This window comes from Camelus ferus, chromosome 12 (genome assembly GCF_009834535.1).
Source record: "Camelus ferus isolate YT-003-E chromosome 12, BCGSAC_Cfer_1.0, whole genome shotgun sequence".
Classification (NCBI taxonomy): Eukaryota; Metazoa; Chordata; class Mammalia; order Artiodactyla; family Camelidae; genus Camelus; species Camelus ferus.
In genome coordinates this window covers 12,684,043-12,824,463 of record NC_045707.1, presented here as the reverse complement: position 1 = coordinate 12,824,463, position 140,421 = coordinate 12,684,043, and the positions used below count along the sequence as shown (strand labels likewise).

General features: G+C 50.7%; 4 protein-coding genes, 1 long non-coding RNA gene, 1 other non-coding gene and 2 pseudogenes across 33 annotated transcripts; 5 read left to right on the top strand and 3 right to left on the bottom strand.

Moving 5' to 3' along the window:
- The first annotated feature begins 21,617 nt into the window (after nt 1–21,617).
- On the top strand, nt 21,618–41,489 carry RABL2B (RAB, member of RAS oncogene family like 2B). 16 transcript variants are annotated; one of them, XM_032492662.1, is made up of 9 exons: nt 21,618–21,732; nt 24,695–24,857; nt 34,856–34,885; nt 36,033–36,112; nt 36,779–36,858; nt 38,083–38,194; nt 38,542–38,636; nt 39,031–39,114; nt 39,286–41,489. In XM_032492662.1, exons 2-9 carry the CDS (start codon nt 24,751–24,753, stop codon nt 39,364–39,366), a joined length of 669 nt encoding a protein of 222 aa, XP_032348553.1. In that variant the 5' UTR covers nt 21,618–21,732; nt 24,695–24,750; the 3' UTR covers nt 39,367–41,489. The 16 variants fall into 16 exon arrangements, with proteins under 16 accessions (XP_032348553.1, XP_032348551.1, XP_032348552.1 ...); XM_032492660.1 differs by having other exon boundaries at nt 39,274–41,489; XM_032492661.1 differs by having other exon boundaries at nt 38,539–38,636.
- TRNAA-UGC lies at nt 32,700–32,771 on the top strand. Its single transcript has one exon. It is a non-coding gene; the product is annotated as a tRNA-Ala (tRNA).
- Nucleotides 41,490–47,814: 6,325 nt separating the features above from the next.
- On the bottom strand, nt 47,815–50,387 carry LOC116667824 (annotated as a pseudogene).
- A 1,604-nt stretch (nt 50,388–51,991) lies between these two features.
- On the top strand, nt 51,992–55,837 carry LOC102506932 (annotated as a pseudogene).
- Nucleotides 55,838–60,938: 5,101 nt separating this feature from the next.
- ACR (acrosin) lies at nt 60,939–65,235 on the bottom strand. Its single transcript, XM_032492647.1, has 5 exons — nt 64,380–65,235; nt 63,215–63,421; nt 62,698–62,981; nt 62,059–62,204; nt 60,939–61,541 (listed from the first exon to the last, which is right to left on the bottom strand). The coding sequence occupies exons 1-5, from the start codon at nt 64,454–64,456 to the stop codon at nt 61,026–61,028; spliced, it is 1,230 nt and encodes a 409-aa protein (XP_032348538.1). The 5' UTR covers nt 64,457–65,235; the 3' UTR covers nt 60,939–61,025.
- Nucleotides 62,067–88,813, top strand: LOC116667570. The gene is made up of 3 exons (XR_004324439.1): nt 62,067–63,241; nt 85,341–85,481; nt 88,581–88,813. It is a non-coding gene; the product is annotated as an uncharacterized LOC116667570 (long non-coding RNA).
- Nucleotides 69,506–120,472, bottom strand: SHANK3 (SH3 and multiple ankyrin repeat domains 3). 8 transcript variants are annotated; one of them, XR_004324437.1, is made up of 24 exons: nt 120,312–120,471; nt 118,330–118,973; nt 117,783–117,986; nt 116,857–116,928; nt 114,819–114,927; nt 114,592–114,743; nt 114,329–114,496; nt 114,114–114,230; nt 113,643–113,720; nt 112,636–112,702; nt 106,932–107,205; nt 103,712–103,914; nt 102,489–102,602; nt 97,331–97,406; nt 96,989–97,071; nt 96,403–96,527; nt 96,172–96,304; nt 95,153–95,233; nt 91,157–91,180; nt 87,617–87,747; nt 86,865–86,949; nt 80,180–82,439; nt 70,707–72,046; nt 69,506–69,694 (listed from the first exon to the last, which is right to left on the bottom strand). XR_004324437.1 is itself a non-coding variant. In XM_032492646.1 (24 exons), exons 2-24 carry the CDS (start codon nt 118,615–118,617, stop codon nt 72,026–72,028), a joined length of 4,893 nt encoding a protein of 1,630 aa, XP_032348537.1. In that variant the 5' UTR covers nt 118,618–118,973; nt 120,312–120,472; the 3' UTR covers nt 71,882–72,025. The 8 variants fall into 8 exon arrangements, 7 of the variants coding, with proteins under 7 accessions (XP_032348536.1, XP_032348531.1, XP_032348533.1 ...); XM_032492646.1 differs by lacking the exon at nt 69,506–69,694 and adding an exon at nt 73,076–73,103 and having other exon boundaries at nt 71,882–72,046; nt 120,312–120,472; XM_032492645.1 differs by lacking the exon at nt 70,707–72,046 and having other exon boundaries at nt 120,312–120,472.
- A 13,738-nt stretch (nt 120,473–134,210) lies between these two features.
- On the top strand, nt 134,211–138,833 carry ARSA (arylsulfatase A). Of its 6 annotated transcripts, none has more exons than XM_006173047.3 (9): nt 134,213–134,330; nt 134,629–134,866; nt 135,079–135,319; nt 135,399–135,617; nt 135,689–135,858; nt 136,169–136,293; nt 136,386–136,513; nt 136,758–136,860; nt 136,938–138,833. In XM_006173047.3, the coding sequence occupies exons 2-9, from the start codon at nt 134,649–134,651 to the stop codon at nt 137,255–137,257; spliced, it is 1,524 nt and encodes a 507-aa protein (XP_006173109.2). In that variant the 5' UTR covers nt 134,213–134,330; nt 134,629–134,648; the 3' UTR covers nt 137,258–138,833. The 6 variants fall into 6 exon arrangements, with proteins under 6 accessions (XP_032348530.1, XP_032348529.1, XP_006173109.2 ...); XM_014554194.2 differs by having other exon boundaries at nt 134,213–134,383; XM_014554205.2 differs by having other exon boundaries at nt 134,213–134,437.
- The last annotated feature ends 1,588 nt before the right edge of the window (nt 138,834–140,421 follow it).

The following is a 140,421-nucleotide window of genomic DNA, read 5'->3' as shown; positions in this document are numbered from 1 at the left end:
ACGCAAAACCTGACTAAAACCCCCAGCTTCCCACACCCACCCCTTCCTCTCCCAGGGCCTCTGAGGACGGACTCACCTCAACAGTCAGCCCCTCACAGGAAGCTTCTCCCTACTTTTCCCCACTTTTCCTTTCTCCTCATCTTTCCTTCAGTGCAGCATCTCCTGTTGGGTCCTGAGGAGACTTGGGCTCCTGTCAGCATGGACATAACCCCTGTTGTCCCCAAACCCTGGCAGGTCCAGAGGAGACCTGGCTGCAGGCAGAATATGCATTCCTACTGCAGGTGGGGGAGGAGCGCTCCGGGCCTGGCCAGCCAGTGGGAAAGCGAGGACCCAGCTGCTGCCAGTGGAGGGCCTGCCCCAGGAGGGTAGTTCTGTTGAATCCTTTAAACTGGGAATTCAGACTGAAATAGAGACAAATATCCATAAGTTCTCCAAATAGCTAAGAAACAATTAATTGGAAGCTGTATGGAATGAAGTGAATGGAGACACAAACTTTAACACTTACAACAAATTCACTCGTTTATTTATACACATTTAAAATCCAAAAGTATGAGAAACAGAAGAAAATCGACATGACCTTCCTTGGGTTTGGTCACGTAAATTATGACCTTTGAGTTTTAACACACAACACAAGAAGCCAATCCACAAGAAAGTAATATTACAGACTTTATAAAAGATGTCTACTCTGAAAGACCTAATTCAGAAAGCCAAAAGATAAGCCACAAATGTGAGAAAAATACTTAGAAAACATGCATTTGATAAGTGATTTGGATTCATAATATACAAAGAACTCTAAAATAACCCCATAAAAAAGGGTAAAGATTTTGTGAATGAAGAATACTGCAAACTATATCAGTAAGCAAAGCATGCTGAAGCCATCAAGTAATCAGCCGCAGCCACCACCCCCAGTGAAGACCAGCCTGCAGCCAGCCTCTGCAGCCACTCACAATGGTGCACTCTGAGGGGACTCAGAACAAGAAAGGACAGGAGACTGACCATGGATGGCTAGGTGAATTCATTGAGCCCAAATGTTTTCTCCCTCCCATACATAGAAAAGCACTGAATTCTTTAACTTGAGATGCCTGTTTTTCTTTAGATAACAAGTAATCTTTTATTCTTCCAACTACCTGGTCTTTGTTGTAAAGCTCCTATATATCCTAGCTTCCTCCCCTACCTCTTCAGAGCAGTCCCTCAGAGCCATCTGAGAGGCTGTCATCCCAGCTCAAGTCCTCCCACCAGATAAAACGTAACTCTCAACTTGTAGGCTGCACATTCATTTCAGTCGACAGTTTGAACAGACACCAGCCCAGGAAGACATACAGAGAGTAAATAAGCAAACAAAAATATGCTCAACATCAGGGAATTACAACTTAAAATCACAAGGTTTCATGGCACACCTGTTAGAACTGCTAAACTCCAAAACTATGACAACCCCTTTGCTGGTGGGGAGAAACAACAGGGCTCTCCCTCGCTGCTGCTGGAACGCATGCACAGCCACTTCGTAAGACAGGTTGGCAGGTTTTCCCAAAGCTAAGCAAGTCTCACCTTGGGATCCACAGTCCTGCTTCCACTGTTTAGGCTACTGCTTTGAAGAACTACGTCCACACACAAACTGGGATGCAGCTACACACAGCAGCTCTGCTCACAATGCCTAACACCTTGACATCAGGATGTCCTTCAGCAGATGAAGCACAAGCAAACTGGGGTACGTCCATGTCGGGAGGAGCAGACTAAGCCGCCCTCTTTGGCAGTAAGGATTAGTCTGGTCTGACTAATTTGTTTTTTCAATCATAGAAAATTGAGTAGAGGTTCTCCTTTGTGAGCGACATTTACATTTATTAGGGAAGTCTACTACTTGTAAGGATGTGTCCCTCTTGGTACCAGAAACAGAAGCATGATTAAACCTCAAGTAACTCTATCAGTGGAGAAGGCCTGACTTCAATCTTCAATAAACAAACACACCCTCCTTTACTGAGATTTCATGATAACCTGCCATGAATGACTCCCTCCCTCAACAAGGCCTTGCTTATGTTTTTAGCTAAAGGTCATATTTAAGGTGATGCCCCCACCTGGCCTTTTCCTCTTCCGCCCTGGACCCCTCTCCCAAGCCAGATGCATCTGCCCAACCACTGTGTCCCCATCTCACCTTGGGGCTGACAGGCTCCTCACAGGACTGTGACCCTGTGGCTCCCCACAACCCAGGAGGCAGCTTCACCTTCAATGGCTGCTGAGCCCAGACTGCCTGGGGCCTCCCAGTCCCCCACTTTCCTTGTGCCCCAGCGACTGTCAGCTCCTCCTCCAGAGTGTATGGCCAGTCCCCACACTAATGCCACTCTACAGCCACAGGCTTGACTGTGGTCCGACCCAGTCTTGTGCCCAGCTCCCTTCCATCAGGCCCTGACAAAGCTCCTGCCCCCATGGTGCATCTCACATCCCACCCCAACTTGGACTTCATGAACCAGAAACAAGATGGTGACTCTCTCCCACCCGTAATCCCCCAGTATTTCCCCACTTTGGCTGGGCTGTCTGCTGGAAGGGACATTTCCTGAGTCCGCTGAGGGTCCCCAGCACCCCGACTAGGCTGCTGGCTCCTGAGTTCCCTGACACTGAGCACCTCAGCAGGCCAGGTGACACAGCTGCTCTGGGCTTGTCCCCACAGCCCAGGGCTCGCAGGTGTACAGCACAAGTCCTCCTCCCTCCCCCAGGGAGCATCTGCTGGAGGAAGGAGAGCTGTTACACGGAGCCAGTGGTCAGCTCCCGAAGGAGATAAATCCAAAGGCGTGCATGTAGGAACAGGGCCCCTGAATGCTCAGAGCAGAGGCAAGGAGGAAGCAGAGAGAAATCACGGTCATGGTGGAAGCCTCAACATTGCACTGAGTGTGCCCCCGGACTGCAGGTGATCAGGGGCCGGACAGCACGTGATCAGGGGCTTGGGGGACATGGACACGTAATTAAGGGCCTGAGGACACATGATCAGCAGGGGGGTGGGCACATGATCAGGGGACAGGATGCAGGTGATCAGCGGCTGGGACACATGTGAGCAGCAGCTGGGAGGCACGTGATCAGCTGCCTGGGGGCACAGTGATCTGAAGAGGGGGGCTCCTGATGTGGCTGTGGGCCCTGGAGGGCGTGGCCATGCAGCCGCCTGCCTGTGAGCATGATGGGGAGGTTGGAGGAGGCCCAGGTCCAGACCATCCTGGAGCAGGGAGTCGCTGTCAGGGGAACTGGGCCAGAGTCACTTCGCTCCCTTCCACCCCAGAGGGATTTGGAGGGTGAGGAACAAACAGAAAACATACCCCGTATTTCAGAGCCTTTTGTCGACCATATTGTTCTTAAGTCACTTTGCTTATATAGAAAACCACACTTCACTTTTTGTATTCCAAGAGCAAAATATTAAAAACAAATGTATCTGAAGCTATGAATCTAAGACTAACCACTTAGCTTATTGTGAAAATCCAACCAAGATTCCCCAGCAGTCTGCTCCGTGCTGACCTATCTACACAGCACCCCAGGTCTTCCCTCTGAGGACGAGTGGACGGAGCAGGACTTCCCAGCAGTTCCCCACCAGCAGGCTGGGAGCAGGTGGGTGGGAGCTTGGGGCCCGAGCTTGGCCTCAGCTGCCCCTGAGGAAAATAAGCCACTTTATATCAGAGCCTTAGAGCAAACAGTGAACCTAGAAACCATGGCCCAGGATTTTAAAATGAACAAGCTACCATTATCACAGAGGTTTTGTAAATGCGATGTGTTGCTATTATTACATTAATTTACGTGAAATGTTCATCTTCAAATATCAAGTGACAATTTTGTTTAATTCCATAAGTGTAGACTAATTTTTTTAAGGTGAAAAATCACCTGAAACTAGAATTTCTTGCATCCAAGGATATAGGACTTATGTACCCATGTTACCATATGGCCTTTTTAGCACTTTTTAGATTAGAATTCTACTTGTATAATTGTTTCTGTATAATTAAATGCTACTTATTTGAACAAGCTATGGATAAAATTTAAATGATCCTGAGGCTTAAAATAAAATTAAATCTGTTTTTTTAAAACAGGTGACAAATGACTGGTTTTCATAAAGTGCTTCAAACTTTAATATTCTAGTCTGTAAAGTGAATAAAGCATCTTTAACAATTCTTTAATTTAATTTTTAAAAGTAAAACAAAACTGTTTATCTCATTTAGTTTTTTTCTGAAGAGTTGTTGGGAAGTAATTCTTCAGTGCTAACAAGTTGTAGCCACTGCAACCAGACTCTGGGAACTTGCAGGCTGGTTACTTTCTGGAGAATCTGTAAGTCCTCCCTCATTGAGGGGATCCGAGTGCCGCCTGTGAGCCCTGCCTCAGACCAGGCTGCACCAGGCCGCACCGTGCGGCAAGCCCACTCACATCCCATTAGTCCCACTGAGACTTCTCAACCAGAGACGTGGGCAGAAGTGCTCCTCCTCCACACAGCTTCTGAGAACATGAAATTGAAAGTTTACTTATTTTGGCTATAAAGCTTCATGTATTCAAAACATAAAGAATCTTTAAAGGTTAATTTTCTTGTTTTTAAAACGATAGCAGAAAGTAAGATTTTATTGAAAGACAGAAATCTTTGCAGAAAAGTATAAACCAAGATTTTGAAACACTGAATTGGAAACACTTGGTTTTTCCAGTATTGGTGTTAGGATTTCTTTTGAAGTCAGAGTCCACAAATATTTACTGAGCTGTGAGATGAATTATCGAGAGGTGGTCTACAAGCCCAGGTGTGGCTGAGAGATGTCAGACACAGCAGAATCCTCCTCAGACGCATGGGTGATCCTTCTGGAAGTTTCCACGAGTTCAGCACTTCCATGAGTGCTAATGACAAGGTGAGAGCCAAGTGTAAATGCTCCCAAATCCCAAGGAGGACAAAGATTTCTGCTAAGAAATTGAGACGACCCAGGAAAATGGTCACAGCTGAGAGTCACTGAGCTTCATGGAGTTTAGGAATTTCAGAGCTGGCCTTCTCTGATTTATGAAGAGGGATGGAGACATCTCCCCAACATCCTGGGGCCTAGTGGGGGGTCTCCTGTGTTGGCTTCAGCCCTGGGTTGTGAGCACCAGTCTCTCCTCCAACCTGGCCAGAGAAGGTTCCAGCAGGGTCCCCTCCCCATCTATTTATAGGGGCAGGCTTCATCTGACTTCCCTCAGGGACCCCGCCCCACCCCTTCTCACCTGTTAGTCCTGCTAGAGAAATGGAAAGAGGCCTCCAGCCGCTAATGTCCCTGGGACCCCTGTGGCCTGTCCTCCTCCCCTTTATCTAAAGTGAATCCCACCAGGAAACAGACTCCTGGGTTCTGGGAAAGCTGCATCTCTCTCCAGGAAGTGCCAGGAGAGAGGAACAGGAGAAGAGTGGATTTGGCTACCTGGCCACATGCATTCTCCTTCTTCTTTAGAAGTGGTTGTGATGTCTGGTGCCCTGGCAGCCAGTCTTTTCATCACAATGACCATACTCTGAGGGATAAAGTCCTGGCCCTCGGGATGCCTGGGAGGCCAGATACACTATCTGCAGACTTCTGGGTATCGCGGGCAGACTATTCATCTGTTTTAATCGGGAGTTGGCTGGGTTTGGGGCTGTTCATAGCTCAGAGAATGCCTGGCCCACTCGGTGCTCACTGACCCTCATGATGATGGTGTGATGCTGATGTGATGGCTCAGGAAGACCAGCAGCAGCAGCCACTTTGCCAAACGCCTGTCGGTTCCTCAGAGGGTTAAACAGAGAGTCACCTGAGGATCCAGGATTTCCAGTCCTAGGCCCACACCCAATACAAAGGAATCCGTGTCTGCACAAGGGCTGGTGTCCAGTGTCATAGCAGCCAATCCACAAGAGCCAGGAGGCAGAAACAACCCAAATGGCCATTGTTAAGGAAACTGACAGGCCAACCAAGAAACAAGCACCACTCGGAGGGTTGGAGAGCTCAGATTTATGACACCGGCGGGCTCAGAGGGGCTTTTGCTCCGAAGCTCTGAGCACCTCCAAGATGTGTGCATGAGGTTTTATAGGGTTAATTACAAGCACGGGGCTATTAGCCAATAAGGCGTGAACAGCAAAAGTAGGGAATCAGTACAATGGAACTTATCTATTAGGAGCAGATCATGTTACTGACACTTGTTGAGCTCGGATTTGCAAGTTAGCTTATTAGCCCAGTAAACCGACACTTACTAAACTTCAGATTTACAAGTTAGCCCAGCAGAACTGAGATCATTAAACCGACACTTATTACGATTTACGAGTTATTTTGCTAGCCCAGCCTGTCTTTTCCTTCTCATTATCAGAGGGTGAGAGGGTGCAGGTGATGTCTGCCCCCACAGTGGAACATTGCTCAACCTCAAGAAGGGACCAGGCACTGAAGAAGCTTCTGGGTGGACGAACGCTGACACCCCGACACTCGGTGAGAGAAGCGGGCACAGAAGGCCACGTGCGTGTGATTCCACTCACACCAAGTCAGGGAATCTGAAGAGCTGGAGAGCTGGTTATTGCTTGCCTGGGGCTGAGGGGAAGGGAGGTACATGAGGTCACAGCTAAAGGCCTTGGGGTTTCTTCTTGAGGTGGATGAAAATGTTCTAAAATTGACCTGTGGGGCCAGTGTACTAAAACCCATTGAATTAAATGGGCAGATTGTATGGTTTATAAATTATATCTCAATAAAGCTGTTAAGAACATGTAAAAAGACCCAACCTGGAAAAGTGGAGGTGGGTCCTGGGGAGTCAGTGAGAGTAGTTAAGTGCTCTGCAGAGGACTGGGGTGGGGGTGCTCATACTCAGTGCAGGACTCACCGGGGCCAGAAAACCTACTGAGCCTTTACCTGCATTAACCCTCTCATTCTGCAGGGGGGCCTCTGAGCAGAGGTGTCAGGAGCACCTGCCCAGGGACGTGGGTTGAGTGGTGTCTACCAGTGCGTCATGTTCTGCAGTATAAGCCATTGATGTTATTTGATTTTTTAAAATTTACTTAAATATATTATTTTAACAACAAAAAAAAGTAGATCTCAATTTTGGCAGAGAAATTTGCCTCCCTGAAACTCATCTGGAGGAAAAGAAGTCTGCAACACAGTATCACTCAATTATTTAGTTGAAACTTTTTATCACTAGAGACTTAGTACAAAGTATGATGTGAAGATAAACTTTTATTTAGGAAGCAGCACATCCTTCTGGAATGGCCAATCCAGGGGTTGTTCCTCTAAATAGCACTGCGGCAGAGCGCTGAGCACATCTGTACTTAAAACACTATTTGTCTAATCGCTCTTTTATTGAACGCTACATGTTCCAACATTCTGTGAATTGATTTTAAATTAAAGTAAGATCTGGTAAAACAAAGAACAATGCAAAATAGATTAACTGGCTCCACACTCTTCTCCCCACCAAACAGAAGAGCCGGTGTTATTTCCCTCTGAGGGAGTTTCGTGTTAATTTCTTCAAAGAAAATCAGGAAAACACACACTTAATGGAAAGCTTGATTTGTATTTTTCTTTTTTTTAGAAACTGCTGACAAAGATGTATATTTATTCACTTGGAGGTGTCGAGTAAACAATATAATTATGAAATAAGTTAGAAAAGAAAATATATTCTAAAATATCACAAGGGATCACCTCTGGGCAGAGTATTGGTATTAATGAAGTGAATACTAATCTGAGTAGCTCGCTAGTTATAATTCCGGAGCCCCCACACTCAGAGATTCTCTTTCACTCTTCCCTGCAACCCCAAGCACACACATCTACCCAAGTTCATTGTTACACATAGCCTGGTTCCTACCATTCTGGGGGGTCTTGATTTGTATCTTGAGAGCCCAGACCTGTTGCTGACCCAGATCTTGGGGACCTGAGTCCCTGCAGCCCCGCACTGGGCATCACCTCGGGACGCAGCCCCCTGCCATCCGCTGCCCTGGGGAACCCTGAGGCTCCACTCTTCTCCATTTCCCAGGGCCTAAAAGGATTGTAATAAACTAAAAATGGGGTAAAAGGCATCCTCTGTTTTTTATACATTGGAGAAAGAGCAACATTTTTGTTGCTGATTTGAAATGAAGATTGGAGTGGTGGAGGCATTAATGCTGATGTAAGAGAAGAACTTTTAGTAGGAAAAGTACAGGTGATACTTCTAATGACCATGTTCCCCTGCACGTATTTGTGTGTGTGTGTGTGTGTGTGTGTTTCAGGGCATAGAATTTCACTGTCAACTGTAGTCTCATGGGATTACATTTTTTAAAAAATAATAATAATAACCTTGTCTTATTTTTCATTTCCATGTGGAGTTTTATTTACCAATTTTTAAAATATTGTCTCCTGTTTATAGGGATTTTTAGAGGTGAGCTAACAGTACTCGGTGTGTGAAATTTGTGAAGTAGTGACTTAAATGTTTCATGGTTTACCACCTACATATCTCATTTGGACATTATAACATCTTATGGTTCAAAATAAGCAAAATCCCACAGTTTTAGCATAAGGCAGTCATTCATACTCCAGGAGAGGTCTCGGACTGGTGCTGAGGTTGTTTCCATGGTTACGGGGTGTCAGAAGGTGCTCAAACCTGCGCCTTTGAGATGAGTTGGGCATAAGCTTCTACAGGACAGTGGTCTCAAGATTATGGTCAAGACACCAAACACTCTTACCTGTAGGTCAGGGCACAGATCCTCTGCACACACTTGCATCCATGTTTTGTGTGAGTTAACTTTAAACCTGTGAGTTAATGCCATTTGAGCCCCCAACCCACACCCTCAGGTGGAGCCCCAAGAACAGCTACTCCTGAGTCGGGATAAGAACGCGGTCGGAACCAGAGCCCAGGGTCCAAGGTCACGTGCCCAGGACCCCTGTCAGGAAAGTCAGATGTGAATGTCTCCTGATGGGAATGTTCTGTTGCGTGAGAAACCACCTGTCTGCAGATAGAGAGACTGCCACTTGGAAGGTGATTAAGACGTGTGCGAGATTTGCAGATACTAACTAATATATATAAAATAGATAACCAACAAGTTTCTTCTGTACAGCACAGGGAACTGCATTCAATACCTTGTGGTAACCTATAATGAAAAAGTATGGAAACGAATATATGCACGTGTAAGTATGACTGAAACACTATGCTGTACCCCAGAAATTGACACCACATTGTAAACTGACTATACTTCAATTATAGGGAAAAAAAAAAAAAAACAGTGTGCTCTCAGCAGTCCCGGCTCTGGTTATAGATTCAAATGAGGGACCCGTGGTTCTCTGTCATGGCCAGTCACTAGAAATGCACACGTGTTCCTCACACACTCTCACGTGTGTGCAGCCTGGGGCCATGGAGCTGCAGAAAAGACCATGCTTGTTTAAGACCAAAGTCAGCATTTCTGGGAAATTGTGATGGTTTGATCTTTTGGTTACGGGTTTGTGAGCGTCCACTTGGGGGTAAAGTCAGGATGTGGCCTCCGTCCTGTTTTTCTGTAATACTGCTGAAATCAGACGTTAAGTTTAGCACCAGGAAAGAGGAGGGAGGAAGGGAGGAGGCAGGCAGCACAGCTCTGTCCACAGGGATGCTGACAATGCAATCTTTCCCTTTATATGGAGGAGGCAGGGCAGAAAGTGGAGAGGGAGGACGAGAGTAAAACTCAGGGTTTCTTTCCCTTAAACTAAGAAAGATAGATGTATCTGTTGAAAGGAAGTTGTGTAAATGTCACATGTATCTGTGCATGAGTGTGTGCGTACATTCATGTGTCTGCCAGCTGTGTCTGTAACTCCGCCTCTGAGTCTGTCTATGTCTACCCATCCGCCCATCTGTCCCTCCATCTCATCCCTAGCACCCCCAGAGTCCTCCACCTTCAAATCAGGGACGTGTGCTTCCCGATTACGCCTCTTCCACTCTGTTCAAATCTCTGAGTATAGTGTTGCTACCACACAGCACTCAGGGGTGCAGAGAGAATAAAACCACCGGAGGTGACGTGACCTTCCACTCCTCTGCCCTCATGTCTGCTGCCCCGCTAAGTCCCTGGGCCCCCCGAGGCCAGTGTGTCTTCCTCTGGGTGGTGCCGCCTGCTTCCTCCCGGTGACCAGACGCTGCCCCGGGTCTGTGCTGGCTAAATGAAGGTTCCTCTCCTCTTGGGGGCACCTGGTGAGAATCCGCAGTGAAGCTCCCCGGCCCCCCTCTTACCCTGGAGGGAAGGCAGGAGCAGCTTGAGGCCCAGCCCTCCCTGACGCAGTCACTGGGGACCCCTGACTTGGGTTGCTCTGTTGCTGGCGGACGGTCCGGGCTGATCTAACCCTCTGAGAGTGAGCAGGACATGTGTTTAGAGTCGACGCCCAGGCTTTTCCACACAGCCGCCAAGGAGGAAGGCGGATCCTGACCTTTGGTGGAACTCCCACGTTGACCTTTGTAAAAATACCACTAACGAGACCAGAGTCCATGGAGCCCACGTCACAGTCCTGCCGATTTTGAAGATGTCAGATCTCAGTAGACAGCTGGCCGTTTCCTGGACGGGTGTGGGGTGGGTCTCGTCACCCACCTCGGGGGACTCATCCTTCCCAAGGTCTGCACCTCACTCACTTATCTAAGCTCAGTTCCCCCCGATCTCCCTGCAGGCGCGTTTCTCTGGAAGACAGCTGAGGGTGAATTAGTAAGTAAGACTCCCAGCGTCAGGACTCAGGATGTCCTGCCTGCGAAAGGGCTGTGAGGACGAGGGTGCCATTTTCCTCACACTGACTCTTCCAGTCTTGCTGCGGGGCTTGAGGGATGGGCTCAACAGTTTTAAATGAATGAACTTGGATGACGTAGTTGGATGAAGTTAATGGGGCCAGTGTGGGCCCAGGACATCACGTACTTGTAACCAGAGGCTGGGATTAACCCAGTTCCATGTCCCCAAGACCCTCAAAGCCAAGAGGAGCCCAGGCTGAGGGAGGTGCACCTTCGCCTGCCAGGCCTGAGGCTCACCGTGCAGCACAGGGCGGGGCCGAGCCACGTCCCCATCCACCAGACACGTCCCCAGCCCCCCCGGTTCACATGCACTTCAGCTACAGCAGGTGGCCCTGTGGTCTCTGCTGACCCACAATCTCCCCGTTCACTGAACCACGTGCCACCCAGCGGGGAGGGGCTCCGAGACCCCTCAGCCTCCTCAGCCCTCAGGCAGCCCAGAGTCTTGCTGGGAGTTGGCCTTATTTGCCTTAATTTAAACTAATAGATTTTTTAAATTCAGCTTTAGATTTATAGAAAAACTGAGTGAAAACAGAGTTCCCACATACCCCTGACCCTTCCCCAACTTCCCTGATTACTAATATCTTTGTGCTGGATGTTTGTTGTAGCCAAAGCCTCAGGGTTCAGTCCTGGGGTTGTACGTCCTGTGGGTTTGGACAAATGTAGGATGACATGTGTCCAGCATGACAGTGTCTCACAGAGTAGTTTCGCTGCCCTGAAATCCTCTGAGCTCCCCTCCTCACCCGTCCCCCAACCCCGGGCCACCCCTGATCATCTACTGTCTCCGTCGTTCTGCCTTTTCCAGAATGTCGTGGAGCTGGAGTCATACAGTGTGTAGCTTTTTAAGATCGGCTTCTTCCACTTAGTCTCATGCAGTTAAGGTTCCCCAGGTCTTTTCATGGCTGGATGGCTCACTTTTTCTGGCACTGAGTAACGTTCCACTGGATGCACCACAGTTAATTTATCCACCACCTACTGAAGGACATCTTGGTTGCTTCCAAGTTCTGACAATTATGAATGAGGCTGCTGTAAACATCCGTGTGCAGCTTTTGTGTGGACATGAGTTTTCGGCTCCTTTGGGTAGCTACTAAGGAGCACAGCTGCTGGGCCGTGTGGCAGGAGCACGTCTAGTTTTGTGGAAAACCATCAAGCTGTCTCCAAAGCGGCCAGGCCCTCCTGCACTCCCACCAGCAGCGATGAGGGCTCCTGCTGCTCACATCCTCACCAGAATCCGGTGTTGTCCGTGTTCTGGGTTTTGGCCCTCCTTGTTGTCCTGATTCGCATTTCCCTGACGACCTAGGTGTGGAGCGGCTTTTCCTGTGCTCAGTTACCAGATAAATATCTTCTCTGCTGAGGTGTCTGCTCAGACCTTTTGCCCACTTTTAATCAGGCTGTTCTCTCGGTGTTGAACTGAGAGCACTCCCCTCTTAGTGTTCAGTTTCTTGTGTATTTTGGACTCCATCCCTTTGCCAGGTGCGTGTTTTGCACAGATTTTCTCCTAGTCTGTGGTTGTCTCTTTCTTCTCCTTCTGTTTAGTACCATTTTGAAAGCTGAGTAAATTTAAAGGTCAGATAGGAAAGGTTCCAAGTCCAGATTCCACAGTAAGGATGGCGAGCCCAGGGGAGGCGTCCCTCGTGTCCTGCAGACAGAGGGGAAGGAATGAAAGAGCTTTGTCCTGTGCCCTGCTTTGGGGGAGGTCCCCTGTATCTGAAGGATGTTTTGTGCTGAAGTCCTGATGATACAGCCAACTTCGGAGCTAATCGTGGTGGTGGCCAGAGAAATGTCTGGGGCTGGAGCCACCTTCTCCCTGTTCAACCCAGAAGTGAGTGAGCTTTGGGCTTGACCTCCAGCTCCAGGGCCAAGACACACAAGGCTCTCCATCTCTGTCACTCCCCGAGCCCCCGTGCCGTCTGCACCATTGTGCTGTGATGCTCGCCTGCTCCTCCCCATGTGGCCTCATGGTTGTGACACCTTCCAGACCCCAGGGTCCCTCACCACAGACCATCCCACCACCTTCTTCTACTTCACCTGTGAGGGTTTCACACATGTTCAACAGCGCCCCCAATAGGGCATGCCGCAGGGTTTACAGGTCCATTCCCTGGTTTCCCGCCACCTGGGCCGCAGTAGCAGGGTCTGGGGAGGAACTCTGGATGGATGTTGGAGGCGGTGCTGCTCAGAGAGAGGCTGCAGATGCGCGCTTCCCATGCTGCGTTGAACAGCTCCCAGAAGCTTCCTCTAATTGCCAGTCTTTAATTTGTGGACAACTCAGGTAGCACTTGGAGAATGAACTGATGGGAACCTTGGGCCAACAGTCCCTCCTGGGTCACCTCTGCTCACCCACAGATGCACTTGAGGGGCAGCTTCGTGTCCCTTTGAGGGGCTGTCCCCAGAACGCTCCCTGCTTCATGGATGGAGCAAACCAAGCAGGTTGGAGTGGGGGGTGGGCACGTTAATTATGCACCACTGTCTTACTAAACACTTGCCCATTTTTTTAATGTAAATGACCCTAAACAGAGCTGAGAGCAATGAAGGAAGTAGCTGAGGCTGGAGGGCGCCATGGATGCTGTGGGCTCAGCTCCCCGTGGGTCACACCTCCTGTGGTGCCCAGTCCTGCAGCCTCGTGGAAGGACCCTGACGAGGAAGCAGGGCTTCAGAGAAAAGAATTCTAAGGCTGGGAGTGAGCAGCATTGAGAACGTTCCTGGCGTTAAGGAAACCCACAGAAAAACTCCAGAGAAATTACAAAGGGCACTGGATGCCATATCAGTGAGAGGCCAGTTCCTCAGGCAAGGGCTGCAGGACCTGGAGTTCAGGAGACTCCAGGCCTCGAGAGGGCAGGGCTCCCCCTGCCAGGTTTACAAGGCAAGTGGTCAGAGGGCTCCTGGGTTAGCAGCGCCTCTCAGAGTTTGGTCTTCTGGATGGAGAGACTACTTACTAGTGCCGTTTACACACGAGATCCAACAAAAAATGAGGAGACGCAGGAGTGTGAATGAGAGGGGAAGGCGGGAAAGTCAGGAAAGTTTCTAAAATGAGTTGTGGGTGGAAGGGCACGTACCCCAGCGTGGGCTGGGGGCTGAGACCCTTCCCTTCCCCCACAGAACTAGGGTGGGTGGAGGCCGGAGAGGCTCAGGGCTGTGGTCCTGGCGTGTTCTCAAGTTGCTGTCCACTTGTTATCACAGGCATTCTCCTCCTCTGCAACTCAAATTCACCTCAAAAAGTATTTTTTAAAATGCTTCTCCACAAACACCAGAAGTTGCTTTTAAACATTGTACATATCTCACCCACTCAGGAAATAATTCACTGGCATTTATATAAAAATGATAAACTAAAATTTAAAATATTTGCTGTTATGATCCTGTTCCTTTAGTAACTATCTGAATTATGTAACAAGTAGCCAAAATAAAATAAAAATATTGCTTGTTTCTGTTAACTAGGTAAGCAAAAACTTTCAGAGTTTTTGACAGTTTTAAGAGAAAAGAAGGAAAAAGTAAAATTACAACAGACAACTATTTTTATCTGTTGTAATTATTATCTTTTCAGCGAACACAGATGTTCAGACACAGAAGCCGCCTACAATGTGTACTCAGTTTTGTGAGTTAGATCAAAGTTGTATAATAGTTTGGGCTGATAAAACACTAATGATGTGCATTTCTGGAACTTTAAATTCCAAAAGTCTGATCATTTCAGAGCCTGCTATTAGCGAAGTAACCAACTTTGCTAGCTTAGATTAAAGCATTTGCAGCTTAGATTAAAACAACTTGCAGCAATCATAACACACCATTCACGTGCAGGCTTTCACTCATTTTAAAGGGTGTTGAGTTCCTCAACCAGAAGGTGGAACTAAACACTCAGTACACAAATTTCAAAGGCAGCAACTCTGCCCCTTAACCTTGGTTTCCAGGGCGCCGCGAGGCCCGCAGTGGGCGGAGCCAGGAGGGTCCTCCCCTCTCTGGGCAGATGCCGCACTGAATTTCCCGGACTCTGCTCACAGCGCTGCTGGGAAAATGTGTCTGAGAGTAGATCTCACAAGTGCTTACTTTCAACTCAATTTTCTATGATAAAAAAAATGTCCCCTGAAATGACCTCTATTTTAATTGTTTGATGAGATAAAAATGTAAATATCACAAATGTCTACCGGAGACTCTTCGTAGCTCTGCAGCATTAAGCCTAACAATTTCAACAGCAAAGTTCCTGATTTTAACAACGCCTTCTAGTGCCTGACTGCACTTGACATAATCCCAGATTTTCTTTTGCACAATAGCCTAAATTTAAAAGCTCCCCGTGGTCTGTGTCACCCCCTTTCAGGCGGCTAGGGCACCAGGAGGAACCCCTTTTTCTTCCCGCACAAAGTGAGCGCCGAGCCGATTGCTGCTCCGCACTGTATTTAGTGGGGCGATGAGGATTTCAGTTAAGTCCACTAAAATCCACTTTATATTGGCATTATATTTTAAATTATTTGTGATAAGAAAAGATGGGTTATACAAACCCATCTTCCCTCCCCCCAAAGAGATGAGGTAACTTCTCTTTGAGATGTCCTTCATTATATCAGGAAAACATCTTTTCTGAAAACTCCTGTGGTTGATTCAAATGGACTTGTGCATCTCTGATTTGCACTGGAAATAGAAGAAAACAGCTTCTTCTTCCTTCTCCCTGAGCACGCTGTAAGCACTTGATAAATGTCAGCAGGTGTCCATGGCTGGGCGTCTGGAGCGCTGGTCCCCGGGATGCTTTTGTGCAGACTCCTTATCAGACTGGTTGACTCCAGGACCCACGTCACTGTCCAGAGAGTATGAGTCTATTCAAGGCAGAAGGTCAGCAAAGTTCAGGGCTGAGTGTACACCTGGGAGACGCCTTCTCACACCTGAGGAGCCGGAGGGCTCACGCCCACATCCTGCCTTCCTGTCTTGACATGACGTGTGTCCCAGTCCTGTTGGTAACAGTGGGTGGTGTTTCACAAAATGCATTCAGGAGGTGGGTTACTTCCCTCTTGGGTGTGAAAATCCAGCTCGGCAGCCCAAGGGCTCGCTGGACAGATGGTCCTGCCTGGACTTTCCTCCGTAACTGTTCCCAAGGGTTTCCCACCTGGGGGCTCAGGGGAGAAAGCGAATCCTTCTACAGCTGTGCAAGCCAGATTATCTCCCTCATTAGAGGACCCAGCAACAGAACCATTGTGGTTTGGAAGCAAGAATTGGTGCATTCCAAATTTTAAATAGGAAATGCTGAAATAAAAATTGAAAGGGACAAACTGCTGAGTAGAAATCTAAGCAGTTGGGTCCTGATGTCAGGGGGACATCCAGTCACATGATTTTCACCAGAGCATACACAGGGCAGGCGCTTCTGGGCAGACTACCTCCTGTATATTACACCTGCCTGTCTGGGTGTGTATGAATTTCTCACATTGAGAATAGTAATTTGTGGCATCCAGGACAGCAGAACATGCACTGTTCATATTGTCAGAATTTCCAGCTCTTCACCAGGCCCCTCACTAGTCAGGGCCTCTGAGGCCTCAGCCCTCACCCGTTTGTTGGCTGTGGGAACCTCAGCACCTCGGACCCTGGGACGGCCTCCTGGTGGGTCCTGCTGGGGAGGCAGGACCCTGTGTCTCCCAGCGGTGCCCTAGGACCAGGGTCCTTCCCTCTGTGTCTCAGGTGAGAACCATGAACCGCCGTGGATACCCCACAGCATCCACATGGCCCCCCAGCCGCTGGCCCTGCCACTGCACGTGGCAGCCAGTGCGGTGGATGGAAATGCTTTGGTCCCCAGAGGACTGACCCTGACCCTGACCCTGATGCTTAACCCTTACCCTAACCCTAACCCTGATGGGATCCGTTCTCTGTGCGGACGTGGGCGGGGCCTGCAGTGGTTCTGTTTTCCACTTGAGCGCCTTGGATGAAGCCAGGGCAGAACTGGGCTCAGGGTCTCCTGGTGGTGTTTCAAACTCTGACACAGCAGCTTTACCAAGGAATAGAATTAAGTTGACTACCTGCCGGCCACTCCTCTCCAGCTCTGAGTTGCTTCCATCAGGCCTGCAGTCCCTTGCATGGAGTCTGCTGTAACCCACCTGCCCCCACCCAGTCTCTCCCCTTCCTCTCTGGACCCCTCTCCCAGGCCAGATGCATCTCTCCAACCTCTGCATCCCTGCGTCCCCTTTCACCTTGGCTAACAGGCCCCTCACAGGACTGTGATCCTGCCACTCCCCACACCCCAGGAGGCAGCCCCACCTTCCCTGGTTGCTGAGCTCAAACACCTGGGGCCTCCCAGTGCCCACCCACGTGAACCCCGTGGGCTGCTGGGTTCCTGGCCAGGTGAGCACCATATCCTGGGAGGGGCCTGAGAACACACATCCTCACTTTGCTGCTGGCAGAGTTGTTTAGCTACTCACCCCTGGGCAGTGCTGGAATGAAATGAGAACCAAGAGATGTTCCAGGTTTCTGAGCCCCACCCAGGCCTATCCAGACTGACCAGGTCAGTAGGTGGGTGCTGGCTGCTGTGCTGTGTGAGGATGGCCCCACAGGTACCTCCTGTTTCTTCTACCTGACACAGCAGAGGCCTCCCCAGGGCAGAGCAGGCAGCCTGCCTTGGGCAGGTGGGAGCTCCTGGTGACTCTGCAGGGGACACGGGAGGGAGGGACCAGGCAGGAGGGGAGCAGGGACACAGGCAGAGCCATGAGGCTCGGGGCTCGGGGGGGGGGGCTTTCTGGGCCTGAGTTGGGAGTTCACAAGCAGGTGGTGAGTGTGACTCCAGAAAGTTGCCCTCGTAAACAAGGCTGAACCCTCTTCAGGGTGACAAGCCTCCTGGGTGACCCTAAAAACAGGATTGTAAGATGAATCTTGTTAAAGGAAGGTTTTGTAATGAGTTCCACTGAAGAGAAGGTTTTGCAAGGCGAGTCCTCCTAAGAGGAGGCTCTGTGAGCTGGTCCCTCAGAGGGGGGATGTGGAACCTGCTGTGGGCCACCATGGGCAGGTGGTGAGCACAGACTCCACTCTGTGGCTCCACGTCTGTGCTTCTGGGCAGTCACTTGGCTCCTCGGAGCCTCAGCTTCCCGGTCTGCTCATGAGGGGACGGCAGTGTGGATTGACTAGCACTTTGCTCAGAACAGGGTAGAAAGGGATCTGGTGGAAACTTTGCAGAACAAGCTTTAGGGGAATCACAGGCTCTGTTTTCCGCAGGTCTTAGTTTAGGGTCAGGAGGGCAAATCCAAGTGGACTTGATCCTCGGGACGGGCTCATTTTAGTGGGTCCTCCTTTTTCCTGGATCTCAGAGGGGGAGGCTCCAATGAGCAGTGGCAGGTTTATCCCACACCTGGAAGCATCCAGACCTCAAGGCTCAGTGGCCCCCAGGAGGTGGGCAGGACAGACCAGCCTCTTCCTCGGTTTCCTCCTTCTCAGGACATGCAGGGTCCAGGTTGTCGTCAGGGAGAATGACAGCTGGAGGGAGGTGGATATCCTCTGTGGGAAGCAGCTTGTGTACATGGACATTCACACCAGGAATGTGGGTCAGTGGGACATGGATACTGGGGGGGTGCAGACGGTGGGCCTGAGTAAGCAGGATGGGGCCGGAGGGGTCCCTGTGGTGGGGTGGGGTGAGCTTCACCTATGTTGGGCCTTGGGCTCCTCTAGCCTTCCCTCTCCTGATCACTGAGAGGTGGAGCTGAGTGATGCTGCAGTGACCACTCTCATCCCCAGTCCCTACCATTGCTGGCATGGAAAGTGTCATGTCCTGGGACCTGCAGGGGTCCTCAGGACAGACCACTTAGTGACGGTTCTTGGCTTCGCACAGGAAAGAATTCAAGAGCGAGCCTTAGTAGAAGGAAAGCAAGCTTATTTAGAGAGTCAGGCATAAGCAGAAAGTAGACCACTCAGGAAGTGAGAGCAGCCCCAGGGCACGGGGTTCATAAGTTTTTATGGGTTAAGTAATTTCCCAGGCTAACAAGTGGGAGGAATAGTCTTGCTATTTGGGGGATGGGTGGGGACCTCCCAGGAATTGGGCCACTGCCCACTTTCTGGCCTTTTATGGTCCGCCTCGGAACTGTCACGGTGTAAGTGGAGCGATTTTTAGCATTACAATGAAGGTGTAATGAGATAAATGTCACCGTGACACCCCCAATTCCTGTCAGGAACCAAGGACGGAAGGGACAAAGGTTATGTCCAAAGTCAAGAGGCAGGGATGGGGCTGACCCAGGTGAGCCATTCCAGAGTTTGTACCAACACTTCTGGGACCCACAGGCAGGCTGATCAGAGACAAGAGAAGGAGGAGGAGAATAAGGCTGGGGGCTGCCACAGGGCTGCAGGAACCATGTGGGAGGGATGTCCACCATGAGGTCAGGGCTCAGATGCAGGGACGTCCGCTGTGGGGTCAGGGCTCAGATGGAGGGGGTCAGGGCTTAGATGTGGGGACGTCCACAGTAGGGTAGGGGCCCAGATAGGGTCAGTGGGTCAGCGAGGAGTGATGCAGGTTTCCCTGAGTCTCCACCTCTGGGGCCTCTGCCTCACGTGTACCCCCTACCTTTACCTGGGTCCCCTGTGCTCAGCGTGATGGTTTGTTAGGAGGGGGACAGGTTGTGTGTTTGTCCAGATCCCCAAAAAGAACATCTAATGTAATGAGGTTACACTGTTCCCCTGGGGTTGCTCTGTCAGAATGGGGTGTACAGGTTGTCACTTCTGTTTGAAGTGACAGTTACTCTCATTCCCTAGTGGAAAATGGCTCGGCCTAGAGGAACAAAGCCCTGACACCTGCTGCAATGTGGATGAACCCTGAAGACATGATGCTCAGGAGAGAAGACAGACACCAATGTCACATTTCCTTGGCTCCATTTACATGAAATGTCCACAGCAGGCAAATCTATGGGGTCAAAAGTAATCTGGTGTTTTCAGGGGAAAGGGAGGGGATATGGGGAGTGAGTGGTTAGTGGGATGGGGTCTCCTTTGGGGGATGAGGATGTGCTGGAACCAGAGAGAGGTGGTGCTTGCAGGCACTGTGAGTGTGATAAACACTACTGAATTGTTCCCTTGAAAACAAAACAATATTTAACAATAAAAAAAATCTACGCCAAGATTTTTTAGAAAAGCCTCCCACTCTCCAGGCTTAGGAAATTGATGTGGTTGTCGCATTGGATGATGTCGGGGTCTTTATCTCTGAGACAGATCAGCTGCTCTGTAGGAGGTATTGCTCCAACTGTCTGGGCCACAAGCATATGTGGGACCTGGTCCCTGTGCCCTTATAGCAGGAATGACACAGAGGTAGCTTTCATCCCCATGTGTGAGGGTGTGAGGGGCAGCAGGACAAGGGCCTGGATGCTGGGAACAGGGAGAGAAAGAACTTCTGGCCTCGGTACAGCTGGGAGGGCTGCATGGAGGAGGCAGCCTCTGAGCTGGACTGGAGGAAGGAGGTGGAGGGCAGAATCAGGCAGGGGAAGCAGCTGCAGGAAAGAGACACTGCATTAGTCCCCTGCAGCTGCTGTTACAGCTTCCGCAAAAGTCTGGTAGGTCACAAGTCCTACGTAGTCTCTCTGGACTGGTGCAGGTGTGGGCAGGGTGGTTCCTTCCGGGGGCTCCAGGGGAGGGTCTTTCCAGTTACTGGAGCCCTGCATCCTTGGCTCGGGACTCTTCCTCCCAGTGCAAAGCCAGCAATGGTGAGGGAGTCCTTCCCACAGAGTCACTGACACCCATCCTGCCCCTCATCCACATTTACAGCCCTGTGATTGCACCACCCGCCTGGGTGATGAGGAAACTCCCCCTGCTCCACACTCAGCTGTTCTGCAACCTAATTCCCCTCTTTCAGGGAGCCTGATGAAGTCCCAGGCTCCAGGATTTGACAACTTTGGGCTATGATTCTGCCCCCTGAAGGCAGGAGGGTGAAGGCAGGAGGAAACCTCACCTGGGGGAAGGTGAGCATTGGCCAGGAGTGAGGGTTTAGTCTTCAGGCAGTGTGGGGAGCAGGGGAGGAGGAAGCCAAGGCCCCCTTTTACAGGCTCCACCTGGGGCCCTGGGCTGTGGAGGGTGCAGAGAGGAGAGCTTGGGGCCAGGGGAGGGAGAGCAGGGGCGGAGCAGGAAATATGAAGGGTAGGAGGTGGAGGGAGGGAGGGAAAGAGGAGTCAGATGGATGCTGTTGGGCAGCTGAGTGGACATCCCCATAAGAGGACAGCAGCCCCAAGTCCATGTGCAGCGGTGACTGAGGGACAAGGGTACAGTCAAGAGTGAGAGAGAGGCCCCCCAGAGAATTCACCCCAGTCAGCCTTCTGAGCCACCCCAGCGTTTGTCCACTCTGTTCCATTGGCCTCCAGCCAGCATGAGGGGTGCAGATGTGCAAGACACTCCCTGAAAGGATGACACATGTGAGGAACCCACCCTCCTGGGCTGTGGTCACCTCAGGGCCCAGGTGTGGATGTGCCCTGGGGATCCACTTGTAGCCCCTGAGACCACACACTCTGGTTGGGGCCTGGCAAGGGCCACTCAGGGTAGAAGGGCCAGCACTTCAGTGGAGGACCTGGTCGTTTGTTGACCAACATGCTCAGAAATCACAGGCATAGACATCTCAGGGATGATGCTCTGGCACTGGGGTCCAGTGACTGCAGTGATGGACAGTGACCAGAGCCCAGTCAGGCAGTCAGGTCATCCTCACACCCCTGTCCTCCGATCCTTGGCCCTGTGGTCACATCCAGGATGTCCTCATCCTCTGACCCCTGGGCCCCGTGGTGACACCCAGGACAACCTGTGTCCTCACCTCTGACCACTAGATGCCATGGTCACAGTCTGGATACTCTCACGTTCTCTGTGAGGGTCAGGTCCCTTCAGACTGTTGGCTGTGAGGCTGCGTGGCCCCCAACGGGGCAGTGCTGTCCCCACAGTAGGGTCCCCTCTGGAGCTAGAGGGTTGCAGCCATTTCTGGGGTTGGGGCAGGTCAGTTCTGGGAGGCGCTCCTCCCACTCCCTTCCCCTCCCCCGCCCCCTCAGGAGTGGGCGTGGCCTCCGATCCCGGAGAAGCGCCGGCCCCTCCCGCGGGAGAGGCGGGAGAGGCCGCGGGAGCTGCTGCTGGAAACTCTGCGGAAGTCCGCGGTCCGCGGTGAGTGCGCGTCTGTGTGAACTCACAGTCGCGTGGGCAGACGCGGCAGGCGTGTTCCCGAGGTGGGGTGGGGGGTCGAGCTAACCCTCTTTCCTCAGGCGCCGGCCCCTCCTTCCTCCCCGGGACCCCGGGGCTGGGGGGCCTGCGAGAGGGCCCGGGGCTGCCCCGGAGAAGCGTCCGCTCACAGGCTCCGGTGTCCCCGCGCAGAGGTAGGAGCCCTGCCGGGTCAGCTTACGGGGCAGTGACACGTCCGCTGTCGCCTGTGCCCCTTCCCACGAAGCCTGTGGGAGTCGGGGAGGAAGGTGCTGCCCGAGGTCTCCTGTCCTGTCCTTACGCTGCGGCCGGGTCTTTGGGGCGGGTTTGGGCGGGGTGGAGCCTGGCTGTCCTCTGGCCCCCGCTGCGCGCTCGGGGAGCCGCGGGAGCGTTAGGAGGCTCTCGCGAAGCGGGGCCCGGGAGTGCCGCGGCGTTCCCTTGGTTAGCGCCGCTCACGGGAGCTCAGCCCTCTTCCCCTGTCACACGCTCTCCCTGCTCCTTGCGCGTTTTCTTCGGAGGACATGCTTGTAATTGTGTTGGTACAACTATTTGATTTACACGTGTCTGTCCCACCGGAAGGTCAGCTCCAAGAAGGCAGCTCTGTTTTGTTCTCCACAGCCCACGGCTGCCCTCTCAAGTCCTTCCTGAATAAGTCAGTGAATGCCCCGGAGCCAGCGTTCCCCTGCTGGCCTGCGTGGAAGGGAGACTAAGTTCCCTGACAAATCTGGCCCACTCCCGGCTGGCTCCATTCTTGGATAACAACAAACGAGTTATTAAAAAAAAAAAAATGTTCAAATCGCCCACTGCAGAATTACAAACTTTAGAAGTCGCTTGGTCATATGCCTCCCACACACGAGGCCCCGCCCCTCCATCACCCCAAAGAACCCCCGCACGTGGGCACCGACACGTGCGGACTCCTCACTCCTGAGGCTCGGCCCCACGCCTGCCCCCCAGCACCCGCGCACGGGAGGCCCCAGGCCGCTTCCCCAGACCCCCGCTGCCCAGCCACGCCCGGGGCCGACGGCCGCTTGAACCCCGGCTGAGTCCCCGGGCCCAAGGCCGCCGCAGACTCCCGGCTGTTGGCAGCCCCAGGCCAGCCGGATCCCGATGCTCACCCGCAGGCGCCACTCTCGCCTGGCACCGCGCTAGCCAGGCAGCGCCCGGCGGGGTCCTTCAGGCCTTGGGCCGGGCAGCCCTCCCGGGGTCCTTGCGCGGTTGCGTAGCAGCTGCGAGAACGCTGGCAGAGCTGGAACCGAGTGAGGCGCGGCGGTACCCCGCTTGATTCGCGGGGTCCTCGCGGGGCGCGGGATCCGGGGTTGGCTGGCCGTGGGCAGGCCGACCTGCGGCTCCCGTGGTCTCCAGCCTCCTTCCCGGGAGCGCCCGAGAAGGCGTGTGGGAGACGTCAGTCTCGCACGTGGGACCCGCCCTCCAAAGCCTCGGGGGGCGGAGAACGGGACGGTAGGCTCGCGCGGCGGTGCGGGGGCGAGGGCAGCCTAGGCTGGCCGCGGAGGTGAGGTGTTCCCAGACCTGTTCGGTGCCCGAAACTACTTAAGTGGAAAAGAGCTTGCCCACTGAGTCGCGAGGACCTCGACAGCCATTGGAAGTTTTCGAGAATGGATTTGGCTGCGTTTGGCTTTCGAACGGTCGCTCCAGCTGCAGGGTGGAGGTGGAAGGGGCAGCCCCTCACTATGCTAACCAGGCATCTGCCACTTCCCAGTCACTGCTCCGCAGTCACTGGTTTTGAGGCTGAGGGTATCTCGGTAAACGAGGCTGAGTCCCTACCTGAGCAGAGGCAGTAGCATTGCAGTCAGGGAAATTCGGGGGTCCTGTTGGTATTTTCCACCCTTGTGGACACATCAGTCATAGCTCTTGCCACAGTAGACTCTGCCGTCGTGTCTGGGATCCTATGAGCCGGGTGCAAGCTCTGCCTGTGGTGGGTGCTCAGTAAGTGCGGTACTGCTGCTGCCTTGTCATTGCATCGGTTCTGTGCCTAGTTAGCTTGGAGTGTGGACTGTGGCATATTCTCAGTAGTGTTTGTAAAGTTACATTTGTGCCTGAGGATAGTGGAATAGAGCTAGAGATTATGTTACGCCTAGATGTTGGCATTGGGTGGCTAATGATGTCTTGTACAGACGAGGAATGTGAGGAGTGACTTTGGGGTGGGCAGGGCTTCAGTTTTGTGTTTTCACATGTTGTTTAGGCCTGTGTAGAATAGTGTGCTAGTCAGAATCTGCTAGGCAGTTGCATACCTGAGTCTGGCACTGAGGAAGGCGATCTAGGTGGAGATACAGATTTGGCATCATCAGCATTTAGGAGATTCTTGAAACTAGTAGAGGTTGAAATAACCCCAGAGAAGAGGGTCTGGGGAATGCCTGGGTTTAGAGAGAAAAAGGCAGCTACTGATTGAAGTAGGATGGAAAATGAAGTGGAGATTAGAGGCATGAAGTAGAAGATCAGGAACACAGGTTAGGCATCTTTGGCTGTGTGATCTGTCATTCAGTAATGAGAATTCAGGCTTACAGAGCCCTGTCTCTTTGTCAGACAATGTCTCACATCAGTCATGTGTTGGGCACTGGTTTTTGTCCCTGTTTCACAAATGAGAAAACGTATGTGTATAAAACTTGTAAAGCTTCAACATGGCTTTAGAATACTGTGTCTCCAGGTGGGGCTGTGAGTTGTGGTCCTGAGCATAGCTGCAGTAAAGAGATGACATGGCGTAAAGCATCCTATGAAGATCTTGGTGGAGACAAGATCACAGCCCCATGGTTCAGCAAGTGCTAGCCAGCTTGGTGGTGAATAGTGAAGGGTATAAGTGTGTCCTTGGGCCCCTCTCATCAGCTCATTGTCTCCTCTGTCCAGGAAAAGGAAGTAGATTCAGTTGAGGAGACTTCTCATCTCTTTAACAACAGCCTCTTCTTGATCTTCCCAGACAGTGACAAGACCCCCCCTCCCGTGAGCTGATCCCCTTTCTACAGCCAGGACCCAATGGCCGGGGACAAAGCCAAACCCTATGAGCTGGACCAGGAGAAATACGATGCTGATGACAATGTGAAAATCATCTGCCTGGGGGACAGCGCTGTGGGCAAGTCCAAGTATGTTGGGAGATCAGGAAGAAAAGCCAGGCTCAGAGTAGGTCTGGATTATTAGAAAAATCCTCCAGAGGCACAGAGGAGCATGGCTTCTATGGGAGTGGTGAAAGAGTAGTCTTGGCTGGAGCCCAGGTCTGCATGGGGGAAACAAGGGGGCATCACACAGCAGCTCTGTGTGTGTGAGTGGCAGGGGTGGGGGTAGGGGGAGACAAGTGATAGGACTGAGGAAATTGAGCTTTTTCCATGAGTCCTGGCAGAAGGTGTGGGACAGGTCACTTTAGAGACTACTGAAGCAGTCCTGGTGAGGAGGTGAGAGCTGGGGTATTCCTGTGTGTGGTGTGTGGGCTAAGAGATTGCAAAGTGGGGACAGTGGGAATGCAGAGAAACAAGTGAGAAGTATGACCAGCACAGGCAGTAACAGGTTGAAGAAAGTGCTGAAGATGCTTTGTTGACAGAACTCACTGAACTGGGAAGACTGGATAGAAATGATGGCTAATTAGCTTAAAGCATGGCTCATTCTTTTAATTGACATCAGTGCTTATGTGCACAGGTGTGGAACTCCCCCCTAGAGACTTGAAGGGAGGTTCTGCAGTGCTGGCTGCTGGTCTCCACAAGGTGTGATCCTGTTTCTCACTGTGTTGGACTACTGGGGGCACACATCCATTTCTGCCTTTTCAGGATGGGGTTATGCTGACCTGATGCCTGGTTTAGTCTTATCTCCCAGGTGCCCCAGTTCCACCTTGTTTTCTACTTTTTTCTTTTATTAACATATCCTTAGACTCAGGTAGCTGTGAAAATTCTCTAGGGGCTTTGTTGGTTTTTAGGCCATCTTCATGAACTCACCTTCACTCTCTCTGCCCCACCCTGTGTGCGCACACTGCAGCTCTAGTTGAGTATTTTATAGTTGCTTTGACCATCCTCAGCAACATGCCTACAGAGTACACGTGAGGTCGAGTGTTTTCATCTGGGGAGATTATACAGTAAATAACACTCTTTGTCCCCACCCAAGTTTAGAACCAACAGAGAAGGGAATGGCAGGCAGGCGGAGAGCAATAAAGGTGCTGCAGAATGTGGCTGGCCTGCTGCCCCAGAGCCACCCAGCCCCCAAATTCAACGCCAGTCTCTTATAAGCCTCACTTAAAACAGCAACAAAAAATAAGAATCCAAGCAGTCAACAGGACCTCAAAAGTTACCACAGCATTGGCCTCTATAATCACAACATTTAGAAAAGAAGCCAGTCCCCGGCACCTAACAGTATCTCAGGCAAGGACCTGTCCCAGAAGCAAAGACCATAATGAAAACACAGTGTATCTGAGGGAAGGTGGGCAAGTGAGAAAATCTTGGTTCAGCTTCACTGGAACTTAAGAATCCTGTGCCAGTTTTCAGTATCTCCAACTTGTGAATCCAAACTCATTTGGGAGAAAACTATTGAGAAGTTACCAGCACCTGTATTCATCACACCTGGAGGGCATCTGCCCAGCCTCAGCTCTGGATAGTGGTTTGGAGGCAATGCTGCTGCCTTGCACAATTTAGAAATTTGTAGTAGTGGCAGCCCCAATCACCAGGCCTTCTTGGAATAGGTGGGGGGTGCCTTTCATTCTCAAGCAGCACATTCATGCTTCCTGTGTCCATTTCTTCTTTGGGCCTGTGTTTCTGGCTCCTCAAGCCTCCATCGACTATGGGTTTTAGTGATGCAGCCGCTCCATGCTTGCGAGCAGTGCCCTCAGACCTCCTGAGGGGGCTTTTCCTCCATTCCTGCATGTGCCGCCTCTACAGCTGCCAGATGTCCTCCCCCCCCCCCAACATGTGACCTGGTGAGCTTATGATCCGGTCATCCTGCCTGGATCCCTTTAATAGACGTTCACTCAACAAGCACGAGCGCTCCCAGGGTCAGACCCTGTTCTAGGTGATAGTTGAGAGCCCCTCACTCTGTTCCCACGTACAGCCAGGCCACCTGGAGACGTAGCCAGTATGCCATGCTGCTTCTTCCCGTTTTCTGCACCACTGAGTATTGCTGGCCCAGTTCTGAGAGGTAACCGTGCTCTTACTGTGGCTTCTCTCTCTGCAGCTCCAGAAGCCATCTTCCCCCTGGGGAGCCGCTCCGGGCTCTTCCAGGCTTTACCTTCCTCCTCCTTACAGATTTCTTTGGACCCCAGGTGTTCTTTCTGCTTGATAACAAGATAAGGCCTTCTCTAGTCCCCTTTAAGGGTAATTGGATTCAGATGCTTTGCCCTTTTTCTTTGATAGCTGTCTATCTTGGCCTTTACGATCTCATTTTCCCCTTCATAACTGTCCATCATTGTGCAAAGAGGGCAAAGGCACACACCCTGCTAAGGCCACGTAGTGTAAGTAAAAACAAGTCAACTAGGGGAAGTTTTATGAGCAGAAAATACACAGCACTCCCCGTGTCCCAGGTTCTTGCTGTCCCCTAGGGCAGGAGCAGGTGCTCTGGACGCCTCACAGGAGGGGCCTCCAGAGAGGGATGTGGTGCCGTAATCCTCTAAATACTTGGGGAAGGAAGGGTAGGGACCCTTCTTTGTGACCCTGTAGCAGCTGGAGCTTTCTGGGGCTTCCAGGGGGTACACCTACTCTGCTTTTGAATTCAGGCCTGCAAAGCTGGCTTTCTGCTCACCTCCTGAAAGTTGAGAAAGAATGAGCCTCCGGGGTTCGTTTGTCTCTCTTCAGTCCTGTCTTCCAGAGGCCAGCTTTTCCTTAAGAAAACCCCTCTCTGCCTTTGTTTTCACTCGTTTGCTGCTCCTGCTCTGATGAGACATGTTTCTCAATCTCTGCTCTTCCTTTTTCTGAGCGTATGATTTCTTAAGACAGTGTTGCAAGCGCAGGTCTTTTTCATTGCCCTCTTAACCTCTGTGGCTATAGCAGTTTCATTGTGTGATTTTCTACTTCCATCTAAAAAGGTGGTGTATTTTCTTTTTATAATATGGATGGTATTTCTTTTCAGTTTTTAGTTATGAATGAATTCTACCGCCCTTTACAATAGAAGCTACAGTTTAAATCTCAGACATGTAAAATCATGGCTAGAGTGTATTAAGTTGTCAGACAGACAGATAAGACGTGACCCTTAAACATATATGGGGAAAAAGTGCAGTTATACTGTAGAGTGGTTAGCGCAGGCCTATTTGTAAAGGTGATATTTAAGCAAAGACTTGAAGAAGGCAAGGGAGGAGGCCTTGCAGTTATCCTGGGAAGGAGCATTTCAAGAAGAGTAAATGGCTAGTGGCCGAGACGGAGCAACAGAAGGAGAATAGAATGGGAGAGAAGAGAAGAGGGGAAGCAGTAGAGTCAGTGGTAGGGCTAGAGGGCTCAGAAGGCTTTGATCTGAAGGAAATGGGAAACCATTGGATGGTTCGAAGGAGTGACCAAGTCTGACTAATATCTTTTTTTTTCCCTAAGCATTTTATTTGTTTGTTTTTTCGCTGGGGAGGGGTGATAATTAGGTTTACTTATTTAGTTAGTTTTTAGAGGAGGTACTGGTGATTGAACCTAGGACCTTGTGCATGCTAAGCATGCCACTCTACCACTTGAGGTATATCCTCCCCCCTGACTAATAGCTTAACTGAATCAGAATAGACACTCCTCTCAGTAATCAATGGATCAAGCAGGGAAGAAAGTAGTAAAGTAATAAAACATTGAACCAACACAATCATCAATTTAATCATTCATCTATATAGATAAATATTATGTTTAAGGGTTTCTGTAGTGACTTTTAATTTTACATTTCACTGGTGGCTAATTATGTTGAGTACGTTTTCACTTATTGGTGCTTGTTGGCTATTTGGATTCCCTCTTGTAAAATGCCTGTTTAGGTCTGTTGCCCATTTTTATTGGATTGTTTGTCTTTTTATTATTGACTCGAAGGAGTATCTTCATACATTCTGGACCTTTATTTGGCTTTTCACTCTATTGATGTATTCTGATGAACAGAAGCACTTAATGTTAATCAAATCAATGTTTCAAATTTTTTTAAATAAAAAGTTGTGTCAAGCTTTCTTGAGATGTAATATATAACATTGTTAAGGTGCACAACATGGTGATGTGATACATGTATATATTGTGAAATGATTACCACTATAAGTTTAGTTAACACATTTATCACTTCACACAGTTACCCTTTTAGGTGTGTGGTGAGAACACTGAAAATTTAATGGTTTAGCAACTTTCAAGTATATAATATAATATTGTTAACTAAAGTCACCATGCTGTACATTGCATTTTCAGAACTTACTCATAACTGGAAGTTTGTACCTTTTGACTCCCTTCTTTATTGGGTTTTTGTTCTTGTGTTATAGGAGTTCTTTATATTTAATGCGTATTAAACTTTTATCAGATATATGATTTGTAAATATTTTATTCTATTTTGTGGGTTATCTTTGTGCTCTCTTGGTAGTGTCCTTTCTTGTACAAGTTGTTGATTTGGGTGAAGTCCAGTTTATCTGTTTTTCCCCTTTATTGCCTATGCTTTTGGTGGTATTTAAGAAAACACTGCCAAATCTAAGGCCGTGAACATTTGCTCGTATGTTTTCTTCTAACAGTTTTATAGTTTTAGCTCAAAGTTTAGGCCTTGGATCCATTTTGAGTTAACTTTTCTCTATGATGTGAGGTAGGGTTCATCTTTATTCTTTGGCATATGGATATCCAGTTTTCCCAGCAACATTTGTTTAAGAGACTGTTCTTTTCCCACTGAATGGTCTTGGCACCAATTCAAAGATCAATTGACCATATATGTGAGAGTTTATTTATGGGTTCTCAGTTCGTCTATACGTCCATATTTATGCCAGTACTGCACAGTTTTCATTATTGTAGCTTTGTATTAAGTTTTGTACTTGAGGAATTATGAGTCTCTCAACTTTGTTATTCCTTCACAGTATTGTTTTGGCTACTTGTGATACCTTTAGATTCCACATGAATTTGGGGGTGTATTTTTTTAGTTCTGCAAATACTGTCATTGGGATTTTGATAGGGAGTGCATTGAATCAGTAGTTTGCTTTGGGTAGTGTTATCTACTGAACAACATTAAGTCTTCAAATCCGTGAACACTGATGTCTTTCCATTTATTTATGTCTTCCTTTAATTTCTTTCAGCAGTGTTTTGTGGTTTTAGTATGTAAGTCTTACGTCTCCTTGACTAGATTTCCTTTTCATATTGTTCACTGCTAGTGTATAGAAATACAATTGATTTGTTTGTGTATCTTTTATATCCCGCAACTCTGCTGAATTTGTTTATTGCACTAATAGTTTTTTGTGGATTCTTTAGAGTCTTCTACATATAAGACCCTGCTATCTTGGAACAGGTATAAGTTTACTTTCACCTTTCCAATTTGGATGCCTTTTATTTCCTTTTCTTGTCTAGGTGCTTGTGTTGGGAGCCTCCAATAGGTGGTGTATTCAGTTAAGAATATGCAGATTATGACTACTGAATGAGGAGGCACAAGCCACCCACACAGGGATAACAGGTAGCTCCCTCAGCATCTGAGCTCCCACCTTGGGAAAACCCTGGGATTGTTTCAATTGAAGGCACAGTTTCAGTACACCCATGCAAAGGAAGTAAAGTCACAAGATTTATTACTTACAGATCCCATAAACAGGTGGGCAGTGAGTCAGGAGAAGGGCAGTCTTCTGTCCCAGGTCTCGAATGAGCAAGAGATTTGAGAGCAGGGTAGTAAGCACCTGTTACTTACAAGGTAGTTGGGGCAGAGGTCGCTAACTTTTCTTGGCCTCAACTCTACATGTTTATTTTTAAAGGTGCCCTGGGAAAAGCAAGGCAGGAACTTGTGGGAATCCTAAACTTAGTCTGGACCTTATCTAAAGGTCCAGACTCCAGGTGTGAGCAGGGTTGTCAAACTGTAAAATGCCTAGGCAGCAACTCAGAATAACTGTGTCATCATCACAGTGCTCTGGCTAGAACTTCCAGTACAGTGTTGAGTGGAAGTGGTGAAAGCAGGCAGCCTTCTTGTATTTCTGTGAAAGCGTTCATTCTTTCACAATTGAGTATGATGTTAACTGGGTTTTTCATATATGGCCTTTATCTTATTGAAGTAATTACTTTCTGTTCCTAATTTATTGAGTGTTTTTGTCATGCAGTGGTGTTGGTTTTTGTGAAATGCTTTTTCTGCCTTAACTGAGACGAATATGTAGGATTTTTCCTTCATTCTGTTCATATGATATGTTTGATTAGTGTTCTGAAGTTGAACCACTCATATTCTGAGAATAGATCTCCCTTGGTCATGATGTATAATAATCCTCTTAATATGATTTAGTTTGCTAGTGGGTATTTTGAGGATTTTTACAACTAAATCCATAAGGGTTAAGGGATATTGGCCTGTAGTTTTCTTTTCTAGTACTGTCATTGTCTGGCTTTGGAATCAGGGTAATGCTGCCCTCATAAAAAGAATTATGAAGTGTTCCCTCCTCTTCAGTTTTTGGGAAGAGTTTAAGAAGGATTGGTGTTCATTAAATGGTTGATAGAATTCACCAGTGAAAATATCCAGTCCCAGGCTTTTCCTTATTGGAGGTTTTTGAATACTGATATAATCTCCTTACTTGGTATAGGTCTACTCAGATTTTCTGTTTTGTCTTAAATTTGCTTGGTCGTTTTATGTTTCTAGGAATTTGTGCATTTCATCTAAAATTTATAGCAACGTATTTGGATACAGATACAGTTATTGTAGTATACAAACGCTCTGCTCCCGTGTCCCTGTGTCCCTCCCCTTTATATTATCTTGTCACAAGTTACATCTTTATACATTCAGTGCTCATTAACATAGATTTATCATTGTAGTTTTACATATTTGTCTTTTAAGTCATATAGCAAAAAAGAGGAGTTACAAACCAAAAGTACAAGAATACTGGTTTTTTGTGTTTACCTGTGTACCTACCTTTGTTGAAGATCTTTATGTCTTCATCCGGCTTCAAGTTACTGTCTCGTGTCCCTTCATTTCAACCTAAAGGACTCGCGTTACCATTTCTTACAGGAAAGATCTTCTGGTAGGTCTACATCAGCTCGTGCGTATCTGGGAATGTCTTACTTTCTCCTTCATTCTTGAAGGATAGTTTGCTGAACATAGAATTCTTTGTTGACAGGTTTTATTTCCAGGTCTTTAAATATGTCATTCTACTGCCCTCTGATCTCAGTGCTATGTCTGATGAGATTTATGTTGTCTCACAGGCTCCTTAGGCACTGGTCGTTCTTACTCATTTTTCTCTCCTTCTCAGACCGGATAATTTCTGCTGCCTTATCTTCAAGTTTACTGATCCTTTCCTCTTCCTGCTCAAATATTTTGTTGACTCTCTAGTGAGTTTTTTATTTAAAGTATTGTACTTTTCAGCTCTAGAATATCTGTTTGGTTTCTTTTCATAATTTCTATCTTTTATTAACACTCTCATTCTGTTTACATATTGTTTCTGAATTCCTTTAGGTCTTTGTCCATGATTTCCTTTAGCTTTTTGAGCATATTTAAGATAATTAATTTGATGTCTGTGACTAGTAATTCCAAGATATGGGTTTCTTCATTGATTGTTTCTGTCAGCTGCTTTTTATCATGTGAATGGGCTATACCTTCCTGTTTCTTCGTATGCTATGTAATTTTCTGGTTGAGAATTAGAATTCTGAGTATTTTAACGTGATCACTTTGGAATTCAGACATTCCCACTCCTCCGGGGTGGCTAATTTCAGCTTGTCCAGTGCTGGAGTGTCCATTTGTAACTCTTTCTAACTATTTTTGCAAAGTGTGTATTCCTTGTTGTGTGTGGTCACTGACATTTCTGTTCCATTATCTGTGGTCAGACAGTGATCTGACAAAGATTTCCTTTAATGTTCAGCTCCAGGGGGGAGGGTATAGCTCAGTGGTAGAGCACGTGCTTTGCATGCACAAGGTCCTGGGTTCAACCCCCAGTACCTCTATTATAAATAAATAAATAAAAATCTAATCCCCCCTCCAATTTTTTTAAGTGTTCGGCTCCAAAGAAGGGAAAGAAAAAAAAAGAGGTATTCCTATCCCTATAAATTCCCAATAGATGCCATCAGGGGAAGCCTCTGAAGCCTGAGAGAGCTGAGGCCTGTTCCTCAGGGATCTACCCAACTGATCAAAACATGCAGGCCTGACTTTTCAAGGACAGTATCTCTGCTGCTCAGCCAGACGCCTGGAAACAGGGCACCATACAGCTGCCGTGGGCTGAGGAGCAGGCGGTGGTGCTGGTGCACGCGCACGTTGTTCTGCACTGGGTCAGCCCTCCCCTTTCATCCAGCACTCTCCTGGTTGTGTGCGGTCAGGCTCTAGAGGCCTGAAATAGTTGATTCTGATAGTTTTATCTAGTTTACTCATTGTTTCAGTTAAGGGAGTGATCCTTAGAACTTCCTACTCCACCGTTTTGTGTAATGTCCTCAAGGTTCATTTTTCCCTACACAGATATCCAGTTGTTTCCACAACATTAATTTATAAAACAATCCTTTACCTCGCTGAATTGCAGTAATGCTTTTGTTCCAAATCCAGTGACCATACATGTGGCGGTGTATATTTTAAGAGCATGTTTGTCTATCTTCACTCACTAGAGTGGAAACTGAATGAAGACACGGATTTTCATCTGTTTTGTTCAGTGTTATCTCATGGTGCTTAGCGCAGTATCTGGCAAATGACAATCACTCAGTAAATTAAAAAAAAATTTGTACTAAATGTATTTGTCCATTCTTCTATTGAAGAACATTTATGAAATTATCATTTTTATATTAGACACAATACTGCGGTGAATATTTTTGTTCTTCTTATCCTGGGCACACATCCTGTTAGATTTGGGGTGAAATTGCCAAGTTTTAGGATTAACTCAAAGTCTGAGATAATCCAATTACTCTTCAAAATAGTTATATCACATTTGCACTCCTACCAGGACAGTACAAGAGTTTCTGTTGCTCCACAAAATCTCCAACATCTGGTGTCATATGACTTTTTCAATTTTGCTAATCTGAAGGATGTGTGTGCTACTTCATTTTATTTTAATTTGCATTAAAATAATTAATTTACATTAAAATCATTAAATGAACATATTAAGCATCTTTTCATATGTTTGTTAGCCATTCATCCATGAATTGCCTGTTCATATTCTTAGTACACAGGTTGTTATTCATGTATCAGAGCTGTTCATAATTTCTGTGTGTTAACTCTTTGTCCATAACTGGTATTGCACATATCTTCTCCTAGTATGTGTTTTTTTTTTCTTCTCATTTTGAAATAACGTATTTACAGGAAGTTGAAAAGAGAGCACAGAGAGTACCTGTGTGCCCTCCACCCAGTTTCCCCAAAGGTTACACCTGACATAACTGCAGTACAATGTCAAAGTCAGGAAACTGGCATTAGTTCAATGCATGTGTATGATGCTGTGTCATTTTGTCATGCGTGTAGGTTGTATAAGCATCACTGGAAGCAAGATACACAACTGTTCCGTCACTGCAGAGGTCTTGGTCATGCCACCCATTTAGAGTCACACCCACTCCACTTCACCCCTACCATGCCTGACCCCTGCACCGCTCATACGCTCCATCTCCATAATTGGGTCATCTTGGCGGTGTTCTACAGCATGTGACCTTTTTCACTGAGCGTTAACACCCTTAAGATCCATGCAAATTGTTGGGTATATCATAGTTTGTTCCTTTTGATTGCTGAGTGGTTCATGGTATAGAGGTACCATAGTTTGTTTACTCCCTAAAAGGAGTAAGCTGAGGTCCCTACCTGCAGGGAAAGTGTCTGTAGGTGCTGGGTCAGTGTTGCAGCTGAAGGGAGTCAGGAACCTAAGGGGAGTCAGGAACCTAAAGAGAGTCAGGAAGAGGGTGGGTGGTGGTCCTTGGGCATTGTCCTTGAAAGGGAGCTGTGTAGCTGTGAAAGGAGTGGGAGGGACGAAGCCACAGCTGGCTTTCAAGTTTCATCTGTTGGGTGGTGCAGAGGGACAAGGAGCGTTGGGGGATGCACCTGACCACCTTGCACGTTCTCCTTACAGACTTATGGAGAGATTTCTCATGGATGGATTGTATCCTTCAAGGTTTGAAATGCTCCTTGTTCCTGTGGCCCTTCCCACCCTCATGTCAGCTCACCCCCACTGCTCACCTCTTTGCTCCAGGGGACCAGGGAGGAGGGATAAGTGAGTGAATGCCTTCATTCATACTGGTTTCTCACCAGCTGACCCACATGGCATCACACGTAATTGATGCTGAATATTTTGAAACTTACATTTGGATTTGCTTTACATTAGGAAGGCAGGAGAGTGGCTGATAGCACCTAGTCAAATGCCTCAACTCAAACCCCACCACTTCCTTCTTAGCAGCTCTGGCTTTGGACAAGTCCCTAACCCTAACTTCTCTGATTTCAAAGCTTGGGCTCTCTAATACTTAGAAAGTCTCTGGTGTGAATCAACTTTGTAAAATAGGAACTGCCAGCCCCACCCTCTTTCCATGAATTGTCATGTGTGCAGGTTTGGAATGAGACCTTCCCTGGCAACTGGGGTGGTTTTTAAAAGCTTCCCAAGTGAACCCACTGAGAACCATGGGTGAGAAGAGCCCTGGAGCCTCCTGCTCCCTGCCCTGAGCCCCAAACCCCCAAAGCAGAGTCTAAATACATCTTCCTTCACCTTCTGCCAGGCTCTCCTTTGCACCCACCCACCTGCGTCATCCCAGCTCTGATGATTAAACCATGCAGCATCTTGCAGCTTCAGAAAGTGTTGTTGTTAGCGTTTCATACGCAGGCAAACTCCAGTGTGTAAACGCTTGTCAGCTGTCTGGCTTATGGAGGCTTTTCTCCCTGGAACTGTCATGTTGCTTCCTGCGGCTGGGTTTCCTCTCTGGCCTGCACGGGCCCCATCATAAGGAGCTGGGGCATCCACAGTTGCGTTTGCCAACTACGTGATGCCTGTAAAATTCCATCCCATGTTTTCCCTTGGACTTGAATGGCCAGGATGCAATCCCAGCCTCTCCCGCCCCTCACCTTTCCATGGTGCTTGTATTGGGTGTGTTTGAAGCTGATCCTTTGTCTGCCATATTTATTCAGTTTTAAGTGTAAATAACCCTTCATAAAAAAGAAGAAAGAGGGCCTGTTCCATCACACCAACAACTCGCTCCCCCCAACTCAGCACCTTTCTTACCTCTCTTTTTATTCATCTTTGCTTCTTAACCTAAGTGCAGTCAGCCACAGCAGCTGTCCACATACGCTCTAACCCTGTACAAGCACACGGCCACAGTAGACGGCAAGACTATCCTTGTGGGTGAGCAGCCCAATGCTGAGCCGCACCGACGCTCAAGAGGGAGGAGAAGGGGGTGGGGAGAGAGTCAAGCAGGGGGAAATGAGGCCTCAGACGTGGACGAGGGGTGGTAGGTGCAGCGTGGAAAGCCAGGGGAGGGTGGGGAACAGCACGCAGGGGCTCAGCTTCTGCACTCTGACCTGGCGCTCTAATTCAGCCAGCGTGAAAGCATAACAGATGCAGTCTGAATATTGTCTTCCACAAAGGGTTTGACCTTCAGTTGGGTCACAACCTTCTCCTTGGCCAGGCCACACATCCAGCCTGACTGCATCCACCATCTGTGATCATCACACATGGGAATTTGGCCTGGTTTTGACTTTGGAGGGTCCTGCATCTTGTGGGTGGGGGGAAGGAGGGCACTTACCTTCTCCCTCTTAGGACTTTCTGTCTGTATTCCTCTTCCTCCCAGCCCAGGCCCTGTGCCTCCTTCTCACCCATCTCCATGGACACAGGCATACACACACCTCTCGTGGCATGACACATATGCGAGCTGTGTGGTCTCCATTCCTCCCTGTGCTCCCCACGTGGGCCTGTGTTTCTGAACACAGGGCTACACAGAGATGTTCAGAGTGTTGGGGCTCTCTGCCCTCCTGCCCCCATCATGCAGTCAGAGCTGTGTTCATATTGCAGACTTTTGGGACACAGCAGGCCAAGAGCGGTTCCAGAGCATGCACGCTTCCTACTACCACAAGGCCCACGCCTGCATCATGGTATGAAACCACCTGAGAGGCAGAGGCTCTGGGCAAGTCTGGCCTGAGGGGCAAAGGGACAGAGGGCCAAGCAGGACTGAGCCCTTCTCACTGGGGTGGGTGCTGAAGGGAAGGGTTGGGGTAGGCTTTGGGCTGCATGAACTCCCCAGAGGTTCCGAGTGAGAACATGCCAGGGTGAGCTGCTCTTCTGGGGGAGGTGGGGAGGTGGGGAGTTGTATGGAGCCACCATTCCAGTGGGGAGGAGCAAGTTCAGGGCTTCAACATTGGGCATAACATCTAAGAACCCAGTGGAGCCTGCCTGCTCAGATAAGCTCCTAAGGCCTCCCTTAGCCACTGTTCTCTAGGGCAGATGCTGGGGCTGAATGGCCCTGTGGTTCCCAGGGAACAGCTGCTGCCCGGGGCCCACCGACATGCAGGGCAAACCCCTGGCTCTGGGTGTGGCTGCTCCCAGGAAAGACTGGGTTGTTCAGAAGTAAGATCTGCCACTCCAGCAGGTTACAAGGTTGTCTGTCTCAGTCCACTGTTGTACTGGGGCAGTTTGGGCCTGTGAGTCTATTCTGGAGGATGGCTTGGAAGCAGGAAGCTGGCCTGTGAGGGGCTCCTGTGAGGGGCTTGAGGATCCCTGGAGCAGCTTGAAGCGTCTTAGTTAGGCTTTCTGGCTTCCCTGCCCTTAGAGCTAGTTGTAGGGCTCCTGCCTCTTACTGGTATTTTTAAATAGGTAAAAACTATAAATTATAAAAAGTTAATAAAACTGTGATAAGCTACAAAATAGTAAAATACAAAAGTTACTTTTAAAAAGTTTAAAATATGAAATTAAAGATTAAAACTAAAAGTAAACCAAAATAAGAGGAAATTCTAGAAACATTTAAAATTATTATGAAGGAGTTTTTAAACAAAGTTTAAGCAATAATAAGATTAGAGTAAGAGAAAAACAAAAAGCTTACAATTTGTAACAGACTTACTGGTGAATAAAATGATACAATTTAGTTAAAATAGGTAAGTAAGATTAGGTGATAATGTAAACATCCTAGAGCAGTTCCCTGAGAAGGGTGGGCAAGGCACAGCCTTTGTGGTCAGAGGGGCTGCAGCCCAGAGCAGGTGCGCGTTCCGAGTTCCCAAGCCTGTGGCACACACGCACGCTCACAGCTTGTGTGTCTGTCACATGGGGGTGGTATGCAGAGACCTTGATGCACCTGAGCTGTCTTCTTCCTCTGCTCATTGCAGGTGTTTGATGTGCAGAGGAAAATCACCTACAAGAACCTGAGCACCTGGTATACAGAGCTTCGAGAGTTCAGGCCAGAGATCCCGTGCATTGTGGTGGCCAATAAAATCGATGGTGAGGCCATCCCTGCATCTGGGTGCCAGCAATTCATGAGGGGACCCACCATCACTTGTTTCCTCTTCATTTCCTGGGGCAATGAACCTTCAGTGATCCATTCTCTTTCCCAAGATAAAGCCCTTGGTTGCTTGCCATCACTCCCTTCCCAGGAAAGATCCAACTGAGCTAACCTGCCCTTTGATCGAGACACAGATCCCTGCTGAATGACCTCTTTCTAAGACATGTCCCTTGATTGTCCCTGCTCATCCCACTTCCTAGATGGGGACCTCCAGTGACCCACCCTGCAAAATTCTCTCCCTTTCCCTTGGTAGACAGGCCAATGTGCTACCTTCTCTCTGCAGCAGACATAAAGGTGACCCAAAAAAGCTTCAATTTTGCCAAGAAGTTCTCCCTGCCCCTGTACTTCGTCTCAGCTGCTGATGGTACCAACGTTGTAAAGGTAATGGTAGACTGTGAGGACAGGCTGGTAAGGCTGGGGAAGTCCTGGTGCTGAAGTTTCAGGGAAGGAATAAAAAGGTCTGGCCACAGGGATGGTGACAGGCCGGGCATGTTGTGCGGGTCACGGTGACCATGTGGCAGCAGGAAGGGGCATTTTGAGTATTGCCAGTAGAGGAGGTGGTGGGTTGGGCTTGGTGAAGAAATTGTGCATTGACCGTGCATGCAGTAGGGGTGATGGGGGAAGGTGAGTTGAGGGGTGACCTTGCTGATTTTAGGGCAGACTATCCTGTGGACTTAATGATGGGGATAGGGGCAGTGGGTACAGGGCAGGCAGAGTCCAGGCACTGGGATCCACACCCCTATTTTCCTTCCCACCACCTCCACCTTACCTCCAGCTCTTCAATGATGCAATTCGACTAGCTGTGTCTTACAAACAGAACTCCCGGGACTTCATGGACGAGGTCTTGCAGGAACTTGAGGTAGGTCAGGCCCAAGTAGAGAAAACGGCTCCTCTTCAGAGGGGTGCAGAACATAACCCAACAGAGTGGCTTTGCAGACAACACATGCTCATGTGGGTGCTGCCCCTAGAGGTGTCAGAGCTGCAGATGGGCAGATGCAAGGCCAGGCCTCACCTGCAGCCTTGTTCACAGAACTTTGACTTGGAGCAGAAGGAGGAAGATGTGCCGGACCAAGAGCAGCATGGCAGCAATGAGAGCCCGTCTCCCTCCTGAGTCACAGGAGGAGGGCTCTCTCCATGGCTGGGGGGTGTTTGTTCAGAATACCCCTCCCTTCAGCAGTCTTTCAGCTCTCAACTGAGAAACTCCTCCAGGCCATCCCCTGTTACACCCCCTACAAACCACCCATCCCATTTGCCTCCCCAGCTTCCATGGCCCCTGATACCTGACCCTTCCACAGTTGAACCCCACCATTGCCAAGCACAGGGATGGGGTCAGCTCAGGTAAGAGACCCACAGCACAGCATGAGGCAGAATTAGGACGGACCAGTATCATAACCTCCCCCCAGGTTCTGTTGGGACAGTGCAGAGAGTCAGGAATGTTCTGTGCGTGTATCTTAAATGAAGGGAGACCGTCGGTAGTGCTTTTCCTCCCAGAACTGACCCCGGCCTGTTCATTGCATTTCCCCCAAGGGAACGGTTTCTGATTCCTGACTACTATTTTCCTCTTCAATCTTCCAAATAAACCAACCAGTGTAAGGAAATAGTTTTGTTCAGAAACCTGTTCATTCCACACGTTTTTCAGGAGCTCTTCTAGGTATGGCTGGGACATTGGTGAACAGCAAGGCCAAGATCACAGGCCCAAGTTTGCTGTGAAAATCAGGTGACAGCAGGTGACAGGTCTGGCGACACTTAGTGACACACCAGTGTCACTATTGTAAACCTCAAGGGTCAATGCAGCCACACCTCAGGGCACACCCATTTGCATCGTAAGAGATTGACTTTAAGACAGCTTCCTTTAATACCCCAATTTCAGCATATGAGGCTTTTTTTTTTTTTGAGGACTAGTGTGACACTGTACTCCTTGGGTGGCAGAGGCTGCCAGGAACTGCCTGCTGCCTTTTCCGTTTTCTACAGGACTTGTGGTTCACTAGGGTGTTTTTATGATCATCTTGTGTATCATTTTCCTTACCTTTATTTATTTTTTATTTTTACTTTTTATTTACAGTAAAGGTTGAATTACATAAACATTGAGTAGTGTGCATGCTCTGTGGGTGTGGAATTTTTAGCACAAAGTCACAAGAGGACTTTGCAGATCATCAGCCACATTCATGAAGGGAGACTGCCTTGATCTGTCATGCGAGGGTGACCAGATTGACTCTCGACTGACTGTGACAGAGACCATTTCAGTGGAATTTAGTGTTTTTAAAAGAATGGGTATTTGTTTAGGAGTCAAGAAGACATATTTTTACCCTTGAAATTACTGATGCTTACAATTTTAACTTCAGAGGTTTAACCTGACATGGAAATTTCAGGAATGCGTTGCCCTGATTAGGTGGGCTTTTAAATACAACAGCCACAACAGCTACAAAAACCTTTAGTTATTATAAATGCCTAATAAGCATTTTTTAAATATAATGACTGTATTGAGATACAATTCAAATACCATAAAATTCACCATCAGTATTGCTTTTATGTAATCATTTTGCATCAGGTTCCCTAGAAGCAGACCCTGAGAAGGCAGTTCTTACTCACATGACTTATTGGGGCAGTTCTGTCACTGCTGGGCGCCAGCGTCACTCTCTCTTCCCACTTCCTGGGGAAGCTCGGGAAGACAGACTGCCCCACAGAATTGGTCCCACTTTTAGACCAAGGAGGCTTTCGTGCCAGTTAGCCAGGTGTGAGGAGGAGGAGGTGGAAGGGATGGGCAAAGTGGCTCCCGTTTTCGCAAGGGCAATTCTCTGAGGAAAGGGCACCTATGAGTTTTATCCATCGACACTTGAAGCAGCTGGGGGGTGAGTTCTCCGGCAGGGTGCCAGCAACAGCCACGGCCTCCACCTTTTCATGCTCAGATCCACCTGCTTCTTAAAGTTCATTTCATCCTGACATACAGGAACACCACCCAAATCTTGTTTAATAATGCACTGAGGTGAAATTTACGTAACATAAAATTAACCATTTTACAGTTCACAATGCAGTGCCATTTAGTACAGTTACGCGGTTGTGCAGCAGTCACCTCTGAAACATGTCCGTCACTCCTAAGTAAAACCCCTCATGAAGCAGTTTCTCTCCAACACCCACTCCCCTTGCCCCTTGTAAACAGTAATCTATAATCCGTCTCTATGGATTTATCTATTCTGGACGCTTCATATCAATGGAATAAAACAATATGCGACCTTTTGTGTCTGCCTTTCATTTAGCACATTTTCAAGATTCATCCCTATGTCACGCACTTCATTCTTTCTGTGCTGAGTAGCGTTCCGTTGTGCATGTACACTGTGTTTGTTTATCCCTGCATCCACGGATGAATATTTGTCTCCACCGTTTGGCTGCTGGGAATAGTGGTGCTGTGACGTGCTTGTAGATGTGCTTTTATGAGCACCAGTTTTCAGCTATTTGGGGTGTCTTGTTCTGCTCAGCCTGCTGTAACGAAATACCACTGACTGGGTAACTTACAACAGATACTGATTTCTCACAGTCTTGGAGGCTGGGAAATCTCAGATCAAGGTGCTGGCAAGGTAGGTTTCATTCTGAAGCCTCTTCTCTTTGCCTGTAGGCAGCTGCCCTTCCTGTGCTCATATAACCTCTTCTTTGTATTGGAGCAGAGAGACCAAGATTGCTTTCTCTTTGTCTTAAAAGATCACACGTCTTATGACCCCCATCTTGACATCATAATTAGAGCCTGACCCTGATGACCTCTTTTAACCTATTTAATTACTTCCTAAAACCCTGTCTCCAAATGCAATCACATGAGGGTTAGGGCTTCAACAGGAGTTTGGGGGCAACATAGGTAAGTCTATAGCACAGTGTGTCTCTAGGAGTGGGATTACAAGATCATTTTATGTTTAAACTTTTGAGGAATTGCCAATCGGTTTTCCAAAGTGGAACCACCATTCTACAGTCCTGCAAGTAATGTACAAATGCTCTAATTTCCCCACATCCTTGCTTTAACTTGTTATTTTCCATTTTTACAGACAAATTTAGCCACCCTAGTGGTTATAAAGCACTACCTCACTGTGGTTTTGAGATACATTTCCCTGATGATTAATGCTGAGCACCTCTTCACTTGTATATTTATTTGGAGAAATAACTATGCAAGTACTTTGCATATTTTTTAATTGAGTTATCTTTTTGTTGTTGAGTTATGAGTTATATATTCTGAATATTAAATCCTCATTTATGATTTACAAATATTTTTCCCATTCTAGGTTGTATTTACACTTACTTGATGTCTTTAATGCAAATTTTGATAAAATCCAGTTTATCTTTTTTTCTTTTGTTACTTGTGCTCTTGTGTCATATCTAAGAATCCATTGCCAAATCCAAGATCCAAATCCAAGATCATGAAGATTTATCCTTACGACTTTTCTAAGACTTTTGTGGTTTTAGCTTTTATACGTAAGTCACTGATCCATTTTGAGTTAATTTTTGTATATGGTGTAAGGTTGGGGTCCAGCTTCCTACATTTGCATATAGATATCCAGTCGTCCCAGCACTATTTGTCAAAGAGACTATTCTTTTTTTTTTTTTTCTTTAACAGAGGTACTGTGGATTGAACCTAGGAACTCATGGATGCGAAGCATGTGCTCTACCACTGAGCTGTACCCTTCCCCACCCCCACCACCCCAAAGAGACTATTTTCTCTTTGAATAGTCTTGCTGCTCTTGTCAAAAATCAGTTGATCATGAGTGGAGGGTATATAGCTCAGTGGCAGAACATGTGCTTAGGATGCATGAGGTCCTGGGTTCAATCCCCAGTATCTCCATTAAAATAAATAAATAACCTAATCCCCCCCTCAAAAAAAAATTTTTTTTTAATTTATAATCAGTTGGTCAAAAATTCTATGAGTTTATTTCTGGACACTTAACTCTACTCCATTGGTCTAGATGTCCATCCTTATGCCAGTACCACACTGTTTTAATTATTGTAGCTTGGTAATACAGTTTTAAACTTGGGCAGTGTGAGTCCTTCAACTTTGTTCTTTTTAAAGACTGTTTTGACATCTTAATATTGTTTTCCAGTACATGAACACTAGATGTCTTTTCATTCATTTATATCTTTATTTTCTTTTTCTATCTTATGTTTGTAATTTTCATGTACAAATCTTTCACTTCTTGGTTAAGTTTATTTCTAAATATTTTTGGACGCTATTCACTTTTTTATTTGTCCATTGCTGATTATAGAAACTGCTGATTTTTGTCTGTTGATCTTGCACTCTGAAACTTTCCTGAATTCATTTATTAACTCTAGCAGTTTTTCTGTGGATACTTTGGGGTTTTCTGTAAATAGAATCATGTCCCGTGCATATTGAAAAAGTTTTACTTCTTCCTTTCCAATTTGGATGCCTTTTATTTCCTTTTCTTGCCTAATTGCCTTGACTAGAAATCCTAGTACTATGTTGAATTAAGTAGTAAAAGCAGGCAGCATTGTCTTTTTCCTGATCTTAGTGAGAAAGTTTTCAGTTTTTCACCATTGATTATGACGTTAACTATGGATATTTCGTGTGGCCTTTACCATGCTGTAGAAGTTCCCTTCTATCCCTAACTTTCTGAGTGCTTTCATTATGAAAGCCTGCTGGATTTTACCAAATGCTTTTGCTGCATTGATTGAGATGACTGTGTGGTTTTTCCTCTTCATTCTATCAATGTAGTGAGTTGGACTGATGGATTTTTATATTGATCCACCCTTGCATTCTTGTGATAAATCCCAGTTGTTTATGGTGTATAATCTTTTTTAACATGCTGTGATTTTGTTAAGGGTTTTTGTATCTGTAGCCATAAGGGGTATTGTGTGTATTTGTGGTAATTTTCTTTATTTGTGATGTATCAAGGTAATGCTGCCCTCATAATGACTTAAGAAGTATTCTCTCCTCTTCCATTTTTCAGAATAGTTTGGGAAGGAGTGTTAATTCTTATTTAAATGTTTGGTAGAATTTACCAGTGAAATCATCTGGCACCACACTTTTCTTTCTTTTTTTGGTGGGGGGAGGTAATTAGGTTTATTATTTTATTTGTAGAGGAGGTACTGGGGATTGAACCCAGGACCTCAGGCATGCTAAGCATGCGCTCTACCCCTTGAGCTATACCCTCCCCCTACACTTTTCTTTCTTAGAGGACTTTTTTTTTTTTTTTTACCTGATTTGATCTCTTTGCTTTTTATAGATCTGTTCAAACTCTCAGTTTCTTCTATTTCTTCTTGAATCCATTTTGGTAATTTGTGCTTTTCTAGGGATTTGTCCATTTTATCTAGGTTATATAATCTAAGGGGGCATGTGTTTGTTTATAGTGTTTTCTTATTTGTATATAATCAGTAGTAACGTCCCAACTCTCATTTTTTATTTTGGCTATTTGCATCTTCTCCCTTTTTCCTTTCCCATTATAGCTAAAGTTTGTCAATTTTGTTGACGTATTCAAAGAACCAATCTTTGGTTTTATTAATTCTCTCTATTGTGTTTCTATTCTCTATTTCATTTATCTCTAATTTTCATTATTTTCCCTTTTTCTGCTAGCTTTGGTTTACTTTGCTCTTTTTATAATTTCTTAAAGTGTAAAGTTAGATTACTGGTTTGAGATCTTTTTTTCTTTTTTAATGTAGACATCTATTGCTATAAATTTCCCTCCAAGCACTGCCTTTGGTGCATCCTGTAAGTTTTGATATGTTGGGTTCTCACTTTCATTCATCTCTTAGTATTTTCTATTTCCCTTGTGATTTATCCTTTGATTAATTTATTTAACAGCATTTGTTTAATTTCCACATATTTGCAGATTTTCCAGTTTTCTTTTTGTTATTGATTTCTGGCTTTACCCATTGTGGTCAGAGAAGATATGTTGTATGACTTCAGTGTTTTTAAATTTATTGAGAATTGTTTGTAGTTTAACATATGGTCTGTCCTAGACAGTGTTCTCTGTGTGTCTGAGAGGAATGTGTATTCTGTTGTTGGGTAGAGTGTTGTGTGTATGTCTGTTACATCTAGTTGACTAACTATATTGTTGAAGTCCTGTATGTCCTTATTGATCTTCTGTCTAGATGTGATCGCCATTATTGAAAGTGCAATATTGACATCTCCAAATAATACTGTTGCACTGTTTCTCCCTTCAATTGTGTTAATGTTTGCTTCAAATATCTTGGGGTTTCATTGTCTGGTGTATATACATGTTTTGGGAGCATATATGTTTATAACTACGTTTATATTTATTATTTATGGTTATAACTTTATCCTGATGAATTGACTCTTTTTTCCAGTGTCTAATGTCCTTGTCTCTAATAACAGTTTTTGATTTACAGTCTATTTTGTCTGATATTAGTATAGTCACACTGCCTCTCTGTTGGTTACTATTTATATGGAATATCTTTTTCCATCCTTTCACTTTAAACCTATTTGTGTCATGAATCTAAATTGAATCTCTTGTAGGTAGCATATAGTTGGATCATGTCTTTTAATCCATTCAGCCAATCTCTGCCTTTTAATTCGTGATATTAATCCATTTACATATATAAAGTAATTACTAATAAGGAAAGCCTTACTTCAGCCATTTAGTATTTGTTTTCTGTATGTCAGTTTTTTTCACTAAGCCAAGATTTATTTCAAACACTAAAAATATTTAGGCTAATCAAAATGGTCCTACTATAAACTAACTTCTTATAATAGTTTAACACTTAACATTTTTAAAAATATAAACATAATTACCAAACCCCTAACAGCACGCTATAAGATTTACAAAAGCATTGGCTATTTCAGAAAGTAAGGTGACAATAAAATATCAAAGAACTTTCTTATACTTACTGAGAACATAATCAGCAGCAAGCTATTCAAACAAAACAAAACACAAATTTGTTTTTACACTTTGCATGTGTATTTTAAACTTTGCTTCATAAAGTCACTGATAATTGAGGCATCTTTCAAGTATAGGGATTTCTAAATATTTTTATAAAGAAGAAGTGAAAACCACAAACTGGTTTGTTTGCTACAAATTCATACAGCAAAAAGCAAAACACAGTCCAAATGAGTTTATGTTCCCCCGCTTCTCCAACGTCAGCTTTAGATTTTTTCCTATATACTTCGTAAATACTTTTTTATAATCATCCCATTATGTAAATTAGGGAAAGTGGTTTATAATGTTGTCATCTTTAAAATTATCTTTTATATACTTCTCTCCCCCAAGACCCCCACCAAATAGTTTGCTAAGGCACACAGTGATGCAAAGTACTATTTCAACAGCCCAAAGCAAAAAGATGCAAGTAGTCAAAAATCATATGGCTAGTTAGAGGAAAACTGTATATGTATGAATATTATTTAACTAAAACTTTATGCCTTTCCCCCAAGGTACAAGCATTCTGTAAGCTATTATTACATTACAGTGCATACACAACTACAACAGTTTATATTTGCTCTGGAACATAAAATTACATTAAAATAAATAGCTTTCTAAATATTTTATAGTTTAATTGGCTCTGAAATACTTTCTTAGGGGAAACTATTTTGTGTTCTTTAAGAAACTGGATAGATAAATGAACTGCTATGTGTCCATTTAAATCTTGAGGGAACCAAAAGATGAAGATTTTCTTTCAAAAAATGCAATACAGATATGCATGCTAATCACTGTTCATATAGTGAAAGGATGGAATGATATAAACAGATTCAATCTGTTGTAAGGTATCCTAAGTGGAAAAAAACTGACACAGTTTAAAGAAAACATAAGCAAAGTCAAGAAAAGTGTTGAAGAACAGGAATATCTACTCTTAAAAAAGGAGTGAGAAGTGTTACCCAACACGAAAATGAGACCTATAGATATGAAAAACATTCATTTTACTTTGTCTCAAAGTCAAACCAAAAATGGTTGGAGGGGGAGAATCTAGACTATTTAGAATTGAGGCAAATCTATCCAGAAATGGAACATGATGCAATAATTTGACCTCATGAAGGAAATGACTAATTAAAATGAAAATTTCACAAGTCTTTATGTCAATAATAAAATATGTTTAAGGCAAAATGTATCAAAAATACAAAGTCTGGATTTTTCCCCTTGGGTTTATAATAAACTTCAAACCTTTATTCAATGCTTTTACTTTTATAAGCCTTTTCTGTCTGGCAGCACAGTCTGTATAAGTACATACATACTGGCTTCTTTACCACGAGAATTATAATTCTCATCTCAAATTAGTGCCTTGCCTTTTCACCCATACTTATATACATTTTATTTCTCTCATAAGACCCATTTAAGACCTTTCTAGTGGTATATTTTAGAAAGCTTTGAAAGAGATATTAATTAACATAATACCTAAACAATTTGGATTTTTCACGATGGAGTCTTTTTAGTACTGTCACATGATGTATTTAGCTTAACAGTTGAAGGATGATATATGGTAACTACATTATACTGTTTAAACTAAGTCACAGCTTTAGGAAAATGTTTGCTTTTAAAAATATAACCAAGGTGAGATTGCATAGTTTTGAGCAGTAAAATACTAGAAAACAATGAATGAATAAATAAGGTGACTTTTTTCATCAGGTGCCATTCATTAGTTTGCTTTAAGGAGCCTGGAAGACATTATCTTCATTGAGTTTCAAATCTAGTTGTCTCTTAACTTACTCAGTATCTCCCTGAATTGCTGAAATAAGTGAATCTAAAGAAGAAAATTTCTTTTCCCATCTGAGATAGCCAAAGCTGGACACGTTGAGGATTTCTCCACATAAGTCTACTCTGAAGGTATGCCTAATGTCAGTTTCTGTGGGCGTTTTCACGTTCTTGTAGTATGGGTTCTATCCCACGCTCACCACCATCTAATGGACATCTGCACTTCCAACACTGGTCTAATCATAAATGTCAGAAGACACATAAACTGGAAGTTTACTGCTTCTGCAGAGTTAACTGTGGAGATGCCTATCTACTTGGAGCTGCCACCAAAGCCCCACACAACTTGAACACGGCAGAAATGTGCCAAGCACCTCATGATGCCTCCCACTCAAGTCTTGGGCTGTGGTCCAGTCCCAATTCAGAATAACTTGGGGGTGACCAGCCACATGTGTGGGCACACAACTGAGCCAGCAGTGCCAATAACAAGCCAGTCTTATACTTTTCTGTCCCTCTTTTTCACCATTCCTGCATTCTTTTGGATTTAGTTGATTTTTTAATAGAGTAACTTTTTTCACTTTTGTTTAAGCATAAACAACATAGCTTATCATTTTAACCACTTTTTAAGTGTACAATTCAGTGGCATTAAGAGCACGCATATGTAACCATCGCCACTATCAATTCCAGAACATCTTCGTGATCCAAAACAGAAACTCCAACCATGAAGCAGTAGCTCCCCATTCTGCCCTCCCCTGGGCACTATTAACCTTTATTCTACATTTGATCTCTATGAAGTTCCTATTCCAGATAACTCTTATAAGTGGAATCATATAGTATTTGTAACTAACAATATGTTTCTAAATAATCCATGGGTCAAATATGATATCAAAAGGGAAATTAGGATTTTGAACCAAATAAAAATGAAAACGCAACATATAAAAATGTGTGGGATGTCACTAAAGAAATATTTAGGGAGAAATTTAGAGTGTTAAATATCTATAATAGAACAGAAGAAAGATTTCAAATCAATGACCTCAGCTTCCACCTTAAGAAACTAGAAAAAGAAAAATAAATTAAACCCAAGTAAGTAGAAGAAAGGAACAAATAAAGATCAGAGAAGAAATCAATGAAATTTAAAAAAAAAAAAATGACTGAAATCAAAAGCTTCTTTGAGAAGATAAATAAAGCCGGGTTATTCTCTAAACAGATTAATCAAGGATTAAAAAAAAGATTAAAATTACCAATATCAGGAATTAGGAAAATGTTAGAAGTATTTGCTGTGCTTGTGATAACATCATTACAAACTCAGCAGATAGGCAATCATTAGGATAACAAAGGAATACTATGAACAACTTTATGCCTGTAAATTTGACTAATTAGATGAAATGGATAAATTCTTTGAAAGGTAAAGCTTCCCAAAGCTCATTCAAGAAGACAGATGACCTAAACTGCCCTATAGCTATTAAAGACATTGAATTCTCAATTACCTACCTCTCACAAAATGAACTCCAGGCCCAGTTAGCTTCACTGGTAAATTCTACCAAACATTCAAGGAAAAAAATAATACCAATTTTACACAAACTCTTCTAGAAAACTGGAGCACAGGACATACTCCACAAATCATTTTATGTGGCCAGAATTCTCTTGATAGCAAGATTAACACAAAGATATTACATGGAAAGGAAACTATGTATCAATATGCTTCATGAACACAAATGCACTTCTTAAAGATGTTAGCAAAATAAATCCAGCATATGTGAAAAATTTAAAACTTTATAATCATAGTGGAATTTATTCCATGAAAGCAATGTCAGTTAAACATTCAAAAATTATTCTTGTTCAATATAAACAAAAAGGGGAAGAATCAAATGAACTCTGATACCAAATTAAAGTTGGAGGGAGTGGGGGATAGTTCAGTTGTTAGACTGCATGCTGAGCATGCACGAAGTACTTGGTTCAATTCCCAGCACCTCCATTTGTGAAAAAAGGGAAGGGAAGGGAATGGAAGGGAAGGAAGGAAGAAAGAAAGAAATGCAAATGGATAGGTACAGAAACAATAATAGATATGCATGTATACATGGGTTAAGACACATACCTGGCTTCATCTGACCTCACTTAGAGGGCCTAAAGACAGTGACATCCCAGTAGCAATGAGCAAGCCCAGGGTCCAGATCTTGGTTTCTAAATACCCTATTCTCCAATAAAAGGAATTAGGTCACCTTGAAGAAATGGCCAATTCCAGGACTGAGGCAAGGAAAATACAAATGAGCCTGGAGCACCTTGTAGTATTAGAAAGTAAGATGTATTCAAAACATTAACTGATGGGGCTGTACGAAAGGGTGCAAACATTAAAGGGCTCCCGATGACTAAAGAGAGAATAATATGAGCAACAAATTAAATAATGTGATATTGGATTGTAATCCAAATTATGAACTAAATAAATGTGGGACTACACTACTAGAATAAGTAAAGAGGGGAGAAGAGACGAATCTTCCCTACAGAAGAATTCCTGATAATATAGTTAGGTACTGCACCCTGTGGGAGCTGACACTTCACCACCACAACCACAGAGGGTGGGCTAGACTGAGCATTTCACTTCCAAAGAATAGAGTATGAAAAGGAAATAGTGAAGAAACCAGGAACATAATACCAAGTGATCAAGGTTCACATCACTGTTGTCCTGTAATGTCGTGGACCCCCTAATAGGATGTGATGAGGACACTTCATCTCTGTGTGATTCTTTCCAAAAACTCATAATCCCAACAAAATCATGAGAAAAATAACAGGCAATTCAAATCGAAGGACATTCTACAAAATATCTGACCCACATTCCTCAAAACTGTCAAGGTCAGAAAAAAGCAAAAAAACATTAAGTAACTGTCACCAAACAGAAGAGACAAAAATCTGACAAATAGAAGCAATGGGGTTCCCTGGATTAGATTTTGCAACAGAAAAAGAAAAGTAATGGGAAACTGGTGAAATCCAAATAAAGTCTGGAGTTTGGCTAATAGCAATGTGCCAACGTTGACACCTTGATTTTGATATATGTACCATAGTAATGCACGATGCTAACAATGCAGGAAACTGAAACTGGGTGAGGGGCATGTGGGTCCCTTATACTACTCTGCAACTTTTCTGTAAATCTAAAATTACTCTGAAATAAAAGGGTTTTTTTTTTAAGAGAAAGGAGTATAATTCACCAGATTAACGAAGACAGAAAAACTATAGGACCATCTCAATAGACACAGAAAAAGCTTCTGCCAAAATACGACATTTTCTCTTTATATTAAAAATAAATAAGTAAAAACCTCTTAACAAAGTAGATATAAAAGGGAACATCTTCAACCTAATAAAGAATATCTGTGAAAAACATTATACTTAACAGTTAACTTCACTGTTCACATCATGCTTAATGGTGAAAGGCTTAATTGTTTGATTATATGCCCCTAAGATCAGGGCCAAGACAAGAAAGTCCACTCTCACTACCTGCATTCACTGTGCTGAAGGTTCTGGCCAGTGAAGTAAGACAAAGAAATAAAGGCATTTGGACTGGAAAAATAAATAAAACTTTTTATTCACAGATGACTTGCTTTTCTGTGTAGAAACCCAATAGAAGCTACAACAAGACTGCTAGAATTAATAAGTGAGTTAAGCAAGGTTTCAGGATACATAATTAACACAGAGAAAATTATATTTCTATATGCTAACAATGAACAATTGAAATTTTATTTTTTTTTTGAAATTTTAAATAAAAGTACCATTTACAATAGTATCAAAACATGCAAAAGACCTACACACTCAAACTATAAAACGTTGTTGGAAATTAAAGAAGTTCCAAGTTTTATTGGAGAGGTATACTGTGTTTATAGTTCAGAGGACTCAGTATTGTTAGGATGTCATATCTCCTCAGAGTAATCTACAGATTCAACATAGTCACAATAAAAACTCTAGCAGGAATTTTTTTAAAAGAAATTAACAAGCTGATTCTAAAATTCATATGGAAATGCTAAGAACCTAGAAAAGCCAAAACAGCTTTGAAAAAGAAAAATGAAGTTGGAAGATGTACATTACCTAGTTTCAAGACTTATTGTAAAGCTACATATAGTAAGACAATGTGGTATCTATGCCAATATAAACAAATAGATCAAAAGAACAACACAGAGCTCAAAGGTAGAGCCATACGTATATGAACAACTGATTTGCTTCAGCAGCACAAAGACAATTTAGTGGAGAAGGAAGAGTCTTTTCAACATACGGTGCTAAAACAATTGACTATCCATATACAAAAAATGAACTTCAATCCATAGCTCATTACCATATACAAAAATGAGCTCAAGATTGATCATAGACCTAAATGTAAAACTTAAAACTCTAAAACTTCTCCAGGAAAACATACAAGAAAACACTTGCGGCCTTGGGTTAAGTGATTTCTTAATTGGTGTCATTTCTTAGCTATGACACTAAAAGCATGATGTATAATAGAACACACTGATTAACTTTACTTCATCAAAATTGAAAGCTTCTGTACTTCAAAAGACACTACAGAATTAAAAGACAAGTCTCTGACTGGTAGAAAATGTTTACAGAGCATATACCTGATGAAGGACTTATGTTTAGCAAACAAAAAGAACTCTCAAAACTCTATAAAAGAAACAAACAAACAAAAATTTAAGAGGCAAAAGATTTGAACAGACCACCAAAGAAGATGTATGGATGATAGTCAGCACATGGCAGGGTGATTAACATCATAGCCACTAGGGAAATGTAAACTAAAACCACTCCATTTCCAGCTGGTGAACTCCTAAAAGTGTCCTGGAGAGTGATGGGCCCAGAGAGGGCAGGGAAGCTCCATGACCCACTCCCCAGCACACCTTGCCCTGTTCATCCACTCCCTTTGGCTGTTCTTTAGTTGCATCCTTTATAATAAACCGGTAAGCAACCCCAAAATGAAAGAGCAATGTGAAAATCTGTTACTGAATGGGACGATGGAAGAGTTTCTTCGTTGCTGAATGACTTTTAGAACTGCAGGACTTGGTTCTGCCCTGGTGGAGGGGTTTTGCTCTATTACCTTGCTTATTACACAATCAACACAGAGGACCCACAGATACCTAGAGAGATGTTTCTCAGACTTCACACAGAGAAACTTCATCTTGAGTGCGACAGCTCAGGTCAAGTAACTAGCAGCTGCAGCAGCCAGAGACTTGTTGGCTAACGATGTTCTTGTGTACATTTTTTCAAGATAAGTTCCTACACCTTTTCTATCGTATGCAGTCCAGGAACTCAAAATAGTTGCAGGTGTGATAATTACTGCCTCTCACAACTGCAAGGAAGACACCAGACACGGTGTGGGAAACTGGTGTTTAGGCCACATCTCCTCATGATAAAGAAAGTCTGAAACGTATAGAAGACTGTGTGGAACCCTGGCATGGTTCCTGGAATGATAATTTGGTGGATGCTGACCTACTGGAGGAGAAACGTGGAAGAACTGGGAAAGATCTGTTTTCACGGGGAATCAAACTCAAAGACCACCTTGAAATTTGTGTATATTTCTTTTCACGGGGTCATGACTGTGTGAGATTGGCTTTTCAGGTGTTTGGGTTTTAAGCCTCCAATTCCATTACCAGAACAGAAAGATCCTGATCCAGACTTTTCTGCCAATACATGCCCAAATATGAAGAAGGACCTTTCTTCTTCTGAAAAGTGCTGGAACTTTCTCTGAGACTGGCCGAGAAAGAAAATGTTCAGGTTGTGCAAGTCACAGATCCTGATGCAGACCAATGGCAATGGCAGGACTGCAGGAGGATGGTCAATGCAAAGTTTCCACTGGGAATGAACTGGCAGCTTTGTTTGGTAGGGTGGATATTTAATTGTTGGAAGAAAAAATAAATCAAGAAATGCTGATGTGAGTAATGTTTATATGTTAGCCCTCACAGTCTCTTCCAAAATGTTGAGTCCAACTGCATGTAAAGAAGGATTTTATTTTGAAGAAACGTTACCAGATTTTAAATGGATTGGAGTAGAATAAAAGACCTGGAAAATGGGGAAGAAGTCATTTTTTTTATTTAAAGAGTCTCTTGGTTTTCTGTGTGGAACTTCACCTTTGAATAAAGATGGGGTGAGCACAGCCACTGTTGTTGCTGAGATGATGTCTTAACTAGAGCACTGGGCCAGCAACTGAATGAGGTTGGATTTTCATCTTTCAAAAGCTTCATATTTCTTGTGTTATGATCCAGCTACCAACAAAAATATATTTGAAAGGCTTCACAACTTTGATTCTCCCAAAGAATACCCAAATTTTTGTGTGAGACCGCTGTTACATTGCATACATGGGACATTATCTCTGAAGAGGACAGCAGACAATTGAATGAGGCATCAGTGCGGCCTGTGAGCTAAAGATAACCCAAAGATTATATTTACTTTTTAAAACTGGCTGTGTTGCTGCTCCTTAGACAAGTGGGACAGAACCAAAGGTAGAGCTCTGTACAGAGATGTGCACATCACCTGACCAGAGCGACACTGCCTTACAGGAAGAATCGAAAGGCACTCACCAAAGCACTTGCTGATGAAAAAGTCATCATAGTTGACCCAAGAAAGAAATGGGAAACTCTGTTCAAGCCAACCTGAGGATTATAGCCTGGGAGATAGACCTTCAGAAAGCTCTGAGGACTGTTGCACCTGTAGAGTTCAAAGAACAGTTATATACATTTTTGAGACAAAGGGTGATATATCAAATGATATATTGACAGCTTACACAGCCCAGATCTGTGTATATAAAGCCAGTAGTGGGCTGTCAAGATTCCTTACAAGGTTAAGAAGGAAGGTTCTCTCCTAAGGAGGTCTGGTTAACACAGATGCACGGTGCACACGAAAGGAGAAGGACGGGGCCCAAACAGGCAGAGAAAAATTGTATGTTTAATTTTTTCCTGTCTTGCCATGAAATATGAATTTTATGTCATCGCTCTGATTAAAAATTTTCTTAAGCCAAGTAGGAGTGGACTGACCCGGTGCCTATGAAGGTGTTCACCTGACCTCCTTGCTCTCACGGGCACAGGGAACAGAGCCACCAAGAAAGCGACCAGTGGACTTGTGGTGGCGCTGTCTCCACCTCATCTGCCAAGTGTCTTTAGTCCCTTCGTTGTCTTGTATTTTGGTTAGCTGACTAAGCAAACTGTATAAATTTGAAATGAAATGGTCTGGGGGGAAATTACTCAAAATTTTCGTAATCTCGAACAAAAGTCATTACACTCAAAGTATCATAGCAACATGTTATTCTTCCTTTAACAAAAACATAGCAATACAAAAGTGAGTTTTCTAATTAAAATATAATTAAGCTTAGTTCCAGAGTCTTGTAGTTGTGTATAGCACATTTTTTAAAGGCATGTGTTATGTATTTAATTGTAGAGTTAGTTAAGGGAATTAACCCGTTAAATTGGCAAGAACACGACACTATTCCCAGATCACGGTGGAAGCATGTTGTTATGTCACCAGTATTTATTTACAAATTAGAAAATTTGAAATAGGGCATTTAGCATTTCAATGTGTGGTTTCAGCACCTCTCTTAAAGATGCACTTAGTGCAGTATACATTTATGGTATGCATGAAGAATCCTAACATTCACTGAACATTAAACAGTAGGCAACACTCCCAGTGGCTTTGTTCTTGTCGAATTTCTGGATACCTTCTCAGTGTCTGGTGCTCCTGCACTGGGTGGGATTTAATCAGCTGATGTTTAGACTGGAGAAGATTTTCCTGCTGTGTAGGTACTTCCCTCTACATCAAATGGGTTTGCTAGTTTACGGGGAAAAAAATCTGAACTGAAAAAGGTGCTCTGAATTTATTTAGAAGTCTAACTTTTGAATTATATTTTTGTAAGTAGATTTATTATGCTGTTATTAAGATATAAAACAAACAGATTTGGGGTGTTATGAAACACTAAAATTCCAGTTTATTCTAACATCTTGCTGACCTCTACAGAATTTCTGATCGTATGAGAACCGTATATTAGTTTTAATGTGGAAAAAAATCTTGGAAGGTCATTTTTGCTAGATTCTGTGGTCTTCCGAATAATAACTTAGTAGAGAAGTGCTGTTTAATCTTTTTAAAGTGTGTTCTGCCCTGTGTTTCACAAAGCACTGAAACGCACGTGGTGTAGTGAAGAGGCAGCGATCTCAAGGCCTTGAATGTGACCACCCCAAGCAGACTGCCTCTGGGGGAGGGCAGCGGCACTAGAGAGCTTATTTTCTACAATAATAATGATAATAACACAAAGTTTGAACTGATTAGAATGCTCATAAATCATGGTTCTATTTGTTGCAGGTAACATTTGGCTGAATGCGTATAATCTACATATAACTTTCTAGCCATTGTGTCTCCACTATCGCCAATTTGTTCCTCCCTTACTTTCCGACAGCTGGGTCTTGTGTGACTTAGACAGCGGACAGCCAGCTAAATGCAGAGCACCACTGTTTGGAATGCATTTGTTTTCAAAGGCTTTGCACTGAAGAAATATGTAGGGGTTTTTTTGTTTGTTTGTTTTACTTGTTTTTAAGGATGTAGATCGTTATTTAGGAAATAGCCTTTATTTTACCAAATGGTATGATCAATACTCTACATATGAAAAGTATGTGTATTTGGCTTGAGTATCTGTGTTCTGGTGCCTGAAGAACAAGGGGGAGCTGAATGGTGTGACAGCCCATTCATGGTCACTAAGCCATGTCCTCAGTGTCATTCTACATGAAAAGAACAGTTTTATTTGAGTGCTTTAATATAATGCAATATTTACTATTTAACATCTTAATGAAGGTAAAAAGTTATTGAAGCTTGGATTCTTACCTCAAAAATTTAAAAATCAAAAAATCAAAAACAGAATCTTACAAACATTCCCGAAGTACGTAGACTGAGGAATCACTTGGTTCCAGCCAAGCTCTGAGCCTGAGTGATGCTTATCAAGAGCTTGGCGGAGCCCCACACCTGGCTGACAAGAAAGCGCGGCCATCACCCGAGCCAGCCAGGAGAGACTCCAGTGCTAGCCAGTAAGCTTCAGCCTTGGACTCCATGTTGTTTATCTTTTCCACGAGGAATGATATCATGGAAATGAATGAATTCTCCTTGAGCATGCAGATCAAAACTCAAATTTTCTAGAGTTTGGGGAAAAGGGAAAAACAAGTGGGGCAAGGCCAAAGCACACACTGGAAACTAAAAGTACAGACAAGCAACAGAAGGTCAGTGAGGCCTCACAGGAAACGCTTCCTGCGAAGGACAAACCTACCTGCCCTCCAAAAGTAGGGAGTAAACTGACTGTGGCCAAGTTGCTGACTTGTGTTTATTTGTTACTATGATGAGCAGGAAGTGAGTCAGCTGCTTTTCTTTATTAGCAATAATTTAACAGAGGCCTAGTTCTGTGAGAACTAGGAGGTGGGAAAAAGCATCCCTTTTACTAACTCAGCTCCTGCTAGTGTGCTGTCTTCGGGCCCCGTGGGCACGCAGAAGGAGCTGCAGCAGCAGAAATAAAAAGGAATAAAGTATAGATTGTAAAATAAGACCTCTGAGAAAAAGTTTAAAAAATTGAGATCCTTTTGCTCTGAGGAGGAAAAAGCTGTTGACGTGGTTTATTAAGTTTTAAGTTATTGGGACTTTGATTAAAGGATTCAAAGTAAGAAGTAATGTGATTAGTTGTTCTCCATCTCCTGTGAGGACAGAACAAGAGGGAATAAGGGTCTGTTTAGTCATTGTTTTAAAAGGCAGTGTGAAATGTTTGAGATTAAGAACTTCTTAGGCAGGAATTGCCATGAAGTCTTCTATTTGAAATCTTTTTTCTTAAGAAAATAAAGAATTTAAATATTAAGGGAAACACTAAATGGCTTTTTAAGGTTCCATGCAACACTTTCAAGACTCATGTTAAGAAAGATATCATAAAGAGTACTGAGTGTAACATTTGAGTTTTGCTCCGTATCTAGAAGAATTTAGTTCACAAAATAGCTTTTGTCTATTTTGTGTAATAGATGCATGAGTGTGATGAACAAAGACCTGCTTGGATGTTATTTTTAATTTAACCTTCAAATTAATTGAGACCTGAACACAATTTTGTTCACCTTGAAGAATGTATAGCATTATAAAACATCTGAGAATTCTGTTTTAAAGTACTGTTATTTGGATGTAGTGACATTGTTATGGAAATGACAGGCCAGCCAAGAAACAAGCACCACTCAGAGGGTTGGAGTACTCAGATTTATTACGGCGGGTTCAGAGGGGCTTCTGCTCCGAGGCTCTGAGCACCTCCAAGATGTGTGCATGAGGTTTTATAGGGTTAATTACAAGCTTGGGGTATTCAGCCGATAGGCACAGAACAGCTTTAGCAGCATCATTATCACAAAAGCAGAGGCAGGGAGGTAGCAAACTGACATTCCAAGCCCAGATATGTCTCTCTGAAAATCCAGCTGGCTAACAAGAAAAAAAAAAAAAAATGAGCAGGGAATCAGTAAACCAACACTTACTAACTTAGATTCACGAGTTAGCCCAGCAGAACTCAGATCAGTAATCCGACGCTTGTTAAACTTGGATTTACAAGTAGGCCCAGCCTGGCTTTTCCTTCACAACATCAGCAAACAGGTTCCAAGAGACTGAAAATTGTGGAGTATTTTACATAGGAAATAGCCCTCCTCTTTCTTAAGCAGGTTGCTTCTGGAATTAGTGCAACAGAGGCATGAGCTGCAGTTCAGTGGAGAAGTTGTTCTATGAACTGCTGTTGGTATTTCTTTCTGCTTTCCACTGATGTCTGTGATGCTTGAAAAATCCAAAGTCTGCTCAGATACATTTATTTCATGCTTCTTTCTTTCTGTCTACCTCTTTTCCCCTAGGTGTCCTTCCGCATTTTGTTACTATCAAGTTATTGTCCTGTTACACCACTGATAAGAAATCTGAACTGTATTCTTTCAGAATGCTTTAAACTTAGTCATAACTACATTTGTTTATGGAAAAAACTCCACAAGTGAAATATTACCACACACCTACCAGAATGACTAAAAGTAGACTGACCATGCCAGGTGCTGGTGAGGGACTAGAGGCCTGGAACTCTCATACACTGTGGGTGGGAGTGTGAAAAGTTTCAACCATTTTGAAAATCACTTTGGCAGTTTTTAAAAATACTGAACATACACCTATCATATGACCCAGCCATTCCACAATAGCTATTCAGCTAAGAGATATGAATGCATATGTCCATACAAAGCCTTGTAAATGAATGCTCATAGCTGCTTTATTTGTAACATAACCAAAAACCAACAGTGAATAGAAAAATAGTGGTATAGCCGTATGATGAAATACTCAGCAATAAAAATTAACTGCTGAACACACTACCGTATAGATGAATCTCAAAATGATTATGCTGAGTGATGGAAGCTAGACTTAAAAAAAAAAAGTACTTGATGTGTGATTCCTTTAATTTAAAATTTTTAAAAATGCAAACTTTATAGTGAGAGAAAGCAGATCAGAGGTTGCCTTGGGCGGAGGGGCGGGGACTACAAACTGCCACAAGGAGCTTTTGGGAGTGGTGGGTATGTTCACCATGTTGATTGCACTGAGGGTTTTGGGATGTACCCTCCTATACAAGCCAGCCATTCCGCTTCTGCAGTCCAATGCTCTACCACTGAGCTATACCCCTCTTCCACTTCTGAATACTTACCCCATGAGAACATGTCCCTACAAAGGCTCATCTGTAGTGACCAGAGCAGGTTACTGATGATTCTTTGCCAAGAATGTAGTTTCTGCAGAAAACCCCAACAAGCTAAATTCTATTTCTTGATGAGTTTTCTACACAGTGAAAATTAACTACCTGTATCTTGTTCCACTTCCATTTAAAATTTACAGCGATATTCATTGGAATCAGTTTTTCCTTGCAAATATGATAAGATTTCGCACAATTAAACCTCCATCCCGTAAGTCTCATTATTGTGTATCTGATATTCCTGACACCATGCTCTTGTCAGAGTTTTACCATGTGCAGGTTTAGCCTCTGTTAAATCATTTTCTGTTATCTTTCCTAGCAATATGATTCATATGAATTCTTTTCTTGAATACTTAACATTTGCCTACTGATTGCACAAGGAAAGAGTGAGCCTGTCCCTCAGATGCCTGGAGGCACTCTGGCCTTAGTCCCACCTACAGCTTTTCCCTTCCCGCCCTGTGCCTCCTGCCCCAGTGTGCCAGGACCTGTGAGCCATCTTCAGGGTTAGAGCGTCCACGCAACAAGAAGGCAGACCAGAGCATCTCGCTTCACTTGTAAACTGCTGCATGCATAATTTTTCAGTGAAAACTAGAAGACTTGTGAGATTGGTAAGGACCGATGAGTCTGATTAGAACCAGCTGGCTTAGACTTGGGGACATGGACACATCCAGGGAAAGCAGCTTTGGGAAACTAGGCATCCCCTCCTGGGAAGGAAATGGGACCCACGGCTCATAAGTGTCCCTGCTGTCTGTGTGTGCTAATACGGAGACATCTGTGTGCTAAAAGAAGAAATGCCATCACAGAGCAACACGAGCCGTGAAGAAATGAGGGGCTAGATTTTGAACCTGCTCATGTGCATGGGAAGCTTGCAGAAGGCGCACAAGAGCCCACCGCCGCCTCTGCAGGCCCCACAGTCTATGGCCTCCCAGCAGACCAGTCCTTGAGCAGAGGCCCTGTCTCTCCAGAAAGGAGACCCAAGTGTTAGCCCCAGATTACAGGCCCAGAGCAAAATGTTCCACCTCAAGGAGAAAAGAAACACACTGAGGACAGATCCCGCTCATGGGCCTGTCTCTACCAGGAGAACGTGGCCTCCAGGAGACTTGGACATATGCCCCTTCATTTCCAGGCAGCTCCCCTCACAGAAGCTGTGAGGCCCATTGATTTAGTGCAGAGACACTAATTATGACACAGCCCCAGATCACCTTAAAATCAAGATTTACAAAAACGACAACTGACATTAATTCCAACTTGTTGGAGGGTGCGTGGAGGGAGGGTAGACTGTGGGGGAAGGTTTGGATTGAGTTGGGGAGGGTAGACAGGGAGAAGTCAGAAAGCATCTCTTTATGTGTATATATTCATTTATTTCATCTTTTTTTCCTCAGGCTTGAGGGGTTCGCTAGGTCCATTGGGAATGGTGTCAGATCAGGAGGAGGCAGGTAGTTCTGGGAGGTCTGTGATCTCCATTTCAGAATAACCCTTTTCATTAAGAAAAGTCTTCTCCTTCAAGACTTCTATGAGTTGCTGTAGTCGCTTGGCAAAAGAAAGTGCTTGGGGAGGTTTAGTGGGAGGCTGGGGTGGGGGTGGCGGTGGGGGTGGCCGTGGGGGTCGGTACACGGCTGGAGGCTGGGGCTGGGGTTGCTTGAAGGGAGGTGGTCGAGGAAGCTGTTGGAAGTACCAGGATGGGTGACCAGAAACCTGAGCAGAAGCAGGTCTAGCTGGAGGTGCCTGGGAAGTAGGAGGGGGCGGAGTGCCTGGCTGAACCATGTACAAGGCGCTGGAACCAATCTTGGATGCGATCCAGTTCAGGTAGGCCCAGGTGGACGTGTAGACTCCAGGGCGCTTGGCTCGAGCGCAGCCTACCCCCCAGCTTGTGACTCCCACGACCACATAGGCGCTTCCCGTGTTGTCTCTGCACATGAGAGGCCCGCCGCTGTCCCCCTGCCCAGAAGGAAACAGAAGTCACTCTCGGCCCAAGCCACTTCCCTTGCCCAGATGGGCCATAGACTCTAGGAGGACACTTGCTGGAGCCGTGTGGCTTCCTGCTGCCATGAACACAGTGGTGGTGCTGAAGTCTGAGCTGGTACCAGCAGCTTCAGTTGGGATGTGAGGAGTGTGTGGCCTGTCATGAGGAGGGGAGATGAGCAAACCTGTGTGTCCATACGTGTGGCTTTACATGCTTACATGAGTGTGTGTGTGCGGTGGACTTGGCTGTTTTGCTTTCTGGTGAAGAGAGGCAAACATTCTCTTCAGGGGTAGTGTTTGCGGCATGTGATCTCCGTGTTAGGGTAAGATACAGTTCTGAGTGTGGTGCCTGATTCTTTGTCGGGGCAGCTGGTGGGTGTCACTTCCCATCCTCAGTGTGACTGTAGATGCTGGAAGGTGGGACCAGGGAAATTTGCTCAGGGATCCAAAAAAGAGGTGTCCGCAGTGGCCTGGGAACACGAAGGAAAGTTACCTGGCAGGTGTCAATCTTGCCTTCAGGGTACCCCGCGCACACATTGGTCGAATGAACGCGCCCATTGTACCACTGGGTCGAGTTACATAAGTCAAGGTCGATGAGGTTCACACGTGCCTCCTGCAGTATAGGTGATGTCCTGGCGGCTACAGCCAGGTGATTGAGCGGTCAGTGATCACGGAAGACGTGTTCTGGTAAAGCCCTGCCTTCCTCTCTCCACTGAACCCCTACCGTCCACTAATGCTCTACTTAAACATGAGATCCATGAAAGTCAACGCCCCCGGACTCTCCTTAGAATGCTCCTGAAGGGAAGAAAATACATGGCTGGAAGAGCAGACGGGAGATGGGAGTTGGAGTGGAGGAGTGCTATCAGGTGCATGGGGAGAGGAAACAGGAGAAGGAAGAGTGGAAGGATGTGCACGGTGAACAGAGGGCAGACAGAGGATGGATGGGTGCAGCTGAAGAATCACGTTAACGTGGATGGGGGCTTTAGAAGACCAGCTGAGATGTGAGGAAACTCCACTGTCAGCACTATGATGGGGACTGAGAGGGGCTGGGCCAGGAGTGACCCCTTCGCCTCAGAGACCACCAAGTGGAGGATCAGCAGTTCTCCCCCTGGGAGCCCTGGCCCCTACTCACCATTCTCTTTTAGGTATCCCCAGCCAGTCACCCAGCACATCTGGGGAATTCTGGGTGGGCCTGCCCTAAATTGGGGCAGGCAGCCTGGTCCGATGAACTGTCCACATGGAACAGGAGGGGTGATCTTTGTGAGAGCGATGTCATTTTCCTCTGAGCCAGGGGAGTATTTCTCATGAATGATGATTTTCTCAACAAATCTCTCCTGCAGGGGCGGCTTCACAGGCTTGTTGTTTCCCCACACAATTTCCTTTGCTCCAAAGATCAGTCTCCAGTCAGCAACTTTCCTGTGAGCACAGAGGTCAGCCAGGTCACTCTCACTGTGGACTGGCTGGACAGGAACCTCTGATGAACGGGACCCGCAGACCCCCCCCACCGGTCCCACCCCAGCAAGGTCTGGCTCAACCACTCAGTCTTCTTGCCCACAGCCCCAGGGACACTCTGCACAGAGACCTCTGGAGAATGTCGCTTTCTGAGAAGAGCCTTTCTGAAGACTCCCCTCCGCGTGTCCCCCACGTACCTTTTGTTCCTGAAGCAGTGCGCCGCAGTAAGCACCCAGTGGGAGTTCAGCAAGGTGCCCCCGCACCTGTGGTACCTCCGGCTGTCGACATATGAGAAGGCCTGGAGGCTGACCATCCAGGGCCAGGACCCGAGTGCCGCAGGCCGCCCTCCGACGATGCGCATGCCCCCTTGCGGGCTCTGCCTGAATCGTAACCCACAGGGGCCGCTGGGGGGAGACCAGGGGCACAGCTCAAGCCAAGAAAGGCACAGCTTGTCCTGGCACCTCCACAGCAGGGCCACAGTGGGGATGGGGCTGGCAGAGGTGGGGAAGAGCTGGGGGGCCTAGGGGCAGCCTCATGGGGTGGTGCCATGTGGGTTTGACGAGACAAGAAGCCACAGCCTCCAGGGAATGATTCTGAGGGGTGAGATTTCTTGGGTCTCGTGAGTGTGATTACAAGGTGGGCAGAGTTGGGGCCATAGGCAGCTAGGACAGGTAAGGGCCCTAGAAGTATGGGGAGAGATCCTTGGGCAGAGGGGAGGCCAAAGGTGGGAGTGGACGGAGGTCATCTTGGGTGGGACACTCAGGGACGAGCCCCGGGGTCTTGGGGCTGCAGGGTTGGGTTGGACAGTGATGGGAGGAGAGCAGCCATAGGCAGATAAAGTGACCCCAGGGGAGGGGGCACACTGGGAGCAGTGGCGATCCAGAGGAGGGCGGTCTGGGTGCTGTGCTGCTGGTGAGAGACCACAGTCGTTTGGGAGTCGTGGGGTACCTTGGGGGCTCTGGGAGTCTACACATGGCGTGGAGGTCCTAGAGGTATCACATGACGACACCCTGGGGCATTTTGGATCAGCTGCAGGGTGGGGCACCTTATTAGCTGCAGGAGGGCAGGGGCTCCTGAGAATCGAGACTTGATATCATGAGGCCGTGCAGGCAGTCACTGGGCGGGGAGGAGGTGCGGGTCTCTGTGCTGCGGGAGCCCGGGGTCTGCCTCAGGAGGAAACGGGGCGTCTGGGGGCTGATGATATTGGAAGCAGGGAGGGTCTGACTTGGGGTTGTGGGTCACAGGCGCTGTGAAATGTGAGGGAACGCTTAGGCCCCACCGTGGCTTCCTCCCTGGCCCTGCGCTGAGGGAGTCTGTTATTCAGAAGACACCCCACCCCACAGAGGTGTCCCTGATACTTACTCACAGGTGTTGTTGTCTGTGGCGACCACAGATGCAGCCAAGACCAGCAGAACGGCAGTTGGTAGCATCTCTACCATACTGCTGCCCCAGCCTGGCCTAGAAGCCCAGTGACCTCACAAAGCTCCATGGCCTCCTGACCAATCAGCAAGGTGACCTCCCAGCCCCCACCTTCCAGCAATCACATCAGTTAGGGGCCCGTTAGTTCAACCAGTTCACGCCGAAGTGACTTCTCAACTTCCTGCACAGGCGCCCTCAACCTGTGCGGCCAGACGGGCTCGCCTGCAGTCCCCTCCCTCTGTCCCAAGGCCAGGATCTTCAGTGCCAGCTACCTTCCAAGGTCCCACATCATCTGAGGTTCCAGCTTTGTGCAGGTCAGGGTCTGACCCTCACACAAGCTGTAACCACAGTCCCATTCCAGTTTACAGACTGAGGGGCAGCTCAGCCCCTCGGCAGCAAGATGGTGCAGTAAGTCAGCAGTTAAAGGGAGTCAAGCTGTCCAAGTGGACAGACCCTTAACACTGTGAGGGACAAACTGTCCTTCCTTCTTCCAAGTGTGTGCTGTCTGCATCCTTTCCAAGGAGACATTTTGAACTTCCCTAACTTAGGACTACGAAGCCCACTCTCTATCCACTGCTGAGTATCACAAGGTCTCATATCTTCCACCCGAAGGTCCCGGGTCTCCTCTCTGGGACCTACGTGCAGCAGGGTGATGTCTCCTATACCTGAGTGTCGGAAATTCTCGGCACAGTTCTGTGAATAGCGTAAAGTATTGTTTCTTCTGACTGGCAGGAGACAGCATCTCACCTCCCAGAGTAGATAAATGCTCACCTCACATACCTGGATGTTAAAATGTCGGACCTCCCCTGCAAGAGGGTGAGGAGGTCGCACCCCCACCTGCTGGGGGGTCATCTTAGCTCCTGTACATGAGGAGAAGGTCTCAGCTTACCCATGGGAGTGTCCTGAGCCCACCTACAGGAGTGTCACGGGTCCCCCTCCCACCCGAGTGTTAGGACACCTCCTGTCCTCTCTCCGGGTGTCACAAGTTTTCAGGTTGCCACATGGCCTTGCTCCCTCTCCCTGAGCATCTCCTCTAAGTGCCTGTCCTGTTCTCTCAGCCCATGTAACTTTCAGGAGGTCCCTTCCCCCTCAGCTGAATATCCAGCAGGTCTCGTACACCTCGCCTGGTTATCAGGGAGCTAGCATCTCCTCTCCCTGAATGTTAACGATTTCTCTTTCCTTCTGTCTCAGGGCCAAAGGCCTCATCTCCACCACCTGAGTATCACTTTGTCCCATCTTTTCTACCTGAGAACCAAGAGGTTGCACCTCACCTGTAAGAGCACTCTGAGGTTTCGACCGCCGTGCTGGAGTGTCAGGAATTCTTGTATCCCCCACCGACTGCCATGGAGTCTCCCATCCCCTGCTTGAGCGTACCCGGCTCTCCCTACCTGCACGCCATGTACGTCCATCTTCTCTACCTGAGTGTCTTGAGGTCTCCTCTACTCTATATAAGTGTCCCAGCTCCTTGACTGTTGAAGGTTTTCTCCTTCCTGGGTGTCTTGAGGTCTCACTGTCCCCAGCTGAGAGTCATGAAATCTCATCTCTTCCTCTGACTGCAAGGCAGTCTTACATGTCCTGAGTGTCTCCACGGTATCCCTCCCACCAGTGTGTCAGGAGGTCTCGTCTCTACCTGACGGGCCTCACGTCTCCTGCTCTGTGTCTGGAGGCTCCACCTCTTCTCTCCAAGTGACTGGGGGCCTCCTCTCCCCGACATCAGTGAAGGCGTGCCTCATCCCCCGCAGCTGAGCGTCATGAGGCCGCATCTTCCCCGAGTGTCTGATGTTTCCGTTTCTTCCACCTGTTGGTCAGGATGTCTCATTTCCTCTCCAGTGTCCAGAGACCTCCTCTCGTAACTGACTGTCAGGAAGCTATCATTTTCTCTGCATGACTGCCCCCAAATCTACTCTCAGCGCAGGTCTGAAGGGCCTTCCCTATTACTGAGCCAGGACATCTCACCTTTATTCACCAGGGAGCGGCAAGGCCTCACTCCCCCAGGGAGCAGCAGGATGATCTCACTTCCTTACTTGAGTTCAGTGCTCATTAGTGCCCTTCCTGCCAAACAGGAGGGTTTGTTTCCCTTGTGTTATTGCAATCAGATCTCAAGAATATCAACTATTTGAGTGTCACGAGATTCCTACCTCTGCTACTGCGTGTTAGGAGGCCCCTCTCTCCTCCACCTGACAGTAAGGAGGACCCGCCCCCCGTGTCAGTTTCAGGGCTCTGGGGTACTTTTATCTGCTAGGGTCTCTCATTTCCCACACCTCAGTGTCACAGGGCTTGTTTCTTCTATTTGAGTTTCTGGAGGATTCTTCCCCCCACTTAAATGTCCAAGGTGTGTGTACGTGTCCCTCCCTCTCTTTTGCTTTCATCTCAGGTGGCCTCACCTCCTCTGAGGGTCACAGGGTCCTATGTCACCAACCTGAGGCCTTGTTTATTTCAACTGAGTGTCAGATTGTGCCTGATAAAGTAACCAAAAAAGACTCTAGAGATATAGTTCGAGAAATGACAGCAAGAATTCTAGAAGTGATATTAGAGTTTTGTTAAAGGAAAGGTTATTCAAGTGTTTTTATGGGACTTTGATGGGCATAAAATTGATATGGTATTTAGGTCCTTGAGAATCGTGTAATAGAATGATGTAACCATTTATTTTAAATATTTATATGTTTAGTTTTCTGGAAATCACAACCTCCGTAAGTAATTAAACATAGGATGAAGACGTTAGACATAAACTTCAAAATGAAAACTGGTACCTAGCTTTTCAAAACACTTATGGGTTCTGCAAGAGCAAAGGTCAAAGACTCACGGTGTCTAGATTGTCGAAGACAATTACTATTTGACTCTGCACAGCAGCACCCACTTCTGACTGTAGAAGGGGCGACAGTACCTGCTCCCAGCCACAGTCACGGGTTGAAGCTTAGGCACAAGACCAGCAGGTTCAATTTTGTCACCAAACCTAGCGGAAGCAACAAACACCTCGACTAAGAGTGACTTTGTTTGCCTTCTCCATGCTGTTCCCAAGCGCAAAGGAGGGCGTTGGGAAGGTACAGGACAGTTAGGGTTCCAGGGCCAGAGGACAGGGTCTCAATGGCTGCTGGGGGCTTGGCTCAGGCCAAGGTGGGGCTCCCAGTACAGGGAGCAGGACCCCTCTCCTTCTCCGAATGAGACTCCTCCTCCCTGTTCTCTAGTCCACTCCTTCCATCCCCCTGCTCCTGCTGACTTCTGGATCCCCCACCTATTCACCTGAGCAGGCCAACCCCAACTCCATCCCTAAGCCCTGCCCGCTCCCACCTGTCCGTCTCTCACTTCTCCCCTTCCTGCTCACTCCCACCCGGCCCTGCTATTCTCGGGCATAGCTCTCTGCAGGGCAGAAACCTCGTCGTCCATCCAGCCTTAATGACCAGGCCCCACCCCAGAGTGTCCCACAAGACCATGGGGACGGCTGGTGGTAAGGGAGAGCTGGAGCCACAGCCTTTGCTCCAGGTTCCAGAGAGAGGGTTGTTGAGTTGCTTAGGGCCCCTGAGAGGGTAAAGCTGGAACACTGTGTGGTCATGATGAGGCCAGAACGGGGAAGGGAGTCCCTAGCCGCATGTGAGGAAGTGTCTGCCCTGGGGTATCTGGAGGCTCATCCCACTCAGTCCCTCAGCCATCTCTCCACCGTCTCTGGTGGGCATCTCTGGCCCGCCTTGAGTGTTCCGGTCATCTTCTGAGACATTGGGGTGGCTTCTGACTTGGGGTGGGGATATGGTCTTCTTCCCCAGGTCCCTGGGGGCCGTGATGGCACTTCCACAGACGGCTGGCCCCCTCCCTGTGCTCTTCCTCTCCTCCGTTGAAAAGCTGGACTTGCCCCAAGCTCCAGACCCAGTCCCAGGGAGACCCAGGATTCCACGTGCAGCTCAGAGGGGCCAACCCCCAAGTTGCCACCATGCTCCACCTTTGCCCCCACACTTGGATCCTCCTCATTCCTCGACTTCCTTCTTGGTCTCTCCTGTATGACGACCACAGATTCTAACTTGAAAATACAACAACAAGAAAATATATATATTGAAAATTTGAAATTGTGGGCTTTCTGCACAGGTGGCAAGCCTCTCTGAAGGTCCCACTGCCAGGCACTCACCATCCCAGCCTCACAAGGGCCTTTGTCTTCCCTGGCAGGCCATCCAAGCCTTCATCTGCCCCTCAGAGCTCCTCTGGGCAAAGACACCTGAATCCATCCCTCTTCTGCCCACAAGGCTTCATTCCGTCAACGATTCTTACTCTCTTACACTTTCCTGGAGGCATTGCCCAGCCCCACCCTGACCCGGTGATGACCTGAATCGAGGTCTACATCTGTCATGTGTCACATCACACTCCTCCCTGGCCCAGCATGGCAGGCTCTGCACCCACTGCCCCTCCCCAAGCCCCACTGTTCTGAGGTCACATCCCTGCAGCCCCGGCCCTCTCTCAGTCCTGGGCCCTGCAGTCTCCACACTCCCATGGCTCCCTCTGTGTCTCCTTTGCTCGTTCATGGGAAAGTGTCCATCCACTCACCTCACTGTTCCTCCTCCTTTCACTCACTGAGGTGCTCTGCCTTTCCTATGAGCCAGCCACCCTCTACCAGGTACCACACAGGACTTGCCACATCATTGCTGGTGGAAGCTGGCTCGGAGGGAGAAGGCCTAAACATGGGCAGACACTGTGGCGGCAGGACAGCAGGGACAGACATGAAAGGGTTCAAAGACAGGAGCAGCAGAATTTAGAAGTATCTGGACACTGGTGGAGAAGGGGACGGGGCCATGGAGGACAGCCGGACTTCTAGCTCAGGAAGGGTCACTCACTGAGCTGGTGAGTAGAGAGAAAAGCTTCCAGCTCAGGAAGTACAGGCTCAAGTCCAGCAGGACTCGGAGATGCAAAAAGAAGTCAGACACATGGGCGTGGAGGTCAGCAAAGAGACTGAGTCGGAGACGGGGCACTGAGGTCAGCACCGCACAGCTGAGGGCTCACTCAAGGCTGGGGAGGCTCGTGAGACCTGGCCAAGGGGCGGCAGAGTTTGTGCTCCCGATACCTCCCCGAGCAGGCAACTGAGACATGACTTCATTTCTTATAAATTTATTACATAATAATATTATAATAATTATCAATAATAATAATAATTATATAAGAAACATAGATCTCTGTGGGATGTATCACAACGTCAGGGTCAGGAGGCCTCAGGACTGGAGCAGGGGTGAAATCCCCCAGATGGAACTCCATACAAAAGGAGGGGTGAAGCGGAACTGACCCTGTAAAGTTAAAAACCCAAATTGAACGGAACCAAAAACCCACAGGTGAGTGTGAGACAAGTGTGTATGTGGCAGTCTGTTACAGTGACTGCTGCTGTGTGTGACCTGGTCTGTTGGTGAAAGGGTTACTGGGTGTGACTCTGCCCAGGGAATGGGGCCGGTGGGCTGGGGTGGGGCAGGTGGGCACAGACCGGTGTGCCAGGCCCCTGGGCTGTGAAAACTTCTGTTTTCTGGATTTTTTTTTCTTTTTATTAAAAAAAGCTAGAAATATAAACAGAAACTTGTGAGTGACGTGGATGGAGCTTAGTCCAGACTCCAAAACCTAGGTTTAAAAATGTCCCAGGGCCCCCCACCCCACAGGTCATTGCTGAGTGTGAGGAGTCACAGTAAAGGGGGCTAGGGTGCCCTCTGGGGTCTTTGCCTCTCCCCCAGGGCTTGCGGTGGCCTGACTCTAGGGGCCCCCTATGATCCCCTCAGAAGCCCGATGGGGGGGCACTACCTCCAAGGGCCCTTGGTGGCCTCCCCAAGCAGCAGGGCTTCACCAAGAAGGCCTGCTCAGGTTAGGCGAGGCTCTGGAAGGACAGGCTGGGCAAACAGCAGGTCCCAGAGTACGAGACGACCTCTGACTTTCTTTGGAAGTGGAAACGGGGCGCTTTCACAGGCACACACCCATGCACGCACCCTGTGCACGCTTCTGAAGCCCCTACACTAGTCCAGAGTGGCCCCTTGGGACCACTCTCCAGTCAGGCACACACGGGGCTCCAACACACTCAGTCGCACCCCGAGTTTCACACACTCGCACATGTGCGCACACACACAGGGCGGAACTGGAGACTTCAGGGTCTGAGACAGGGAGGCCCCTCTGCTGTAGTTGCCCAACAGAGTGGGGAGGAGGCGAGACACCTTCTGGGGAGGGACCCTGTGAGGGAGATAGCTGGGGGCGGGTGCCAGGGTCCTGCCCCCCCACCTCACCCCCCACAGCCCAGGGCAATGGTCTCCCAGGCCAGCTGACCTTGCTAGGGCCCAACAGGACTGGCTGCCCGCCGCCCCTCCTCCGTGCAGCACCTGAAGGGTCGGTGGGGCACGCTGTACCTCAGCGAGGGGAGGGTGCCCAGCTGGGGCCCCAGGGCGGGTTACTAGGACCCTGGCCAACCCCAGACCAGCTGGAGCGTCCCCCGCCCCACGTGGGGTGGCAGTGGCAGTTGAGGGGCCAGAGATGGAAGACTGGGCAGCCGCAGCGGAACCAGTGGGGGCTGGAGGGGAGGGAAAGGGAAGCTATTAAGGACAGAGATATTTGTTCCTTTTCTCGTTCCAAATATAGAGTGGATTAAAATATGCAAAACAGAGGGGCTCCTTGGCCCCTAACCGAGTACCCCAATGTCTCCCCCCTCCCCCCGAGTCACCAAGGTGTATCCTGACCTCGCATGCTGGACTAGGTTCCCCCCTCTGGGAAAGTAGCCACCAGGAGCTGTGCGGGAGATGATCAGGCCGGAGCACCCTGCCCCCAACCCCCTCCCGCTCCAGCCTCCCTGGCCCGCGCCCTTCCTGACCGAGTGCTGGGTGGGGCTCGCCGGCCTAGGAGGGCACTAAGCAATGTACAGGGCAAGTCTCCGAGCAACAGCAAACAGGACGATTCATGCAACATTCCTGGCCCGGGCGCCGTTGGGGTAGGTAGGGGGCGGGCCGAGCCCGCGGCCCGGGGGTAGAAGTGGGGGGCCCTGCCCGCAGGGCGCGGCCGTGAAGTGGGTGAGGGTGGGGCGTCAGCTGCCGTCCAGCTGCCTGAGCGCGCGCTCGATGTTCATGCGGTGGCCCACGCGCGTGACGCCCAGCTCCACGAAGTCGTCCTTGGTGAGCGCCGGCAGATGCGCGCCCTCAATCTCGTGGTCCTCGAATCGGTCGCGGTGCTCGCCCAAGTGGATGCTCTCCAGCCAGTCGCCCACGTCGAACTTGCTCCAGAGTTGCAGGGGCTTTTGCTGGAAGGGCCGGCGCGGGCCGGGGGCCCCGGGGCCGGGGCCAGGCGCTGGCGAGGGCAGCGGCGAAGGCGAGGGCGAGCGGCTGCGCGCGCTCACGCTGCGCACCACAAAGCGCACCTCCTTCGGCTCGTGCGGAATGGAGAGGCTGGACGACTTGAGGATGGTGGGAGGCGTGAGGCCGAAGGGCCGCCCCGCGCCCCCCGCGCCCGCCCCCAGCCCCTCCACCCGCTCCAGCGACGCGGGCTTCACTGGGCTCGGGGCGCGCCGCGCCACCGGGTAGCGGCCGCCGGGCCTCACCGGGTAGGAGGCCCCGCCGCCCGGGCCCCCTGGGCTGCGCTGCGCTGAGATGGAGCTCAGCTCACCGAGGCTGCTGAAGAGCCTGCGGAGGGAGAGGGGGTCAAGGCCAGGTGAGGGGCATCAGGCGAGGTGGGGGCAGGCAGAGGGGAGCAGGGCCAGTGGCCAGGAGGACGGTGGGACGGTGAGGGTAGCCTTTGGACCAGAGGAAGAAAGAAGGGTAGGATCCTATGGCTACCCCGGCCTGGCCCCTAGACTCAGAGCCAGTGCCTTGCTGGGGAAGGGGGCCCCCTAGACTGAATGGAATGTAAGTAGGAAAACGGGTGGCCCCCTCCACCCCACGGGGGCTCCAAGAGTGAAGGCAGCCTCTGGGGCAAAGGGTTGGCTGCCTCATCTCTGACAGCCTCGGATACCGGCTCTGGGCACTGTTCCATCCACCCGTACCCTGGAGGGTACAACTCCTGCGACGCCCTCACAACTCCCCACATAAAGCTCTGTTCTCATGAGAGGACCCAGAGAGACCTGGGCTGGTGCAGGACTGGCTGAGTCGTGATAAAGACTGGCAGCAGCACAAGACTGAACAAGTTGTGAGGTCTGGGACAGACACCAGGCAGTGTTCACACCCACACAGAGCAGTGGCACGTGCAGGACAGGCGTGAGGCAGCAGCACGCCCAGGACACTAGGCCTCCCTACACAGGACAGCACACAACAGCAGTAGCACCCACACATGTTACATACATGCAGCAGCAGTGGCAAGAGTGGCAGTGGCCTGCTGATGACAGTGACACAGCAGCACATGTGCGCACACGCACACACACCCACAGGCGGTTCCTCACTTCCCAACATCACCTGATAGGACCCCAGGCCTTCAGCCCCTCCCCAGCACAGCCACAGTTGGGAGGCCTGCCTGGGGACCTCCTCCGGAGAAAACCCACTCCCGTGTGGCACCCCACCCCCACCCCATTTCTTTCCCTATCCCCTGTTGTGGTCAAAGGGAGCCTCAGGGGGCTGTCAGTGGCGCCAAAGCCCCACGAAGCCAGGCAGAGCAGAGATCCAGGCGGGCAGGTGCAGCACATGGACAGTGAGAGGCATGGGATGGGCATGCTCACTTACACAGCCGGCGCTCAGGACCACCGCGCAGCTAGACAGAGCAGCCACATGCAGATGGGCAGGAGAGAGCAATGAGAGAGAGTGTTAGCGGCCCAGGCCCTCAAAGCAGGCACATGGCCCACAGTCACGGCCACAGTAAGGGCAGCCAGGTGCAGGGATCCCCTTGCCAGATACCCAGGAAGGGAAGAACTCAGAGGCAGTGGGCCCAGTTGCAACGGGAGGGAACAAATCTGGAGCTGCTGGGGGAGGGGCAGTGCAGGCCAGACCTGGGCAGGCCCGGTGGGCTCCCAGTTTGCCTGTGATCTGTTCTCTGGTTTGTGAAGCGCAGACCACGGTGGACCCCATTCACAAGCTTTACTCGGAACACTGTGTGGCAAGTGCGCAGCAGACACCTGGCACCTGGTGATGCTTTGTGTCCCCTTGTGTTACTGCTGTCTGACGGGCCTCTCTCTGGCTGTCATCTCACCTCCCTCTCCCTGCCCCTGCCTCATCTGGGCTCAGGACCCCTCCCCTGGGTTCCCCCACCCACCTCTGCGCTATCCTGACTGATGCCTGTCCCACATGGCACGGGGCATCCTGAGCCTCCTTCCTCCCCTGAAAGTAGGTTTTGTTTTTTTCCTTTCTCACCTGTGCAAGGTCGGCCTCTCTCCGGAGATCCAGCTCTGTCCCTCCTACATGACCTGGTTTCCATTGCCTTCCACTGGCTCCCTATCCTCAGCCTGTGTCCCTACTGCCACTCCCAACTGCTCCCAAGGCTGTGTCCGCCCTGGCCTCTTGAACAGGCCAGACCATGTTTCTCCCACCCCTGCAGAAAGGGGCACCAGGACACCTGGGTTGGTGGGCTCAAGGAACAGGCACCAATCATCAGAAGAAACCCTCCCTGCTCCCACCACATCTGGCGTCCATTGTACCACCGGGGCTTCAGGGCAAAATGGGGCAGCAGCAGAGGGGTGGGAGAGGATGCCAAAGGGGTGGTGGGTGCCCAGGTGGTAGTGACTGCTAGGAAGAGGGAGAGGGGGCAATGCTGGGGAAGTTGCCAAGGGAATGGTGCCTGTGGGACTGGGCCCAGTATAGCGCTCCCCCTGCAGGGCCCTCATGCAATGACCCTGGCCTGGGGACCTGCATCACAGGATGGAGTCTTGCTTGGCCCTGCCCCAAGGGTCTCCTGGAGCAGGGACTGGAGGCCTCCTGCCCAGCCCAGGGTGAACTGGAAACCTAGGAATGAGGGCAGGGTGGCTCCAGAAGCACCCAGGGAGACCCTCCCAAGGGGTAATGCTGGGTGTGGGGAGGTGGGCACCCGCCAGAGGCAAGGGCTGGTGCCAGAAGAGGCTGTGAGTGAGGGGCTGAAGGGCCATGATCCACTGGGCTGGGAGTGCAGGAGAGGGGGCCAGTCACACTCCCAGCACTGCCCAAAGCACACTGGAGATGGCAGGCGGCCTCGAAGACCTAATGATGGCTGTGCCCTACCACAGCCCCAGGGCACAGCAGGGAGTGGCCAAGGGTGCCCATGGCCCAGGTATCTGCTCCTCCTCCCCTTCCTCTTGTGGAACAGGGAACTGTCCACATCGTACCCAGGCCAGGAACCCCAGCAGTGTCCATGGTCAAGATCCACGTTTCCACACCACCTCTGCACACCCATCACTGTCCGTCACTGCTCTCAGCTGCCTGACCACCTCCCCAGCCAGGCTCCAACCATGGTGTGGCCACGTCACAACAACTGGCAGCCTCCCAAAGGGCCTCTGGGCCACCCACCCTCTAACACACGGTACCTCACCAGGCACCATCACCCTTGAACGCCTTTGCAGCCTTTTTCCAGATGGCTCAGCAAGGCTCCACGGCCCCGGCACCTTTTCCATCAATGTCTGAATCTTGCTTCCTCGTGAGCCCTCAGCCAGTGAGGTTAGGAGCCCCTCGCCCCACCCACTGTGGTTGCCAAGGCCGCCAGCAGGACCCCCTTGCTGGCCTGTCCACCTGCTTCCCTTCCTTCCTGGATGGGTTCCCCTTAGTTTGCACTTTCTCCCAGGCCATGTCCCTATGTTGTGACAGATGTGCCCACAAATGCCCTCTGTGAGGCCCAGCCAGTCTCTCCTGAGCTCCAGACTTCTACTGGGGTCTCCAAACATGTTCTCCCTCCCTGAGTCCTTCCCACACTGGGGCCTGGGAGCCACCATCAGCTGCTCCATCTTTTCATCCCCCCAGCTGACAAGTCACCCCCTCCCAGCACTAATCCAGGCCCCCTCCTCATCCCCCAGCTTTCTCTAGATGTAGACCTTTCATGTCACTTCCTAATTGTTCTCCTCGACTTCTGGCACCGAGCTCAAAGCCAGGAACACAACAGGCACTGAAAAAATGTCATAAAACAAAAGTAATGTGACGTGTCTCTCTCAGACTTGACTGCCTGTCAGCTCATGGGTACCAAGAGGCAAGAAAAAGCCCACTCTGGCCCCAGCCCCTGCCTTGAACCTCCTGCCACTGTGCTCACATGGGGCAGGTCAAGGCCTGCGGCCTTTTGCGATTTGGGAGCCTGACTACGGAAACGGTCCCCAACCAGAGCACAAACTGACGTGGGCTTGTCTGTGTCCTGGTGCCTTCTCTTTGGTCTTGGTGTCCTATTCCAGCCCTCCAACTTCTCACTGCCCACACCAGCTCATGGCTCCGATCTTGATGCACTCCAAGTGCCTCCATGTCGTCCCTCCTCTGGGACCCCTTCCTGCTTCCCCAGCAGAGTTCAGAGCTCCTGAAGCTCTGACCACATCTCCTGTGAGCACACCTCACATGTCCCCAACCCTGAGTGACCTGTAAGGACAGAGCACACCTGGCCCCTGCGCCTCTCACTGGCCGGCACACAACAGGTGTCAGTCCGGTCTCAGAAGAACAAGCCTAGCTGGCCTGAAGCACCTGCAGTCATGCAGGGCTCCTTCCAGATCCGTCAGACATACCAGCAGCAAGAGGCTCACAGGAGGACCCCAGGACAGGGTTTCTCCACCATCAGAGGAAAGTGTGTCTTCTGTGAGACTCTCATTAGTGATCTACTAAAGAAGCCGTCTGAGACCACGGCACACTGGCCATCAAAGGTTTTGAGAAGTACTGCAGGGGAGGAACCTCTTTAACTTTGTGTTTCCAAAGCTATTTCACCACGAAATATCTTCTGTAAGATCAGATGTGAGGGTCAGATAGGTATAAAACCGAGAGCCACAGCAAAACTGAGTATTGCCGTGGGGCTCACAGAGCCGCGGTCCTCGGACCACATGTGGGACTCGGATCCAACCATGGAGTCTGGAAGACAAAGGGAGCTCAGAGACAGTGGTGGGGCTCTGTTGACCAGGCTAGACTCAAAGCTAAAGGGATAGAGTAGATGGATGGTCTGAGATCAATGTTCCAAAAAGCCAAAGGCCACGGGCCTTCCAGAGACACACGTTGGGGTGCTTCCACCCAGAAATCAAAGATGGCCCTGGGGCATTTCTACAAGTTACCAAGCTTCAAACCCATGGCATTAAGGGGTAAGTTCCCCCAGAAAGATCTCAGGCCACAGAGTGTCTTGTGGCTAAAGGGCCCCGGAGCCTAGACTGAGCCGTCAGTGGGGAAGGTGGGCAGAGAGGGCCCTTCGTTTCTTGTGGTGTCCATCGGATGAAGAGAGGGGTGGGCCTGGGAGGGAACACATGAGGGGCCAGGGGGCAAGGATCAGGGATGTGACCTACAGGGTGGCTGTGGCAATTGTCCTGGGGCTTCTGCTAGAACTGGTCTTGGAAAGGAAATAGCCCCACCTGGACATCAGAACTTCCCACACTTTGGCCATTTCTCTAAAAGACAGTTTCACAAGCAGTTTTATCCCTACGAGAGAAATGAATGCCAGACTCTAGCCACCAGTGGTGGCTCGGACGGGTAGCACAGATACTGCCGGCCACATGGGCGAACCACTGGGTGTGGCCATTGCATCTCCTGCTCAGCTGCCTGCCAGTGGTCAGAAGTAAAGGGTCCAGTGCAGGCAGGGGGCCCAGCTCCAGAGGTCTGAGGGCAAGAAGGTGAGCGTAAGAGTGAGGGAGGAAGGAGCTGTGACCAGGAGCAGAAGGGCACGCGGAGGGAAGTGGGAAAGGAAGGGCAGGGCAGGCGGGTGAGTTCACGTGGCCGGGCCCATCAGGCGGCACTGGCCGGGCTCAAGCACAAGTGACTCCAGAACACGTGCTGTTTGTTACACATCTGACTGGTAAGTACAGAGGTCGGTCGGCAGGATGAAAACGTGCGCTTCTGTGTGAGGAGAATTCCTGCACGTAAATCCAGTGTCTGTCACCAGAAGGGGTTTCACGACTCCGGGTTACAGTGGTCAGAGAGTGGGGCTTGGGGTTAGAGGCCACCACTTACTGGACACACGGCATCTCTTCAGAGCCTCAAGTTTATTGTCTGGATAATGGAGATTATATTATTGTCCATCTAACAGAATGGTTGCGAGGATGAAATCATATGACTTGACACCCTCTAGTGCACAGCACTCATCTTCTTGTAAGGACTCTGAGTGTTCACCTACCTGCCTGGCTCAGTGCCTGGTGCTTCCCAGGTGGTGCTGTGTGTCACCCTCACCATTTCACAGGGGAGGGAGTGAAGTTCACAGAGGTTAAGTGGCTTATCCACTGCTGGAGGTTGAAACCCAGCGCCATCTGACCCCAAGCCGATGCCAGGAAACAAAGCAAGTTGTGACACAGTGAGCACCATGTCACAAGGGTTGTCTCTTGCTTTAGGCTCTCTGGCACCTGCTCCCTCTGGTGACAGCATCTGATCTTCCTGTGGAAGACTCCCCTCACTCTCAGCACCTGTCTACTAGCGGAGCTGACCCCATGCCCCGGCTCCTAGGAGAGCACATGACTCAGGCCTGGCCAGTGGCAACCCTACATCTCCTTGACCCCAGTGGCTGTTGCAGGGGAAGCAGGGATCCACATGAAGCCAGCTGGAAATTTGCAGGGGCTCCTAAGTGAAAGAGGCTCACTCTCCGGTGGGCCCACAGAACAGATGGATGGAAAGGCTGGAGCTGCTGGACGTACCCCTCCCCCACAACACATCCAGGAAAGGAAACAAACACAGGTCCTGGCACAACCCAGAGCCACTGGACAAGACAGGCTTGCCGTGACAAAGGGGAAACGCTGAGGATGACCATGGGGGTGTGGTGAAAGGTCCAGCTGAGTGGCCCCCATCTCTTGCCCTGTGACTGCCCAGCTGCCCCATGGGAGCCAGCAGAGCCAAGGACAAGACCTGGGTTCCCCTGAGCTCCACAGTGAGGCTTGAAAACCAGCAAACCTCAACCAAGTGTCTGTCCCTCTGTGGTATTTTTTCTAAGCCACCTCCCTAGACCTCACATCACAAAAGACAGCACTTGCATTTAGCTTCATCCTTCACGCGTTTAGTGAATGTTTTATTGAGGGCCTGCACTGTGCCAGGCCCTGTGCTACCCACTTTAAATTGCTTTAATTTTCATCAGGACCAAGGGGCACAGAAGAATGGAAGGGCTGGCAGAGGGAGGAGAAGCGGAGAGCAAAGATGGGGGCTGGTCCAGGCCACGTCAGGGACCCTCACCATCAGGGGTCTATTCCTCAGAGGCCTAGGACCGGGCTGCTCATCCCAACGGGACTCCCTGGCCTCACCCCTAACACCCACTCTAAGGTCACCTTAAACATTGCCCTGCTGGGAAGAGGGCTTTCATATTCAGCTGTCAGTTGGAAGAGGCAAAAAGGGGGGAAAGGCCCAGAGCAAGCCTGGGAAGACAGGAGCTGGAGGGCGGCACTCCTGGGCCGCTGAGGAGAGGCACCATTAGCTTCCCAAGCCCCCACTTATCATTTGAGTCCTTAGGTGCAACAAAGTAGATCAGATAAGCCCTGTGAGTAAGACCTGAATCCCTCCCTGCTTTGTGAACTCTGCCTTCCAAGGTTGACAGGAAAGGCTCCCTAGGCTGGTCTTCAAGGTAGCCAGAAGGAGGAGCCAGGAAGTGGCTACCACATGCTACCCAAAAAGCTCGAAGTGGAGAAGGGCCTTCAAGGCACAGAAGGCAAGGTGGACAAGGACCGGCCTGGGGACGACCAGCTCTGCCTCAGACAGCACTTGTGGGCAGGAACCGCTCTCCCACCTGCGTCCACGGAGCCCACGGGCCCAAGGGGGTCCACTTTGGGGGTGAGGCCATGGGAATGGGTCTTTAAGGGGTGAGCCCTGAGGCTCTGGGAGCTTCTGCCTAGCCAGAGCAGCACCTCAGCCCCTGCTGTCCCCCGCCCCAAGCCAGTGTTTCCCCCATTTCCAGGCACAATGTGGCCTCTTCAAGTCCCCACCTTGGGTAGGAGGTAGGAGGGGAGGACAGAGGAATGGATGAGGTAGGGAGAAGAGAGAGCAGATGGAGGTGCAGAGAAATGGTCTGATTTCCCTCTGAGAATGGCTTCTTAATGCACTCTGAAAAGCATACACAGGAGTCCGTGTTTGAAGGACTCTGAGGTGGTGCTGAGAGACAGAAATGTTTCTGGGGCAGAAAATAGGAAATTGGTGCTGGGTCCTAAAAGGAGAAGGATCCAGTGTACTCTAAGTCTCAGAAGGAAGTGAGGCAGCTACAGGAAAGACGGCACCAGCCACATGTGACAGCCACATGGTCACAGGGAGGATGTATGGGGGGGTGCACAGAGCCACAGAGAAGTCAAATAGCTGGGACGTAGGTGGGCTGCAACTTCAGAGTGGACCACAGAACGACCCTTAATGGTAGAGGCAGCTATGGTCAGGAGTGAGGGTGAGAGTCTGCAGGGACCCCAGGGGCAGGACACCTCCCAGAGGGCTGTGGGGGTGCTCAGGCCCAGCCTGGGTCTCTGGTGGGTGCCCAGCTCTCACTCCCAGCACCAATAGGAATGAGAGAACAGCATCCCTGAAATTTCAGATCCCTGAAAGAGCCTTCTGTCTCAGACAAAGCAAGGCTGGATAAAGAACAGAGAGGCGGATGGGAGCACAGGGAGGATGCCACAAACAGGTGAGGGATGGGACAGAACGGGCCGTGGAGGGGGAACGGAGGGAGAGGTAGATGGACAGGAGGAAGAACGGGGGGGCAGGCATGGACATGGGACAGAACCCTCCCCACACTGCCATGCTCACCGAGCTGCCGCGATGGGCGACTTCTTGGCAGGGTCCAGCAGGCCGCCCAGGCCGCCAACTGGCTCCTCCCCCAGGGAGCGGGTATCTTTGTTCAGCTGCTGCAGGCGGGAGCTGAGCTCACTGATCACAGTTGGTTTGTCGTCTTCAGTCCCAGGGAGCCCCCGGCTCTCCACAGGGTCCCCCCACAGCTTGGACCTTCTCTGGAAGAGGTAGCGAGGGCGAGCAGGCCCGGCAGCAGAGGCCAACCCAGCAGAGGCGGCATGGTGCTGCTGGGCCATGAGCTCACTGTCGGAGGACTGCTTCAGCAGCGGGTCCCTGAAGGTCACCGGCCCCTTCCCCAGCGGGGACTTGAGCTTGGGCTTGGGAGGCACTGGTGGCTTCTCGAGTAGAAAAGTATGTCCGTCGGCGAAGGAGGTGTGGGTGTCGGTGAGTTCCCCGCTCTCCGAGCTCAGGGTAGACATGCTGGACACCGTGGAGATAGTGCTTGTGGTCTCCAGGTGGGGGTCGCTGGAGCTGCGAGTGTCAGCCTCCTCCACCCCTGAGTCTGCTGCAGACTCCGGGGCAGGGGGCGGCTCGCTGCTGGGCTTCCCTGAGGCCGGGCCTGGCATCGTGGTGGGCGAGGGACCTGGGCCGGGGAGTGGGGTGGCCAGCAGGACCCCGTTGGCAAACTCTTCAGGGGGCGGCACAAGTCCAATGCGGGCCAGCTCTTCTCTGGTCTCCTCATCACTGGAGGACAGCTGGGCCGGCGGAAGATTCACAGCAAATACCAGCTCTGGCTCCTCCTCTGAGCTGCCCTGGCCTGGCCCGGGATCGGATGGGGTACTGCCAGGGGGCTGGGCCCGGGGACTAGGCAGAGGCTCTGCCACCACTGCTGACTGCGTGGGGGCTGGGGCCAGCTCTGGGGTGCCTGGGCGCTCCTCTTCGGCCCCCAGCCCGCTGGGCTCCTGCCCATTGCTGGTGGCATGCACAACAATGAGGCCGGCTGGTCGCTGCAGGGACGTGTCCAGGACACTGAGGATCATGGACTTCTTGTCCTCTGGTGACTTCCGCTCCTCCCGGGGAGCTTTCTCTGGCTCCCTGCGAGCAGGCACAGGAACCCAGGCTGGGCTCCTCGGGGAGAAGGCTGGGGAGGCCAGAGGCCCTCGCTCAGAGTCACGGGCCTGCACATCCACAAACAAGGGCCCAGGGCGGTCAGCGTCAGGGCTGTGCACAGGTGTTGGGGACCGGGATGGTGCCTGGGAGGCCAGAGCCCGCTCGCGGGCAGCCAGGGCAAGGGCCAGGGGTGAGCTGGGATCCAAGGGTTTACCAGTGAGTGGGTGGATGAAGGTGGAGCCCGAAGGCCCAAGGCTTGGGCCGCTGACCAATGGCTTCAGAGCAGAGACAGGGGAGGGCAGCAGCAGGTCGCGGCCAGTGGTGGTGGTGGCGGCGCCGGGCCCCAGAAGGCGCTCGTCGATGGAGCGGGACGGCTGCAGGGAAGGCAGGTCAGCGCTAGGAGGGCTACCCTCAATGGCTCCCACGGACAGGAACACGGTGGAGCGCCGCCGCTCCTCCAGCCGGCGGTCCTTGCCCGGGCCTGGGCCGCCGAACCCGATCCCGGGGCTGTCCCCGGGACTGTAGTCGAGGCCGCTGGGCCGAGGACCGCGGTGCGTCGGGGAGGGCTCGCGGGCGAAGCTGCCGCCGACAGGGCCAGGGCTGCCCACCGCCAGGGCCGCACGCTCCTGTGCATCCTCCACCTGCAGCTGCTTCACCAGCGGGCTTTTGCGGCGCTGAGGTTTGGATGGCGCGAAGAGGCTAGCGCTGAAGGCGCCCAGGTTGGCGTAGGGGCTGTCGGGGCCCGTCGGCCGCGGCCGGCGCTTGGGGCGCTCTGGCGGGGTGGCTGCTGGCGGGGGCCGGGGTACGTCGCCCGCCTCGGGCGCCGAGTCCTGCAGGATGATCATGGAGCGCGCGCGCTTCTGCCGCTCGGGGTAGGGCAGCGGACCCAGGGGCACGCCGGAATCGTACAGGCCCGTGGGTCCCGCACCCAGGCGCGCCTCCAGGCCGGGTTTGAAGCTGGAGCGCACGGTGTCGTAGGCGCGGCCCGGCGGAGGCGGCGGTGAGAAGGCGGGAGGCGGCCCGGAGTCGAAGTAGTAGGGAGTGGGCGGGGGCGGCGGCGCGGTCTGGGGCGGCGGCGGGATGCCACGGCCCTCGCGCACCGTATCCTGCATCGACGTACTCCTCGGGAAGCGCCCCTCCAGCAGGGATGCCAGCTTTTCATCCTCCCCTGCGGACAGAGGGACCCCGGTGAGCCTGGCCAGGTGGCTGGGGGCCAGGGCCTTTGAGGAGGTCCCTCTGGACTCCGGTGCCTGCCCTCCACAGAGGTCGGCCCTGTCCCGGCTCCACCCCGGAGCAGTCAAGGTCCCAGACACAAAGGCTTATTAGAAATTCGCAGTATTAGAAATCTGTGAGAGGACAGGGTCAGGGTGGACGTGGGCGCTGGGGTTGGAGAGCAAGAAGTGACACGCGGAGCTCAGAGCAGGGGATCTGAGAAAGGCTCCCAGTCTGGTCTCATCCCTGAAAGGCCAGCCCTGTGCTGGCATGGGAGGGGTCCTGTGAAGATTGGGGAGAGGTATCCTTTCCCATATCGGGGAGGGGAGAGCCCCACCAGTGGGGGCTCTGTAAAAAGACCCAAATTCTGACTACCTGAGTTGGGGCCAACATCTGTGCAAGCCCAGGGACATGGAGAGGGCCCAGCAGGGCAGGGGCTGTCCCCACTCCCCTACCCTAGTAGTGGAGACAGAACTGCTAGGGGTGGCTGGAGTAGGCCTTTCCACCCAAGACTGAGCAAGGGCTCAACTCAGAACCACCAGCAGTGGAAAAAGCAGGTGCCACTGGGAGGCCCTGGTGGTGAGCAGAGGTGGGAGGAAGGGAGACAGAAGTGAGGGAACTCTCCTAAGCAGAAGTGATACAGTGACTGCAGACAGAGGAGCAGCAGGACTGTGGCCAGTGGAGCCACGCCTCTGACAGAGATAGAGCTGATGCTCAGGAGAGGGGCTGCTTTGTGAAAAAGAGAAGCCTTGAGAGGCTCTATCTGAGAGACCCACGGGCACTGTACTGGGAGAAGCTGCCAGGAGGTCACTGCTGTAACCCTAGTGGCTGCAGTTCAGTAAGAGAGAGAAGGAAGATTAAAATGGAATTGCAGGCTGGGCACCTGATACTTGTTTCAGTTTTACTCCTTATTGGCTGTGTGATCCCAGGCCAGGCCCTGAGCCCCTCTGAGCCTCAGTTCTCTCATGGACAACAGACTTAAAGTGAACCCCACCTGCCTGCCTCACTCAGCTGTCATTAGGATCCGTGCAAGAGCAGGGCTGGAGTACTCAGGGCCCCCACCATCATGCCTCCTGGCTAGAACCTGGCAGGACCTCCCCAGTGTCCTTGTGCACAGTGCAGACACCTGTGCTGCAGGTGTGTTCAGTTAGGCTGCAGGTGTAAGAGGGCCCAATCCAAGGTGAGTAGATGAATGGCTGCTCCCTACTGACACACGGGTCTCTGGTAAAGTACCTTGGGAAACTATGCCTGGCCTCTTTCTGGGCTTGGTCACATTTTTAGGAACTCACGAGGATGCAGACTGTCTGTTCCCAACCACCTCCTCCTTCAGCCACCACAGTGCTTTCACCGGGCCTCCCACACTGTCCTGCATAACAGCTCTGGTATCCCTGGGCACAGCAAGGGGAGGGGGACTTTATGTGAAAGACTAGGCTTGAATTCCGGCTCTGCCAGTTACTGTCTGACATTCCTTAACCTCTTGGCACTTCAATTTCATCTCAGGAGAACTGCCCCCTCCTGCTGTGGGGCTGTGTGAACTAGAGTCATTTAAAGCACACAGCACAGGGCTAAGCACCTAGAAGCGCCCCAGGAAGGCAGCAGAGGTCATCATCATCATTTTTAGGTCTGCCTTCCACCCCCACCACTGGACACAGAATCTGTGCCAGGTTCAGCCTGGGTCTCTGCCCTGCTGCGTTTCTTGTGTGGCATGTAAACACGGCTCAACATCCACAAGCCTGTGCACGAGGTGGCACCGTGAGGGAAAAGCCAGTGCTCCTGAAGGGTGCAGGTGTGGCATGCCACAGCCTAACCTAGGGTGAATGCTTGCCTTGGGATGAAAATGAGAACTTGCTCTGACATGGAGCGGGTGGGGCCATCTGCCTAAATAATAGCCATGAGCATTTCTCCAGCACTTTCTGTGCACCAGCCTCAAGATGCAGAACCGAAATTTAACAACATTAGCCGTCGCTGGGCACTTAGCCTGCGAGAGCAGCCCCTGAGCGAGCCTCAGAGTGGCCTTGGAGGCAGGTATGAGATGGTCCCCACACTTACAGATCAGGACCTTGAGATTTCAAGGATTGAGACCAGGGCCACACAGGCAGGACCAGGGGTAGGAACCCCCGAGTCTGACACTTCAGCCAGTGTTCCTGTGGGCAACGGGTGACACACTAGGGCGAGGGTGATTAAAGGTGACCCCTATTAGCTCACTCATGCACTGAGCACAGGAGGGTCCAGGAGGGATGAGTGCAGGAGAGCTGGCAATCTTCACTGAGAGGCTCACAGCCTGCAGGACAGGCACTTAACTCTGAACCTGTGATGGTCAGTACTAGGACTGGGTCTTGCTGAGGGATAGGCCATCCAAGCAGAGTGAGGGCAGGTGGGGGACAGCAAGTCCTGGCAAACATAGGTCAGAGGGAGGTCGAGGCAAATGTCCCTAGATGAAGCAGGAGAGGGCTTGGGCTGGGCCCCAGGAACCCCAATGCAATGAGGAGCCCACGGGTGCCAGCTGTAGGGACATGAGGTGATTCTACTCTTCAGAAAGCCCCCCTTGGCTAGAGCTGGGCTAGACAGTGAAGCTGGGGCAGGAGACCAAGAGGAGACCCAAGGTGTGGTCGAGGCACAAGACACTGAGGCCTGGGGCCAGGCAGGGCTGCAAGGATAGTGAGGAGTTGGCTACAAGTTGTGTTGGGAAGCAGACCATCCCTAATTTGTCGGGGGAGGCAGAGAATAAAGGAGGAAGCCAAGGAGGAAACCACAGAAGACACCAAGGACTTAGGCCAGGGAGGTTAGGGAGGAGCACTTCTCGGCTCCAAAGTAGCTGCCATCTCATCTGCCCTCTTCTTCATTCTCCCACCTACAGAAATGACCTACAGCAGGCCCTGAAGGAACACTCTGCATATGATGGCCTGTCAGCAATTCACACCATTATCTTCCAGAAACCCCTGCTCATCCTGCATGTCTAAGCCCAAACACCCCCACCTCAGCCTTCCTTGGTGCCCAGGTATGGTTGGTGCTCCCTCGTCAGCTCCACCTGTAAATGTGCCTTCACACTCACCACATAACTGCTGAGCTGAGCTGTCTGCAGACATGTCACCTCTCCCCACCTGAGCCCCCAGACCTTGCCTGGGATCAGCCTAGACTGTACACAAATCAGTAGGGGTCCTGGGGTGAATGAGGGGTTGGGTTCTGGGCAGCTGATCAGCCAGATGGGTGAGCAGAAGACAAGTGAGGCAGCTGTGTGACCTTGGGCAAGTAATTTTACCTCTGCTTCAGTTTCCTCCTCTGTAACAAAGAGGTGCTAATAGTGTTAGCAGGGTTACTGTACATATTAAACAAACCAGTGTGTATAAAACAGAATGTCGTAGTAACTGCTGAATAGGCATTTACTATGATAGTTAGCAGATGATGGGACAAACAGGTGGACAAGTGGACAGGTCAGTGGGTAGACAGATGGAGAGAAACTGGACAGGTCTATAGGTGGATGGATGGACAGGTGGGCAGATAAGGGGGACTGGATGCCTAGAGGGATGGGCAGTGGGCAGGGCTTACGAGATGACCCAGTCTAGGGTCAAGAGAGGAGATGGCCAAGTGTGAGGTGTGACTGATAAGGCCCCAAGAAGACAGGTGCAGAAGGCAAAGAAGCTAAGGAGAAGGACCTTGAGAAGGACCCACGTCTTGGCTGGGATGGGAGGATACTGAACAGGTCCAGCCTGAGAACTGAGAGGAAAACCAAGAAGTGTTGTCCTAAAAGCACCAGGGAAGAAAGTTTCCTGGAGGAGGGAGCAGGAAATCAAATGTGTCCACTGGGAGCAGTGGTGACCCTGGTGGGAGCAATTTCAGTTTTAGGTTTGGACAAAGCTGGCCTGCCCCAAGATGAGAGGCAGGTGGGGAATGGTAGACAGTAAGTATAGGTGACCTTTGGAGAAAGCTGGCTGTGAAGGAGAGGAGAGATACAGAGCAATTCCTGGGGTGTCTCGGGGAAGGGAGGAGGCAGGTACAGGGGAGGGTTACTTTAGCATCAGACAGGTGACACGAACTCAGGCTGCAAGGGAGCAGCCAGGTAGGGTATAGAAGACCCAGGGACAGGGATGCTGGTGGCTGTGGGAGGTACAGGAAGGGGCGCCCACTGGACGGGGAGCGATGGCTGGGGGAGAAGCCTCAGCGTATCTTTCAGCAAAGCATCTCTGGGTTGGGGGAAGGACTGACCCCTGCATGTGTCCACAAACAAATGAGATTCATGGGCTGGGGCCAGGGAGAGGCAGGACTCAGAGAGAAACTGGAAACCTCAGTTGAAGGATGGGGAGAGAGGGGGTCCTCCACCCAACACCCACCCCAGCCCCAGCCCCAGTCTTCCAGCCCCATGCAGCCCCCAGCCCAGCCATACCTACAGACTTGGTCCGTGGAATCCCCTTCCGCAGGGAGCCTGGCAGCTTCTCTGGGCCTGGGAGGCCCTGGCGCTCAAACAATGACTGTGAGAGTTGGGAGGGGGGTAACCGGAGGTTCTAGAGCACTGGGGTCCCCGGTTATCCAACCAGCACCTCCCATCCTCCTCCTGAGTTTGAGAGCAGACACCCCATGCACTAATTCCAACAGTGCTGGCGCCTACGGTGCCTGACCCAGGAATCAGACTCAGGCCCTGCCTCCAGGGAGCAAGGCCATAGCCAGTGGGAGCCCAGGCAGAGACAGCACTGAGCAGGCTTGATGCAGACGGGGTCAGAGCAGGCAGTGGCCCTGGGTATGGCCAGGTGAGACTGAGGTGGGGGGGGTGGGCAGCACAGAAGGTGCCAAGTAAGGTGGGGCAGGGGGTGGGGGGTCAGAGACACAACATGCTGTGGCCTCAGCATGGTGGGAGTGCTTGTTCTGGGTGGTCCTGAGTGTGGACTAAGGCAGGAGGCACCAAAAGCCACAGCCTGGAGAACTCAGCATGTATTGAACTGCAGCCACTCTGGGGCTGGGATGGCCCCCAGTATCTCGAGAGAGGCTGTGGGGTCCTTCACTCCCACCCCTGGAAAGTGGGATCCAAACGCCAGACCCTCACCCCGCAAAATGCCCAAATGCCCAGTAGCTACGGAACATGGCACCCAGACCCCACACCCCACCCATCCCTCAGCGGCCCCAGCGGCCAGGCAGGCTTACGCTGATCTCCGCGGGGGTGATCCTCCGACTAGTGGGCCGTTGCTTGACAGTGGCAGCTCTTGAGTCAGCGTCCGCGATGTCTGGCCTCAGCGTTGGCTCCGTGGCCGCAGCCAGGATCTCGTCCAACTTCTCTGCACAGCCAAGGAGGTGCTGTCTCAGCCACAGGGACCTGGAGTCCGCTAAAGCCCTCTGTAGCCCCACTGCCCCATCCTCCCCCAGGCTAGTCCTCCTGGTGCTGCTGACAGAGGCCACACGGGGCCCTGACCACCTCAGGCCCCTAACTCCCCAAATGGAAGACAAGAGGCCCCATAACTTGCACCCCATCCGAGCCCCTCATGTAGCAGAACCCAGACCCTGGCCTCTCCATCCTCAGGGAGGCGTTAGGTGATGCCACAGACCCCATCCCAGGAGAAGCCTGAGTGACCATTAGGGAGAGGACCAGGGTTGGGGCAGCACTGTTTAGAGCCCAGAGTCTTCCTGAATTTCCCTGCTTCCCTCTGCCCTTCACTCTTCTCCTCAGCACAAGGCAGCACCCCAACCCTTCTGTACCCCACTGCACTGAAAGATAAGCTGTAGCCCCAAGGCAGACCCTGAAGTGCCCGGAAGATGTGCGTGTGTTAAGTCGAGAACCACTGTGGGAGGCGGGGTGCCTTCTGAACAGAGGACTCACCACCCCAGGCTAGGGACCTACCAAATAGGTCTCCTGGGAAGAACCTGCAACCCTGGGAAAGCAGCCCCACCCAGGGTGCGGGGAGGGGCGACGCTGGAGGTCCTTTCATCAGCCCCCAGGAGGGAGCTGGGAGGGGAGGGACAAGGCCATGAACCAGGGCCTGGAAGGGAGCATGGCACCAGGCGCCCTCGGGCAGCATTCTTTTCATATCCGTTATAGAAGAAAAGCTTTGTTTGCTTGTTTCTATTAAAGCTATTCCATGTTTTTAAAAGTGGTGTTTTTGATTAACAACAGGACTTGGAGATTTTGTTCAACAAACACGCGTGTCTGAGAGCTATCAGCTGTGGCTGGATGCCTAGAGTGGGTGCACTTAGGGCCGGCACTGAGGGGCTGTGCCAGCCCTAGAGGACCACGCATCTGGTGACGGGGGTCCTTTACCCCACGAGTGCCCCGCGTTGGAGAACGGCAGTCGGCCTCCTACTAGCACCTGCTGGCTCTACCTGTGCAACTGCTCGGCAGTTGCTGTGGGGAAGGAGACAAGCTCCCCGAGACAGACATCCGGCCCCAACCAGCCCAGACCCATCCTGTACACCGACTGTCCTGACCAAAGCTTTCAGTGACTTGGCTTCCTTACCTGATAAAACAGGCATTAAAAAGGCACCAGCTTCAGTGCCTGTTGTGAGCATCAGCACATGTGTCAGAAGTGCCACCACTGTACCTGGCTCAGGGCAAGCACGGAGGACACACTTGCTACAATTCTTCATGTCTCGGTGCCTCATCCCCCCAGTCAGCCCACAGGCTCTCAGAAGAAGAGCAAATACCATAGCCTGCATTCCCTGAACATCCAGTGTGGGCCCAAGTACACAGGAGCTCAACAGATGCCATAACGAACCAGCAAAACACACTCCATCCACAGACTAGCTTGCTGGGCCTGTGCACAGCTCCCAGAAGCACCAGGCGTGGACTCGGGACAGCTGTTAGAGGGGCCTTCCTGTTTGCTTTTGTAACAAAGTGAGTAATTTCCCTTTGGAAGCTGAAATCACCATCCCTGCCATTTGTTAAGTCCTTGGTGATTTCCAGAGTTAGAGGAGACGGACGTTCGCCCTCTCATCGCACAACAACCACGTGCGGAAGACACTGTTACCGACTTCATTTTACCCAAGAAGAACCTGAAGTTCTGACAGATAAAATGCCCCAGATCACAGATCTGATAAGTAACAGATCAGACTTAACTACCAAATTATCTAGAAACCACAGACATAAAGACATGAGTGGAGAGAAGATATTTCCGTGGGACACACAGGGCACATGCTCACCTGAGCTATGGCCTTAGAGGCTGCATCTGTGGGTCCAGGAGAACTGAACCCCAAGACCCAAAGCAGTGTGCACATGAAGTCAGCGCAGCAAATATTACTGCCCATGGGGGATGGTGCTGAGGCCAAACAAGAATTATTTTCAGAAGGGAAAGAATCAAGAACTCTGCAAACCATCAGCTGGTGAAGTTGACATCAATCCCCAACAAAATTAGAAAATATATTCTTAAGTAAATTACTTTAAATACTTAAAAAAAAAAAAAGAAATGAAGCTCATTAGGAACCAGGCCTGGGGCACCGGGCACTGCGCACGCCCATCACCCCACACGCCCTGGCTGTTGGAGTCCATGTGCGGCAGGGACACAGATGCTGCAGGACCCCAGCAGGGATGAGGGGCCCGTGGGGGCGCCGAACTGCCAGCAGCCCCCCACAACTGGAAGAAGCGCACAGGCCACAGCACAGCACCCTAGGAGCCCCGCTAGTGAGCTGAGGACAGAAGCAAAACAGTCCAGAAATAGCTTGTGTGTCCACTCAAGGGTGTGAAGAAAAGTGTCCCTAGAGGGGCCCCAGTCACCCGTCTTACACCTGAAAAGGCTCTGGGGGAAGCTCTTCCGCTGGGACCGGGGCGAGGGCGAAAGGAGGGTCCAGAGGGCAGGGCCACAGGTCACATAGGAGGGCCTGGGCTGAGACGGGCGGGCAAGCGTGTCCTCAGCACAGAGAAGGCCCAGAGGATCCTGGAGTGAGGGGCGGGTGGGCACTAGGCCCATGGACAAACGAGTGAATGAACACACGCCAGGGACTACAAAGCCACCTCAGGCTTCTGTCTGGTGGCACAGCAGAAAGAGGCTCCTGTCTACCTGACAGGTGGGGCAGGCTGGCCGAGGCAAGGCCCTAGACGTCACTAGACGCTGTCCACTTGCAGCCAGGCTGGACACACAGGACACACAGGAAGGAGCCTCAAAGGATACAGGAGGGGAAGCCTGAAGGCAGGAGCAGAGCATGGTGAAGTCAACAACCGGGGTGACACTGGGCCCAGACCCCTGCTCTGAAAGGACCGTCAGCACTGGGCTTGACCCCGCAACAGATCAGCACAGAAATGGAGCCCCCACGCCAGGAACAGGACAGGCAGGAAGAAGGAACACGGTCTGGGGCTGAGCACCCAACACAACTGCCCATACCGGCCCAGCCACCTTGTTCCCCAGGCGAGCTCCACAGCGGGGCCCTGTGAACCCTCCCTCCTCCACTCCGGCCATGGCACGCTGCAGCCTCCACTGGGAGGCTCCTCCAGCACTGTGTCAGCTGCTCCATGGCTCTCACGCCCCAGCCTCCAGCTTAGCTGAGCCCCCAAGGCCTGTGGCCACGCTCACCATCCCAGCCCCATAGAGCCTTTCCGGGTCCATCTACTGTGACCCCACCAGATCCCCAGGGAGGAGGCCAACAGGGGGCACAGCCCAGGCTTCCAGACCCCCTGACTTGAGCTAGACCCTCCTCACACAGCAGCACGGCCTCGCCCAGGGACCAGGCAAAGCAGGGCCTGAGGCATAGCAGATGACTCACCCCCTTTCCTTCTCCGAATTGAGGCTTGGAATCAAGAAACAGAGTAAATGGGGTAAGTGAGGCTTTGTCCCTTGGCACCAGGCCCCCGCTCCCCACTCCCACCCCTCCTTTCCCATCCTCAGCCTCCCAACAACCAGGATCTCCCAGACCCCCACCACCCCTGGCCGACACCCCATCAGACCGTGAGTGGCAAATGTGCCCAAAGGCCGAGTCAGTAAACACAAGTCAAGGTGGGAACAACCACAAGTACAAACAGTGCTTGTGTGCATGCACACACCCACACACCCAGGCATGCTTGTATACAGCCACACGCACACCTGCACGCAGACGTGCACACACGTGGACACACAGCTAAATCATACTTGGTTCAATGAAATGTTTGTTCAGAAAAAAGGCAAAATCCCATAAAAACCAAGTTCAGAGGCCACCGATGGTTGTGGTGGTCACCGGTGAGCATTCCTGCAGTGTGTTTCCAAAAAAGGGGGCAGGTCAATGTGTTTGCCAGGCCAAGGCTGGTTAGGGACCACACACTGGCGTGACACCTGCCCTGACATTCTCATCACAAAAGAAAAAGGGACCCAGAAGTTCCAGATTTCTTATGGGAAAGAGGATGAACAGGAGGGTCTCAGGCCCACCAAGGTGCTCTCTGGCCTGACCCCTGCTGTCCGAGTACGTCCTTGGTTCAAACCGTCACAGGAGCACCTGGTGGCCGTGACAGGCCCCTGGGGCCTCAGGGCACCGGCGCTATCCCCCCTTCCTCCTCCTCTTCCCTGCTGTCTCAGGAGGAGGGCCCCCACCCAGCCCCTTCCTCTCAATCTCATTTCTGCCAGCCCCCTCAACCCTTCATTTTCTGGGACACCATCCCCCCACCAGGATACATTTTTCTTCCTCTTCCTCCGAGCAGCCAGCAGCCAACCTGGCGTTGACCCCCACCCCTGGCCCCTACACCCTGCTTTTTCTGTTGCCTCACATTTTCCTTTTTTTCCAGGTGTTCAGGTCATCTTTTCAATAGACTACAGGATCCTAAGGGGGTTCTATCAGCCCTCAACAATGTGGCACAAACCTGGCAAGTTTATGCTGGCAATGAACCGTCTTTTTTTTAAAGCAGAAACATGGGGTCTCCCGTGTTGCTTAGATACCTGGGAAACCCTGATGCTGGCCTGGCTCCCTCCAACCAAGTGTCTCTAGAGAAGCTGGGCCAGTGGGGCAGGCTTCCTGTGCTCCTGGCTGCCCAGGCCCTTCTCTGAACAGAGCAACAGAAAGAGCCTGGGTCCAGTTCAACAAAAGCTGTGACCCTTGCTCAGCAGTGTGGACAGAGGCTCGTACTAAGCTGTCCCCTCATCCTCCCCCAGACTCTGCTGGGGGAAAAGCTGGTGAACAGGATGCTGGCCTGAGGCTACAAGAGTGAGCCCCTCTGGAAGACAAGGGTCTGCAGAGCAACCCTGTCACACGGCAGCAGAGGGAATGCCCAGAGCAGAGAGGAAGGAGGCTCTTCTTCCATTCGCTGGTCTCTTCAGACAGAAGCATCCCAGAGAGCAGAGGGCAATTCTCCTGTTTCCACAGGGCAGAGTCCCTGGATCCCTGGTTTACAGGTATCAGGCTGCCCAAGCACCTCTTTGTGTAGAACAGGGAGGGTCCCTTCAGAACAAACAGCTGAACATGGCAATGTGACAGCCTCCGAAAGGGCTTCCTGGAAACTACCCACCAGAGCCTGATGTGTTGTCTAGCCAGACCCAGCTGCCTACTGGGATTGGTTTACTGACCAGTCAGGATCCTCAATCAGTGTGATGGATCAGCTCCCCGACTAACCTTGGACCCTGTGACCCCGGGGCCAGAAGTCTGCCAGCTTCTCTGCCTCACTCTTGAATGAGCAGGCTCACTGGGTATAAAATTCCAGGTGGAAAGGCATTTGGACTCAAGACTTTAAAGCTACTCTTCCATTGCCTTCTAGCATCTGCTACTGCTGATGAGAAGTCTGCTGTCAGCCTGACCTTTGTTCCTTTCTGAATCATCTGTCTCCAGCAGTCAAGATTTTCCTTTTTGACTATGGTGGTGTGAAATACTACGATGACAGGTCTAGAGGTGGATTTGTTTTTATTTCCTTGATTCAGACTTAGACTCCTGCAAACTGGAGTCTCATGCCCTTGTTCAATTTTAGAAAATTCTTAGCCATTTACTCTTCAAATATAGCCTCTTTCCCAATCTTTATTCGTTCCCTCTGGGACTCTATTTAGGTTGATTTTCTCACTTGTTCTCCATATCTCTTACCTGCTCTTTGATACTTCGCTTCTCCTTATCTTTCTGAGCTGCATTTGGGGTAATTTCCTCAGATCTGTCTTTTAGTAACAGCTTCTTTCTTCAGGTGGGTCTAGTATACTATTTCCCATGCATAGATTTTAAAAATCCCAGTGACTACAGTTTTTGTTTCAGTAGCATCTCTTTAGGGATCCTTTTTAAATCTGCATATCCTTTTTATTTTTATTTTGCTCTTTCATTGTGAATTCTGTTAGTCCTCTTAAACTTCATGTTTAAACACCTTTTTTTTTGTCTCTTTCATGTAATTCTATAATTTCCAGTTCTTCTGATGCTAATTCCAGTTCTTGGGTTTGGTTCTAGCCTTCCTACTTCTCATGGGTCCACAGCCACAGCTCTTGGCTTTGTGAGGATATCAGAGCCCTGACCCCTTGCCCTCTGCATGGATACCCTGTCCCAAGCCCCCCGGACTATGGAAGCATCAGCTTCCTCGCACTCTTCTGGGTCTCATTTCTCTCTTCATTTTTGAGAACTGGGAAATTCCTCTTCCTTTGTTTTGAATTGGCAGTGTATTTTTAAAGTTTTATTTTGTCCAGAATATTTATAGGGATGAAGATCCTGACCATGTCTGCTCAGTCTGTCTTGGTGGCTGTCCTCCACACCAAACCAAACTGCAGTCAGGAGGACCTGCTTAGAAGGGGATGGCTCAGCAAAGGACCAGGGTCAGGGATTAGCCCATGAGTGAGGTCAGGAATAATTTTACGGGACAGGTAAGGGTTCTTTCCATGGCCTGGGCAGAATCAAGCCTGAAATCAAGCTTGTGGCTTTGGAACCAGGATTAGGGCCCTTCCTGTGGCCAGGACTGGGTCAGAACTCAGCCTAGGACCAGAGTCAGGGGTCCTCCCATGGCTGGAACCAGAGCAAAATTTAGAACTAGGGTTGGACTCAGATTATAGAAGGGTAGAGCATGCTAACAGTCCATGTGTGTTCGGACATGCCATGATGAAGATGCTGACGGTCACTCTAAGTCACGGCATGACCATTATTAACTGTCACAAATGTCAGGACATATTCATGTATAGCTGAACATGCCAACGATGAGGCTATTAACAGTCCAATATGTAGACACATGCCCACAATGAGGCTTTGGTGGTCATCCTGGGATCGTGTCCACCAAATGCCCCATCAAAGCCCCAGCAGACTCTTGTTTGCCTCCTGCAACTCAAGAGGGCCTACTCCATTATTGTACCAGCAATGTTCACACAGCCCTGGGAGGTCAGCCACTCACTGTAATTACCCCTGCTTAACTGATGCATAAACAGTTGCTGAGAGGGTAGAATAAATGCAGAGATCATATAGCTAGTGCCTGCAGAGCCAGCCAGGAGCAAAGCCCAGGCCCCTTTCCTCACTTGGATGAAATGAAGGAGCACAGTCACACTGGAGATGTGGAGAGCCAGAGGCAGCACGTGCACGCGCATGCAAGCACAGCAGGGGCCCTGCTCCCTGACCATCAGTCCTGGTTGCCCCACTGTCCATCTCCTTCCTTCAGCCCTCAGCCCTCATCCATCCACATGTCATCTCCCTCTTCACCCCACATTCACCCAACCCCTCCACCACTCTAGCACCCACTCACCTCTGACCTGTTCATACGTTCATCTGTCCGTCTTCCTCCCCTCTGGCCCAGCCCCCCTTCGCCTGGCCCCCACCTTAAGTCATCTGCCCGCTGTCTGCCCTGCCGCTCACCAAGCTCCTCGAGCTCTGCCGTCATGGACTTGGAGCGCAGGGTCAGCGTGGTGCTGGGGGCCCTCTTGGGGGGCGGCGGGGCTGCAAAGAAGAGGGAGGCCTTGGACCTCCTGTCCAGCAGCAGGCAGCGCGGCGTGGCCAGGTGCAGGTGCCACCTGCGCTCCACCGCCTGGATCTCCTCGTACTCCCGGGAGGACGAGTCGCACTGTGCCAGGATCTTGTTCAGGCTGCGGCTAGACGCAAACTTCTTCATGGCGCTGGGAGCTCAGGGGTGCTGAGGGCCAGGCTGGGCCGGGGTGGTCAGGGCCTCAGGACGTGGTCAAGGGCCCCAGGCGGGTCACGGTGCTGGCCAGCCCCAGTCTGAGTGCCCACGCTGTAGGCTTCGAGGGCTGAGCAAGGGGGCACCAGAGCCATGGGGTGGGGGCTGGGAGGGGTCTCCCGGCAGGCCGGTCCCCTGCTGCTCCAGGGCCCCCTCAGGCCTCGGAGGCCACTGCACCTCAGGGGACCAGGGTGTGGTCAGCCAAGCCAGGGTCTGGGCTGGGCTGGGCCAGGCCGGCAGAGCGCCTGGGCCCAGGCTGTGCCGCGACGTCGGCGCGGGGAGAAGACGCTCTTCCTCTTCCCTCAGGTGCCGCCTCCCCCTCCCTCCACAATAAGCGGCAGCAGCGTCAACCTCACAGTTGCTATGGCAACCCCGGCCTCCAGGCAGCTGCCGGCAGTGGAAGGAGGGCTCTTCCATGCCAGGGGCCGGGATGCGGACGGGAAGGAGGGGGCAGGGACTTTAGGAAGGGCTACCTGGGGTCAGGGGTCAGAGGCCAGGACCAGGGTTGGCCAGGACCAGGGTTAGCATCAGGGACTGGCGCTCAGGCCACAAATGTAGGCGTGTAGGCTCAGGCACCTGACGTCAACAGTCTGGGGCCGTGGCGGGGGTGAGACGAGGATTGTGGGCCTGGGGTCAAGGTCTAAGGTCAGGGGCCAGAGGGGAGAGACGGGGCACAGAGGACCAAAGCCTGAGACCTCACCTCTGCGCCGAGCCCCATCTTCTTCTGGCTTCCTTGTCACTGACACCACCTTCATGACGAGGCGGTTCCCGCCCTGGCGGATCAGAGCCACCACCTGCTTGTGTCCAACCTTCACCACATTCACCCCATTCACCTGGGACAGACAGGGGGTGGTTGGGCAGTCAGGTGTGCTCTCCTGGGGGCCCAGAGGTCAGCACCCCCTGGGGCTGCACAGCTAAGGATGAGCCTCACCTCGATGAGGAAGTCTCCAGTGCGCAACCCAGCCCTCCAGGCCACGCCCTCCACATCCACCGACTCCAGATACTGCAGCGCGGGGAAGGCTGGCGTGGGCGTGAACTCCTCAATAGGGGTCTCTGCTGTGGGAGTTGGGGTGAGGGAAGTTAGGACGGCACCTCACCAGCGTGGCCCAGGTGGGGGCAGCTGCCACACAGCAACCCTGTGAGTGACCCAGCCCAGGATTCCAGAACACGCCCCTCTGAGAAATACTCCCCCCCACTCCTACCAGAAAGGCCTCCCACACCATTCGACACACAGCAGAGATCCCGTAAATCAATGAGGGAAGAGGCTGCTGCCTCTCATCAACACTCCAGACTAAGAACACAGAGTCACAGAAAGGGGAGAGAAAGAGGGAGAGAAGAAAGGGGGGGGGGCGAGCCCAGGAGTGAGGGAGGCAGGGGCAAAGGGCAGGGGGCAGGGGCGAACATGGTGGGCAGGGGATAGGCAGGAGGAGAGAAGAGGGGAGGGTCAGCCACAAGACACAGAAGACACCCCAACTTGTGCACCACCCCTGCCAACCCGGTGCCCTACCCTTCATTACCTTTGGCCCCTCGGAGCACGAAACCAAAGCCCTCATGGTCCCGTTTCTGCAGAACAGCCACCTTGTCATCAATGACATAATCACTGATGGAGAGAAACAGGGAGGGGTAAGGAGAAACCTGCCAGAAAGCACGGCTGGCCAGGCTGACCCCCACATGTGCCCAAAAATTGTCCTCAGACTTATCTGGGAAGGTAGAAGACAGGTGGGCTGGGCACCACCTCTCCCGGTGGTGACCTCTTCACCCCAGGCCTCCCTGACTAGCTCTCGGCCTCCCTCCACATCTGACACCCCATCTGCATGCATGCCCATCCTCGCCCCCCCGCCCACCTGCCCCACCTGTACCTATGTGCAGTGAGGCTGTCATAGGAGCCCACGGTGTAGTGGCGGAAAAGTCGCTTCGTCCGGTCCTCCCGGGTTTCTGAGGGGAGGTTCAGGAGCTGGTGGAGGGTTTTACCTTCCAAATGGCCCGAACCGCCCCTTGACCATGCTGGTCATCAGCCTCTGTCTACACACACACACCCCTGGCCTGGCTGTGCCCACATGGAAGGAAGGGGTCCAAATCCTGGGGTCCTGGGCCCAATGGTCCTAAGGTAAGAAGGCTAAGGGGGCCTTGCTGGAAATTTTGGCCTCTGGGGGTCAGGGTCCAGATCAGGGCAGGACCCTCATCTGAGTGGCTGCACACAGCAGACCAGACAGGCCAGGGCAACAGGAGAGTCAGCAAGCCTCCAAACTAAGGGCAGAGGAGGTGTGCACACAAGTGTGTGGCCCATAGCCCGCAGCCTGAGTGTGTGTTGTGTGCATACAGGCATATGTCTGTGTGACCTGCACCCACGTGCCAGTGCTGTGCTCACACATGCTTGTACACGTGCATGTCTGTGTGTGCACGACCCACAGTCGCTGCAAGTATCATGCTGCACACCTCGGTGCACTGGTGTGGAAGCAGCCCTGTGACTTTGCTGAATCCCTCACCACAGCCCACTGACGTTCGACCTCATGGGGTCCTTTGCTCCAGACCCCGCCCCTGGGTGGGCAGGGAGGGGCTCAGGCTGAGGGCTGGGTCCCCTTCCCTGATGTCACTGCATCACAGAGCTTTCTCAGTCCCCACCTGTACTCTTGATCTCCAAGCTCCTCATAACCACCAGAGCTGGCCAGCTATCTGCCCGCTGCTCCACCCTTGGCCTCGCTGATTTCCTGCACACCTGCAGGTTCCAATCCACACCTTCCGTCCCAACCTCCCTGCTCCAGGCTCACTTCTCCAGCTGCACGTACATCAGATGCTCCTGTACCCTCGCACCCACTCCTGCCCCCCAGCTTCCCAGCACGTCTGTCTCCAGCTCTCCAGCTCCACCACCACCACAGATTTCATCCCTCAGCTCCTCCCTCATTATCCGTAAGTTCAGCATTTCTCAAGATCACTTTCTTCATTCAACAAGCTCCTACTATGTACCAGGCTCTGAGAATACAGCAGAGAACAAAACCACTACCCTGTGGAGTTTACGATCTATTCAAAGATAGAAGAGAGACAAGAAACAGGTACAAACATAACATGTCAAATGCTGGTAAGCAGTAAGAAAAAGGTAAGCAGGTGGGAGTACAGAGAAAGTCTGCAGCTCTAGGTGGTCACACAAAGTCCTCATCGGGAAGGAAGAGTTAATGCAGGCACAAGGATGTGAGGGAGCAGCCGTCAGATTATGTGGGTAAAGGACTTCCTGGGAGTGGGGCCACTCAGGGCAAAGTCACACGGCAGGTGCCAGTTGGGGTGTTCCAGGGACAGTCAGCAGCCTGTGCAGGGAGGCCTGTCTCCTCCACTGATTGTGAGCTCCTTGCGGGTAAGGACTATGTCTTGTTTATTTCTGTGATCCTAGTACCAAGTACAGCACTTGGCACATAACAGGCACTCCAAATGCTAACTAGAGGGAGAGATAGGTAGACAACTGGCTGGGTGGGTGGGTGGATGGAAAGATGCAAGGATGGATGAAACAAGAGACAGATAGAAGAATGGACCAAAGGTAAATGGAGATGTAAGTGGATGGAGGAAAAGAGCGAGGGGTGGGGGGTGGATGGATAGATGGAAGGAGGGGATGAGGGGATGGGGTTTGCTAGGTGGGCTAATGGGTGAGTAGATGGATGGGTGGGTAAGTTAAAGGACAGACGGATGCTAACAGTAGACGGAGCAGTGGCTGGATGAACAAAAGAGCTCCTGCAAACATCAGAAGACACAGATGTCAAGAAAACCTCAGATCCAGATTGCGGGACCCTGATACTAACTTTTGTGGTTCTTAGCATGTTGACAGTCCTGTCGGCCTTTTCCTTACAGAGCAGGAAAAGTCACCTTGGAGGGTCCCCTAGGTTCCGATGACCTGTCACTTTATCACCCTGTCACCTCCCAGGCACTCACGTGCACTCTTCCCTCTAGAGCACCTGCACCCACCGTCCTGTCGTTCCCAAAGCCAGAGCAGGCCGCATCACTGCTCAGGGAGGCCACAGACCCCTCCTTGCCCCATCACATGCTTCTCCACACTGACGCAACTTTGGAAATGGTCCTAGTGCCTGCCTGCAGAAGGACCCCACACACACACTCCACAGATCACTGGCCTCCTGTTTTTATATCCTGTTGACTAAACAAAATATATTTATTATATAACACAAATTCATTTTCCAGTTTTTTAAATCAGACACATAAAAGTCAGCTAAAACAATAACACATAGCATGACCCCCAAGTCCTGGAAAGAGAAGGGGAGGAGAGAGGATGCCAGCCAGGGCCACAGCCTGGGGGGTCCTATACCAGCCCCCAGCATGCACAGGGCCGATCTCCCCGCTTCCTCCCCTCACGGCTCAACCCTCCCCGCCTGCAACAGCTCCTTTCACCCTAGACAGGTGCCGTGGGAGCCACACTCTCTGCTGACCCTGGGCATCAGCCTGGTCCACACGTGTTGGCAGTGTCCCCTCCTTGGCCTCTAAGTCCCTCTCTGTCCCTGCTCCAGTCTCACAAACAGATCTTTCTTTGGATCTGGGCCTGTTGGAAGCAGGTTCCCATTCCTGGGCTGCCCTCTCTCCTCTGGCAGAACTCAGCCCCTGGGTCCCAAACCAGAGACTCTGCCCAGAGCAGCTGGCGGCCGGGCTTGCAGGTGAGGGCAGAGGTGGTTCCCACCCCCTCCCAGAGGGCAGGCCCACAGGCCTGTCTCCCTTTTCCCGTCCATGAACTGCTCCCATCCACCCAGGTACCTTCTGACACTTTCAGATGACAAACCCCAGAGCCACCCCTGTCTCAGAGCCCCACAACTGCCCAAAGGCCTTCAGCTCCTTCACCAGGTTACTCTGAGTCCTCTCCCTTCTCCTGACTCCATCCCAGCCCTGCCCACCCCGTCTCCATCTCCCCACTCTGGCCTACCTGGGCCGTCGCCCTAACCCGAAACAACCGGCACAACCAGGACAACCTCCCTCGGACTCCTCCTGTGACACTGCCACAGACTTCAAGCCCACCGTCCTTCCCCTTGGTCCACAGCCACCTGACCAGCTGCACGCTCCCCACTCCGGCTCTGCCGCCCCCCCCCCTCCAACACACACAGGTTTACTCAGCCAGAGCCCGCGACGCATGGCGGCTGTGGCACAGACCCTGAAGCTGCTGCCGACGTTGCAAACAAGACTCTGCTCCTTGGGCCGGGGAACCCGCCCTCCTGGAAATGGACTGACAACTGTCCCCATCTCCCAGACTTGCTGGGACGAGTCAGTGAATCCTCAGATGTAAAAGTGCTTAAAACCAAGCCAGGTATCCTGACGCTGGTTGGTGCCTGCTGGGTGCCTGCACATGCAGGTCTAGAATCCAGTGCCGTGCTCTGGCCGACAGGCTCTCCCCACCCCTTCAGCCGACCACTTAAGATGATCCTAGCCGTCCTGGAAGGCTCAGTTCAAACAACACCTCTGCTTTAAAGCCCTCCGTGACTCCTTCAACCCAGGAGCTCCCCGTTGCTCACGCCTACCACAGCCCTGTGCACGCCTGCTCCTCACTGGGCTGACAGCCAGCCTCTGTGATTCTGGCTCCCAGCACAGGGTCCAGCACCCGTCAAGCACCTAATAGACGATTGCTGTTCTCAAATCCCAACTCTAGTCCAGACCTCCCCTCCTTCCTCCGCAGCTTCAGACTCAGGGCCAACTGCCCCTGGATCCCTCAAAACAGAACCTTCATTGCCCTCTTTGTGAGGGAGCACAGGACCCACTCCTGACTCAGGTCTGGAGGCCCCCTCTTCTCCTCCCCTCCTCTGTTCAGCTGGCACCAGAGCCCAAGCTTCTGAAACCATTCCGCACCTGAACACATCACCCCACCCACCCACCATAGGCACACCACAGGGGTCGTGTCCGTCCCACGCTCCCAGCCACCAGGAGAGCTGTCCTGGTAGGGCGGTGAACGGCCAGGTAAGGGAGTAAAGGCTCCTGCTCACGAGTGGATCAGCTGCCACAGGCCTGCCTCCCTGGGCCTCTGCCCTGCTCCACACCAGACAGGAGTCCAGGCCACACATGGGTGGGCTCCCTGGGGAAACTCTCCACCTGGGATAAAGGAGCACACCAACCCCAGGCCTGAGCTCTTCCTGAGCAGAAAGACTGATGCACGCACCCTGGGTCCAGACACACCACTGGTGACCACCACTAGCCACCACTCAGGAGGGCTCCCTTGTCCTACCAGCTCTCCAGGCCAGAAGAAATACCTGCCGGTCTAGGGGCCTCCAGAGACCCTCAAGTCCTCATTGCAAGGGCACACAGTCAGCCCTGGCCTAGGGTCTTGGAAGCACCAGCCTCTCCTCTCCACTGGCAGGATCACCTCAGATCCCAACTCCCAGAGGGGTCCCTCCTGGAGGCACAGGTGCTCAGCAGGGTCAGACTGAGGTTGCTCACCCCAGGAGAACTAGCCTTTGTCCTTGTGTCCTCCCTGCAGGCTAAGGATGGAATCATCCATCACCTGCTACCGTCAGGCCATCCTCACCCCAGGGCACCCATGACAGCCCCTCTGGGCCCAACTGGCCTCATTTCCTCTTGGCTGGTCCAGTCCTCCCTGCACTGCCCACTTGGACAATCTGTCCACTTTGGAAAGACTCCTCTTTTCTCATACTGACCTCTTTACTTGTCTGCCAGCCACGCAGGAGTCTCGCACTCCAAGTACCCAGTATTTCTGTGAGACCCATTTGTGAGTGGGTTATGGTCACTAGGAGCCACGTGTACGATCACAGATTGGTGCACATTCATACGTGTGCATCCTGTGGGCACATCACATGTGTCTCCACAGCTGGCAAGGGTCTGGATGCACACACGTGTCAGTGAGTACGAGGTGTGTACGTGCCATGTCTATCATGTACTCAAGTTTGTACCCAACTCAAATGTGTTTCAATTTACTCCAGTCTTTTCCCTGTGAGTGTCAATGTGGATTTGCCTCTAAGCAAGACCAAAGGAAAGCTGGAAGGGGCAGCACCTCTTGGGAGCCACCCAGGGGATGCAGGGGTCACTCACCGTGCCGTGTGTCATACTGTCTCATCTGCACCTCCTCCACGCAGTCAGCCGGGAACCAGCCTGTGCGGCCTTTCACGGTTCCCTCCCAAAAACCGCCCTCCCCAATGCTGAGCACTGGAGGGACAAAAGCCAGACAGGCTGTCAGGGTAGACCAGGGAAGCCAGAGCCCACTTCTCCCACCACCACCACCACCAGCACCAGCACCTCAGACTCAGGTTCTGCCCACCAACCTTCGCCCTTTCTCTTTCTCTTTCCCTCCCTTCATCTTCCTGGCTTTTTCCCTGAGAAGATTTTGGGATCCACACAGAAAAGAGAAAAGAACAGATGGGCACAGCACAGGATGGGCATGTGGGGGACAGAAAGACTGACAGATGGACACACTCGAGGGGGGACAGGAGGCAGAGGCAGGGGCCACAACCCTGCTCCTGCTCACCCAGCTGACCCCTCTCCTCCCACCTCTTGAACCAACCCCCATCCTTGTTCTGTCGCCCACCCCAGGGGTCTCTGCCAAGAGGTCAGGGTCATTATGCTGTGGCCAGGGGATTAGGTCACATGATGGACCATGGAAGGTTGATGTCTGTAACTGTTTCTTCCTCAGGCTCCCATGGACAGAGGGCACTCACGAGATCAGGACCCCAGTGATGACAGAGACCCCCCCAAATGGGAGGAGCCTGTTATGGCACAGGCGCCCCTCATCACAGACACCCATATAACTGTCACAGATACGCCTTACAACGGCACAGAAACCCCACGTATCAGAAGGGTTTCCAATGAAGAAGTCTCAGAAGTGACACAGGAACCCCACAATTCAGGGAAGGGACAGGGCCCTACAAACACAGAGAACCCCAATGACACCAGCCCCCATCATGACACAGAAACACCCCCATGACGAGAAGAGCCTCTATGGTGACACAGGGAACCCATAACGACAGAGGATGGAGAGGGACCCACATGACAGGAACCCCATACAGACAGACACCCCTCCCTGACTGAGCCCTTCACAGCGACACAAGGAATCCCCAGTGGCAGACGCATCCCATAATGACCACAGAGGCTCAGAGTTTCCACGGACACCCCTAATGAGAGACACCCCAAAATGGCATCAGCCCTTCCTCGATCGCCAAGAAGCCCGGCCATGCACCCCCGAGTGGCGCCTTCAAAGCCCAGGAGGCCCCTCGCCCCACGCCGCACCCCCCGCGACCCCGCCCCCCGCACCCCCTCACCCTTCACGGCCTCGCCGCGGTGCAGCGGGATCTCGCCCTCGCCCTGCGGGCTGTGCGCCTTCACGGCGATGAACTTGCGGCCGGGGACGGCGCTGTAAAGTTTCCGCTTCGGGCCCCGGGGCGGCGGTGCAGGGGGCGCGGGGGGCGCCGGGCCGGGGCCGGGCGCGGGGCCCGGGCCGCCGGGGCCGCCGGGCCCGCTTGGGCTGTAGACGAACACGTAGGTGACGGACGCGATGCCGGGGGGCAGCGGGCACGCGAAGCCGGCGCCCGGGGCCTCCATGGCGCGCGGCCCGGCCCCGCCGCCGGCCTCACCGCAGCCGCCGCCGCAGCGCCCGCCGCCCGCCGCCCGCCGCGCCCGCCCGCCCGCCGGGGCCCGGCCCGGGGCCGCTCCATGGGCCGCGCCGCCGCGCCCGGCCAGCTCCCGCCAGCGCACGAGCCGCGCCCGCTCAGGGCTCCGGGGCCGCGGGGCTGCGCTCCCGGGCGCGCCGGGCTCGCTCCATGCCGCGGCCGCTCCGCGCGCCCCGCCTCCTCCGCGGCCCGGCTCCTCCCTCTGCAGGCGGCGGGCCGGGCTCCCTCCTCTCCCCCTGCGGCCCGGTCGCCGCGGCCCCGACGAGGGAGAGGCCACAGGGGCGAAGAGGACTACTGTGCGCAGAGGGAGGAGGAGGGGTCGAACAGAGAAGCCCAGCGAAGGGGGAGGCGGGAACGGTGGTCAGAGCGGCCAGGTGGGAGCTGGAGAGGGGACTGGGGGCTTAAGACATCAGAAAAGCAGCCTCAGTGAAGGTTCGCCTCACCGCCAGGAGGGGCTCCCCCAGTGAGTCCGCACCCCACCCTCCAGCTCGGGCCTTGGCCTCTTCACACCCTGACCGCTGAATGTGCTGGGCGCCCAAATCCCCCTCCAGACCTGTGTCCTTTCCTCCTGGACACCTGCCCCTGATGCTCATGCCCACTCCACGCTGACCACCTTCCCTGGACCACTCCCCCGACCTGGGCACCGAGCCTGACCCTGCTCAAGAGCCTGCACTGGCTCCCTGGTAGCTAGGCTGACCAGGTCCACATTTTCAGCCAACAGCCAGACTCTCTGGGCTGCGAATTAGCTACACTCCAGTCACATGGTACCTTCCTACTCCCCAGGCTGTTCATGATGCTGTTCCCAACACCTCAACTATTCAAATCCTGCTCATCCAGCCAGTTGTTAAGTTACTGTCTCTCAGCTCCAAATCCGCCTTTCTCTGCCCTGCCCTGTGATGCTGGTGGACCTCTGTGACCACATTTCATGCCAGGCTCTGCCAACGGCCAACAGGGGGCGCTAGGGGAACTGCCCCCACCTCTAACCCCCACCTCCTCAAAAGCAGCTCAAATGCCACTTTCTCTCCTTCCACCAAAGGTGACCTCTCCCTCTGCCCCCACCCCCCCAGACCCTATCCCTCCAGGTTGCGCCAGACTTCCTCAGCCCACTCCTGGCCACTCACTGGGAGGCCCCCTTACCTGGATCACTCCCCACCTAACTGCTTCTTAGCCCTGGGCCCCAGCTGTCTATGTCCTTCTGAGACTTTTAGGACCCCTGCTATTAGCTCCCACCACATCTGGCACTCTGGATACTACTAAATGTCAGAAAAAACCATAATAATTCTGCTGTCTCCACAGGGCAGTGAGCTGGAGCCCTGCACAGAATAGGTCTTAGTTTGTGTTTGCTGAAAGAATTAATGAATATACAAAATATGAATGAAACCAGGGCATCCACACACCACCAGCTCAGAAGCAGCTCGTCTGCAAAACTGAAATATCCCAAAGTTTGTTCTTTTAGTCACTGAGCCATCCCACCATTAGAAAATCCATGGGCCATGCAAAAGTTTTGGGGGAGAATTGAAGTGATCTGGGGCAGGAAGACAGCCTTGGAGTCTGGGTAAGGACACTGAGAGACAGAGAAGACATCACAAGTCAAGGCTGTATGAGCAGGGACAAGAGCAGAGGAAGAAGCAGCTTCTATAAGCTCCAACTGTGCCCTAAGCCCACTGCGAGACACTCAGGCTTAGTACATTTGGGAATCAGGTCTCCTTGGGGTCTACCTAAGCTGCTTCCTAGCTCTGTGACCTTGGACAAGTCACTCACCCCACCTGAGCGTCGGGACCCTCATCTGTAAAATACAGCACAGCCTCATATAAGGTCAAGGTTAAGTGAGATGATACACACTCAGCTGCTCAGCTCAGCTGTTGTTGTGAGAACAAAGTTATTTAAGTCACTTTCATTCAACATGTCTCCTGAGCACCTTCTATGGGGAAATTGTAGGAAACAAGAACGACAGCTCCCGCCCTCAAGATTCAGGGAGGAGAGATGACTTAATCAGCAATGGCTGGCCTGTGCTGCGGGTCAGGGGGTCCCAATAGGGAGCCTTCACTGCCCAGGTTCCAGAAGGCTCCCTGAAGGAAACGTCTTGGGTAGGGTCAGTCCTACCTTACTGCTGGGAAACCCAGGCATAGAGTGGTTGGCTGGTCTGCCCCAGGCCACACGGGCAGCAGATGCCATGGCTGCCCTGGACCCCGACCGTCTATCTGCAGAGCCAGCATCTATGTTCCACTCCCCATGCTCAGCTCAGTAGGGCTCCAGCCTAGGCTGTTTGCTCTAAGTTCTGGGAATGCCAAGCCATTCACATGTCCTTGGTTCTCAGTCCCAGCATTTGTGATGAGGGGTAAAGAGAAGAACCATGGAGTCCTATGGTTATACAGGGCTGGAGGGGTGGGGGTAAGACCAAAACTCCACCTTGGGGACTGGGCTAGGGATCACGTACAGATTTGGAGCCCGTATGTAGAGGAGGCTCCATTCCCTAACCTCTTACCACATGTCACCCAGCCCTGCCCCATCCCAGCCCTCACCCTCCTCCTTAGGACTACAGGAGACTTTCTAAGCCACAGGTCCGGCCAGACCCTCTCCTCCCAGCATGCTCCACCAGATGCCCACTGTCCTCGGGGCAAGTCCAGCTCCAACCAGAGACCAGCATGGGGGAGACTGCCCCAGGCCATAGGACCTCACCTTCTTCCCTTCCCCATCCAGCGAGGCCCATCTGGGGGTCTGGGAGCCCCCTGACTCAAAGCCTCAGCTCATCACTGCAGAAGTGCCAAGCACCACTAGGCCTCTCCCTGCCTCCCCATGGTGGCTCCTCCTGGCTCCAGTTCCAGCATCCCACCTACCCAGACCCTGCCAGGGCCTCCCAGCCACCTCCTACCTGATCTTGCTCTGGCTGCCCCTGACTGCTGCAGGGCCACCAACATCATTTTCTTGGTCACCATCCCGGTCCCGGTCTTTCTCCTCCTGCAGCCGCTGGAGCAGCAGCTGGTGGGGAAGGCTTCGCAGTGAAGGTCCTGGAGAAGCTGCTGGCTGTACCTCACCCTTCAGGTTGATGTCACTGGCTGAGCGCTGCAGGGGCCGAGGAGAGGCCAGGCCACTAGGGCCAGCCAGCCGCCGCCGCTTCGCATAGCTGGGGGTTTCCCTGAATGGTACTGGGGGGGGAGGGGCACAGGTGAGACTCTGAGCAGCTAGATAGGGTGACCACCTTATCTTGGTTTGCCTAGTCTTTCCGAATTTTAAAAGTAAAATTCTGTGTCCCATGAACTGCCTCAGTCCCAGGCAAACCAGGACAGCTGGCCACCCTATGTCTAAAACTGTATTTGGGGGTCACATACCAAACTGCTTCAGGGGTAGAAGCTATCCTGTCAGCCAAATGAATGTCTTGGGAATGCTCAGATCAAATCTTGGAACTGCCCGTTCCACAGGCTTCCGGGGAGACAGAACAGACCACATGTGACAAATCTCACCAGACTACTACTATATGGGGCCATCTGCAATTGACCATAACCAGAGAAACTGTAAAAGATTTTCTAGACCAGGGTTGGCAAACTCTGTAAAGAATCAGATAGTAACCATTTCAGGCTTTGCAAGCCATACAGTCCCTGTTGCAAGAACTCAGCACTCTACTGCAGCAAGAAAACAGCCTCAAACAATATATAAGCAGATGATGTGGCTGAGCTCCAATAAAACTTTATTTAAATAGCAGATGGTGATATAAAAAACATGATCCAACTATATGTTGTTTACAAAAGCATCCAAAGACACAAGTAGGCTTAAAATAAGAGAATAAATGAAGATTTTTTTTTCCATGTAAATATTAACCAAAAGAGAGCTAAGTAGCTACATTAATGTCAGACAAAATAGACTTAAAAGTGTTACAAGAGACAGAGAAAGACATTATATATTGATAAAAGTGTCAATTAGTCAAATAGATTAACAATTATTAATATATATGCACCAAACAACAGAGTATCAAAATATGTGAAACATTGACATATTTGGAGAAAGAGACAGTTCTACAATAATATTTAAGGTTTCAACACCCAACTTTCAATAATGCATAGAATATCTAGAGAGAAGATCAATAAGAATATAAAAGACTTGAACTAATTAGACCTGCAGATACATACAGAACACTCCACAAAACAAGAGCAGAGTACACAGTATTCTCAAGTGCACATGGAACACGAAGAACATTCTTCAGGATAGATCATATGCGAAGTCACACAAAAAATCTCAATAAATTTTAAAAGACTGAAATCATACAAAGTATCTTCTTCAATCACAATGTAATGAAGCTAGAAATTAAGAACAGAAAAACACTGGAAAATTCACAAATATGTGAAACATTAAACAACACACTCTTAAACAACCAATGTGTCAAAGTAGAAATCATAAGGAAAACTGAAAACACTTTGAGAAAATAAAAACAAAATTACAACATACCAAAACTTATGGGATACAGCAAAAGCAATACTGAGACAAATTTATAGCTGTAAACACCTACACTAAAAAGGAATAAAGGTCTCAAATCAATAACCTAATTGCATATCTTAAGGAACTAGAAAAAGAAAGTCAAACCAAACCCAAAGCTAGCAGAGGAAGTTAATAATAAAGATTATATGAGCAAAATGAAAGACAGAATAGAAACATGGACAGAATCAATGAGATCAAAAGTTGTTTCTTTGAAAATATCAACAAAATTGACAAACATTTAGCTAGACTGAGAGAAAAATAGAAGAGGGACACAAATAACTAAAATCAGAAATGAAAATGGGGTATTACTACTGATCCTATAGAATTAAAAAGAATTTAAGAGAATACTATGAACTGCTGTACGCCAGCAAATTAGATAAGCTGGAGGAGATGGAAAATTTTCTACAAAAACACAAATTACCAAAACTGACTCAAGAAGAAATAGAAAATCTAAACAGCCTTATGGAAAGCAAGGACGTTGGATCAGTAATCACAAATCTCCCAACAAAGAAAAGTCCAGCATCAGAGGGCACCACTAATGAATTCTACCAAATATGGAAAGAAACTAGCACCAACGCTTCTAAAATTCTTCCAGAAAATAGAAGAGGAAGGAACATTTCCTAACTTATTCTATGAACAATTTAAAAATGAGCAAAGAACTTGACATGTCTCCAAAGAAGATACACAAATGGCCAATAAGCACATGAAAAGATGCATTATTAGCTATTAGGGATATGCAAATCAAACCACAATGAGATAACACATCAATTAGAATGTGTATAATTTTTTAAAAATGGATAATAACAAGTGTCAGTGAGATTTTGAAGAATTTGAAACCCTCACACATTGCTGGTGGGGGTGTAAACTGATTCAAAACAATTTGGTGGTTCCTCAAAAAATTAAATATAAAATTATCATATGATCCAGCAACTCCTAAGTGCCCAAAGTAACTGAAAACAGGTATTCAAACAAATACATTTCACACATGATCATAACAGCAATATTCACAATAGCCAAAAGGTGGAAACAATCCAAGTGTCCATCAAAGGACGAATGGATAAACAAAGTGTCACATACACAAACAATGGAATATCATTCAGCCATAAAAAGGAATGAAGTAGTGATACATCCTACAGTAAACTTCAGCTTGTTGAAAGAAGCCAAACACCAAGGGTCATTCCACTTATGTGAAATATCCAGAATAGGTAAATCTCTATAGACAGGAAGTATATTAACGGTTGGCAGGGACTGAGGGAGAGGGGAATGTGGAATTATTGCTTAATATATACAGGGTTTCCATTTGGGGTGATGAAAATGTTTTGGAATTCAATAAAGCTGGTTGCACAACACTGTGAATATACTAAATACCACTGAATTATTCAATTTAAAATAGCTAATTTCATGTTACATGAATTTAGTTTTAACTGGAATTTAAATCCTCAATTTTATTTTATTTTTTAGATCTTTCTATTAAATCCTCAATTTTAAAGCCTTAACTGAAAAAAAAAAAAAAAAAAACCACAGACCATGGACTGGATTTGGCCTAGGGGCATTGTTTGCCAAGCCCTAGTCTAGACTCCTGTTATGTAAAGTGTGGGCCTCCCCTCAGCCTCAGAAATGCACAATCTCAGGCTCCACCCAGACCCTCTGCGTCAGAATCTACACTTAACTAGATCCCTGGGTGACTCAAATGTACCTTACCAGGTGAGAAGCACTTCCCAAGGGCACTCTTCAAAAGCACTGGGGACAGCAAGTCAGCGAGAAGCCTGTTTGAGGAGCAGCTCAAGGCAACAAGCAAGAGAGCAGAGCTACTGCCCCAGGCCAGGGCCCCTGCTCCTGGCCGGCCAGTCTGGAGGCGTGATGGGGCTGCCAAGAGACTTCATAGTGACCTGTCCCCTGGAGAGTGACAGGTCACAGCCTACCAGACCCTCCAGGTGGGATTCCTCTTTACGGAAAAGGAAGATGGAAGGCTGGGCAGAGCCTCCCTCTGGCTCCTCCTCTGTGGGCAGGCCCCACCCAGGTCCCCAAGCTGGGGTAGGACACATGACTCATGGAGGGAGTGTCCTTGAAGTGAATGTGTGCAGAGGGAGCGAGAGTAACAAGGATGGGCCCCTGGATTGCCCGGGTCTGAAGACAGGCTCTACCACTAACCCCTCCGTACCTCAGTTTCCTCCTCTGTAAAAATGGACTAATAATGATCGCTCACTGGGGGGTGTTGAGAGAGTGAATTAAGATAACAGAGTTTATCATAAATACTCATGAATACATTACCCACTAGCTCTGGCTGTGTCATCGGAGTGTGTGAGAGAGACACTTGAGCAGGAGAGGGTGCACGGCCACCAGAGCTGATGCTTGCAATGGAACTAACTGATACGGACTTTGGCTCAGGAATGAAATGCCTACCCCAGCCAAGTGAGTGTACTCTGGGTCAGCCAGATGGAGAGTTGCAATAATGGTGACCCCAGGGACCACAGCATCCCTGTCCAAAGACGGGGGGTGGGGGGCTGAGGCCTTCCTGACCCTCAGCCTGAGCACGGACAAGCCCCTACCCTCTAACCAGCTGGACCAAGGCTACCCGCCAGAGTCCAGACCCACAGAATCGAATCCCACATGAGGCCGGCGGGGGGAGGGGTTGCAAACAACCATAAAAGACCATATTTTACTTACAAGAAACTGAGGTACAGAGGTCCCAAGCAGCTTTCCCAAAATGACATCACAAGCAGAAGAGAGGACCCCATGCATCCACAAACCAGGCTTCTCCCAGGCTAACAAACACCTTCAAAACCCCTACCAGCCCCCAGCAGAGCGTAACTGGAACCCTTGCTCAGCCTCTCACCCCTAATTCAAACCTCAGACCTCATCACAGTTCTGCCTGAAGCCTACACCACTTCATTAGCTCAGTCATGTGCTCCACAGGCACCTACTGGAGCTGCGGCTTGAGGGCCTGCCAGCAGCCTTGGACAGTCCACCCACCGTCACAGCCCCCTGACCCTGTGCGGGGCACCAGGGGCTCATAACCAAGCCTCACTGCAGGGAGGTCTGTTCAAGGAAGACTATACAGGAAAACTCCTTAAACATGAACTGGACCTTAGTCTTAACCCTAGCCTAGCCACAGCCTCACATTAGAACCAACCAGGATTCAAACCCTGAGATCAGCCCTTGCCCTTTGCTGTCCACTGTCACTGCAAAGGTTTTTAAAATGGGGACACATCACTCATGGCAGAAAGGGGAGCCTGGGAGTCTGTGTTCCAGAGAACCATGGGTAGAAAAAGCCTGGCCCGCCCAGCGCAGAGGGAGCTGAGATGGGAGCCCCTCTGTGGTCAGGTGGCTGGAGAGGGCAGCCTCTGGCAGAAAATATTCTTTCCATGAGAAGAGGCCCACCCAGAGGGACAGCAGAGCTCAGGTTCAGGCCAGCCCCCTACCCATGGTTGATGTTGGAAGGGGTGGGGCCCTCCCTGCGCCCTTCCTCTTGCCAGACTGGACAGCACCCCTGGCTTTCCTGCTGGGCACATACTGGGCTCCCAGGACGCACTGGGTGCCAAGAGCTCAGAGCCCTCGCTTGAGACGGCTGCTGCCCTTCCCTGCATGTGGCCCCACCACCGCGTTCTGATTTCATCGCACGAGGACTCACACCATTGCGTCACATTGAGGCTTGCTACTTGCTGCAGCCACATAAACTGGCCCATGTTCCAGGCTGAAGTGAAACTCTGAGGGTCAGTGGTTGAGCTCCACTGCCACATGTCCCCTGCTGGTCCTGCATATGCCCTAACAACAAGACAAGCCTTGACCCTAACTTCAACTCTACTTTCAACCTAAATTGACCCCTAAACCCAGCACGGGCCCCAACCCACAGCCCTAACCTAACAGCGCCCTTTACCCTGACCCTTTGCCCACTCTACAGAGGCCTGCCCTCAACACATTCCCCATACCTGCAAGAGCAACTAACGGACCACTGAGACTACTCCCAGCTGTACTGGGAGAGCTGGAGGAGGAGGCTCAGGGAATGGGGGGTTCCCTTGTAACATCTCCACTGCCCATCAGACTGTCGGGCCCCGACAACCCCCACAAACCCACATCCAGCTGGCACCTGGGCGGGCAGAACTCACCAATGTCCGAGTCTCTGTGGGTCTTGATGACTTCTGCCAGCTCAAAGTTCCCTGCTATGATGGCCACCTGCGGGAGGCGGGGGCAGAAGGGAGGAGGCTCAGTGGCACCGACCTCACCGCCCCCTTGGCCCTGAGGGCCCTTTCTTGGACTCCATGTGGGCCTTCCTCAGTTGGGGGCCCCAGGCTCGGACCCTAGCCCCTGTCTAACTCACTCCCCAGTTTGCCTGGGACTGAGGGGTCTCCTGGGACATGAGACTTTCAGAGCTAAAGCTGGGGTGCACTGTTCACCCTGCCTATGCTCTTAATGGCCCTGCACACACCATCTTCCCTGTCTCAGCCTCAGCCCACACTGCCCTACTCCTGTCTCCCTCCTTCTTCCCTTCTCTCCTTCCTGCGTCTCATCACCCGGCAGGCCTGCCGCTGCAGCCTCCACCCCCTTGACTGGACAACCACAGTGGCCTGATCTGCTCTTCCCACGTCTCCCCAGAGACCCATGATGACCCTTGCTTCCGCTGAGAGCACAGTCCCAGCTCCCTCCATGATCCAGAGTCCCCAGAACCTGGTCCCAGACTCCCCCCACAAACTCCAGGCCACACAGAAACCCATCCACCAGGTCATCCGGTGCTCAGAACCTGGCCAGAGAGAGAGGGCTCAGAAACATCGCCAGAGCCCAATCGGGGCTGGGACCACCTGTCTTGCCCCCAGCGTAGCCCCTACACCTGCCGCCTGTCTCTGGCAGGCCAGCCCACACCTGTTCTCCCCAGGCCCCAGAGCCCTCTGTCCCCCCTCTCCTTTCCCTGGGACGGGGACCAAGGGCACTGTTCACAGTGAACGCTCCCCGCGAACTGGGCATGGCGCTGGCTCACGCTCTTCCTCCACCTCACCCTGGGCAATCCTTAGCTCAGAGCTCCCTTCCTGCCTCACAAGTAAGAAAGCAAGGCTCAGAAAGACCAAGGACAGACTGGCATGCCCGAGGCAGCCTCGTGCTCCTGTAAACACTTGTGTACCTGGAAGGCTGTCTGGCTGTTATAATTGCGGACATCCTTGTTGGCTCCACGGAAAAGCAGGACACGAGCACAGCTCTCCTATGGGAGGGTCAGAGTCGGGGGAGTCACAGCTGAGCGACAGCGCTTGGGCACACAGGTGTGCAGGGTGCATGAACCACACCTATGTGTTCAGCGCACACATGTGTAGCATAGAGACAAGCAGGTCAGGTATACGCACGCCAGTCCCACCCAGCCCAGAGGACCCAGATGCGTACAATTCACACCTGGTTGTTCAGAACACACACGTGTAACATGTGCATACAGGGAACAGATGTGCACACCTAGGCCTTCAAGGCCACAGCCCTCTGCAGGACACAGGACACACACTTGTGGAATGACACACAGGGTCAGATGTGCACACACATGTAGTTATTCCATAGTGTCACCTCTGTGTACACACACACGTGCACACGTGCAGGCGTGCAGGCACACCTGGTTGTAGAGGGCACAGATGTGCAGGGCTGTGTTCCCTGAGGCGTTCTGAGCTCCCATGTCAGCTCCATAGAAGAGTAGGTGCTCCAGGTGCTGCACGTGCCCAAAGCGGCAGGCCTGGGGGAAGAGGGAGGTGCTGCTGGGTCCCCAGACAGAACCCACACCCCAAGCCCACAGATCAAGCCTGGGACCCAGCCCTCGTGCTCCCTGCCCACCTGGTGGACCTCCTGCCAGCCGTTCTCGTCTGTGGTCCCCAGCTGAGCATGGTCGTGCAGGAGCAGTTCACAGCAGAGGGCGTCCCCCCCACCCAGGGCGCTGTGGTACAGGGGCGTCAGGCCGCGGCTGTCCTTGTAGTCCGGTGAAGCGCCCAGGTCCAGCAGGGTCTGACGGTGAGGAACCTCAGTACCCATGCCAGGCCAGCCTCCTCACCCTCCTGGCCCACGTGCCCCCCCCAGGCCAGGGCCCCGCCCACACTGACCGTCAAAGCCGCCGCATTCCGCTGGCGTGTGGCACAGTGCACAGCAGTGAGCCCATCACGAGTGCGGAAGTCCAGGTGAGCACCACCATTCCTCAGCACCTTTAGTAGGTCCGTGGCATTGTCTAGCTGGGCCGCAAGGCTCAGAGGACACTCTGGGTTCAGGGGACAGATGAAGATTATAGTCCTGGCCATTCCAAGGCCACACCCTTTCCTGCTCTGCTTCTTACCTCCCGAGTCAGGATCATGGAAATTGGGGTCCAGCCCCTTGTCCAGCAGGCGGGCCACCTTGTCCGTGCTGTGTAGCTGGATGTAGTCCATGAACTTCTTCAGGTTTGCCTGGAAAACCCAGGCATCCCAGTCAGCCCAGCACCACAGCCACCATTATCTGACCATCACCCACCTTCCACCAGTGAGCCTCAGGCCACCTGCTCAGTCTGGCCTATCACCCTACATCATGACCTTGTCACTCCACTCATGTCACCCTAAGCCCTGCCCTCCCACTGCAGTCCTGCACCCAGCTCAGCTGGACCCACGTGCCACTTGAAGTCCTTCCCTGCATCCCAAGCCCAGCATAGCTGTTCGCCTGAGCCCAGCCGGCCCCTAAACAAGGCCAGGTTGCCCTGTCACGCCCTCCGAGTGAATTCCCTACGCCAGCCTCCGCCGCTGCCCTGGCCCCTCTCCCTGGCCCTGGTGCCCCCACCTGTCCAGCCTGGAAGAGCCCAAGGCCACCTAGACAGAAGCCAGCCTAGGGCAACCCCCATCCCCATCGCTCCCTAGGTGGCCTGTTCCTTCTCCAGACCACTATTCTCACTATCTCACCCCATGGCAGAACCCTACCTCCGGGTCCTCCCCCACTGCTGGTGTCCCCTCCTGTGGCATGACCTTGACTGCCTTTCATTCCTTCACCCAATCGTGCATTAATTCACTAAGCAAAGCTTTACTGAGCTTTACTGCTGGTGCTACAATGCTGCATACACAAGGCAAGGTGCCTTGGCCAGAGGCCCCAAGCCCCCTAGAAACAAAGTGCATCAAAAATAGGAAACAGTGGCCTCCTCAAGTGGGTCAGGACAGTGGAACAGGAGGAAGAGTGCTCACAATTGAGGGAAGAAACGAGGCAGGGTCATGTGATGGTGGGGTCAGCTGGAGCCCCGGCAAGCAGAAACACAGGACTGTGATAGGAATTGAAACTCATCCTAAAAACAAGTGGGACTCACTGAAGGTTAAGAGTCACTGGTGTCCTGTGAGTCACTGAGGACAGTTTTGGAGAAGTAACTACAGGAGGAACCCATGGTGGCAGAGCCCACCACAAGCCACAGGGAAGAGAAGTCTGGCACAGATCCTCCAGGGTCACAACAGGGTCACTGGGGCACAGGGGTGAGTGCTCAGATCCCTCTCTTAGGCTCCAGAGACTGTCAATGAAGTATCCAGTAAGCAAACGTCCACTGGCCCTCAGGAGCCTGGGGTAGGAGCTTAAGGAGTCTGCTTGTGGGAAGGGCTGTGGCCCCACTCTGCCCCTCCTACATTCAAAGAAGGCAGTGAGGTGCCCTGCAAAGAGTATTTGGATTCAGGCCCTCCTACCAACAGTGCCCAGGAGTAAAGACCCCATAGGCAAGCCTAGGCACAGGACCCCAGAGTCAGACAAATCTGGTTCCAGGCCCAGAATCAATGGATGCAGAGCTGTGAGCAAGTCACTTAATTTCCCTGGGACTCAGAGTCTTCATCAGCAGAATGGGATAATAATAGCCCCTCTCAGGAGAAAACTAATGAGACACCTAATTACACATGCCCAGCCCTGGATGACCACTGATGGCTGGACTCCCTGTTCTCCCCACCCCCGCCAGTTCCAGCAACATCAGGTGCTGGTTCACTTCTCTCCCTGCAGGTGCTCACCAAGACACTGCCCTGTCGCACGCTACCTCTTAACCAGGGGCCCACCAGAAGGGTCTGCAAGAGTCTGATGCGACTGGAACCCATCACTGGACCACCCATCCTAAAGCCGTGGTGCCCAGAGTCTGCACCCAGCCCTCCAGCCACCTTCAACACCTACCCTGGGCCCCTGATGACAGGAGAAAGCCGGAGGGACTGACCAGTCAGCCCCAAGATGAGGGAGGGCCTCAAGAAGGAAACTTTTAAAGGACATTTTTGACATGACAAAACCCAGTCAAGGCTGGGGTGGGGGAACATTTGTCATGGTCAGTGGCGTCGAGGGGAGGGGGTAGTGCAGGAGGTAACCTTGGAGTCCCCTCCCCATGGCTGCCTCCTTACCTTCGTGTGAAGCTTTGCAAACTGCTTATCATCGATGAGGTTCTGGGCATAAACTCGCCTCTTGTATCGAAACTGCTCAGGTAAAAACAAGGTAGAAAAAGGCACCCACCTGGGCTGAGTGGGTGAAAGCAGGCACAGAACCCAGTCCTGCCCACTCCTGTGCAGCTGAGGCCCCACACCACCTCCCACCCACCCTCAACAACAGAACCCCTGCCTGCCAGCCTCACAAATCCATACACACCACCACCGACACCGCCGACACAGAGGTCAGGTGTGATGCATGCCCAGCTGTCCCCTCGCCTGCAGTGCCCTTTCTTCCTCATTCCCATCCCCAGAATCCCCTGGAAACCTTAGTTCTCTTCCAAGACCAGGTTCCAGGCTTAGCTTCCTAGACAGCCCCTCTCTTAGTAGAACTGTCCGCGGAGGCCTAGCCAGCTTTGAGCTCAGCTACCATAATGTCTGTTTCAATGCTCATTGCACTTGCCACGACCCCACCCGCAACTCTGAGTCTGGGTCCCCTTGCTCACAGGGCACTCAACAGCCTTTACATCATGAACGGCTGAGCAAAGGTGGAAGACAGATTGCCCTTTGGAGAATTTCAAGCGAGACAAGGGGCGGGGGACGGGGAGGACGACCGCACGGATGTGCACACAGCCGACGGCTGCCTTACTCAACACCGCGCTCTGGGCACTCACTCCCGCTTACACCCCACCGCACAAGCCGCTGATCGCAGGCACTGCACGCTGCTCACATTTCACACGCTACACAGCGCACGCTACGCACAGCGCCCCACCGCTTCCACACTAACTCCACACGGCCGTCGCTCCTCGCTGCCGCGCCCCCCACAGCTCACGTCCCAGAGCTCGGTGGGGCGTCCTGAACGCTCTCTTGCCGTCCCCAGTTTCGCGCCCCTGCCCGCCGCTCACCTCCAGGTAGGGCAGGGGCGTGTCCAGGTTGGGCGGGTATTCCTGCAGAAGCCGCTCCTCGTCCAGGAACTTGCCGGCGCGGCCCCGGGAGGGCGGCTGAAAGAGCCCGTAGTTGAGGGCATCCTGGAGGCTGTGGTTGAGGGCGCAGAGCACGCGCTGCTTGGCGGCCCACACTGGCGCGGCTGGGTCCAGGCGCAGGCACTTCTGCGGCGGAGCGGGCTCATGAGAGCGGACCGGATGAGCGAGGGCTCGCCCCGCCTGCCTGGCGCAGGGCACCAAGTCCCCCGGCCCCCGCGAGTCCAGAGCTCGGGAGCCCACGAGGCGGACCCAGCGCCTCCGCATCCAGAGGGCAAGGCCTCGCCCCAAGGGCGGTGCTTCCCTGGGCCCCGCCCCCGCCCGGGCGGTGGGGAGGGTCCCGGCGGAGGCGGCGGGGGAGGGGTGACTAGCCGCGGGCCTGGGGTCTCCCGCTCCCAGCTCAGAGCGCGCCGGTGGGGGGTTGGGCGAGGAGGGCGGGGGATGCTGTCGGGACCCGAGCGGCGAGGCTCACCGTCTGCTGCAGGTCCGGGATGCCGACGCGCACGACCACGGCACTGGCCCCGGGGCCGTCCATCCCCGCGCCGGGGCCGGGGCCGGGAGCGGCCAGGAGCGGGGCGCACCGGGACTCCGCGCGGCCCCCCGGCCCCCCCTGTCCCCCCGCCGGAGCCCCGTCGGCCGCGCTGTGCGGGATGGGGCCGGGGGGGGCCGGGGCCGGGGCCGGCGCGGAGGACAGCGGCGCCGAGGGCTCCGCAGAGGCGGCGGCGGCGGCGGCGGCGGCGGCGGCGCGGCTCAGCTGCATCGGCCCCGCTCAGCTCGGCGCCTGCCTTCCCCGGGGGCGGGGGCGGCGGGGGGAGGGGGCCTGAGCCGGGAGAGAAGCGGGGGTGGCAAGGGGGCTGCGCTGGAGGCGGGGGCCGAGAGGGCTCAGGGCCAGCCGAGGGCGGGGGAATCTCTGTGGGGTCCTGGGGTGAGGAAGGGGTTTCGTTCGAAGGGTGAGGGCCGTGCAGCAGGGTGGGGGCCCTTAGGGGCTGCGCCGGGGGTGTGGGGAGTCCTAGGCCTCGGTGTGGGGGTAGTGGCTGAGCAGCGAGGGCCGCACCGCCCTTTGGCTGCGGAAGAGCATCCGTGGACCACCGGGGAAGAAGCGGCGAGGAGGGGGTCCTGGAGCGGGGGTGGGGGCCGTGTTGGGCACAGGGACCAGGGGCAGGGCAGGAAAGGGAGAGAAAAACAGGAGAATTAATTTCCGGGGGTGGTAGCTTCTCCCCACTCTACCGACCTCCCCTCCCCACCCCACCGACCTCCCCTCCCCACCCCATTCAAGGCCCCCGTAGATGACAGGGACCACCCTGACCCAGTCCTGGGAGTTGGACGGTGGGGAACTCGGAAACCTGGAGAGGCCAGGGGCTCTCCCACAGCCAGAGCCGATTAACCCTTCGACTTAACCCTTAGGACCACACAGTGTTAAGCGCGGCTCACCCACCCCTAGCCGAGTTTGGGGAGTTCGCTCCGGACTCTGAAGCCCGCATCTCCATCTCCCCCCTCTTCGGGTCCTCTGGTCCACCTAGATGCAGCGTCTGTCACCCCCTCCCAGTCACCTTAGCGACGACAGTATGAGGGCGCGACCTATGAGGAAGGGCTTAGGGGAGGGGGCGATACTAGTCTCCACCTGCGACTGGGAAGTGAATTTTAGTTTTACGCGTTGTCGTGGCAACGCGGGAGGGGGTGATGAGTGGGCGGAGGAGAGGGGAGCGCAGTAAAGAGACCAGCTTAGGCACCGCCGCCCCGTTGGAGCGCGCCAGGCCCCCCCGACACTGATCAACCTCACAGAACTACCCCTGTGCTGCGAAACCCTGTGCCCCAAGGTCGCCGAAAGCAAATAACAGCCCGCAAACGTCGAAATATCCCTGGTTTCCTAAGAAGCAGCTTCTGACTCCCACAAAACTCCCCCAACATGCCTGACTCCTTCCCAAAGAACAGGCCCTGACCCCCAGCGCAGAGCCGCTCACCCTCTCACAAGACACCCTTGATAACCTTCACAGAACAACCCAGCATTGGGACACCTGGTCCCTGGTAGAAAAGGCCCCAGCTTCACCCAGTTTCTCCAAGAGCATCCCTGGGTCCCGTGAGCCTCCCAGGAATAAACTTGAATGAACACCCCCTGCACCCACCCCCCACCACACACACACAGAAAATCTCCCTACCCCTTTCCATGACAACCTGGAAATACCCTGACCTGGCACTGAACAATGCTTGACATCCCTTCCAAGAACAGTCCCCTCCCCACAGAGCCCCACATAGACCCCCACCACCACAGGGCCACCTTGACCACCGCAAAGCCCACAATACCACCCCTCTGCCCCCAGAACAGCCTCTAGTCGACCCCAGAGCTGGGTCCTCTTCCCCAGGACCAGTCCTGACCCCTGAGGGAGACTCGGCTCTCTCCTCCTCTACCCACCACTCCTTCAGGAAAAAATCTCTGCTTCCCAAGACTTCACTGACCCCGAAGAGCCGAATCTCCAGCGTTGTCTGTGGTCTGGTCTGCTTTCTCCCCGAGCCTGGGCGGACCGTCCCTGCCTAGAAGTGTGGCCCCAGGATGCCCAGACCTCCCCACCACCACCCTGCCCCAGGCTCTTCCCAAGGCCACTGGCCTGGACTGAGTGGGAGAGCTCAGGGTCCCCTGGGGCTGGAGCAGGATGGGAGGGGTAGGGAAAGGGGGGAGCAGGAAAGGGCGGTCGGAAGCCCACTTATCTGCAGGAAGCACCTTGGGAAGCATGAGGGTTGGATTTCCTGTGGCCCAGCCCTGGAGAGAGGAAGCTGGTGTTTCCAGGCCCCATCCTGTCTCCACCATCTTCCTGCCCCTGTTCTCCCCTCCTGGAATCACTCAAAGCTGCCCCTCCTTGCCATCCCTCACCCCTCCTACTGTGGCTGCAAGGCCATGGACATGCTCACCAGAGTCCCTGATTCATAGTGGGGCTGAGAAGGAGGCTGCACCTCTCCCCACAACCAGGCTCAGAGCAGCTCCAGGCCTCTGCTCTCTCTGCAAACCTGCCCTTGGCCTGGATAGCCAGGTGCCCAACTGTCCACCCAGTCTGAACCTCATAGGGGCCCCTTCAGCCTCCCCAGGCCTCCTCACCAGCCCACTGTCCTTAGTGAGACCAGTACTGTGACTGCCAAGCTTTCAGGACAAAGCCTCACATCTTTGCAATCAGTGACCAACACACTCCTGGTCTCCAAGCTTAGTCGGCTGACACTGGAGCCCTTGCTCAGCACTGGTTCTACAGAATGCCTGGCGCAAAGAATGGGTTTGTATGAATGAATTCCAAGCCCGCTCCACTCCCCTGGCCCCACCACCACCCTGACAATACCCAGAAGCACCTAACCCATATGATGTCCTCCTGTCCCTGCAGTGTGGTGGGTTTACAGAGCAGGAAGCCCAGGGACAGGGCTGTCTTTGCGCCTTCTTTTGTTGAGAATAAAAGACCCTCAGGCTTCTTATCACCTCCAGCCCAGCCCATCTGCTGTCCTGTCCCTGTCCTTGAAGGTGAGGACTGCCCAGGCGCCATGGTCCTTCTGCCTCCCATTTCCTTCCATTAGACCCATGGTTCTCGCCTCCCCACAGTTCAGACACATGTGGGCGCTCACGTGGGCAAAGCACCCAGACAGCACCTGGCAGAGTCAAACTCATAATGGATGGACCCCTGCTCACCACCCCACAGCAGCCCTAGGCCCACCGGCCACTACAAAGTCCCTCTGACACCCCTGGTGCCCCACACCCACAAGGTCTGAAGCTCCCTTGAGTGTGCATTGTCTGCCCCACCTCCTGGCCCTCCTGGGGGCCCTCCTGCACCACACCATCCCTCCCTGCCTCCGTTTACACTCTGGGGTGGGGCCCACTTCCTCACCCAAATCCCAGTCCTCCCCCTCCTCATGCCTGAGCCCGCAGTGGCCTGGCCCCACAGCACTTCCTTCTGAATACCATGCAGGCCTGCCTTCTCTGCTGTCTCACTTCACTCACCCTGAATCCTCCCCTACTTGGGTTCTTTGACAATGTAGGGGGGTGGGCTGCCCCGTCTTCTCTCCCAGTCTAGATTCTTCCCCAGGTGCCCCTCCCCCTTCCACAGTGGCTGTTGTCTTCCCACACACCCTGTAATCTACTTCCCTGCTGCTTACTGTTTAAGATCTGTCTTTCCCCAGCCGGAATGTAGACTCCCTGTGGGGAGGGAGCTTTGCCTGTTTGGTGTGGTGTCACTGGTGTGTCCAAGGCCCTGGAGTGGTACTACCTGGAGCTAAGGAGATGTTCAGGGCATAGCTGCCAAACCTCTATCTACGGACTGCTCACCCCCAATGTCCTCTCTTCAGGTCAGACCCTCTCCAGGCTCCAGAGCAGTTTCCACGGATCAGAATCCTTGAATGTTCAGTTGACTGTAAAGCCGTCTGGACCTCATATAATTTTTGTGGATAGTTTTTTTTTATGGCTTCTAGTTATTTTAACATCTATCAGTATATTTAGGTTCTATTTCAACCTGAGTCTGATGTGTTTTATATTTCTAGGAACACAAATATATTTCTAAAGAATCAACTTTTCATTTTGTTCATAATTTCTATTTCTATTTTGTTTTATTCTGTTTATTTCTCTCTACTGTTTTGGTTGTTGTTAAGATTCTTTTTCTTATTTCTTCAACTGGATACTTAACTCAATTTTCAGTCTTTCTCTTTTCCAACAATGAGCATTTCAGTCTGTAAATTTCCAAGTGCCATTTTAGTTATGTCCATTAAGTCTTGATAAGTAGTATTTTTAATTTCATCTCTTAAATTTTCTAATATCAATTATATTGTTTGCTTTAGGAATTGCTGAAAAGCATGCTTATTTAAAATTTCAAGTGTATACTAGGTTTTTGGGGGAGGGAGGACCTACCTTTGGCTACTGATTTATTATTTCATTGCATTGTGGTCAGGGAAGATGGTCTGCATAATACTGATCTGTGGGATTTTATGAAGACTTTCTTTATAGCCGTATATATAGTCCAATAGGAATTACTGGATGCAAGGAGATGTGTAATCTCCATTGTATCAACCTTGTTACTTGTATTATTCAAATATTCTACACCCTTTCTAATGTTCCATCTGCTTGATTTATAAATTCCTAACAGGAGTGAGATAAAATCCCATTTTAGCCATTTCTCCATGAAATTTGCCAATATGGGGTTTACATGTCTTTTCAGACTTTGTTTTTAATGTTGACAAGTTTGGCATCACTATAGCTTCCTGATAAAGTGTTCCTGTTATCACTATGTGGTGCCCTTCTTCATCCCTAGTGATGCCTTTTGCCTTAACTTTATTTTTCAATAATTAATAGAACCACAATACTTTTTTTTGTATTAACCTCATATACCTTTTTCCATCACTTTCCTTTTATCCTTTCTTCATCCTGTATTCTTAGGTGTGCTTCTGGTAAGTAGTATTTGTAGCCAGACTTTTATAAAAACCAGTCTCAGAATTTTCAACCTTTAATGGTGTTTTATTGTGATTAGTGATATGTTATAATTGGTTTTTCCCACCTTATTGTGCATTGTTGTGTCTTTCCCACATTATTGTGCATTGTGTCTTTCTCCCTTATTGTGCGTTGTTGTGTCTTTCCCACTTTATTGTGCGTTGTTGTGTCTTTCCCACATTATTGTGCGTTGTGTCTTTCTCCCTTATTGTGTGTTGTTGTGTCTTTCCTACCTTATTGTGCGTTGTTGTGTCTTTCCCACATTAGTGTGTGTTTTGGGGTCTTCTCCCTCCTTGGTGCTGCTTTTCTCCCTTCGGTCCTTCCGTTTGATTATCATGTTATCTTCATTCCCTTTCCCACAACTCCCATTGTTTTGGAAGTGACACGTTACATCATTTTCATAAATACACTTAGATTTTTAACATACATGATTAACAAAGTCTAAAGTTGATTAATATCTCTACCTTCCTTCCATGTATAGTAAGAATTTTAAATATTGTTGCTGCTCTGTAGAGCAGTGAACCATGTTTAGACTGAGTCACATGTCAACCGGCTCTTTACTCACTTTCCTTCTGGCTTGAATTTTCTTCTTCCTGCTGGTACACACTATGAAAAAAATTTTTTAATGAACGTCTGGTAGTGACAAATTCTTTGTCTTTGAAATATCTTGTGTCACCCTCATTCTTGAATGATAATTTAGCCAGTGCAGAATTCTAAATTGACAAGTTTTTTTTTTTCTTCAATATTTTGAAGATTTTTCTTTCCATGTGCTTCATTCTGGGTAATTTTCCCATTTCTGACTTCCGTCTCACTAATTCTGTTCGAGTTGACTTTGCTGTTAATCCCATTCATAGAGGGCTTTTTTCTCATAGATTTTTAATTTCAATGACCATAGATTTTATTTCTACAAGCCTTATTTTGTATATTATCAAAGCTGCTTGCTCTTTCTTTATATTGTCTTTTTCTTTCTTATTTGATGCATTTTTAGATTTCTTCTGTCTTAAATCATTTCAAAAATACAAATTTTTTAATTCTAGTCAATAGTTTCTTTGTGTGGGAGCTTTTCGGTGGTCTAATCCTGCTCTTTGTGGTGCTCACCGACTGATCCATGGTGGATACTTTCTGTGAGAATTTTGTGACTTGGATTATGAATTCAGTTGGGCCTGTATTTCTATGGAAATCCTGGGCAGCCTTGATGTGTCCCTCAGAGGAGTGTGGCCTGCCCAGGACTTCTTGTATGTTATCTGTCTTGGCTTAGTGGTCCTGGGGACCACAAAGAACAGCATACTTCAGACTCCAAAGTTGTGCAGGACAGGCAGTGGTTACAACTTCATAGGGAGACTGCACCAGGGAGACCACCACAAAGCTTTATGAAAATTATTTAAATGAAAAAGAAATATATAATAAGAACTACGAAAATAGATTGCTCACCAGGTTTTTGAGCACTGCATGTCAGTCTAAGTGTATGACATGGACTAGCTCATTCAGTCATCACCAAATCCCTAAGCAAGACCATCTTTGTCCTTATTCAACCGATGAGGAAACAAAGCAAGCTAGAAGTAGCTTAACTTGCCAAAGTCACATGTCAGTGGAGGAACCAGGGTCTGACACATGGCAGTGAGCCTGTGGCCCAAGCAGGGCCAGTGAGAACCCTGCCCTGGCGCCTTCTCTTTCTCTGCCCCTGGCATACACAGGCAAGTGCAGCTCAGGAGCTACTGCTGACCCAGGCTCCAGCCTCAGGAAGAAAGTAGCCCAGAGAGGAGTGCAGATACCAGAGACAAGGAGGGATCTGAAGAGGCTGAGCCCCAGCTTGTCCCTGAAATCTGCCTTTCTTGCATTTGGTTTTAAGAGCCAGTAAGTTTCCCTTCTAGGTTGAAAGTCCATGTAAAAGAGAGGTGGAAGGGCTGGCCTGGATTGGACTCCCTGCTCAACCACCAGATGCCCTGGTGGCCTGGGAAAGCTGCCTGGCTTCCCTGTGTCTCCGCATGAGCTCTGGAAGTTGGGGACAATAGTAGCCCTCGTGCAGGCCCCATGCCAGGCACCTGCCTTCAGGGGCTGACACGCTGGCTCCTGTCCCCCTGGGCCATTGTGCAGGCTGGTTGAGATACATGGATGTGAAATGCTCACCAAGTGCCTGGTACATAGTAAACACATTTTTACTATAATCATAAAGCTGGTTCAAATTTGGTTTCTGTCCTCTCAACCAAAGGAGTGAGTTCTAATGTGCATTTATTCCCATTTGGTGGCAAAACTTAGAGCCATGTTAAGGGTGGCTGAGCTTTGTTGTATGTTCTTAGAAAGAGCATTAGACTTAAAGTATTATTTTAACAGTGAAATTAAAAGGGAGAAATACATGCCTGGTTAATTTCACATCTAGTCTTCCCCTTACCTTTTGGTTCAAGACTGGGAGTTTTGCCCATGTGTTCACCTCTCCTTCTTCCCAAAGATCACTGACAGTTTAAGAACTATGTGAAGTTTTTTTTTTATTATGATAAAAAAAATACATAGCATAAATTTTACCATCTTAACCATTTTTAAGTGCAGAATATATTAGTGTTAAAAAGAACAAAGTGTATTTTTTTTCTTGTTATGAAACCTTTTTTTTCAATGTGTATTTTTGTTGAGGGGGAGGAAATTAGGGTTTTATTTATTTATTTATTTATTTTTAATGATGGTGCTGGGGATTGAACCCAGGACCTTGTGCATGCTAGGCACTCACTCTACCACTGAGCTATACCCTCCCTCCAATGTGTATTTTTAAATAATGAATCCACCCTAGTGCTGGAAGACAGACACATGGATTGTGAATGGAATCTCAGGAAGACATGATGCAGACGGATCAGAATATGGAAAAGACAATAAAAACTGAAGAGTCGGCTGCACAGCCAGAATGGCATGAAGACTGCTGGGGCAGGGGGCAGCCGGGCACGGGGGACCCTGCTAAAGTGAGGTGGGGTCAGAGAACTGCTCCCCTCCCTAAATGTAGTGAGGTGAGGGCCTGGAGAGAGCGCTGGGCCAGAGAAGCAGTGGAGCTGTCAGTACAGGGAGGGGCTTCACTGTTTTTAAGGTAATTCCTAGCCCCTCCTCCTCAGCTTCCTCAGTGACAGCGGATCCCTGGCCTGCTTTCTGCCAGAGTCCCCTTCCACCTGCCTGCCTCCACCCACCACTCTGAAGAGAAGCCCTGCTAGGAGTAAATCCCACTCAGTTCCTTCTTTCTGTTCTCAGTAGTATTCCATTTTATGAAAATACCACATTTTTCTTATCAGTTCATCTGTTGATATGCATATTTGGGTTGTTTCTAGTTTGGGACAATTATGAGTAAAACTGCTATAAGTATTTTTGTTAACTTTTTAAGAAATTGGCAAGCAGTTTTCCAGAATGGTAGTACCGTTTTACACTCCATCTTTTTCTATTTCTTCCACATCCTTGCCAACACTTGGTATTTCCTGGCTTTTTAATTTTTAGCCGTTTTTGTGGATGTGTAGTGGTATCTCTGTGTGTTTAAATTTGCATTTCTCTAATGACTAATATTAAGCCTCTTTTCATGTGCTTATTAGCTATTCACATGTCTTTTGTGAAGTGTGTGTTCAAGTCTATTGCCCATTTTTTTTAAAACTTGCCTAATTGAAATTTAGGAGCTCTTCATATATTCCGGGAACAAATTTTTTGGTAAAATGTGTGTATTGCAAAATTTCTCTAATTTTGTGGCTTGCCTTTCACCTTTGTAACAGCTTCGTTCAAAAAACAAAAGCTTTTCATTATTACAGAGTCCATTGATTTTTTTTCTTTTATCATTTATATTCTTTGTCTTATCTAAGAAATCTTTGCCTACTACAAGGTCATAAAACTTTTCTGTGTTTTCCACTAGAAGTTGTAGTTTTAACTTTTACATTTAGTTCTATGATTATTTTCAAGTTAATTTTTGTTTGTGGTGTCTAGAAAAAGTTGATGTCTGTATTTTCTCTTTTGGGGTGTCCTGTTGTTTCATGCCATTTTAGATTATTTAAAAAAATTTTTTTTTACTGTGGTACAATGTATATAACATAAAATGTACTATGTTGACCATTTTAGTGTCTAGTTCTGTGGCATTAAGTACACTTACATCGTGCAGCCATCACCACTTCTCCAGAGCTTTCTCATCATCCTGTTTGGAAGCTCTGTGCCCATTAAACGGTAACTGTCCACCTTGCCTCCCCCAGCCCCTGGGAACCACTGTCTACTTTCTGTCTCTACGTATTTTAGGGACCTCCCAAAACCATTTTTGGAAAGGTTTCCCTTTCCTGCTGAATTGCCTTTGCACATTTGTTGAAAATCAGTTGACCACATAATATGTGGGTCTATTTTTGAATTCTCTATTCTTTTCCTTTAATCTATATTTATGTACTTTCCCCAATACCATACAATCTTAATTTCTATAACTCTGTATTATCTTGAAATCAGATAGTGTAAGTCCTGCAACTTTGTTCTTTTTAAATTTTGTTAGCTATTCTAGGTCATTTTTATTTCTGTATGTATGTTTTAGAATCAGCTTGTCAGTTTCTACAAAAATTAAAAACCCGCTGAGAATTTGATTGGTATTACATTGAGTCTATAATATATTTAGAGAGAATGGACATCTTAACCAAACTGGATCTTCTAATGTTTGAATGTGACATTTCTCCTCATTTATTTTGGTCTTCCTTAATTATCTCAGCAAGGCTTAATGTTTTCAGTGTTGTGTTCATACACATTTTTGTTAAATTTGTTCCTGAGGAGTTTGTTATTTCACATTATTGCAAATGAACTTTTTTTTAATTTCATGTTATAATTGTTTACTGCTAGTGTACAAAAATGCAACCAATTTTGTGGCCTATAATTGTGTTAAATTCACTTAGTTCTAGCAGTATTTTTTAGGTTACTTAGGATTTTTTACTAAATAATCAGGTAATCAGTAAATAGCAAAATACTTTCTTCTTTTGAATTTTTATGCCTTTTGTTTTTCTTGCCTTGTTGCAGTGGCTAGGCCCACCAGCGCAGTGTCACATAGCAGTGGTAGGAGCAGGCATTCTTGCTTTGCTCTCAGTCATGGGGGGAAATATTTGATATTTCTCTAAGTATAATGTTATCTGAAGGTTTTTTGCAGATACCCTTTATTAGATTTAGGAAGTTACCTTCTAGTCCTTGTCCATAGAGAGTTTTTCATTATGAACAAATGTCTAACCCTCTTTAGGAACATTTTTGATATCTTACCCAATAACTGCTTACATCCTATTGGCCAGAACTAGGTCTGGCTGCAAGTAAAGCTAGAAAATGTTCTTCCTTAGGTAAGCACATTACTGCCCCCTAGAAAATCTGGGCTTTGTTGAGAGGAAGAAGGCATGATGGATGTCAGAATAGGCAACTAGCTCCCCTAGGAACACAATACTAGATTAATGATTATTTACACTCCACATGTTAAGTTTGCTGTTCTGTTGTCATCTGGGTTCTATTGTTGCCACCAAAATAAATGCTGTTTTTAATTGTTATTCTTTCTTTAGGTAATCTGTTCTTTCTGGTCACTTTTAAGACTTTGTGTTTGATAGTATCCGATTTCAACATGATGTGCCTAGGTGTTCTTTTTTTAGTTCTAGTTGTCCTGTTTGGGATTTGTTGTGACTCCTGAACCTAAGGAGTTATGTCTTTCATTGAATCAGAAACTTCGCTGCTATTATCTTTTTAAATATGATATTTCCTTAGTATCTTCTGTTAAAAATATGTTGGGCCTCAAGGGTGACCCTTGAAAACATGTGAGGGGAAATAAGCCATTCACAAAAGGACAAACATTATATGACTCTACTTGTATGAGGTACCTAGAATAGGCAAATTCACAGACACAGAAAGCAGAACACAGGTTACCAAGGGCTGGGGGGAGGAGAGAACAAGTGGTTGTTGTTAATGGGTACAGAGTTTCTGTTTGGAATTATGAAAAAGTTCTAGAAATGAATAGTGCCGTTGGTTCCACAACATTGTGAGTATATTTAATTAAAAATGTAAATAGTGAAAAATTTTTAAGATTAAACTTTTTAAAAATATATCAGACCTTCTCATTCTAACTTCTGTAAAATGTTCTCATCTCCTAGTCTATCTATTTTGTATTCTGGGTAATTTCTTCTGACCCATATTCTAGTTTAGTAATTCTCAACTGTGTCTAGTTTGCTATTAACCTGTCCATTGGAATTTCAATTACTCTATTTTTCATTCCTAAAGTTACATTTTGTTCCTTTTAAATCTATCAGATTCTGTCCTTCTTTTTTCTGATGCTTTCTAGTTGTTTCTCATTCCTTGTTCAGGTTTCCAATTGCATCTTTCATCTCTATGACCATTTTTAGCATGCTTACATGTTTTGTGATTTTTAGATTATGATCACAGGTTTGGTTAATCCAGTCTATGGGAATCTGGGAGATTGAGTTGAGGCTGAACTCCTCCAGAGGTGATATGCATTTGCTTCTGCTAGGTGCCCCAATGCTGCCAACCTATAACCACTTCAACTCAATTCCAAACCACTGAGGTGGTATATATTTAAAATCCACTCCCATTTGAAGGTAAGTCTATACTTACGAATTCTGAAGGGAGGTTTGATTTCTGTCTTGTGGTAAGGTTGTTATAAAATCTCTCATTTCTCTTTCCTGGAAAGCAGATTTTTTTTTTTTTCCCCAGTGTTTCTAGCCTTTCATTGAAATTATGGGTCTTTTAAAATCCTGATTTTATGTGGGAATCAATTCCAACTTCTTATATTGCCTGGGCCCAAGTCCCCATCTCTGGCCTCCTAAGCATCGTTAAAACCCAAAGCTTTAAGTTCCTGGTATTCAGAATGTCCCTAAAATCACACTTGCTTACCCAGGTGCTTTTAGTTTCCACTTACTAAATTTTCGTCAGCATTTCCAAGTGTTTTGCAATAGAGGAGTTTTAGATTATATTGTTGGAAGTTTGTTTTTCTTATTCAGCTACAGCGGTCAGAGCATCGAAGTATTTAATGATTGTTTGCTGGACAGCTATTAAATGAATGCATAAACAAACAGAAGGAGATCCTGCATTTTTAAATGTTTATTACACTTACACACACACACCAGATTGTGAAGGTAAGGTGCTAAGAATACAGCAGTAATCAAATGGGTCCCACATGGTCAACCACATCCTCTCACTCAGTGAGAACTTCAACAACTTGATCACAGGTTGTCTGCTCACCCCAAGTTCTGACATCATCCCTGTCTCTCCAAGTAACCCCTCACACCATGGCCTCCTTGTTCCTCCACCTCTCATCTCACTGACTGTGAAAGCTAGGGTTTGAGTGTAGATTACAGGCCCATGTATGTCTAGTTTGAGCAGAAAAGGATTTAGTATGTGGAATTAGTGCCTGCAGTCATTGGATGTACTGAAACATCCAGCCTGAGCTCCTAGAAGTACACACTCCTCCGACAACACAGTAGAACTGGTCCCCTGGGGATTTCCTCTTTTTGCCACAGTCAGCAAACTGAGGTATCAGGAGGCTGATATCCCAGCAGACGACACCTCTGAGTCAAGGCCTGTGTTTTCCAGCCCCTTTTGCATCTAGGTAGGGCCGTGGCAGAGAATGTGAAGTTGGTCTGGGTAGAAACGATATGTGCCACTCCTAGGCCTGACCCATAAATACCTCCTGCTCAATCCTGCATGCTGTCTCTTCACCCTTCTGCTGGCTGGAGGCAGGCATCTAGGATGACCCTAAATCCACATGTCAAAAATGGTAGGGGTCCCTAAATGATTATGTGGAACAGAGATTCCCCCCACTCCTGCCTTTGTTGCAAACTGGACTTTCTGTGAGCAGGAAATAAATGTCTTGTGTTATTAAGTTACTGAGATTTGGGGGTTGATCTGTCAAAGTAGCTGGTGTTCCCTTGACCGATACAGGGGGCGAACTCCAGTAGCCTCCATCGGGCTTCCCACCTTCAGAGTCCTTGCATGGATCCACAGGTAATGTTACATTGGCCAGCTGCTCAATATATCTATTCAAATAGATATTTTGGCTTGAGAACCAGGGAAATTGATGCAAGATAAATTCACATAACCACTATATCCATTGTGAGATAACCTGAGGCCCAAAATGTATGTCTCATCTAATCTCCAAAGCCCCCCTCTGATTAGTGGACTATGGGGGCATCGGAATATCTGGGAAGTAGCATTAGCTCAGAGCCAGTGCTCAGCAGTCCCTGAGAGCCTTCCCCTAGTCCACAGCCATCCTGGCCAAAGGCCATACCCTCCTCTGCAGGGGAAGCCAGGGAGAAGGTAGTACAGCCCTGGGTGATTCCGCCAGGTCTCTCCCTCTGGCAGAGGGCTCCGGGTCTGTGAGTGACTCATGTCCAGGAATTGGAAGAGAAGCTGCATTGTGAGTCAAGTCTGGGCCACGTTGCTGAGACCCAGGGTCTTTCCACCACCACCCCTGCCTCCACTAGTGCTGTCTCCTGTTTTTGTCTGGGAGGGTGACTCCGTGGCCAATGAGCCAAAAATCCCTGAGGCCACACTATTCTCGCTGACCATGATGGCGACAATACCAGCTTGGCCACATGGTCTCTGCCATCCCAGTATCCTTTCATTCCATTTAACTTCCACCCTGCAATGCCAGCTCCCCAGAGCCTTTCAACGGTATTGCTGCTTCCTTCCTGACTCCAAAATACACCTCTTAATAGCTTGATAGGGTCCCCCAGGCCCTGGCAGAGGACAGTTAGGGGACAACTGAGCAGATCAAGCACAATACACTCCTATCTCTCTCTGTCCTGGGATGACTTTTTCTCCATTAAACCAAGGAGTTTCCAGCATCTTGGCTTCATTCACACGGGCTGTCATGAGCCCTGGTTTTAATTACCAGAGCATAGACAACACCATCATTGCCCCTCAGATCCAGAACCTATGCTCACTGTCAGTTTTGCCTGATTTGGGATAGGTTTCCTCTAGTATCCAGCAGACAGGAGTCATGGCTGCTGAGGGAAAGGAGGGCAGAGCAGACCCAAGGGGTGGGGTGGGGGGCTGCACGAATGGCCTCCAGTGTCCTGGGTTCCCACGTCGGCCAGCCCCAGGAACCACTGCAGAATTCCTTCACGTGGGCCAAGTGTTCACCCACCACACCCAGCCCACGCAGGCCCGGGAGAGGGAGGCCACTTCCTTGTCCTGGGTTCAGAAAGACAAGACCCGCAACGCTCGTTGCAAGGCCCCCCTCATAACTGTGGGTGTTAGTTCCAAATTAGCACTGTCCCAGGCAACCAGAGCGGCTTTCCGCACCCTGGCAGGCTGCCTCCCACCAGGGCTCTGTCCCAAGCTGACCCTCCTGCCGGCTCCCGCAGCAATGCTAAGAAAGACTCACATCTCCGAAAGACTCAAACGCCTGCAGAGCTTGGCTTTGAACAAACATAGCTGGCAGCACACCCTCTACCCCCACCCAGAGGTCAGGGCTGGGCTGGCTCTGCTGTCCTGTGTGAACACACCTGAGCAGCCTCCAGGGACTGCAGGGGAAAGTGCCAGCCATTTGCATAACATTACAACCACAGGCAGGCTCTTCCAGAGAATAAGGGCAGGTCCTCTGCTGCCTGGGATAGCTCCCAGCTTGCGCTGAAAGGGAAGAAAGTGCTTTTGGTTGATTCCTTTTAAAGTCAAATTCACAGCACCGACCAGCTGTGAAAGCTCCAATTACAGGTGATTCAAAGATTTCTGGGCCACAGAAAAACTTTCTGTCCCGGCCACCCACACACACAGCACACACAGGCCCAGAAACCACACTGGAACGTGACATCAAGGGATGGCTCAGCCCCTTCTATTCCCCATGAGGTCAGCAAGGAGCCTCAAACCCAGCCCCATCTCTGGGAGTCCCTGCCCTTCACATTTTGCTCCCCAACACCACCCCTTGCCTCGCGCATTCATGTTTCATTGGGAAAATGCCAGCTCCCCAGCCAGGGCTGGGCTTCAGTGGAAACTGTGTCCCGGCCCCCACCCCGGACCCCAGAGGCCTTTCCAGGGCCCTGTTCACTCTCCCCCGGCTCCAGGGTCGGTAACCATGGGAAGACCTCCCCAACCAGCAGCCCACATCCTGCCCTTCCTGAGGTCAGACCTTGTAGGGGAGCCTGAGGCTAGAGAGCTGCCTTGGGGAGGGTTCCCTGGGGGAGAGATGCTCTGTGGGAGCGCTGACCTTGCGGCTGTCAGCTACACTGAGTAAAATGCCCACCTAAGAACCTTCTGGGGGGCGTTCTCTTACTTTGAAACAGGTAAGCTGGGGACCAAAAAGGTGAAGTCATCCACCCAAGGCTGCCCAGCTTCGGAGCCGGGCCGTGGTCATCTCTTTTTATGGGTTCTACCGTTGTTGTAAACGAGAGGCAGACCAGACCTCAGAAGCCCCCATCCCGCAGCACACACACACCCACCCCCACCACACACACACACACACATCCCTCATCACATCACTCACACGCACATCACGCACACACACACCCTGACACACAAACAGACACACACATGCACGGAAAGGAAAGAGTTGGAAAGAATTTTCGGTGTCACGTTTCAAGAAAAGCACCAAAGGTACTCTGAAGGAAAAGCCAGCAGCCCGCGGGCTCCACAGTTTTCGTTTTGATTTGCTCGTTCAACACTCTGCGGGACCAGGTGCCTTATGGAACAGTCCGCGCGCCGAGCGCGAACGCCAGGAGCCGGCCTGCGCGCACCTCCCACGCCGCCCGGCACTGGCGCCAACGGTCTCGGGGCGCAACCGGGGCCGAGCGCGCGCAGCACCTGGCCGCCCCCGCCCGCGGCGACCCCGCCCCAACCCCCGGGCCCGGGCAGGCCTGGCCACGCCCCGCAGGCCCAGAGCCTTCCGCCAGACCAGCCCGGCCCTGCACCATGCCCTGCCCCTGGGCGGGCCGCGCGGGAGTCACGGGGTCAGGGGGCGGGTCCGGTCCGAGGCGGAAGCGCTGGCGGAGGGCTCTGCTGCCGGCTCCCCGCGCTCGCCCCTCCTTGGCCGTGAACTGCCCTTCGTCCTGCCTCGCGGGCCCCCGCGGGTAGTGTCCTGGGACTTCTGCCCCTGACCACGGGCTTGGGCCCAGACTTTTAGGTGAAGAGGATCAGATCTCCGCTCGAGATTCTGAAGATGTCTTGGTCCTTGAAGGTCTCCAGGGGGTTGGATCTCAGGCTGTGGGCTCCTGGATTCTGTTGAGGTCAAGGGTCCCCGAGTGCCGAGTTAGCTGAGACTTCAGGATAAGGAGTTGCCTCGGTCGGGGAAATATTTTGGTCTGGGGTCTCCGGGGTAGAGCTTGCTGGACCCAGTTTGCACTCCCTCCCGAGGGTCTCTTGTTACAGGGCTGTCTGTGCCGTGTGCCATGGTGACTCTGTGGACCCTCATTCTGGCCTCGGCCGCGGGCCTGGCTGCTGCCAGCCCACCTAACATCGTGCTGATCTTTGCTGATGACCTGGGCTATGGGGACTTGGGCTCCTATGGGCACCCCAGTTCCACTACCCCCAATCTGGACCAGCTGGCTGCAGGGGGTCTGCGGTTCACGGACTTCTACGTGCCTGTGTCTCTGTGCACACCCTCCCGGTGAGCAAGGGCAGGGAGCCCTCACCCCCGTCGCCCACCCCTGCCCACCTGGTTCTTCCTAGATTCACTCCCCGTTACAGTGGGGAAGGCAGAGAGAGTCTGCCTCTCTCTAAGGAGTTCACCTTTCTCTGTCTTTGTCCTCTCTCCTCCTCCTCCTTGTGTCTCTCAGTCAGTTTTGCTCTGTCTCACACATTCTGTGTCTTCTCCTGTAGGGCTGCCCTCCTGACCGGCCGACTCCCAGTTCGGATGGGCCTGTACCCTGGAGTTCTGGAGCCTGGCTCCCGAGGGGGCCTGCCTTTGGAGGAGGTGACCCTGGCTGAGGTCCTGGCTGCCCGGGGCTACCTCACAGGGATGGTCGGCAAGTGGCACCTTGGGGTGGGGCCTGAGGGGGCCTTTCTGCCCCCCCACCAGGGCTTCCATCGATTCCTGGGCATCCCATACTCCCATGACCAGGTAGGAACCACTAGGGCCCTTCCCTTGACCCCACAGCCCCACCCCACAGCCCAGACCCCTGAAGGAGCTGCTCCCCCAGGGCCCTTGCCAGAACCTGACCTGCTTCCCGCCGGCTACCCCCTGCGATGGCAGCTGTGACCAGGGCCTGGTCCCTGTCCCGCTGTTGGCCAACCTTTCGGTGGAGGCACAGCCGCCTTGGTTGCCAGGACTGGAGGCCCACTACGTGGCCTTCGCCCGTGGCCTCATGGCCGACGCCCAGCGCCAGGGACGCCCGTTCCTTCTGTACTACGCCTCCCACGTGAGTGACCCTGGCCCCGCCCTGGGCTGCCTGGGACCCTACCCGATGCTAACTCTAGTCTCCATCCCCAGCACACCCACTACCCCCAGTTCAGCGGGCAGAGCTTTTCTGGGCACTCAGGCCGAGGGCCATTTGGGGACTCCCTGATGGAGCTGGATGCTGCTGTGGGGGCCCTGATGACGGCTGTGGGGGACCTGGGACTGCTCGGAGAAACGCTGGTCTTCTTCACTGCAGACAATGGGTACTCCAGAGGGGGCAGAGGAAGGCTGGCTGATCCCGCCCTGGGCCCCAGGGTCTTCCTATCCTGACTGCTAGCCAAGGACGTAGCGGGAGAAGGGGGTTTCAAGAGATGCTGGCCACGTTATGGTAATGCACGGATGCGTGCGTGTGGGAGGCTGGGGGCCACGAGTACATGGAGGTGCTGGTCCTGGTAGGACAGAGAGGAGACAGGCACATGCTGGCCATTTCTGGGCAAACTGTGCAACTTTGAAGCCTGAGGCTGGGGTCACCCTGGGCTGCTCACTTGCTGACAATCCCCTTGTGTGTCCCAGACCTGAGACCATGCGGATGTCCCATGGTGGCTGCTCTGGCCTCCTCCGATGCGGAAAGGGAACCACTTTCGAGGGGGGTGTCCGAGAGCCTGCCTTGGCATTCTGGCCAGGCCACATCGCTCCCGGTCAGTCTTCAGGCCTTCTCATCCAGGACTCCTGGCCCCACCTCCCCTTCCCTGATGGAAACCAGAGTGACTTTACAGCCCTCTACCCCCAGGAGTCACCCACGAGCTGGCCAGCTCCCTGGACTTACTGCCCACCCTGGCAGCCCTGGCTGGGGCCCCACTGCCCAACGTCACCTTGGATGGCGTTGACCTCAGCCCCCTGCTGCTGGGCACAGGCAAGGTAGGGCCAGCAACCACAAGACCCCAGTCCCCTACCCTGCCCCCTGCCCACTTACCCTTCCCAGGAGTGAGTATGGGCAGCACTGAAGTCCCTGGGGCCAGGATGGACCCTCTGTTGAGCAACATCCAAGTGCCGCCGCCCCTGGGGTTCCTGCGGGGAGGCGGGGCAGACAGCCACTGCACATCCAGAGCCCGCGCAGAGCTGGTGTCTTTGGGTATGGGCAGACCCCCATGTTTGCACCTAGAGCCCTCGGCAGACCGTCTTCTTCTACCCGGCCTACCCAGACGAGGTCCGCGGGGTCTTTGCTGTGCGGAGCGGGAAGTACAAGGCACACTTCTTCACCCAGGGTAACTTCCTCTCCCTGAGCCCTGCTGGTGGCCCTCCTCTCCCCGAGCCCTGTGCACAGACGAGCCTCCCTCCCCAGGCTCTGTCCACAGCGACACCACTGCGGACCCTGCCTGCCACGCTTCTAGCCCTCTGACTGCTCATGAGCCCCCACTGCTCTTTGACCTGTCTGAGGACCCTGGTGAGAACTACAACCTTCTCGGGGGTGTGGCTGAGGTTGCCCCAGAGACCCTGCAGGCACTGAAACAACTTCAGCTGCTCAAGGCCCAGTTTGATGCTGCTGTGACCTTCAGCCCCAGCCAGATAGCCCGGGGTGAGGACCCTGCCCTGCAGATCTGCTGTCAGCCCAGCTGCACCCCTAGGCCAACTTGCTGCCACTGCCCTGAGCCCCCACCCTGAGAGCCCTGGTAGAGGCCAGCCCAGGGCCCCTCACCCTGCCCAGGAATTGGTTCATTGGTGTGCTGTGGATGTGTGCAGGTGGTTTGTACCTGAGAGCTAATAACACCAGCTGACACTGGTCTGTGTGACAATTCATGTGATCCTTCATTCATGCTAGCCCTGAGCTAGGTGCGGCTCTGCCTGTTACATGCGGGGAACCTGAGGCATGGAGAGGTCATGCGACCTGTCTGGGGTCACCCAGCAGTGAGAGTTTGGGCTGGAATTCTAACCCCGTCCCCCTGCTGATTGTTCGTGTCAGTGCAGAAAAGTGTGGTGGCAAGTGTGGGTATGTCCATTCCTGGGAGCAGTGCTAGGTGCTTCTAGTACCAGGAACAGGGGTTGGGGGTGGTGAGGGCAAGGTGGACAGCAGACCCCAAAGACACAAAGTGCCCATAAGAACCAGGTTTTCGTCGGGAAGAAGCGCAGGAACTGGACCACACTGGTTCTTATCAGAAAGCTGTCTGAAGGTGGGTGAAGAGATGCATGTTGTTTTGGGGGAGGGGGCAGATAATTAGGTTTTATTTACTTATTTTTAGAGGAGGTACTAGGGATTGAATTCAGAACCTTGTATATGCTAAGCATGCGCTCTACCACTTGAGCTATACCCTCCCGCCACCTGAGATGCACATTCTGCATGGTGAAGTGGGCAGGGGGCCCTGCCAGCTCTGAGGAGGGCACGTCAGCAGCTCCTAAGGCCCCCCCCGGCACCCCTGCACCCCCTCCAAAGCTCTGCGTTTCCAAGGTACACACGCATTTCCAGTCTCCTGGCTTCACCCACAGGAGCCAGCCTACACCCAGCAAAGTAATCTCTTGAAAACACATCAGGTTTGGCTCCATTCCTGCTCAAAACTGCAGACTTACCATCAAGCTCAGACTAGACCCCAGACTCCTTGGAGCGGCTACCATGCCCACCCCACACCCCTTCCCTCCTAGCCCTGGCAGCTGGCCTGGCTGCCGATTGTCAGGCCAAGGTGCTCATTGGCTCTGCCTAGGGCCTCCTGACTGCCCACCCACCTGCGTCTGCATGGCAAACATAGCCCTTGTGGGGTTACCCTGTGTGTGTGCCGATGTCAGATCACCTGCTCCCAGAGCAGCCGTCACACCCCACGTGCTCCCTCAGCATGGGTTGAATGAAAAGAGTGCTGTCTGGTTGCTCAAGACCCCGAAATGGGTATCCGCTCCTCATGGTTGACCAAACAGCTGTCCCCTTCCTACTAATGGACCCCTGCTTTTTCACTGGTGTGCAGAGGCCCCTTGACCTCCAAGGTACAGCCTCTCCTAGTCCTAGGAGGGTAGTAGCCAGTCTGAGCTACAGTCCAGTGATTGGTCCAGGAGCAGCACGTGACCAAGGGTCCTGGTCAGTGAAAGATCGGGGCAGCCCACTGGATCCCTGGGTCCTCTTCAGCATTCATCCTCTGGTTGGTGAGGACGGTGCTGTGGCATCACTGGCCCTGACCAGACATCATGCAGCCAGAGTCTCCAGTCATGTACCCCCAGAGCTCACGATGTAAGGAAATAAACCAACCTGTTTAAGCCACTGCCATTGCATTGTCTTATTACTTGCAGCCAAAAGCATTCTTCCTGGAATGACTTGCAAAGGGCATGAGTATGTGTGCATGGGCTTCCTGAGTGAGCCTATGTGTCAGATACAGTGTGCTGAGGCCTCTTCTGTGACTCTCCCATTACTTCTAGTCTGGTTTGGAGACTAACCATACCCCAAATCCTGCTGTGTCTTGGAGCTGCCCCATAGGGCAGTGGTTTCCTTGGGGGCCTCTTCAGCACTGACACTGGCATAAGGGGGGACTGCCCCTTGCGGCCTGTAGCTGGTAGTTGCATCAAGGTGCCTTGGTTTCAGGATGAGGACAGAGAAGAACAGAAGCAGGTGCCTGATCTCTGCATCACATCCAACGATCATACACTCCAGCAAGAATGAAATGAATGCCCACGCTTAGGCACAACCTGCAGGCACCTTGTCCAGGTCTGTTGCGGATGGTGAGCATCACTGTATTCGTTCCACAGGCCTTTATTTACCACCGAAGGCTGTGCATAGTGCTGGGGCACAGGTCAGCAGAGGGGCCACTTCCCTGCTCTCATGATGCTGAGTGTCTAGCATAGGAGGTTAGCAGCAGCCCTGACCTCTCAGACCGCATGGAGTTCAGTGTGCTCATGACCTCTGCCTCTTGGGTTTGGCTAAGAGGGTATTGCCTGGGAAAGACAATAGGGAACTGCCAGGTCCTACAAAAGTTCTCTGTCTTGAAAGAGAGGTGGAAACATGGTGCACATGTATGTATAAAGCTGTCAAGCTACATACTTAAGATCTGTGCACTTTTTGATGCCATGTTTTTTTATACTTCAATAGAAATTAAAATTTAATCATGATTGTGTCAATTATATCTCAGTAAAACTGGAAGAAAAAAATTTAACCCTGATAAATGCCACAGAGGAAGAGTCCTTGGTCCTACAAAAGCATAATCATGGGGTGAGTGGGGGAGAGATCATTGAACCAGTCAATGCTGCTTCCCTTATGGTGAGACCTGAGGAGGGGCAATCATACCACCCTCTGCATGCAAGGTTCTCCTCTCCCCTTCCACTTTTGGTTTGGTTATGATGCTTTGAGAGCAGAAAAGCTTGTTCTCATTTTAGTGCTTTAGTGCGATACACCCTCCTCATGCGGGCCCTGGTGTGTATACACACTCCTACATTCGTGCACACGTGCCCGCAAACAGGCATATACACCTGACAGGCACATACACCTGACAGGCACACACACGTATTCATACACACACTTGCGGCTCCAAATGCTGTCTGCAGTGTCCCTTCTCTGCTGCTGTTGATTTAAAAAGCAGCCCTTCTGTGAGCCTAAGAACATCCACTCCCACCAAGCAACTTCCTCAAGGAGCCCCGTCTCCTCTGGAAGGAGCTACATGTGTTTGGAATGAACGGAACAGCACACTTGTCGGGGCAGTGGTTTCCCCTCAGGTGTGTAGGGAGGAAGAGGAGACATCCTGAGCCCACCACCCCCACCCCCAGTGCCGCAGGGAGACGGTCCTCCCTCCCCTCCCTTCCCCTCCCCTCCCTTCCCTCCTGACTCTCCTCCCTGCTCAGGTGCTTGCGTCTCCCCTGAG

Excerpts from the sequence above, each read along its gene's own strand:
- RABL2B (XM_032492648.1), top strand. The coding sequence starts at position 24,751 with ATGGCCGGGGACAAAGCCAAACCCTATGAGCTGGACCAGGAGAAATAC. Across the intron at positions 36,859-38,082 it reads AGGCCCACGCCTGCATCATG|GTGTTTGATGTGCAGAGGAA; the intron begins GTATGAAACCAC and ends TGCTCATTGCAG. Across the intron at positions 38,637-39,030 it reads ATGGTACCAACGTTGTAAAG|CTCTTCAATGATGCAATTCG; the intron begins GTAATGGTAGAC and ends CCTTACCTCCAG.
- ACR (XM_032492647.1), bottom strand. The coding sequence starts at position 64,456 with ATGGTAGAGATGCTACCAACTGCCGTTCTGCTGGTCTTGGCTGCATCT. Across the intron at positions 63,422-64,379 it reads ACAGACAACAACACCTGTGA|CGGCCCCTGTGGGTTACGAT; the intron begins GTAAGTATCAGG and ends GTCTCCCCCCAG. Across the intron at positions 62,205-62,697 it reads GGGATACCTAAAAGAGAATG|CCGCCAGGACATCACCTATA; the intron begins GTGAGTAGGGGC and ends ACCTGGCTGTAG.
- SHANK3 (XM_032492640.1), bottom strand. The coding sequence starts at position 118,617 with ATGCAGCTGAGCCGCGCCGCCGCCGCCGCCGCCGCCGCCGCCGCCTCT. Across the intron at positions 114,928-116,856 it reads TTGCAAAGCTTCACACGAAG|GCAAACCTGAAGAAGTTCAT; the intron begins GTAAGGAGGCAG and ends TGGGTTTTCCAG. Across the intron at positions 114,744-114,818 it reads CCATGATCCTGACTCGGGAG|AGTGTCCTCTGAGCCTTGCG; the intron begins GTAAGAAGCAGA and ends CCCTGAACCCAG.
- ARSA (XM_006173047.3), top strand. The coding sequence starts at position 134,649 with ATGGTGACTCTGTGGACCCTCATTCTGGCCTCGGCCGCGGGCCTGGCT. Across the intron at positions 134,867-135,078 it reads TCTCTGTGCACACCCTCCCG|GGCTGCCCTCCTGACCGGCC; the intron begins GTGAGCAAGGGC and ends CTTCTCCTGTAG. Across the intron at positions 135,618-135,688 it reads TTCTGTACTACGCCTCCCAC|CACACCCACTACCCCCAGTT; the intron begins GTGAGTGACCCT and ends CTCCATCCCCAG.